General features: G+C 41.9%; 2 protein-coding genes across 2 annotated transcripts; one reads left to right on the forward strand and one right to left on the reverse strand.

Moving 5' to 3' along the window:
* The first annotated feature begins 767 nt into the window (after positions 1-767).
* On the forward strand, positions 768-65,192 carry TTC33 (tetratricopeptide repeat domain 33). The gene is made up of 5 exons (XM_070743408.1): positions 768-1,091; positions 3,951-4,177; positions 34,906-34,987; positions 42,698-42,829; positions 63,681-65,192. Exons 2-5 carry the CDS (start codon positions 3,960-3,962, stop codon positions 64,023-64,025), a joined length of 777 nt encoding a protein of 258 aa, XP_070599509.1. The 5' UTR covers positions 768-1,091; positions 3,951-3,959; the 3' UTR covers positions 64,026-65,192.
* An 11,902-nt stretch (positions 65,193-77,094) lies between these two features.
* On the reverse strand, positions 77,095-107,615 carry PTGER4 (prostaglandin E receptor 4). The gene is made up of 2 exons (XM_070743409.1): positions 105,945-107,615; positions 77,095-78,623 (listed from the first exon to the last, which is right to left on the reverse strand). Exons 1-2 carry the CDS (start codon positions 106,773-106,775, stop codon positions 78,033-78,035), a joined length of 1,422 nt encoding a protein of 473 aa, XP_070599510.1. The 5' UTR covers positions 106,776-107,615; the 3' UTR covers positions 77,095-78,032.
* Between the last annotated feature and the right edge of the window lie 3,631 nt (positions 107,616-111,246).

Raw genomic sequence — 111,246 nt, forward strand, 5'->3', positions numbered from 1 at the left:
GGAGTTATGGGAGCTATTTAAGCCCACAACTCTTAAAAAGTTGACAAGGTTAGACACAGCTTTAAAGAGGCTTTTATTTTTATCATTCTTTAGAAATTCAGGTGTTTATAGCTCGCCAGGCTACAAACAAGGTATTCACTTGAATTTCAAGATTCATGTTTGAGGAATTGCTACCACCTTTTGGCAGATATGCCTCCCCACACCCGCAAATGACATGAAGAGGGAGGACAGCAAAGACGGAGGAATTCACTATTTGTACATAAGACGGTGCCACTGTCGGAGATAACGAAAAATGGAGGGAAAATGTGCGTTGGCAAAGGGGCTATATACATTTCACATTGTCTATTCCAGAGGTAGGCAAAGTGGGCTCTTCTATGACTTGTGGACTTCAACTCCCAGAATTCCTGAGCCAATCACGCTAGTTCAGGAGTTCTGGGAGTTGAAGTCCACATCATAGAAGAGCCCACTTTGTCACTGGTCTATCCCAAGCTGGGGATCGTGTGGAGAGGCTCTCTGTTAACCCCGTAAAGCAAGGGGTGGGGAACGATGAATTCCTGAGTCAGCACTGCTCAGGGAATTGAATTCTGGGAGTTGAAGTCCACAAGTCATAAAAGGGACCTTCGTTTCCCAACTTCGCAAAAAGAATCAAAAAGTTACAACATGCGGTACGCGGCCAGTGGAGCGGTTAAAGTCCCGACGCTTAGCCAATAGTAACAATCCGCATCAGTCACGTGATCACATAAACTACAATACCCACTGAGGACTGCGGCACAGTCTCAAAATTTGACTTGCCGTGGAACTGTGAAAGTTCCTCCACTGTTAATTTTATGAACATAACGAACGATCTCAAGGGCGGTACACAGAACGTATTTTTCCTTTACTGGTGACTCCCCAAACCCGGCTTCTTTTTTTTGTATTGGATTGTAAAGCGCACCTTCCACACAACCCCATCCGCCCTCCCCCCCAAAAAAAACCCAAACCGGAAATTAAGCATAGAGTTTGTGACATTGCACAGGTTTTTCACTTCCGGTTGATGGTCCTCCTACGAACGACGGAGCTAGGAAGACACCGCTGGAGAGGGCAGCTTCCAGGTATACAACAAACATTTGGGGCATTTATAGCCCCTCTCCTGTCATTAAGTGTACATTAATGTGCATTATATTTTACATTTTGGCAATTAATGTACATTATATTCACGATATTAACAAAGTAATGCATTAATGCACATTATATGTACAGTATGCATTACTTTGTTAATATTGTGATTTCATGGTCTTTATTTTTACTATAGATAGAATTATTTCAAGGACCTTTATTTAATTGCTAGACGATTTCCCCCGTGTAATTGTATTTCATTTATCCTTTCTTTTAGCCAATTATAAAACTTATTCCAAATTTTATAATACTGTAATCAGATTTCTCTTTTCCTTCCAATTTCCTTGTTAGCATATCCATTTCTGCACAATCCATATTTTTTTTAAAAATTACCATTCCCTCGTCCGGTGTTTCTGTATTTTTCCATTGTTGTGCATAAACAATCCTGGCTTATGCTACCCTTCTTTCTACTGGATCTGCGGAGAGGGGCGGCATACAAATCCAATAAATAATAATAATAATAATAATAATAATAATAATAATAATAATAATAATATGTATGAATTTATTTATTTATTTGATTTCTATGCCGCCCTTCTCTGCAGACTCAGGGCAGCTCACAATAATTTATAAATAAATAAATTGAGGTTCTTAAACTAGTTAATTTTAAGCTAATTGGATTTAAAATGTTTTTATTGTCTTTCATGTGTTGAAAGGGGCGGCATATAAATCCATGTCGGAGAGGGGTGGCATATAAATCCAATCAATCAAACAAACAAACAAACAAATAAACAAACAAATAAACAAACAAATAAATAAATGATGTTTTCTCTACTACGTGTTAGCAGGGATGGGCTGCTGCCCGGATGTGGGGCGGAGGGGGACACAGTGGGGTAGCAAAAATGGAGTTCCACCCCAGAGCACCCAATTTGCACTGGAAGTTGAAAGAAAATGCAGGGCATTCTGCATAAGCCATGCCCACAGTGTGGTAGTAAAAATTTTGGTAGCCCTTCACTACCCAGCAGGCTTGTGTTTTGCCCTCTCCAGGCTCAAAAGGTTTCTCTGGAGCCAGGGGAGGGTAAAAACACCCTTCCCCATCCCCCTGGAGGGTCGCTGGAAGCCAAAACACCCTCCCAGAGCCTCTGTACGAGCCAAAAATCTGCTGGCCGGCACACACACACATGCACATTGGAGCTGAGCTAGGGCAAAAGTCCGCGTGCCAGCAGACATGGCTCGCGTGCCACCTATGGCACCCGTGCCATAGATTCCCTGTCCTAGACTCTCAGCTAAGATTAGACCAACATTTGACAGCTGTGGCTAGGGGGACCTTTGCACAGGTTCGCCTAGTACACCAATTGCGACCCTGCTTGGATTGGGAAGCTCTTCTCACAATCACTCATGTCCTTGTCACTTCACGGTTAGGTTATTGCAATGTGCTTTACATGGGGCTAACCCTGAAGAGTGTTTGGAGTCTACAGTTGGTCCACAATGCAGTTGCGCAAGTTGTTGTGGGTGCACCTACATACACCTCCATTACACCAATCCACTGGCTCTCGATTGGTCTCCAAACGCAATTCAAGGTGTTGGTCATTACCTTTAAAGCCCTGCATGGCTTAGGGCTAGATCTGTGATGACAAACCTTTTTTCCCTCGAGTACCAAAAGCGTGTGTGCAGACACTATTGCGCCTGCGCGAGTGTCCAAACCCATAATTCAATGCTTCAGGAAGGTGAAAATTGCCTCTCCTGCTCCCCTGGAGGCCCTTTCCCAACTTCTGGCGGGCACAGGAGGCCCATTTTTCACCCTCCACAGGGTCCAGAGGCTTCCCTGGAGATTGAGGAGGGCAAAAACACCATCTCTATGCCCTTGGAGGCCCTCTGGAAGCCAAAAATGCCCTCCCAGAGCCTCCGTGCAAGCCAAAAATCACCTGGCCCATGTGCATATGTGTGCTGGAGCTGAGCTAGGACAATGGTTTGCGTGCTGGCAAATATTTATTCATTCATTCATTCATTCATTCATTTATTTATTGGATTTGTATGCCGCCCCTCTCCGTAGACTTGGGGCGGCTAACAGCAATGATAAAAAACAGCATGTAACAATCCAATTAATAAAACAACTAAAAACCCTTATTATAAAACCAAACATACACACAAACATACCATGCATAACTTGTAATGGCCTAGGGGGAACTCCCCCATGTCTGGCGGCATAAGTGAGTCTTGAGTCTCCGCATGCCACCTCTGGCACCTGTGCCATAGGTTCGCCATCACTGGGCTAGACTATCTTCGAGACCGCCTTCTACCACATAGCTCCCAGCGATCAGTAAGGGGTCACAAAGTTGGTCTTCTCTGGGTCCCATCAGCTAAATAGTGTCAGCTGATGGGTCCGTGGGAGAGGGCCTTCTCTGTGGCTGCCCTGACTCTCTGGAACCAGTTACCTCCTGAGGTCAGAACTACCCCCACCCTATTGGCCTTCTGGAAAGCGGTAAAGACCTCTTAGTACCCCTCTAAGACATCCCACCGCTCCCAGGGGGCAGTACTACTCACTTTGGGAACGACTGATTTAAGCCAACTTCTGTAACTTTAAGATCTATGGACTCCCAACTCTTAGAATTCCCCAGGCATTGTGTGATTTTGCTTTTAATTCATTTGAACACCTGTGGATACCAAAATCATAAATTGTAAGCCAATTTTGTTAGGAGAAATTAAGGCTTTTTTTGAGCTAACCGATTTCATGCTTAAGCTAGATTGCTTCCATAATATGGGTTAGCTATGTAAATTGATGTGATAAATTGAAACAGATGTGTTCACATATTAGATGAAAATTATACCAATAATTAAATGTGCATTCTTCTCAGTTTTCTGGAATGGCTTCCTTTGGATGGAAGAGAAAGATTGGTGAGAAGGTATCTAAGGTAACATCCCAGCAATTTGAAGCGCAAGCTGCTGATGAGCGTGACCTGATTGATAATAGTGAAGTTGATTGTCTTCATGAAGCCAAAAGGAAAAAAGGACTTCTGGAAGATTGTATAGCCCAAAGTAAACATCTGAAGGATGAAGGTGCAATTTTAGCCGAAAAGGGAAGGTATGGACTTTTTCCCTTTAGATGTTGTCTATGTCCTATTCCATATTAGATAGTTATTCATGTTACCCTTTGTTTATTTAAAGCAGTGTTATAATGATGTATAATGATCTAAGTATTGATTAAATGATCCCCAGTGGCTACATTCATACATAATAGAATAGAATAGAATTTGATTGGCCAAGTGTGATTGGACACACAAGGAATTTGTCTTGGTGCATATGCTCTCGGCGTACATAAAATAAAATATACATTTGTCAAGAATCATGTGGTACGACACTTAATGATTGTCATACGGGTCAAATAAGCAATGAAGAAGCAATATTAATAAAAATCTTAGGATATAAGCAACAAGTTACAGTCATACAGTCAACATGGGAGGAAATGGGTGATAGGAATGATGAGAAAAACTAGTAGAATAGAAGTGCAGATTTAGTAGAAAGTCTGACAGTGTTGAGGGAATTATTTGTTTAGTAGAGTGATGGCGTTCGGAAAAAAACTGTTCTTGTGTCTAGTGGTCTTGGTGTGCAGTTCTCTGTAGCGACGTTTTGAGGGTAGGAGTTGAAACAGTTTGTGTCCAGGATGTGAGGGGTCAGTAAATATTTTCCCCGCCCTATTTTTCACTCGTGTAGTATACAGGTCCTCAATGGAAGGCAGGTTGGCAGCAATTGCTTTTTCTGCAGTTCTGATTGTCCTCTGAAGTCTGTGTCGGTCCTGTTTGGTTGCAGCACCAAACCAGACAGTTATAGAGGTGCAGATGACAGACTCAATGATTCCTCTGTAGAACTGTATCAGCAGCTCCTTGGGCAGTTTGAGCTTCCTGAACTGGCGCAGAAAGAACATTCTTTGTTGTGCTTTTTTGATGATGTTTTTGATGTTAGGTTACCATTTTAGGTCTTGAGATATGATAGAACCTAGAAATTTGAAGGTCTTATAGTTTGAAATTTGAAGGTTTTATAGTTTCACTATAAAACACAGTTTATATATCACTGAAAATAAGGTTCAGAATTCCTCCAACTTACTCAAAATGAGAGAAATTCTGTTACTGTTTAGTGCAAGTGTGAAGTTACTCAATGTCTTCTATGGAGTATCTCATATGGGTTTTGAAGGGTCAATTTGTTAACTAACCCTAAGTATAGCTTTACTATTCTAATCGCCTAGCCATAGTTAGGAAACATCTATTTTCTTCTTTCTCCATTACTAACACTATGCAGTTTCAGTAGTAACTGGTGAGTATGATGTCTTCGCCAATTGGTCATATTTTTTACCAGATTATGCTACTAAATACAATTGGTGATCTGGTCAGAATAAAAGTAGGTAGATTCATAGCTCTGCAAGTAAAAGGGAAATAAGTTGATTATAGTCCTGGCCTTTCCAGTCCTAGATTGTCAGCAGTAATTGACTATGATCTGCTTTGTCAAGACTAGTTTAGCAGCAGGTCTAATCAGGGGTGGGTTCTAAGATACCCCATTGCCTGTTCACTTCTTCCCGCATGGGGGGGGGGGGGAACCAAGATGGCTACACAGGCGCAGTGTCAGAAACTGTTCAGAAGAAAAATAAATAAATCTCCCCCTCTAAAAAAGGTAGCAGTGTCCATGGACCGGCACCAACTGAATCAGTCCCGTGACATCACCAGCAGATTGCTACCAGTTTGATTGACAATAAATAAATAAATAAACAAACAAAATAAAAATAAATAAAAACATAGTTGAAGAATGCTTCTTCTAGTTGAAGAATTGCTAAAACCAAACTGCGTCACAGGCAATTCACTATCTGGAATCTCACAGAAAGCATTAGACCGAGAGTTGGGCTCCTCTCAGTTCGGACCAATTCACCCAAACTGGTAGCGATCTGCTGGTGATGTCAAGGGACTGATTCGGTTGGTGCCGGTCCATGGACACTGCTACCTTTTTTAGAGGGGGAGATATTTTTTTTCTGACCCATTTTACGACTTTTGCCACTATTGTTAAGTGAATCCTTTATTTATTTATTTTATTTATTTATTCAATTTTTATGCCGCCCTTCTCCTTAGACTCAGGGTGGCTTACAACATGTTAGCAATAGCACTTTTTAACAGAGCTAGGCTATTGCCACCACAATCCGGGTCCTCATTTTACACACCTCGGAAGGATGGAAGGCTGAGTCAACCTTGAGCCGGTGATGAGATATGAACCGCTGACCTGCAGATCTAGCGGTCAGCTTTAGTGGCCTGCAGTACTGCACTCTACACTGAATTGTAATGTGCAAATATGGAATCCTATCCCTGAATTTGGAATCCTCCAAAGATTGTAATGTAACTAGCCACAAGATGGCAGTAGCACCTACTTTCATGCAGTATTTTTAAGAAATAGGCTCCTTTTATTTTGTGAAGTTGTCAAGCCCTTGAGTAGACACATATACTCCTTAATACATGTAGTAAGGAATTAGGTTTGTGTGTGTGTGTATGTATATGTATATGTATATATAGATATAGGTATAGATATAGATATTTGTATGTATGTATGTATATATGTTTTTTCTGTTCGATCGCATGCTATCCTAGTCTCCCTTAATTTTAAATATTCAGCAAAAATATGTGATATATATATGAAATGGTCCTGGGTTGGGCCTAGAGGCAAAAAGGAGCTGTGACGTTCCTTCAATATACCAGGGTGATCCGACATTAAAACACACACACATATACAGCTAAAAACATTCATACATACATACATACATACATACATACATACATACATACATACATATAAGTTAAGTGTGTGTGGGTGTATGTGGGTGTATGTGGGTGTATGTATGTATGTATGTATGTATGTATCATTAATAGTAAGGAATTAAGTTTGTATGTGTGCATATATATACACTGCTGTATATACACTGCTCAAAAAAAATAAAGGGAACACTTAAACAACACAATATAATTCCAAGCAAATCAAACTTCTGTGAAATCAAACTGTCCACTTAGGAAGCAACACTGATTGACAATCAATTTCACTTGCTGTCGTGCACATTCAGCTTTGTACAGAACAAAGTATTCAATGAGAATATTTCATTCATTCAGATCTAAGATGTGAATGTTGAGTGTTGTCTTTATTTTTTTTGAGAAGTATGTGTGTTTGTGTGTCTCTGTGTGTGTGTACACACACATACGTACATACATACACACACATGAAAATGAACTGTTGTTAAGTCAAGGATTACTTGTATATCCTTCAGATAAATACCAGTAGCATTCAGACTTATAAGCTGCTTCACATAGCCCCCTTCTCTCTAAGTGGTTTACAAAGTCAGCATCTTGCCCTCAACAATCTAGGTCCTCATTTTAACGCAACCTCAGAAGGATGGAAGGCTGAGTCAACCTTGAGCTGGAGAGAGACAGTAAAATAGCTTTATAAGCCCTTTTGCAATAAAAAACGAAAACTTTTGCAGGCTTATTGGATATTTTTCTTTCCTTTCTCTCCTTCTTTTAAAAACAATCTCTCTCTTTCTCTCTCCTCATTTTTGTCACTTGTTGGCACTTAAGCAGAGTTTGAATTCTAGGATATTGATAGCTTTAAAAGCCATTGATTACTTTGCTGCCTTCATTTAAGAGGAAGTTATGATGAGGGGAAAAGCTCCTAGGATTGCTTAAATCAGCTGATGTCTAGACAATATAAAGAAAATAATTCCGCTTAGTGCCATAAAATTATGCAAATTCTGAACACTTCCTTCTCTAAAGCTTTATGTCACTAACAAAATATAATGCATTTTTAATGTCTGAACGAACTTGATAAGAGTTGAATAACACAGTATTGTTTCTAAGATTCTTCGCTTTGAAAGTTGGTAAATGTTGACAGAGGAGAAAGTTGCTAAAGGTTGCTGGGTCAGTGAAGTTGTATCAATACAATGTGAGGAAGTTGTCTATGTTGTCGCGACTTCGCAACTTAACAACAATAAATCTCAGGGAACATAAAATATAGCTTTTTTATATATAACATGTAATATTCTTGTGCATCAACATCAGAAATGATGAAGACATCCTTAAGGATAAATATTTGCTCATGACGGCATTGCAGAGACTGAGAGTTCTCTGGGTCAAACCAAACTCAGATCAAGTCCTTCATTGGGTTTAGCCACATTTTACTTTACAAGAAACACAGTGTTAGAATGGGAGAGCCAGTGGTAACAAGGTCAGCCAATAAATAGGCATAGCAGTTAAGTCATAATCACTTCTGAGTCTGTGCAGGGAATCAAAACTGAACAGCTTAAGGCTGGGTGTTGCTTCCTCTCCACTCTGAACTCTGCTGAAATGAAACATTATTATTATTATTATTATTATTATTATTATTATTATTATTATTATTTATTAGATTTGTATGCCGCCCCTCTCTGTAGACTCAGGGCGGCTCACAACAATAGCAAAGACAATGTAACAAATCTAATAATTTAAAAAACACTAAAAACCCCATTATTAAAAACAAACATACACACAAACATACCATGTACAAACAATTATCCCGGGGGAGATGTCTCAGTTCCCCCATGCCTGACGGCAGAGATGGGTCTTAAGAGCTTTACGAAAGGCAAGGAGGGTGGGGGCAGTTCTGATCTCTGGGGGGAGCTGGTTCCAGAGGGTCGGGGCTGCCACAGGGAAGGCTCTTCTCCTGGGTCCCGCCAAACGACATTGTTTAGTCAACGGGACCCGGAGAAGGCCAACTCTGTGGGACCTAATCGGTCGCTGGGATTCGTGCGGCAGAAGGCGGTCCCGGAGATATTCTGGTCCGATGCCATGAAGGGCTTTATGGGTCATAACCAACACTTTGAATTGTGACCGGAAATTGATCGGCAACCAATGCAAACTGCGGAGTGTTGGTGTAACATGGGCATACCTTGGGAAGCCATTGATTGCTCTCGCAGCTGCATTCTGCACGATCTGAAGTTTTCGAACACTTTTCAAAGGTAGCCCCATGTAGAGAGCATTACAGTAGTCGAACCTCGAGGTGATGAGGGCATGAGTGACTGTGAGCAGTCCAGATAGGGCCGCAACTGGTGCACCAGGCGAACCTGGGCAAACGCCTCCCACGCCACAGCTGAAAGATGTTTCTCTAATGTGAGCTGTGGATCGAGGAGGACGCCCAAGTTGCGGACCCTCTCTGAGGGGGTCAATAATTCCCTCCTTTAACTGCTTGAAGAAGAACTCTGCTAATGGTATTGTAAATTCATCTGTTACTATGTTTATAAAAAAGTTTATGAATTCAGCTAAATCAATCATCACTGTGTGCTTCTGGTTTTCATTTTGCAACAAACTCTAATAAATAGACTGATATTTTTTTTAAAAAGTGCTTTGCATTGTCTGGCCACATTTTCTCTTGATTAATGATCTCCTTTCACTTTTGGAACAATTGAAGACCCCCGTGAAAGTTACTACAGATAGTACTCGACTTTCAACAGTTTATTTAGTGAGCATTCACAGTTAAAACAGCACTGGGAAAAGTGACTTATGACCATTTTTCACACTTGTGACTGTTGCAGCATCTCCATGCTCACGCGACCACAATTCAGATGCTTGGCAACTGACTCACATTTGTGACGGTTGTATTACCTTCGGGTCATGTGATCACCTTTTTTCACCTTCTGTCTAGCAAAGATTCACTTAATAACCCTGTCTATTACTTAATGTCTGCAGTGATTCACTTAACAACCGTGGCAAGAAAGTTCGTAAAGTGGATCAAAACTCACTTAAATGTCTCACTTAGCAACAGAAGGGCTCAATTGTAGTTGTAAGTTGAGGGCTACCTGCATCCGTAATAATGTGTAGCAATATCTACACTCTTTCTGAATCTTGCACTTCTGACAGTGAACAAAGCAATGCGACAAAGCAGAAGCAAGAAACATAAAACATCTGATAGATTGCTGTATCCACATAGTGCAAGTTTTACATGCGTTAGTAGGAAGTCTCTGCTAAAACATTGGCTTTAGATTTGGCAGAGGCTACGATATATTTCTTAGGGAAATCAGGACTTTCATTTTATGTACTAAAAGTCATTACAGCTCATCATACAGTTAGCCAGATATTCAAACTGGATTTGGCATTTTTTTCTTGCCTGTCAAGTCCTTCCCAAAAACCTGGAATAGACAGATGTGGATGTCCAATGGTTGTTACAGATGTTGTCGCAGCATATAAGCTCTTCCAAGTAAAGTTGCCCTTTTGCAATTGATTGATGGGGAATTGGTCAATTCTGATGGTGTTCAAGGGGCGCTCCGATTGTTTTGGGGGATTCATTTACTGTTTTTTCGGAATATAAGACACTTTTTTATCTCCCAAAAGAAGCTGAAAACTTGGACGCGTCTTATGTAGTCCCACCCTTTTGGCCTCTGCCTCCCAGCAATTTACCTCCTTGCAGCAAACAGCACAGAACCTGATTAGCACAAGCAACTGATTATCGGCCTCCCGATGAGCAGCTGCTTGAAGCTGCAGGCAAGCACACCTGCTAAAATGAAATTGAAACTAAAGCTGCAAGGAGGCAATTTTCTGGGAGGGAGAGGCAGATTCCCCTCTCCCTTGTTTTCCTCCCCAACAACTAAGATGTGTCTTATATTCCCGTGTGTCTTATACTCCAAAAAATATGGTATATCCTGACTTTATTTTGTACAACTCAAGATAAAGAATATTAATTAATTAATTAGATTTGTATGCCACCCTTCTCCACTGTTGCCTTCTAGTTGCTTTCTGTTTTCCCAGCCACAACAATTTAATGATTAGCTTAAAGGCATTGAGCTGGCTTTCATGCATAAGGACATGCTATAATTCATGGTTTTCAGAGTTTTGCTCTACCGCTGCACCAAATTTGCCTAAAAGTTTTTGAAATTCAGAACATTTACCAAAACTGAAGTTGTAATGAACTTATGATGTGGAAGATCCCCAAACCATTTCCCCAGTCACAGAATAATAATAAGCATAAATGCAACTATTGTGTCGAAAGGGCAATGAAATTCTTTAGCAAAGTTACCAGTTACATAGTGATAGATGTACATAGTGAGATAAGAGACAAACCTTTTCAGGATTGAAGTATGAAATACATACATACATACATACATATATACATACCGTGTTTCCCCGATAGTAAGGCAGTGTCTTACTTTCTTTTTACCCCCCAAAACCCCACTGTGTCTTACTTTGGGGGTATGTCTTATATTGTCCCGGGCACCGGGGTCGGCTCATCTTCGGGCAGCCTGGTGCCAGCTTTCTCTTTCCGCGGCGGCGGCGGCAGGCTCCGGAGGGAGCTTGGGTGGTGGCGAGAAGACGGGATTCTGGGTGCCGAGCGCCACCTGCCCGCCGTTCACGCCAAGGACAGGCAGCCCCAGTTCCAGCGCCTCGGCCTGCTCGCCCAGCGGGGAGAGCAAAGGCGGCGGCGGGAGTAGCGGAGGCGAGGCGGAGAAGAAAGAAGCGGCGGATAGCTGGCGAGGCGCCGGCTAGAGGGCTGGACCCCGCCGCTTCTTTCTTCTCCGCCTCGCCTCCGCTACTCCCGCCGCCGCCTTTGCCTCTTGCCCGGCGGGGAGAAGTACAGAAGGGCCGGGTGTGCCACGTAGACGGCAAAGAGCCCCACTGCCAGCCCCGTCAGCGAGCTGCGCCTCGGCAGCATCGCTCCCCAAGACTAGCGCCGCGGCCGCCACCGGCATCGACCACCCCGCCACGGAGAGCAGCGTACGATACCGAGCGCTCGAGCGCGATCACCTCCCCGGCCGCTTCGCTTCTTCGGATCTCCCTTCTTTCGACAACGGAAACGGAGGCGGGCCGCGCGGAGAGTGCTGGGAAATGTAGTCTCTTAGAGAACAACGGCATATCATGGCGAACGCGTGCAGTTGTAAGCTGGCTGCAACGCGAGCGCTAGAAGTACATCAGCAAGGTAACAGGAATGCTAACCTTAACAAGCTACCGTGTTTCCCCGAAAGTAAGACATATGTCTTACTTTCGGGGTATGGCTTAAATTAGCCGACCCTCCTGAAACCCCCCATATGTCTTACAATCGGGGGGGTCTTACTATCGGGGAAACACGGTATATACAAATATATATATGAGCTGTGATGTTCCTTCAATACACCAGGGTGATTCGACACAAAAATATGTAACCCTTACCTGGTGCAGAGCTGAAGGGATTGGATACTGTAGCCTAGAGGATAATTCTCTGCCTTACAAGGCAAAGGTTGCAGGTTCAAGTCCCAGAGGGTATGGCTAGCTGATGAGGCCAAAACAAGGCCAAAATAGATCTATCCTAGTCTCCCTTAATTTTCAAATTCAGCAAAAAAACATGTGACATATATATATCATGTGACATATATATATATATCAATAGCAGGATATGAGTCCTGTGAGATTGGGGGGCATATAAGTCAAATAAATTAAATTATATTAAATTAAATATGACAGCTTTGTATTACTGATCTTTGAAAAGTATCCCCCTGTGCAATTTTTAAAGCTCTTGAAAATTGGATTGAGGTCTCATTTCAGACAAAATTAAACGAGTACATCTTATTGCACAGTAGCCGCACATTGACCTGATTAGCAAAAATGATATCCCGAAAATTCAGCCTGCAGGAAATGAGAAATGTAATAACTTGTTTGTAAATGGAATAAGACTGAAAGAAATGGGTGTTGATGCTTATGGCAACCGGAGGATTTTCTATGCTACAGACAAACTCATTGTTAGCATGTCCACCAATATTGAAAATAAAGGTGTTCAGCCTTCTATGGGCTTCCCTTATTGGTTGGTTATTTTATTTGAATTTGTTATAATCACCTACCTTGGCAGGGTACTTTGTATGCTCAGACTATAGTACACCTTTCCCATCAATTTCTCCTAGATAAGCTTCAATCATTCTTAGCAAAGCATTTCTGCAAAATGGGGATGATGGGAGCTATAGCAAAATCACTCTGTGGTTTACAGAGTCAGCATATTGCCCGCAACAATCTGGGTCCTCGTTTTACCCAGCTCGGAAGGATGGAAGGCCAAGTCAACCTTTAGCCTGGTGAGATTCGAACTGCAAATTCATTCATTCATTCATTCATTCATTCATTCATTCATTCATTCATTCATTCATTTAATTATTTAATTAGATTTGTATGCCGCCCCTCTCCGTAGCCTTGGGGCGGCTCACAACAGCAATAGAACAATTCATAACAAATCTAATAATTTAAAAACATTTAAAAAAAACCCCATTATTAATCAAACATACATACAAACATACCATACATAAATTGTATAGGCCCGGGGGAGATATCTCAATTCTCCCATGCCTGGTGGCAAAGGTGGGTTTTAAGGAGTTTACGGAAGGCAAGGAGGGGGGGGGCAGTTCTAATCTCCGGGGGAGCTGGTTCCAGAGAGTCGGGGCCGCCACAGAGAAGAAATTGCAGTCAGCATAAATAGCTTGCAGTACTGCACTCTAACCACTGTGCCACCATAGCTCATGCTGCAATAGAGTTCAAGAAACTGCCTTCCTGGAGGGAAGATCATTCAGGCCTCTACGAGGCCCACTTTGTTCTTCCATTGTCTGGGAGAAATTAGGACCAAACAAAGATGTTTCCCTGTGGGCAGCTGGATTTGAAACTCTACATCAGTATCTTTTCAAACTTGGCGACTTTGAGATATACAGTGTTCCCTCACTTTTTGCGGGGGATGCGTTCCGAGACCGCCCGCGAAAGTCGAATTTCCGCGAAGTAGAGATGCGGAAATAAATACACTATTTTTGGCTATGAACAGTATCACAAGCCTTCCCTTAGCACTTTAAACCCCCAAATTGCGATTTCCCATTGCCTTAGCAACCATTTAGATTATTACTCACCATTTTTATTTATTAAAGTTTATTAAAAAAAAATTATTAAAGGTGGACGAATGTTTGGCGATGACATATGACGTCATCGGGGAGGAAAAACCGTGGTGCAGGGGAAAAAACCACGAAGTATTTTTTTAATTAATAGTTTTGAAAAACCGTGGTATAGACTTTTCGCTAAGTTTGAACCCATGAAAATCGAGGGAACACTGTATGTAGAAATTTTTTGAAGTTGTTTTCTGAAATCCTGGGTCTCCCAGTACGTTGGACTGCTAATCCCATCATTCATACCATCATCACTATGCCGTATGGAGTATTTGTTGGTGTTTCTTAACATGTTTAGATACATTGTTAGCTTCCATGAGTGGTTTTTATTTATTTTTTCGTTTCCACGAAAATGGCTTTAATGAAAAGGTCTTCTCCTGAAAGGAAACAATTTTATGTTGTTTTTTCCCACAGAAATGAAAGTAGAGAAAGGAAGCAGCCTGCTGTTTCTTGAATATTCAGCCTATTCCTGGTGAAGTTTTGAGGGAAGGAGGTTTAGAAGCGTCTAAACAGGAGGTTGGGGGTTGCCTGCAGGCTGGCTAAATGTTGTCTATCTCATTTTATTTTTATAACTATTCTGGAGAGGTTCTTTTTAAAGGCTTTGTTTTATGTATGTATGTATGTATGTATGTATGTATGTATGTATGTATGTATGTATGTATGTATGTGAGTATGTAACCATTTTTGCTAATAATGAAAAAGAAGGGAGACTAGTATAAATCTATTTCAAGCTATTTAGCTAGCCATGTACCCTTACTGGGATTTGAACCTGGGTAGCTTTAATTGAAAGAAAAAAACCCCCATAGATAAATAGATAGATAGAGAGATAGAGAGAGATAGAGAGATAGATAGATAGATAGATAGATAGATAGAGAGAGAGAGAGAGAGAGAGAGATAGAGAGATAGATAGATAGATAGATAGATAGAGAGTGAGATAGAGAGAGAGATAGAGAGAGATAGATAGAGAGATAGATAGAGAGATAGAGAGATAGAAAGATAGAGAGAGATAGATAGATAAAGAGATAGAGAGATAGAGAGATAGATAGAGAGATAGAGAGATAGAGAGATAAATAGATAGAGAGATAGATAGATAGATAGATAGATAGATAGATGTAACATTTTTTTGCTGATAATGAAAAGGAAGGGAGATTAGGTATAGATCTATTTCAAGCTATTTTGCTCTCATCAGCTAGCCATAATCCTTCCCTGGTTTTGAACCTGGGGAGTCTACTTGTAAAGCAGTATACAGTGGTACCTCTACTTAAGAACTTAATTCGTTCCGTGACCAGGTTCTTAAGTGGAAATGTTCTTAAGAAGGAGCAATCTTTCCCATAGGAATCAATGTAAAAGCAAACAATGCGTGCAAACCCACTAGGAAATAAATAAAAGCTTGGAATTTGGGTGGGAGGAGGAGGAAGAAGAGGAGGAGGACAGTCGCTGCCGAAGGAAGAAGGTGAGGGGAGGGGGATCAAAAAAATCCAAAACTTTAAGGCTTAAAGAAAAAGAGGGACTCTGAGGCGACGAGGAGCAGCACGTGCCTCCAATACACCCCATGCAAAGTTGCCTCCCATACACTGGCTGCTGCTGCTGCTGCTGCTACCTGCTTCCTCTTCCTTCCCATGCTGAAGGGCTCCCCTCTCCTATTGCTCGCTCACTTTGTAGCCGGTGCCTTTCCTTCGCTGTGGTGACTATTCAGTTGCCCATAGCAAAGGGAGCGTTTCTTTGGGCGCTGGCAGAGGTTTATTCCCTCTCCAGGCGCCCAGAGAAAGGAAAATGCTTCATTTGCTCTAGACTGCCAAAGCCTGCTTAGGTGCCACCAAAAGGCTCCTCTGGCAGCCCAGAAAAGCCCAAGATGGCCTGGATTAAAGGGGGAATGGCAGGAAACTGGCCGTGCTTTCATGCCGCTCCCAAATTTCCTGGGAAATTTTTCTGGGCTCAGGTTCTTAAGTAGAAAATGGTTCTTAAGAAGAGGCAAAAAAATCTTGAACACCCGGTTCTTATCTAGAAAAGTTCTTAAGTAGAGGCATTCTTAAGTAGAGGTACCACTGTATTTAACCTCTAGACCACAGGTTCTCCTCCTCTCAGCTTGTACCAGGGAAGAGTTATGTTTTCTTTCCGTTAAATCATCCTGGTATACCCAAATATGGGAGGGAGCATACTGCTTCCTTTTTGCCTCTTGGCCCCTCTTTATATCTATATAAACACTGTTTTTATTTTGTTGTGTTTGTGGCATTTTTACTGTATTGCTTTGCTTGTGATATAGTGTGTCTGTGTGGCCCCTTCTGCTAAATAATTATAATAATTAATAATAATATATTAGATTTGTATGCCGCCCCTCTCTGAAGACTTGGGTCGGCTCGCAACAATAATAAAATATTATAGTAGAACAAATCTGATATTAAAAAAACATATAAAACCCTATCATATTTAAAAAACCCAACAACACATTCATACCAAACATAAAACAAAATATAAAAGAGCCTGGGGGAAAGGTGTCTCAACTCGCCCATGCCTGGCGGTATAAGTGAGTCTTGAGTAGTTTACAAAAGACAGGGAGGGTGGGGGCAGTTCTAATCTCCAGGGGGAGTTGATTCCAGAGGGCCGGGGCTGCCACAGAGAAGGCTCTTCCCCTGGGGCCCGCCAAACGACATTGTTTAGTCGACGGGACCGGGAGAAGGCCAACTTTGTGGGACCTTATCGGTCGCTGGGATTCGTGCGGTAGCAGGCGGTTCCGGAGTGTTTGAAATGGCTGATTCTTTAAATGTGGGCTAAATAGGTCACTCACACATATTTATAATCTCATAAATAAAATTCAGACATTCTAAATGCAATCTCCAAAGGTGCTTTTTTCCCCTTCCCTTTACACAAACATGTAAAAAGGAAAGATTGAGAATGCACATTTTAACGTGCCTCCATGTTCTTTTGCACTTGTTAGCTCTTAGCAATATGTTTTTTTTATCAGCCAGATGGACATGAAGCTGTTTGCAAGGAAGAAAGAACCATGTGAAATATTTGTGACAGGGTTTCTCTATTCTGCAAACTGTTTGAGGGGGAAAAATCCTCAGTTGCCTTGGAGTTATAAAAGACGCCCAAAAATATACATTTCTTGGAAGTTTCAGCTTTTATAATTCAGGGAGACGATTTATGGCAGCCGAGAGACTGCTTCAAGGTTTATTACGGAAACATTTCACTTTCCAAAAATTAAATATTAGAAACATAGAAACATAGAAACATAGAAGACTGACGGCAGAAAAAGACCCCATGGTCCATCTAGTCTGCCCTTTTACTATTTCCTGTATTTTATCTTACAATGGATATATGTTTATCCCAGGCATGTTTAAATTCGGTTACTGTGGATTTACCAACCACGTCTGCTGGAAGTTTGTTCCAAGGATCTACTACTCTTTCAGTAAAATAATATTTTCTCATGTTGCCTTTGATCTTTCCCCCAACGAACTTCAGATTGTGTCCCCTTGTTCTTGTGTTCACTTTCCTGTTAAAACACTTCCCTCCTGAAACCTATTTAACCCTTTAACATATTTAAATGTTTCGATCATGTCCCCCCTTTTCCTTCTGTCCTCCAGACTATACAGATTGAGTTCATTAAGTCTTTCCTGATACGTTTTATACTTAAGACCTTCCACCATTCTTGTAGCCCGTCTTTGGACCCGTTCAATTTTGTCAATATCTTTTTGTAGGTGAGGTCTCGAGAACTGAACACAGTACTCCAAATGTGGTCTCACCAGCGCTCTATATAAGGGGATCACAATCTCCCTCTTCCTGCTTGTTATACCTCTAGCTATGCAGCCAAGCATCCTACTTGCCTTTCCTACCGCCCGACCACACTGCTCACCCATTTTGAGACTGTCAGAAATCACTACCCCTAAATCCTTCTCTTCTGAAGTTTTTGCTAACACAGAACTGCCAATGCAATACTCAGATTTAGGATTCCTTTTCCCCAAGTGCATTATTTTACATTTGGAAACATTAAACTTAAGAGCTTAATTCGTTCGTTCTTAAGTAGAAAAGTTTATAAGTAGAAGCAGTTTTCCCCATAGGAATCAATGTAAAAGCAAATAATGCGTGCAAACCCATTAGGAAAGAAATAAAAGCTTGGAATTTGGGTGGGAGGAGGAGGAGGAAGAAGAGGAGGAGAAGGACAGTCGCTGACCAGAGTAAAGGGAGCATTTCTTTTCTCTGGGCGCTGGCAGAGTTTTATTCCCTGTCCAAGCGCCCAGAGAAAGGAAAATGCTTTGTTCGCTCTGGACTGCCAAAGCCTCCTTAAGCACCACTGAAAGACTCCTCTGCCTGCCCAGAAAAACCCAAGATGGCCGGGATTAAAGGGGGAATGGCAGGAAACTGGCCAGGCCTTCGTGCCGCTCTCAAATTTCCTGGGAAAATTTTCCGGGCGCGGGTTCTTAAGTAGAAAATGGTTCTTAAGAAGAGGCAAAAAAAATCTTCAAAAGTTCTTAAGTAGAGGTACCACTGTATTGTAATTGGCAATCTGAGTTTTAGTTTTTATTTCAATATATTTATTCATTTGTTCAACTTGCATGCTGCCTGTCTCAACAAGTAAATCCAAACCAGTGACAATCTTACAGTGATGTATTGATCCAGGTGCCCTGATAAATCATAAAACAGAAGTGATTGGCCCGTGTTCATTCCCAGCCTCTTTGCTATCGGACTTTGTTGCTAGCTCCGCAGGCCACTGGCGGACCACTACAGGTGAATTAAAACAATTCCCATTACAAATCTAAAAATGAAGGCACCCAGCTGGTGAGGAAGATATCACAATTAGTGTTTGCTAGCACAACCGGGTGGTGGCACCCTTCACACAATTTGGGCCCCCAGGTGAGCCACACAATCAGGTTTTCATGGCCTTACATCTCATCTCCAGGTAGAGAACGTTTATTAGCATAGATGCTAGAGTAGAAAAGGCACGCTAATGAAACCCAGAGCATGCCCTTCCTGCCAAACCAGATAACTGGAAAAAAATCAATTCTCTGGATAACTGGTCTCAAGCCATGAAGGACTTTTAAAGGTGACAATTGCCATGAGAAGTATAATGAAGCACAATGCTGTTGCATGTGCTGAGTTAGTGGCACCCTTTTCTACCTGGTGCAGCTGCAATTTTGCACCTGTTGAAATGCAGGTAGTCCCGACGTATGGCCAAAATCGAGTCCCAACATTTCTGCTGTTAAGTGAGCTTTGCCCCATTTTACAACCTTGCCACAGTTGTTAACGCTCTGAAAAGTGTTCGGAAACTTCAGATCGTGCAGAATGCAGCTGCGAGAGCAATCATGGGCTTCCCTAAATATGCCCATGTTACACCAACACTCCGCAGTCTGCATTGGTTGCGGATCAGTTTCCGGTCACAATTCAAAGTGTTGGTTATGACCTATAAAGCCCTTCATGGCATCGGACCAGAATATCTCCGGGACCGCCTTCTGCCGCACGAATCCCAGCGACCGATTAGGTCCCACAGAGTTGGCCTTCTCTGGGTCCCATCGACTAAACCAGTGATTTTCAACCTTTTTTGAGCCGCGGCACATTTTTTACATTTACGAAATCCTGGGGCACATTGAGCGGGGGGGGGGGGCAGCTAAAAAAGTTTGGACAAAAAATTATCTCTCTCTCTTCCTCCCCTTCACTCTATTTCTTTCTCCCTCCCTCTTTCTCTCCCTTCCTTCCTCTTTCTCTCTCTCTCTCCATCCCTCTTTCTTTCTCTTCCTTCCTTCCTCTCTTTTTTGCTCTATTTCTCTCTCCTTCCCTCCCTCCCTCTTTTTCTCTCTTTCTTTCTCTTGTTTTCTCTCTCTCTTGCTTTCTTTCTCTCTCTCTCTCTTGCTTTCTTTCTCTCTGAGCTTCACGGCACACCTGACCATGTCTCGCGGCACACTAGTGTGCCACGGCACACTGGTTGAAAAACACTGGACTAAACAATGTCATTTGGCGGGACCCAGGGGAAGAGCCTTCTCTGTGGTGGCCCCGACCCTCTGGAACCAACTCCCCCTAGAGATCAGAATTGCCCCCACCCTCCTCGCCTTTCGTAAGCTCCTTAAAACCCACCTTTGTCGTCAGGCATGGGGGAACTGAGATATTCCCTTCCCCCTAGGCCTATACAATTTATGCATGGTATGCTTGTGTGTATGTTTGGTTTTTTAAATAAGGGTTTGTAAAATTATTTTAAATATTAGATTTGTTATTAGAGTCTTCGGAGAGGGGTGGCATACAAATCTAATAAAATAAAATAAAATAAATACATGTTGTTTCATTATTGTTGTTAGCCGCCCAGAGTCTACGGAGAGGGGCGGCATACAAATCTAATAAATGAATGAATGAATGAATGAATGAATGAATGAATGAATGAATGAATGAAGCAGTGCGGTTGATTAGTTAGTAACCTGTCCTTATCACATTTCTGAGATAGCTCCCATCTCATGAATAAAAACATAGGCAGAAACTCACCGAATACTTTTGGTAACACAGGAACCTAGCACAGAATGTCTTGGGAGACAGAGATGATGATTTTTAGAATTTCTTTTCAGGCACACCACAGTTTCTCAGCTCTTCCCTGGAATTATTATCTATCTATCTATCTATCTATCTATCTATCTATCTATCTATCTATCTATCTATCTGTCTATCTATCTATCTATCTATCTATCTATCTATCTATCTATCTATTAGATTTGTATGCCGCCCCTCTCCGTAGACTCAAATGAACATTGAAAATCCACACACCCCTTTCCCACAACCCTTCCTTTATATTGCCTCGAAGTGACATCACACCTCAAAGAGTTAAGGTTGTGAATTAATACCTTTTGCTCTGGATCTCCTCTCACCTTCTAGCCATTCTTCTATCGCGTGAATTAATCCAAGTATTTTTGCACTAATATGTCTTCCCCACTGTCTGACAGGGACCAATCTCCCATTGTCACATCAGCCCCCTCAGGCTCTCCCCTGTCACTATCTGCCTCACTCTTGCTCTCAGCTTCCTCTGGCAGCCCTCCTGGTCCAGGATACCCCGAGGGGCCTGGCTCATCTTCTTCAGAATCAGGCATGACCTGAGGTGGACAAGGATCACTCACAACAGTAACACAGTTGTTTAAATCAATCGCTTCCCCATTGACTTTGCTGATCCAGAAGCTTGCAAAAGGGTGAATCACATAAGCCCAGTGTCGGGATGGAGAGACCCCTTACCTTAGACAAGGCGCTCAGCCCGTGAGGAGTGAGCCGGGAGCTTCCAAAGGCGATGGATATTGAAGTACAGACAAAGCATGTTCGAATGAACAAGTTACTTTATTTAAAAAGCATAAAATAATAATTGTCTTGAGAGACAAAGATGGCACATCTTGTAGCTAAGAAAAGATGAACCGGATAGTTTGAAAGAACAATGGACTCTATATAGAGACTGCCCTTCTTCATCAGAAAGAGGGGATGTGAGCAAACAGGTTACATCACACAGGAGGAGCTACCTTACTAGACAGAATTAACTCTCTAACTACTGGATGTTTCTCAATGTCGTTGGGGGCTGGCAATTTCCAGCGCGACACCCAGGACACTGTGACTGTCATAAATATGAACCAGCTGCCAAGCACCTGAACTTTGATCCCATGTCCAAAATCAACTCCAGCCCAGACTGAACAGAAAATTGTGGTCTGAAAATCCATGGCAAATGGGCAGAAGGTTCAGGAAGCCAGATCAAAAACCCCAGTGTCAGGGCAAAATGGCAAGCCAAGTGCCTCTTGCGGCTCTTTTGGGATTCACAAGTTCCATGGTGAATTAAGAGAGATAGGATTGGTTACTGTGTTCCCTTGCCAGACATCAGGACCAGTGGTGAAATCCATTTTTTTTAACTACCACTTCTGTGGGTGTGTTTATTTATTTGTTTATTGATTAATTGATTGATTGGATTTGTATGCCGCCCCTCTCTGTAGACTCGGGGCGGCTAACAACAGTAATAAAAAAACAGCATGTAAATCCAATACTAAAACAACTAAAAACCTTTATTGTAAAACCAAACATACATACAAACAAACATACCATGCATGAATTGTAAAGGCCTAGGGGGGAAGAATATCTCAGTTCCCCCATGCCTGATGGCAGAGGTGGGCTTTAAGGAGCTTAGGAAAGGCGAGGAGGGTGGGGGCAATTCTAATCTCCGGGGGGAGTTGGTTCCAGAGGGCCGGGGTCGTCACAGACAAAGCTCTTCCCATGGGCCCCGCCAAACAACATTGTTTTGTTGACGGGACCCGTAGAAGGCCCACTCTGTGGGACCTAACCGGTCACTGGGATTCGTGCGGCAGAAGGCTGTCTCGTAGATACCCTGATACTCTGGTGTTTGGTGGGTGTGGCAGGGAAGGATACTGCAAAACCTCCATTCCCTCCCCTCTCTGGGACCAGCCAGAAGTATTTGCCAGTTCTCCAAACTACTAAAAATTTCCACTACCGGTTCCCCAGAACATGCTGGATTTCACCCCCAATCAGGACCAAACACAGGCAAGAAGGCTAAGCTCCTCTGGGCATTTTGTGTAGGCTGTAGGAGGCTGGTTGGTTCTCCACAGGACCATCACCAGCAACTTAGACTCCCACTGGGGCTTGATGGCAAAACTCAAATGCATCAGCCCCCCAGACATTGAAGACTGGCGAGAATTAAATCATACTCCTGAGATGCTAGAGGAGAAAATTATAATAAGCTGTTCAACATTACCACTGCCAGAAAGGAGACCGTCTGGGACTTCGCCTACCTAACAGCTGATTGGTGGCACTTGCCAAGATGCGAACACCCAATTCAGCTAGACTTCCAAGTAATTTTAATTTTCATGTAATTTCATGTAATACACTATCTGAATGCTAAGGGCATGAACGCTGCTGCAATGGGTGCCCAAGATGCTTATTGAAGTTCATTAAATCAACAGAGTCAGTGCCGCCCGGGAATTTCTTGACCATTTCAAGATTGAGAGTGAGGCTTTTCTCAACTGTATAGTGACAGGAGATAAAACTTGGGCATATCACCATACTCCACAGAGAGCAAATGACAATCAGGTTTGCTCAGGTTCGCCTAGTGCACCAGTGTGGCCCTATTTGGACAGGGAGTCATTGCTCACAGTCGCTCATGCCCTCATCACCTTGAGGTTCGATTACTGCAACGCTCTCTACATGGGGCTACCTTTGAAAAGTGTTCGGAAACTTCAGATCGTGCAGAACGCAGCCGCGAGAGCCGTCATGGGGCTTCCAAGATTTGCCCACGTTTCTTCAATACTCCGTGGCTTGCATTGGCTACCGATCAGTTTCCGGTCACAATTCAAAGTGTTGGTCATGACTTTTAAATCCCTACATGGCATGGGACCAGATCACCTCCGGAACCGCCTTCTACCGCACGAATCCCAGCAACCGATAAGGTCCCACAGAGTTGGCCTTCTCCGGGTCCCGTCGACTAAACAATGTCGTTTGGTGGGCCCCAGGGGAAGAGCCTTCTCTGTGGCGGCCCCGGCCTTCTGGAACCAACTCCCCCCGGAGATTAGAACTGCCCCCACCCTCCCTGTCTTTCGTAAACTACTCAAGACTCATTTATGCCGCCAGGCATGGGGGAGTTAAGATATTCCTTCCCCCTAGGCCATTACAAGTTATGCATGGTATGTTTGTGTGTATGTTTGGTTTTATTATAAGGGTTTTTAGTTGTTTTATTAAATGGATTTCTACATGCTGTTTTTATCATTGTTGTTAGCCGCCCCGAGTCTACGGAGAGGGGCGGCATACAAATCCAATAAATAAATAAATAAATAAATAAATAAAATCAATACAGTGGCGCCATACCCTTTCTCCTTCAGCCAAAAAACTCAAAACTCAGCAATCAGCGAGAAAAATCTTGGGTGCCCATCGCAGCAAAGTTCATGCCCTTAGCATTCAGGTAGTGTATTATAGTGTACACTTTGCACTTGGAAACGGAATGAGGACGCTAATCTCTAACCTTCACCACAATGCCAGTTGATGATCTACTGACCACTGGCACTGCCCGTTCTCTACCGCTGGCTTCCCGCTACACGATAGTAATACCAACCTCCCCCATGAACATTCCCCATGAGAGCTACGTGCCTTGTAACCTTACTTTCCGGATAACCCTTGTACATGGCTTAGAAAATGGCTATTTGCAGTCTTTTGAAATGATGAGTCCAATTTGAGTTTTTATATGGGTGTGCATGGAAAGACTCAAATCCAGAACAAAGCACAGGGGGCACGTATCCAGCATGAATCTTAACAAACAGTAGACACCGGTTGCAAGAAGGCAGATGGATACATTAACATGAAAGACAACCAGACCAAATCAACAACAACAAATTAAACCATTACTTTTAATTTTCAAAGGACAGATAATAAGGAAACAGCAGGGTTTTTCTTTTTGGTGGAAACAGCATAACTCTCTTCCAACAATTCTGACCTTTGTTCACACATAGTGTTTCTTTATCCATCCAGATTTTTAATGAAAAAAATGTTCGTGTTTAAAGTTTTAAAATTAAACAGGCTGTTACAACCTTTTTTAGACATCTAATTTTCCAGACCAGTTGTTAGTAAAGGTGAGAATTGTACCTTATTCATAAAGAAATCTTATTTTCCGGTTCTTTTTAATGTAAGGAAAAGGGCAGTTCATGTTCTTTCTATAACATGCTCATGCTGCCTTCTTACAAAACATGTTCAAGGGTTTAAGCCTCGCTTTCATAGAAACATAGAAACATAGAAGTCTGACGGCAGAAAAAGACCTCATGGTCCATCTAGTCTGCCCTTATACTATTTTCTGTATTTTATCTTACAGTGGATATAAGTTTATCCCAGGCATGTTTAAATTCAGTTACTGTGGATTTATCTACCACGTCTGCTGGAAGTTTGTTCCAAGGATCTACTACTCTTTCAGTAAAATAATATTTTCTCATGCTGCTTTTGATCTTTCCCCCAACTAACTTCAGATTGTGTCCCCTTGTTCTTGTGTTCACTTTCCTATTAAAAACACTTCCCTCCTGAACCTTATTTAACCCTTTAATATATTTAAATGTTTCGATCATGTCCCCCCTTTTCCTTCTGTCCTCCAGACTATACAGATTGAGTTCATTAAGTCTTTCCTGATACGTTTTATGCTTAAGACCTTCCACCATTCTTGTAGCCCGTCTTTGGACCCGTTCAATTTTGTCAATATCTTTTTGTAGGTGAGGTCTCCAGAACTGAACACAGTATTCCAAATGTGGTCTCACCAGCATTCTATATAGCGGGACCATAATCTCCCTCTTCCTGTTTGTTATACCTCTAGCTATGCAGCCAAGCATCCTACTTGCTTTCCCTACCGCCTGACTGCACTGTTCACCCATTTTGAGACTGTCAGAAATCACTACCCCTAAATCCTTTTCTTCTGAAATATTTGCTAACACAGAACTGCCAATACAATACTCAGACTGAGGATTCCTTTTCCCCAAGTGCATTATTTTACATTTGGAAACATTAAACTGCAGTTTCCATTGCTTTGACCATTTATCTAGTAAAGCTAAATCATTTACCATATTACAGACGCCTCCAGGAATATCAACCCTATTGCACACTTTAGAGTCATCGGCAAATAGGCAAATCTTCCCTACCAAATCTTTCCCTATGTAACATCCTTGATGTTACCAGCAAAGCAGCAATGTCAGTCCAGACTAGTAGCTGGATACTCGTGCTTCACTACAAAACTATGTGACCCGGCTTGTACATTGACACTTAAAGCTTGAAAATTTATATAGCATGTGTAACTCCTTAGCACTAGAGCGTGTTAATAGAAAGCAACTGGCAGTTGGAACAGAGTGCTTTTCAGGTGGGGAGGGGAAGTAGAATGTCTAAACTCCCAGCCCACAGGCTGGAGACGTCACGCCTCACCCATGCTCAGTTTAGCGAAGATGAAGCATCAGATCGTGTCAATAATAATATAAGAAATACTAATGATCTTATGGTCATTTTGAAAAATCCTTTTATTAGGAAGCATCTAGAAGCCAAGAGGAACGTATGTGCCAAGTTTCAAGTTTGTAGGCTTTACAGTTCTGGATATTTTGTGATGAATTAATAGTATTTGGCTTTTATATATACAGATAAGCAATGCATTTCCATAATGGTAATGGTTACGTAGCATCATAATAATGTTCGTCCATCATGTTCGAATAGGACCTTGACATCAAATGGGTTGTGGGCTGTACGGAATGTGTCCTCAGGTGTCTGAGGCCTATAGTGAGGCCTATATGAGCACAAAATGTTCTGCCACATTGTCGCAGCATTTGCAGCTCTGGCTTTGCAAAATGCGCGCTTCCCTTCTACTATGAATGGTCTTCTGGCCTCAGATGTCTGGCAGCCTTGGTGGATCAGCATGCACCATCTTGGTCAATCTTGCGCCAGGGTTTCTCAGGAGGTGGTATAGATATTGAGGGACTTGAAGGAGGCTTTCAATGTCTCTTTGTATTGCTTTGTCCCCCAGGTGATCACCATAAAGGAGTTGTTTAGGGATGCGATGGACTAGAGTGATGGTCGTAGAGGTGTATGAGGGATGCATACACCTTTGACATATTTAAATGGAAACATTTAAATATGTCAAAGGGTTAAATAAGGTCCAGGAGGGAAGTGTTTTTAATAGGAAAGTGAACACAAGAACAAGGGGACACAATCTGAAGTTAGTTGGGAGAAAGATCAAAAGCAACATGAGAAAATATTATTTTACTGAAAGAGTAGTAGATCCTTGGAACAAATTTCTAGCAGACGTGGTTGGTAAATCCACAGTAACTGAATTTAAACATACCTGGGATAAACATAGATCCATTCTAAGATAAAATACGGGAAATAGTATAAGGGCAGACTAGATGGACCATGAGGTCTTTTTCTGCCGTCAGTCTTCTATGTTTCTATGATGCATCTTTCAGTTCCTGAGGAATGGTTTCTTGATTCCAGAAAGGCTGGAGCAGCTGAGTGAGTTTGTTGACAAGCACTGCACCACCATCCTTATAGATTTCTGCTGGTATCGCATCAGATCTGGGGCCTTGCCACTGGACAGCTGGTTGATGGCTGTAGGGTTTCAGTCTTTGATGGTGGGGAGTCCAAACTGTGGTTGATATCCATCTGGGGCATTCTGTCGATCGCCTCATTGTTTATGGAAAATGGGCAGTTCAATGCAGATTGGAAGTGCTCGGCCCAAGGCTGTAGAATCAGGGTCTTCTCAGTGATGAGAGTTGCACCAGCTATATCCCTGAGCTCCCTGATGGCTGAAGTCCATAAACAGATCTGGGGGCTTCATAGAATCGTTTCTATCAGCAAACTTTTGAATTTCATCTGCATTGGTACTCAAACAGGAGTCCTGCATCTTGCGAAGCTTGCTCTGTATGAATCCTCAATCTGAGTATTGCATTGGCAATTCTGAGTTAGCAAAAAGTTCAGAAGGATTTAGAGGTAGTGTTGTTGAAGGTATTTTTCTTAGCTGTTGATGACGGGTCGTTCTGATGAGCACGGTGAAGGCAGGGCTTTTCAGCAAGTAGGGCCTTGATCTAGGGCAGTAGGAAAAGCAAGTAGGATGCTTGGCTGCATAGCTAGAGGTATAACAAGCAGGAAGAGGGAGATTGTGATCCCCTTATATAGAGCGCTGGTGAGACCACATTTGGAATACTGTGTTCAGTTCTGGAGACCTCACCTACAAAAAGATATTGACAAAATTGAACGGGTCCAAAGACGGGCTACAAGAATGGTGGAAGGTCTTAAGCATAAAACGTATCAGGAAAGACTTCATGAACTCAATCTGTATAGTCTGGAGGACAGAAGGAAAAGGAGGGACATGATGGAAACATTTAAATATGTTAAAGGGTTAAATAAGGTTCAGGAGGGAAGTGTTTTTAATAGGAAAGTGATCACAAGAAGAAGGGGACACAATCTGAAGTTAGTTGGGGGAAAGATCAAAAGCAACATGAGAAAATATTATTTTACTGAAAGAGTAGTAGATCCTTGGAACAAACTTCCAGCAGACGTGGTAGATAAATCCACAGTAACTGAATTTAAACATGCCTGGGATAAACATATATCCATTGTAAGGTAAAATACAGGAAATAGTATAAGGGCAGACTAGATGGACCATGTGGCCTTTTTCTGCCGTCAGTCTTCTATGTTTCTATGTTTCTATGTTTCTTCATCATTTTCATCAAACCAGTCCTGCTGTTTCCTGTGTGATGGTCCTAGAACCTTGAGCATCATAATGTCAGCTCTTAACCACATAGATAGACTTTCTGTAGGAAGATTTGTTCCAATCTGCTCATTCAGGTTCCATAAGTGATCTCTTTCGATGTAAAGTACCTGCTGCTCAACTTGACGAGTAATAGAGTCGAGGACTATTTGTTTTGTATTAATTGTGACTAACACTTATCTCAAATGACATAATTCAAGTGCCTAGCATCTGTTTTAAACTAAGCGCCCTACCTTAATGTGCATCACAGATCCTTTCCCCATCTGGATGTTTTGTTGGAGTGCATACAAAATACCCAGATGAAAAATGTACAGAAGGGCTTGAGAACAAACTTAATGATTTGTTAGCATTTCGTGCAGGAACACAGTATAAACCAGAACTACTACTACATGTTTTGGCAGTCTAAACACTGTGTCCACAGCTTAGGCTGGGCTGCGCTGGCTCAGTAAGAAGAGCCAAGAAAAAAAATTGAAGAGATTGCAAAAAGCGGGGAAATATTTTATGCTTTCTCTTTGCACTGATTGAGGTCTTTGCTTTTAGATTTTGAGGATCTAGATCAGTTTACCTTCATTTGGAACCCTCCATACAATATTTACAACATCTCCCCCTGCCTATGTAGTTTTTTGTGTATGATATGACTGTACGTATGTTTTTATATATTGGGGTTTCATGTTTTTTAGACTTTTTAAATTTATTATTGTTATTTTAGATTCTAACTATTAGATTTGTCATTATATATTGTTTTTATCGTTGCTGTAAGCCGCCCCGAGTCTACAGAGGGGGACGGCATACAAATATTATTATTATTATTATTAATAATAATAATAATAATAATAATTATTATTATTATTATTATTATTATTATTATTATTATTATTATTTATGGAGAGCAGCACCCATGCTGGTTAAGAATTTTTGTGATTTCCAAGTTCAACTCATTTTTGAGTGACAACTGGGAAAGGCTGATGAGCTTCTAGTCCACTGATGGCGAATCTATGGCACAGGCGGTAGGGAAAGCAAGTAGGATGCTTGGCTGCATAGCTAGATGTATAACAAGCAGGGAGAGGGAGATTATGATCCCGCTATATAGAATGCTGGTGAGACCACATTTGGAATACTGTGTTCAGTTCTGGAGACCTCATCTACAAAAAGATATTGACAAAATTGAACGGGTCCAAAGACGGGCTACAAGAATGGTGGAAGGTCTTAAGCATAAAACTTATCAAGAAAGACTTAATGAACTCAATCTGTATAGTCTGGAGGACAGAAGGAAAAGGGGGGACATGATCGAAACATTTAAATATGTTAAAGGGTTAAATAAGGTCCAGGAGGGAAGTGTTTTTAATAGGAAAGTGAACACAAGAATAAGGGGACCCAATCTGAAGTTAGTTGGGGGAAAGATCAAAAGCAACATGAGAAAATATTATTTTACTGAAAGAGTAGTAGATCCTTGGAACAAACTTCCAGCAGACGTGGTTGGTAAATCCACAGTAACCGAATTTAAACATGCCTGGGATAAACATATATCCATTGTAAGATAAAATACAGGAAATAGTAAAAGGGCAGACTAGATGGACCATGGGGTCTTTTTCTGCCGTCAGTCTTCTATGTTTCTATGTTTCTATGCCTGGGATAAACACAGATAAAATACCGAAAATAGTATAAGGACAGACTAGATGGACCAGGAGGTCTTTTTCTGCCATCAGTCTTCTATGTTTCTATGTTTCTATGTCACATGTGGCACACGGAGCCATATCTGAGGGCATTCGAGGCTTTGTCCTATGTTAACTCCAGTACCCCTGTGCAAACTAACCAGCTGATTTTTGGCCTTCTGGAGGGCATAGGAGAAGCTGTTTTCACACTTTGGACTGTTTTTCACCCTCCCCAGGCTTCAGGAGAGCCTCCAGAGCTTGTGGATGGAGAAAAACAACCCAAGAAGCCAACTGGAAACAATGTGCGGAGGTTATGTGTGCTTACACGAGGAAAGGCCATTGCATTATGGGTTTGGGCACATGCCATCGCACCATTACATGTGTACACGCACTTTTTGCACCCAAGCAAAAAAAAAGTCCGCCCTCACTGTTCTAGTCTGTTGATTCCGTCCACAGATCAACATGCAAAATATTCATGAATGTTTTTCCCCTGATAATTTTTTAAAATGGCTCATTGAACATATTTAAATGAATTTAACTTTAAATGAATTATAATATCAAAATGGAAATATAGATTATAGAATATTATTAATTGTTTTTCTGTATGGATCTGACTATAGTTAGAGTTTTTTTTGTATTAGTTAGACTTCTATGACTAGTGGAGCAATTGTAGCTCCTTTAAATGTTAAATGTTGTTCGTGTTGTTTGTTTAATGAAAAATCAATAAAAAATTAAAAAAAAACCATATTTTGCACATGGAGAAATATATTTTTCTCTCCAGAGAAGATGATCCTGCTTTCTATATTTTGCTGACAGTATAAACTCCAGAAGGCTTAACTGTTACTTTAACTCCAAAGTAATGGTTTTTTTCAGCTATTGAGCTTAACACTTTCATTATTTCCTTTTTTTTGGGCCCTCAGATACTTTGAGTGAAACATGAAACATTATCTATGCTGATTTATCTTTTTTTTTTTAAGTACAGTATTTCCCTTGGGTCCTATGCACAGTATTTGTATTTTCAAAAAAATGACTGAGATCACATTTAGACATTTAACACAGCTCATGTAAGATAAGCAGATAGTTAAGACTAAAAATGTTACATTGCTTATTAAAAATAAACTTCTTTTAAAAAAACAGGAAACCCATTTCAAAAGATACTATTATTATTGAAATGTGTCATTTCTCATGTTAGCGGTTTCTTTTAAAATAAATGATGTTCTCAGAATGTTAAGATGGTACTATAAATTAATTTGATTTACACTACTGCAGCAGAAAGTTCTGAGGCTTTCTTTCAAAATTTACAGATAATGCAGCATTATAGAAGCATATGTTTGTTGCCAAGTTTTGAAGAATGCTAAGTCTTCTGTTTAATGTTATGACTTGAAGCTAGGGAATTTCGTTGAATTATTATTTTCCTGGACAACATATTTTCCCATGTGCAGATCCTACTAGTTCTTGTACCTTTTGAGTAGAGAACTCACAGTCTACAGTAAAGCTATTCATCTCACCGGATTCTTCTCTTTATGACAGTTATCATACAGGTGCACACTTATGGCTCTGAACATGTAAATGCTTAGCTTCAGATTAACTGCATGTTAAATGAATATTTTCTTTGTTAATTTTCTCCCAAGTTAGGAAAAACTAAATCTTTGGGATAAACAAAAGTATAGTGCATATATTGGCTGTACGTATACATAAATCCACAGTAACTGAATTTAAACATGCCTGGGATAAACATATATCCATCCTAAGATAAAATACAGAAAATAGTATAAGGGCAGACTAGATGGACCATGAGGTCTTTTTCTGCCGTCAGACTTCTATGTTTCTATGTTTCTATGATATAGACATAAGAACATAAGAAGAGCCATGCTGAATCAGGCCAAAGCCTATCGAGTTCAGCATTTTGCGTCACACAGTGGCCCATCAATTTTCCATGGGGATCTTGAGCAGAAAGAGAAGGCAAAATCTTCCCTTTCCCCTGACCCCCAACAAATGGTACTCCAGGGGATCCTGCCTGCCTCAACCAACATAGAGGCGGCACATGGACATCTGTTTCAATAACCACCGATACACTTGGCATCCGTGAATTGACCATACATCTAATATGCTTCTAAGGCTTTAGATCAGTGATGACAGGTGCCAAAAAAGCAAGAACAAGGGGACACAATCTGAAGTTAGTTGGGGGAAAGATCAAGAGCAACATGAGAAAATATTATTTTACTGAAAGAGTAGTAGATCCTTGGAACAAACTTCCAGCAGACGTGGTAGATAAATCCACAGTAACTGAATTTAAACATGCCTGGGATAAACATATATCCATCCTAAGATAAAATACAGAAAATAGTATAAGGGCAGACTCGATGGGCCATGAGGTCTTTTTCTGCCGTCAGACTTCTATGTTTCTATGTTTCTATGACATGTGTTATCGTGCATGCGCGAGTGCCCATATCCATAATTCAGTGCCTTGGGAGGGTGAAAACAGCTTCCCACACCCCCTGGAGGCCAGAAACTGCCTTTTTCCCAACTTCTGGTGGACCCAGTAGGCTCATGTTTTGCCCCCCAATGCTTCCTTGGAGCTGGGGCAGGGTAAAAAACACCCTCTCCTGTTGGCTTGTCTCGGTTAGCTAAGCTATGAAACCTTCGACAACACCGAGCAGAGAATTTTAACAGAGCGTGGATGTGTGATAAAGCCAAGACACAGACTTAGTTAAATAAGTATTATTTACATATAAACAAAATATAAACAATCCAGAATAAGTATGAAGCAAATACAGAATAATAAGCACTGAGCAATTACAAGATAGAAGCACAAAGCAAAATACAATACAGTCATACCTCGTCTTACGAACCTAATTGGTTCCCGGGGGAGGTTCGTAAGACGAAAGGTTCGTAAGACGAAACATTGTTTCCCATGGGAAACAATGTAAAGTCAATTAATCCGTGCCAAAAAAAAACCACCCGCAAACAAACGCTGCCGCCCGGCTGTCACCTTTTAAAACAGCCCGGGGGCTTCTCAGCAGCCTCCCAAACGCCGAACGCCAAACCCGAACTTCCGGGTTCGGCGTTCAGGAGGCTGCCGAGAAGCCCCCCGGCTGTTGTAAAAGGTGACAGCCGGGCTGCGTGGCTTCCCAGTAGCCTCACGAACCCCGAACTTTTGCCGAACTTCCGGGTTCGGGGTTCAGGAGGCTGCTGGGAAGCCGCGCAGCCTGGCTGTCACCTTTTAAAACAGCCAGGGGGCTTCCCAGCAGCCTCCCGAACGCCGAACCTGGAAGTTCGGGTTTGGCGTTCGCAAGACGAAAAAAGTTCGTAAGAAGAGGCAAAAATTTTCTGAACCCCGGGTTCGTATCTCGGGTTGTTCGTAAGACGAGGGGTTCGTATCTTGAGGTACCACTGTATAGATAATAAGCACGAAGCTTATACAAGCACAAAGCTTAAACACAACTCCCCTTTCTCAGGCAAAAGTAAAGGAAGTGACTGAGCAGAATAATGAGCTTTTATAGCTTCAATGAGGAAGTGAGGAAACAGCCTTGAATATTAAGTCTTCAAGTACAAGTTAACTCTTTGAGTGCACATTAACTCTGTAAGTACAAGTTTAGTACAAGTGTACAATATGCAGTTTACAATGGCAATCCCTAACAACCATGTGCCTTGTACTAACATCTCCCATCCCCCAGAGGCTCTCTGGAAGCCAAAAACGCCCTCCCAGAGCCTCTGTATGAGCCAAATATCTGCTGACCAGCACACACATGGATGTTGGAGCTAAGCTAGGGCAACAGCTCACATGCCAGCAAATATGGCTCCAAGTGCCACCTGTGGCACACGTGCCATAGGTTCGCCATCACTGCTTTAGATCCTTGGGGCATGCTGCAAAAAACATCTGATTTCATTTCAGCTCTAGAGCAAGCGTTGGTTTGTGATAAGAATGGCAGTGGAGAAATAAGCATCTATTGATGAATTTATGCAGCAAATCTGTACTCTTTATGACAGTGTTCCTCTGCCTTAGTAACTTTAGGATGTTTAATTCCCAGAATTCCCCGAACTGACTAGGAATTGAAATCCAAGCATCTTAAAGGTGCCAAGGTTGAGAAACATTTATTTATTGATTGATTGATTGATTGATTGATTGATTGATTGATTGATTGATAGAGTTGAAAGGGACCATGCAAGTCATCAAGTCCAACCCCCTGCCTGAGCAGGAATCCTAGAGCACCCCAGCCAAATGGCAGTCCAATCTCCTCTTGAAAATGTCCAGAGTTGGGGAGTTCACAACCTCCGCAGGCATGTTGTTCCACTGGTTGATCGCTCTGACCGTCAGGAAGTTCTTCCTTACTTCTAGGTTGAATCTCTCCTTGGTCAGCTTCCAGCCATTGTTCCCCGTCCGGCCCTCTGGTGCTCTGGAGAATAGAGTGGCTCCCTCCTCTCTGTGGCAACCCCTCATATACCTGTATACAGCGATCATGTCCCCTCTGCCCCTCCTTTTCCCTAGGCTATCCATGCCCAGTTCCTGCAATCTCTCTTCGTAAGTCTTGGTTTCAAGTCCCCTAATCATTTTGGTTGCTCTTTTCTGCACCTTCTCCAGAGTTTCAATGTCTCTTTTGAAGTGTGGTGACCAGAACTGAACGCAGTACTCCAGGTGTGGTCTGACCAGGGCGTAGTAGAGTGGTATTAATACTTCCCTGGTCTTGGAGTGTATCCCCCTGTTGATGCAGCTTAGGATAGTGTTGGCTTTTTTGGCAGCTGCTGCACATTGCTGGCTCATGTTTAGTTGATTATCCACCAAGACTCCAAGATCTCTTTCGCAGTCACTACTGCTAAGTGGGGTTTCTCCCAGGCTGTATGTGTGTCTAGGGTTTTTTTTTCCGAGGTCAAGGACTTTGCTCTTGCTTTATATCGCCACAAATGCAGCACTGTTAAAAACACATTTGGCACAATGATCAAGATGCCAACCTTTAAAATATTCTTACATTGATTAAGAATAAATTACTTCTTACCACTTGCAGGTACCAGGAAGCTCTTCACAAATGGGACGAAGCACTTCAGTTAACCCCTGAAGATGCCACTCTGTATGAGATGAAATCACAGGTAATACTTGGACCATTTCTTTGTAATAGAAGCAAATGCTATTTGGTGTCTTTCTTATCTTTTCTCCTAAAATTAGTAATAATTACAGTCTGAAACAAAATGTATATCCTTACTATGTTATATTTTCTGCTAACTGTGTGCAAGCTGAAACTATTTACAACTATGGGTAATTCACTCAAATCATATAGATACAGATTTAGGAGGTGTTATCTTACAGCTTCATAAGGAAAAGCCTAGCTGTTGGATCATTAACTCCCAACCTGCTGTCTTTTAAATGTATTGGACTTCATCTTGCATAGCTATTTGGCCATGTACATGCCCTCAACAAATGGAAAGTTCAAGTCTTGTTGCTAAAGTTGGAAACTCACCCAGAAAGTACCAACTGCAGAAGATCCAAATAATCATTTATTAGTTCCAAAGCCAGCAGGTTACAAGAAATCACTACCCACTTGTATCCAAGAGCAAGAGCCACAAGGTTAAATTGATTTTATTTAAAATATTGATAAAAGACTGTATAGGCATGTGTATAGACTAGCACAGGGGTAGGGAACGTTGGTTCTTCTATGACTTGTAGACTTCAACTCCCAGAATTCCTGAGCCAATCATGCTAGCTCGGGAATTCTGGGAGTTGAAGTCCACAAGTCATAGAGGAGCCAACGTTCCCTACTCCTGGGTCCCTAGCATTAGTCTCCCAAGTATAGAAAGAATTGCTTCCCATCTAATGAAGAAATTTGTTTGTTTGTTTATTTAATTATTTATTTAATTAATTAATTGGATTTATATGCCGCCCCTCTCCGAGGACTCGGGGAGGCTCACAGCATGTACAGAAAACCAGGAAACAATAATAACAATCCAATTACAGTGTTCCCTCGATTTTCGCGGGTTCGAACTTCGCGAAAAGTCTATATATACCACAGTTTTTCAAAAATATTGATTAAAAAATACTTTGCGGTTTTTTCCCTATACCACGGTTTTTCCTGCCCAATGACGTCATATGTCATCACCAAACTTTCGTCCACCTTTAATAAATATTTTTTTAAATAAACTTTAATAAAGAAACATGGTGAGTAATAATCTAAATGGTTGCTAAGGGAATGGGAAATTGCAATTTAGGGGTTTAAAGTGCTAAGGGAAGGCTTGTGATACTGTTCATAGCCAAAAATAGTGTATTTACTTCCGCATCTCTACTTCGCGGAAATTCAACTTTCGCGGGTGGTCTCGGAATGCATCCCCCGCGAAAATCGAGGGAACACTGTATAACTTAAAAAACAATTAAAATTCTAATTAAAAACTATCAATATCATTCATTCAGAAGTCAAACTAAGCATTCATCAGTCAGTGGGGAAGGTCTAAGGAACCCCAGGCCTGGCGGCAAAGATGAGTTTTTAAACTTTTTCGGAAGGCAAAGAGGGTGGGGGCAGTATGAATCTCTGGGGGGAGCTGATTCCAGAGGGCCAGGGCTCCCACAGAGAAGGCTCTTCCCTTAGGTCCCGCCAGCCGACATCGTTTGGTCGACGGGACCCTAAGGAGACCAACTCTGTGGGACCTCACCGGTTGCTGGGATTTGTGCGGCAGAAGGCGGTCTCGGAGATAATCTTGTCCTATGCCATGTAGGGCTTTATAGGTCATAACCAACGTGAGGGGGAACATGAGTATCCTTCATGGCTTCAAATTAGTAAAGGCCAAAGTCCTTGAAAAGAAGCATAGTATAACCTGTAGAAAGTACCAGACTGGGAGAAACTGTTGCCCAAACATCTGGTCTTAGGTCAGTCCCTCCTTTTCTTCTCATCTGTAGCATTGGATCCAGTTATGAACGAATTGTGCCCTGCTTCCAAAGGAAAAACAGTGGGAAGGTGATTTGCTTTGAGACATCTTTCCAAGTCCACATTTTTCAGTGCTGTTGTGATTTTGAACAGTGACTAAATGAACTGTTGTAAGTCAAGGACTACCTGTACTTATGTATCCATTTATAGCTTTGTGAATGCTGTTCTAAAGCAGTAGAAGGATTCGTGTTGACTCCACATTCAAGGACTACCCTTGAAAAGTGTTTGGAGACTATTTATTTGTCTGTCTGTCTGTCTGTCTGTCTGTCTCTGTCTGTCTGTCTGTCTGTCTGTCTATCTATCTATCTATCGTTAGAGTTGGAAGGGACCATGCGGGTCATCAAGTCCACCCCCCTGCCTAAGCAGGAACCCTCTAGCATCCCAGCCAAATGGCAGTCCAATTTCCTCTTTAAAATGTCCAGAGTATTGGAGTTCACAACATCTGCTGGTAGGTTGTTCCACTGGTTGATCGTTCTGACCGTCAGGAAGTTCTTCCTTATTTCCAGGTTAAATCTCTCCTTGGTCAGCTTCCAGCCGTTGTTCCTCGTTCGGCCCTCCGGTGCCCTGGAGAATAAAGTGAGAATAAAATGGGTTTGCACGCATTATTTGCTTTTACATTGATTCCTATGGGAAAAATGGCTTCTGCTTAAGAACGTTTCTACTTAAGAACCTGGTCACGGAACAAATTAAGTTCTTAAGTAGAGGTACCATTGTATATCCTTTCATTATAATTACCATTCCATTGTAGTAATCTATTATTAATTATTAATATTAAATTATGTTAGTTCAAAAAAAATATTAATAGCAAATAAATTCATTTTAATCAAATTAGATATACTTCACCTTTCATTAATAAGCATTCCTTTAATTCATTCTTTGCTATCTACATTCTATCATGACTAAATCGTCTTTCTTCCCTAAAATTAAGGGTTTTTAAAAATTGTTTTATTGGGTTTTTTTTTATATTGATGTTAGCTGCCCAGAGTCTTTAAGGAGTTGGGCGGCATATAAATCTCCATAATAAATAAATAAGTAAATAAATAAATTGTTGCTTTGGAACATCAAAAGCTCGTCTCTGTTTAGAAGCATAGAAACATAGAAGACTGACGGCAGAGAAAGACCTCATGATCCATCTAGTCTGCCCTTATACTATTTCCTGTATTTTATCTTACAATGGATATATGTTTATCCCAGGCATGTTTAAATTCAGTTACTGTGGATTTACCAACCACGTCTGCTGGAAGTTTGTTCCAAGCATCTACTACTCTTTCAGTAAAATAATATTTTCTCACGTTGCTTTTGATCTTTCCCCCAACTAACTTCAGATTGTGTCCCCTTGTTCTTGTGTTCACTTTCTTATTAAAAACACTTCCCTCCTGAACCTTATGTAACCCTTTGACATATTTAAATATTTCGATCATGTCCCCCCTTTTCCTTCTGTCCTCCAGACTATACAGATTGAGTTCATTAAGTCTTTCCTGATACGTTTTATGCTTAAGACCTTCCACCATTCTTGTAGCCCGCTCGACCACACTGCTCACCCATTTTGAGACTGTCAGAAATCACTACCCCTATAATACCTATAATACCTCTATAATAAATAAATAAGTAAATAAATAAATTGTTGCTTTGGAACATCAAAAGCCAGTCCTTGTTTAAATTACGATGCTTATGGCTGCAGTCCAAACAGGCATATGGTGCATTCTACGTGACTGTTCTATCTTTCTAATCACACCGTGCCTGACCCGTGTGTTATTTTTGTTAAATTTTTATTTTATTTTTTTAAAGACACTTGGATTCTCCCTCCTTTGATAAGTGCTCTGTAAATGACTCATAGAAACTTTTAAGTTGGCCATAATGTTAGGGTGTTTTTAATAATGCTTGTATACTGTATATTTGCATATCCTTCAGAGGAATTATGCAATGGCTTTTTTCCTTCATACTGGGGTAGGCTCTCAGGTGAATACAGTAGTACTATAAAAAGTCAAATAGTGAACTAAGCGAGTTGTCTCTCATTAGTGGGCAGCCTTAAATCCGCCAGCTGTTGTGTGAAAGATGAAATTGAAACACTCTGTGTCAACAGAAGCATCTGTGCCACGGAGCAAACAACCTGCAACGAAAGGTGAAGGACCAGAAAGAGGGTTTATTATTACAGACGCTGTTCGTAATTTCCATCGTGGGTACATTGCATAGCAGGGCAATTCGGATTTATTGTTCTGATCTGGATGATGTACAAATAAGGACCGGAAGGAGCTTCCCACATCGCATTTTTACAATCAGCAGCATCCTGTAATTGTTCCCATTTGTTCCCATGATAAAATTAATACACATTAATGACTCAGGAGAGATTAGATCTGCCAAGACACATGCTTTGCAAGCCTCAAGTATTCCAAGCAGATGTCCAGATTTTTCTATTTGATTTTTGGGTGAGATGAGAACAGGATTTGCATCTGATTCTTTTTTCTTTCCCCCCTGTTTTTTTTGGGGTGGTGGTGGTCCTTTTTTAAAAATAGAAATAAGAAATATTGATAGCTGATGGATTGATATACTTTTGAATAAGTTGGAAATGGATCTTGCCAGGTGCTAACGGTCATAATTTGAAAGCTGAGTGTATTTTACAATTCAAAATTGACACATACTGTATTTGAAATCACTTATGTTACTTTTGTTGGCTATTTCCATGAAACTAAAAAAATGGTGTTTCTAGAGCCAAGGATGAAATGCCCTAGCACTGGGACAAACTTCTGGTAGTATGATTGTTGTATTGTCTGCACAATGCTGATAGATTTCTTGACCAAAAATGTACAAATTCAGTATTTAGAATGAAAGCAGTTACTATTGTTTTGTTTCATAAATTTTAAGACAGGGTTAAGTAGAATTGCACTTTCCAACCTAGGCATCTTTTAGTTGCGAGGGTTTTTCAGCAGTGGCACTAGAGTAGGGGTCAGCAGTCTGCAGCTCCAGAGCCACATGCAGTTCTTTAGGTCCCATGCTGTGGCTCCCTGTCCCATCACTGGCGGGCTTCCCCCTCCCCTCCCTCCCCTAGCTGGAGAATGTAAGGGCGATGGCGTGAATCGAGAAGCAGCCATGGCTGATTCTCTGGCACTGGTTGAGGAACATGGCCATCCCCGGACGAGGCTTCCCTTCCCGCTCCTCCCCCTCTCGCAACTCCCTCGCTGGCTGTGGCAGGGCCATGAGTGTTTACATGTGGCGCAAAGGCAAGATAGAAAGACTTGCACATGAATTAAGAGAACAAACGGAACGTATACAACATCATCAAGAGAGTAAACAAAATGGAAATAGGCAAGAAGAACTGAAGGCAGATGGACCAATAGAAAGACCTGCACACGAATTAAGAGAACAAATGGAAAGTATATAATAATAATAATAATAATAATAATAATAATAATTATTATTATTATTATTATTATTATTATTATTATTATTATTATTATTATTTATTAGATTTGTATGCCGCCCCTCTCCGAAGACTCGGGGCGACTCACAACAATAATAAAAACAATGTTACAGCGAAACAAATCTAATATTAAAAGAAGCATATAAAACCCTATCATATTTAAAAACAAACAACACATACATACCAAACATAAAATATAAAAAAGCCTGGGGGAAGGTGTCTCAGCTCCCCCATGCCTGGCGATATAGGTGGGTCTTGAGTAGTTTACGAAAGACAAGGAGGGTGGGGGCAGTTCTAATCTCCGGGGGGAGTTGATTCCAGAGGGCTGGGGCCGCCACAGAGAAGGCTCTTCCCCTGGGGTCCGCCAAACGACATTGTTTAGTCGACCGGACCCGGAGAAGACCAACTCTGTGGGACCTTATCGGTTGCTGGGATTTGTGCGGTAGCAGGCGGTTCCGGAGGTACTCTAGTCCAATGCCATGTAGGGCTTTAAAGGTCATAACCAACACTTTGAATTGTGACCGTAAACTGATCGGCAGCCAATGTAGGCCACAGAGTGTTGTAGAAATGTGGGCGAATCTGGGAAGCCCCACAATGGCTCTCGCGGCAGCGTTCTGCACGATCTGAAGTTTCCGAACACTTTTCAATATCATCAACACTTTTCAACAAGAGAGTAAACAAAATAGAAATAGGCAAGAAGAACTGAAGGCAGGTGGACCAAGACAGTCATAGAATGGATCCACTTGATAAAAAGGGTCCATGAAACAAGATGGATTGACAACATCAGCAAGTATTGAGGCTCCAACTGGAGGGGGAGGAAGGCTCGGAACCATATTGGTTGGGAACATGGGGAAAAGGCCTTCATCCAGCAGTGGAAAGACAATGGCTATGATGATGGTGATGATGGTCATCATCATCATTATGATGATCATTATGATGATGATTATATTTTGCTCTTAATAGAGCTCACTTTTAAAAAGGTGAAGCATCAGGAACAGTGGTGCACAGTGGTTAGAACGTAGTAAGTATTGCAGACTGACTGTGCCCATTCCTGACCAATTCCAAGTTGATTCAGCCTTCCATTCTTCCGCAGTCAGTATACAGTGTTCCCTCGATTTTCGCAGGTTCGAACTTCGCGAAAAGTCTATACCACGGTTTTTCAAAAATATTAATTAAAAAATACTTCGCTGTTTTTTCTCCTATACCACGGTTTTTCTCGCCTGATGACGTCATATGACATCACCAAACTTTCGTCCGCCTTTAATAAATATTTTTTTAAAATAAACTTTAATAAATAAACATGGTGAGTAATAATCTAAATGGTTGCTAAGGGAATGGAAAATTGCAATTTAGGGGTTTAAAGTGTTAAGGGAAGGCTTGTGATACTGTTCATAGCCAAAAATAGTGTATTTACTTCCGCATCTCTACTTCGCGGAAATTTGACTTTCGCAGGCGGTCTCGGAACGCATCCCCCGCAAAAATCGAGGGAACACTGTAATGAGGATCCAGTTTGTGGGGGAAATATGTGACATTGTAAACTGAGAGAGTGCTCTAAAGCTGGAATCCCCAACCTTTTGGACCTCAGGGACCACCAAGGTCATAATTTTAAATCCCACGGACCCTAATTCATAATTTTAAGTCCGACTACTAATATAATTTTTTAAAAAAGAGATAAATACATTTGTAAAATAATGATCAGAGAACTTCCATATTATTAATATGAAATGCACCTATTTAACATAACAAAATTGTAATTGCTTATTTAATTATAACAAAATTGTAAAGTCTTATAACAAAATCTTTAAAGGTTGTTTAATTGTAACAAAATTATTAAAGGTAGTGTAATTATCACAAAATGATTGAAGCTTATTTGATGGTGCTTGCTGATGTTGTTGGGAAAGTCAGTCCCATATTCCAGAGCTGTAGCTGCAGTCCATCCCCTCCATCCTCTCCTCTCTCCTCCCCTCCCCTCCCCTCTTCCCTTCCCCCATTTCCTTTCCTCTTCTTTCTTCTTCCTGGACTGGATTAATTGTTCTCATCCATATCTGGCTCAGAGGCCAAGATTTCTCCATGGACCACTAACATTTTCTCATGGACCACCAATGGATCACGGACCACAGGTTGGTGACCTGTGCTATAAAACACTATGGTGCACTATATTCCTTAAGTGTTACTTTTGTTACATATATTTTAAAATTCAGATTTAAATTGACAGTTTTTGATTTTATGGATCTTAAAATAATCTCAGGGTCCCCTGTAATTTTTCTTGCTATTTTTTCACCTAGAATTTTAGGTCATTCTATTAATCTGCTGTACAAGATACATTTTTCTGGTTGACCATTTTCTTTTTCATTTTTTTAAAAAATGTAACTCATCCAAAATTATTGGGAAGCTTTGAAATTTGAATAAATAAAAGAAGAAAACCAATGTTTGGAGTTAAGGTTTTTTCTCTCTCCCCTTTCTATTTAGGTTCTGATGTCTCTGCATGAAATGTTTCCTGCAGTGCAGGCATCAGAAATGGCTGTCCAAAGAGATCCCCGTTCTTGGGAAGCATGGCAAACACTGGGGCGGGCCCAGCTTGGATTAGGAGAAATCACATTGGTAAGTATAAACACAGAATTTGGTAGTACTTTTGACAACCCTTTATACACCTGTGCAAAAACCACTGCTTCAGGAAGTTACACAAATTTCTGTAGAAGAGACAGAGTCAACATATTGCCCCCCACAATGTTGTGGTTAGCTCTGGCCCAGCTCCTGCCCCAAGGACTGTGGATGTGGGGGAGACATCCACATGCTGCAGGCCTGTTTTGCTCCCGGTGGAATCCTCTGACCAAGAAGACATGAGTGACAGGGAGGAGGAGAGTGTGGCAGACAGCTCAGAAGGAGATCAATTATCTAGCTCCTCCTTGGATTCGGAACAAGAGTTAATGATACAGCCACGCATGCGGAGAGCGATGCATAGGCAACAACAACTGAGAGATTATTATCAAAGAAAATGAGGCCACCTGTGGTTGGGTGGGGCTGTGGTAATTAGTGGTGGCTGCTATAAATAGCAGCCTGTGGGTTTGGCCATTGTGGAGGATTATCTGATCCTTGTGTTTCGTGCCTGCTTTGCTGACTTTGACCTTTGTGTGCTGATTCCCCCCCCCCCCTGAAACTAAACCAGAGCAAAGGGTGTTTCACTTTGTGAAAGAAGAAGGACTGTGAATTGCCTCACAGCTGCAAGCTAAGTATCACAGAACTGATAAGGGACTTGTACAAATTACCAGTTTGTTTGGAGACGAGTGCTCTTTGCTATACAAAAAGAGTGCTTCGTTTATTTGCATTTTTGGTATAAAGAACATTGTTTTGAATTTTCAAACATGTGTGTGTCTGAAATTGTATCTGTGCATTTTCGGGAGGATTCTACCAGAGAGCTCGACAGAACACACAATAGCTAAAACCCACCCCGTTAATTAATCTGCGATGTTTCACTTTAGTTTTCAACTCTTGTAAGATTTCCTGGAAGTTTTTCTTAATCTAGCTTGATTGTGAAAGAGACTGTGCAAGCAGGATTCCAGCTGGACTGTGACCCAATTATATTAGGAATTTGGTTGTTAATCCTAGGATTTATTCACTTTGAATCCATCCCAAATGGTTGCTAATTTACTCTTTAATTTAACATTAGAGTTTTCAAACTTCCTGCCTTCCAGAAATTGCTTTTAATTTCTGGACCACCCAAAGCATCCATTCTGGAAGACCAGGATGTTGCGAAGGATTCTGCTTCATAGTTCAGTCATACAAGAAAAAACATAAGACATGATTTTTCACTGACGATACAAGTACGCACCCTCTCACTCCTGGTTAGTCTGACAAACATTCCTGTGAGAAATGGAAAGGCAGATATTTCAAGGTTGCTTATAGAAACATAGAAACATAGAAACATAGAAGTCTGACGGCAGAAAAAGACCTCATGGTCCATCTAGTCTGCCCTTATACTATTTCCTGTATTTTATCTTACAATGGATCTATGTTTATCCCAGGCATGTTTAAATTCGGTTACTGTGGATTTACCAACCACGTCTGCTGGAAGTTTGTTCCAAGGATCTACTACTCTTTCAGTAAAATAATATTTTCTCATGTTGCCTTTGATCTTTCCCCCAACTAACTTCAGATTGTGTCCCCTTGTTCTTGTGTTAACTTTCCTATTAAAAACACTTCCCTCCTGAACCCTATTTAACCCTTTAACATATTTAAATGTTTCGATCATGTCCCCCCTTTTCCTTCTGTCCTCCAGACTATACAGATTGAGTTCATTAAGTCTTTCCTGATACGTTTTATACTTAAGACCTTCCACCATTCTTATGTTGATTTGCTACCTTTTCTTTTTATTTCTTTAATGAAATAAAACATTTCTTCTGATGTGGAGAAATGATCAATTATTTCACAAATGTATCATCAAGTTACCAATGCTTTCTGCATTTAAATGTTAATTTTGACCTGAACAGGAAAGAAGCTATAAACAAACACATTTGGATTAAACTTTTTTCAGTACAAACTTTGAACAATCAAAAATTCAATTAATTTGCAATTATTCTTGCATCTATTCCTAATTATATCCTGAATAACCCTGACAGTTTAATAAACATATATTGAATTACTTTGGTAGTATCCTCCACATCAGGGATCTCCAACCTTGGCAATTTTAAGACTTTTGGACTTCAATTCCCAGAGTTTCTCAGCCAGGAACTCTGGGAATTGAAGCCCACAATTCTTAAGGTTGCCAAGATTGGAGACCCCTGCTTCTGGGGGTGGGGGTCATTTCTTTACACTGTGTTTTCCTCCAAATACAGTGGTACCTCATGATACAAACCCTTCATCTTACGAACAACCCGAGATATGAACCCGGGGTTCAGAAATTTTTTGCCTCTTCTTACGAACGTTTTCCTTCTTATGAACCCGCCGCCGCCACCGCCGAGAAGCTACGCCGCCCGGCTGTCGCTTTTTGAAACAGCCGGGGGGCTTCTCAGCATCCTCCTGAACCCGAACGCCAAACCCGAACTTCCGGGTTCGGCATTCGGGAGGCCGCTGAGAAGCCCCCTGGCTGTTTTAAAAGGTGACAGCCGAGCGGCGGGGCTTCTCAGCGGCCTCCCGAACGCTGAACCCGGAAGTTTGGGTTTGGCGTTTGGGTTCAGGAGGATGCTGAGAAGCCCCCCGGCTGTTTCAAAAGGTGACAGCTTGGTGGCAGCGGGTTTTTGCGGGGGGGGGGGGGGGGGTTTCGTTGCACGGATTAATTGATTTTACATTTTTTCCTATGGGAAACAATGCTTCGTCTTACAAACTTTTCGTCTTACAAACCTTCCCCGGGAACCAATTAGGTTCGTAAGACGAGGTGTTACTGTATATCCTTCTGGCATCTTCCTTTTTCTTGCTCTAGAAAAGTTTCCATTGCAACTTTTGTAAAAGTTTCATTGTGACTTTGTGTGGAAAACACCATGCCCTTTTCTGCTGAAGCCTTTAAAATAGGGAATTTTCTTCACATGAAATGAAGCAATGGGATATTTCAATTACTCCCATGCTTTCAAGTAGCAATACCGCCCGTCTTCATATATATAGTCAGATATGTAATCTCTGTTAGTGTGTTTGTAAGAAGTTATTTGAATTTCTGGTAATGTCAATATGAAGAGAGAGATTGAGGTGTTTTTTTTTTATTGTTTATGAAAATTGCTGCCTTATTTCCTGTAAGTATTGCTGCATTAGTAAATCCACAGTGTGTTTATATTTGGCAAGGATCTTTCGGTATTGATGTGATCTTTGAAGACAGGGGTTTTGATAATGGTGGTGAATTGAGGAAATGCATTTAGCAGCTATAGTAGATTTTGCATTCTCGAGCAGAGGTGTCAAACTCATGTCATCATAGCGGCATCACTGGGACTTTTTGCCCCCTTTGTTAAACTGGGCATGAGAGTAGCCAGTGCATAATACAGTGATACCTTGTCTTACAAACTTAATTGGTTCCGGGACAAGGTTCTTAAGGTGAAAAGTTTGTAAGATGAAACAATGTTTCCCATAGGAATCAATGGAAAAGCGATTAATGCGTGCAAGCCCAAAATTCACCCCTTTTGCCAGTCGAAGCACCCGTTTTTGCACTGCTGGGATTCCCATGAGGCTCCCCTCCATGGGAAACCCCACCTCCAGACTTCTATGTTTTTGCAATGCTGCAGGGGAATCCCAGCAGGAAAATCCCAGCAAAAATGAGCGCTTCACTGGCAACGGATGTCCAGAGGTGGGGTTTCCCAGCGAAGGGAGCATCAGTGAAATTGCAGCATTGCAAAAACACTGAAGTCCTCGAAACCCCACCTCCGGACCTCTGTGTTTTTGCAATGCTCCGATTTCACTGAGGCTCCCCTCGACAGCGAAGCACCCGTTTTTGCGCTGCTGGGATTCCCCTGCAGCATCACAAAAACACGGAAGTCCGGAGGTGGGGTTTCCCATGGAGGGGAGCCTCAGGGGAATCCCAGCAGCACAAAAACAGGTGCTTCACTTACAATGGAAGTCCGGAGGCGAGGCATCCCAGCGGCAGCGGTGGGTTTGTAAGGTGAAAATAGTTTGTAAGAAGAGGCAAAAAAATCTTAAACCCCGGGTTTGTATCTCGAAAAGTTTGTATGACGAGGCGTTTGTAAGATGTGGTATCACTGTACATCCAGCCTGTGGGCCACAAGTTTGACAGCCTGCTATAGAATTTAAAAGCTACACATGGGCAAAAAGTTTCGCAATCTATTCATCCAGGCATCTCTGGCACAAGAGAAATTGGTATAAACTTCAGATCGTGCAGAATGCAGCTGCAAGAGCAATCATGGGCTTTTCCAAATATGCCCATGTTACACCAACACTCCGCAGTCTGCATTGGTTGCCGATCAGTTTCCGGACACAATTCAAAGTGTTGGTTATTACCTATAAAGCCCTTCATGGCACCGGACCAGAATATCTCCGTGACCGCCTTCTGCCGCACGAATCCCAGCGACCAGTTAGGTCCCACAGAGTGGGTCTTCTCCGGGACCCGTCAACTAAACAATGTCGTTTGGCGGGACTCAGGGAAGAGCCTTCTCTGTGGCTGCCCCGGCCCTCTGGAACCAACTCCCCCCAGAGATTAGAATAGCCCCCACCCTTCTTGCCTTTCATAAGCTCCTTAAAACCCACCTCTGTCGTCAGGCATGGGGGAACTGAGATATTCTTTCCCCCTAGGCTTCTACAATTTATGTATGGTATGCTTGTATGTATGATTGGTTCTTAAAATAAGGGTTTTTAGCTGTGCATTGGATTGTCACATGTTGTTTTTACCACTGTTGTTAGGCGCCCCAAGTCTGCGGAGAGGGGCGGCATACAAATCTAATAAATGAATGAATGAATAAATAAATAAATAAATAAAAGTATCAGAGTCTAGATTGCATTCATTTATCCATTTCTTCATTCATTTAATTTGTATGGCCACCCATATCAAACAAGTAACTCTGGGCACAGACACATATACCATGTTTTCCTAAAAATAAGGCCCTTATTTTTTTTGAACCCTGAAATAAGGGCTTGGCCTTATTGCCATGCACTGAAAAGTCCAATTGGGCTTATTATCAAGAGATGTCTTATTTTTGGGAAAACATGGTATATATGTCAACAAATATATAAGGCATATATGTCAACAAACAAGGAGAGAAGTGACTTAGAACCAAGGAGAAATTTCCTGACAGTTAGAACAATTAATCCGTGGAACAGCTCACCTCCAGAAGTTGTGAATGCCTCAACACTGTAAGTTTTTAAGAAGATGTTGGATAACCATCTGTCTGAAGTAGTGTAGGGTTTCCTGCCTAAGCAGGGGGGTCGACTAGAACAGCGTTTCCCAACCGGTGTGCCGCGAGACATGGCCAGGTGTGCCGCGAGAAGCTCAAGCTGGGCGGGGCGCTGCCGGCGCCCCTGCCTGAGTGTCATCCTGTGGATGGTCTTGGGCTTCACAGTCGCTTCCTGGTTCCCTCTCCTCCCACCGCCTGTGTCTCCCGCCGTCGCCTCCCACCAAGCCGTCGCCCGTTGCCGTGGGTTCCTCGATTGGGAGCTGCCGCTTCCCTCCATCCAGCTCAGCCACGCTGCCGTAGAAAGCACAGAGGTTATTGCCACCGCTTCTGCCTCCACTCAGGGAGCCACCGTGGTTACCGCGCCTTTTCCTCTCCCTCAGCTCAACCACGGTGGCTCCCTGAGTGGAGGCAGAGGTGGCGGCAATAACCTCTGCACTTTCTACGGCAGCGTGGCTGGGCTGCCTGGAAGGAAGCGGCAGCTCCGAGGAATGAGGCGCTGGCGGTAGACACAGGCGGAGGGAGGAGAGGGAACCAGAAAGCAACCGTAAAGCCAAAGACCAGCCACAGGACGACCTTCAGCCAGGGGCACCGGAACCGCACGCAGCCATGGTGGGAGCAGCATGAGGTAGCAACGAGGCGCGAGGACAAGCAGGCAGCTTGGCGGAGGGGAAGCGCTGAGGGGCTCTCCTCCTTCCCCACCCCCGCGCTTCTCTCCCGCCCTGGCTTTCGCTTCGCCCCATGATTTCCCCGCAATTTCATCCAGGCCACCTCTTGCCTCCTTTTGAACTGCGGGGAAATCTGCGGGCGAAGCAAAAGCCAGGGCGGGAGAGAAGCGCGGGGGTGGGGAAGGAGGAGAGCCCCTCAGCGCTTCCCCTCCGCCAAGCTGCCTGCTTGTCCTCGCGCCTTGTTGCTACCTCCTGCCTTTTTCCAGGGGCCTTTGGAAGGCACCCAGGAAGGGGGGGGATTGGGGGTGGCTGCAGCGGCTTCTCGTCCTCCTCATCCAGCTGCTAATTGGATTGGATTGGATTTATTGGATTTATTGGATTTATATGCCGCCCCTCTCCGCAAACTCGGGGCGGCTCACAACAATAATAAAAAACAGTACAGTACACAATACCAAATCCAATGCCCACCCATCCAGATTCCAATTGAAATTAATAATCTCATAAAAAAAACAGTATATATAAAAAACAGGCACACAGTCACTCAATCAACAAAACAACATGGGCAAGGGGGAGGTGTTTTAGTTCCCCCATGCCTGACGGCAAAGGTGGGTCTTAAGGAGTTTACGAAAGGCAGGGAGGGTGGGGGCAATCCTAATCTCAGGGGGGAGCTGGTTCCAGAGGGGTCGGGGCCCCCACAGAGAAGGCTCTTCCCCTGGGTCCCGCCAGACGACATTGTTTAGTCGACGGGACCCGGAGAAGGCCAACTCTGTGGGACCTAACCGGTTCGCTGGGATTCGTGCGGCAGGAGGCGGTCCCGAAGATATTCTGGTCCGGTGCCATGAAGGGCTTTATAGGTCATAACCAACACTTTGAATTGTGACCGGAAACTGATCGGCAGCCAATGCAGACTGCGGAGTGTTGGAGTGATATGGGCATACTTGGAGAAGCCCATAATTGCTCTCGCAGCTGCATTCTGCACGATCTGAAGTTTCCGAACACTTTTCAAAGGGTAGCCCCATGTAGAGAGCGTTACAGTAGTCGAGCCTCGAGGTGATGAGGGCATGAGTGACTGTGAGCAATGACTCCCGGTCCCAAATAGGGCCGCAACTGGCGCACCAGGCGAACCTGGGCAAACGCCCCCCTCGCCACAGCTGAAAGGTGTTTTTCTAATGTGAGCTGTGGATCGAGGAGGACGCCCAAGTTGCGGACCCTCTCTGAGGGGGTCAATAATTCCCCCCCCAGGGTAATGGACGGACAGATAGAATTGTCCTTGGGAGGCAAGACCCACAGCCACACTCCGTCTTGTCTGGGTTGAGTTTGAGTTTGTTGACACCCCCAGGCCCCAACAGCCTCCAGGCACCGGCACATCACTTCCACTGCTTCGTTGACTGGACATGGGGTGGAGATGTACAACTGGGTATCATCGGCATATTGATGATACCTCACCCCATGCCCTTGGATGATCTCACCCAGCGTTTCATGTAGATATTAAATAGCAGGGGGGAGAGGACCGACCCCTGAGGCACCCCACAAGGGAGAAACCTCGGGGTCGACCTCTGACCCCCCACTAACACCGACTGCGACCGACCGGAGAGGTAGGAGGAGAACCACTGAAGAACAGTGCCTCCCACTCCCAACCCCTCCAGCCGGGCGCAGAAGGATACCATGGTCGATGGTATCGAAAGCCGCTGAGAGGTCAAGGAGCACCAGGACAGAGGACAAGCCCCTGTCCCGGGCCCGCCAGGGATCATCCATCAACGCGACCAAAGCAGTTTCCGTGCTGTAGCCGGGCCTGAATCCAGACTGCTGAGGACCTAGATAATCGGCTTCATCCAAGGACCGCTGGAGTTGAAGTGCCACCACCTTCTCGACAACCTTCCCCATGAAGGGAAGGTTGGAGACTGGACGGTAGTTATTAAGCACGGCTGGGTCCAGGGAAGGCTTCTTGAGGAGGGGGGCGCACAACCGCCCTCCTTATAAAGTGGCGGAAAGGACCCCCTCCCCAAGGAGGCGTTGACAATCTCCTGGACCCAGCTCCGTGTCACCCCTCGACTGGCCGAAACCAGCCAAGAGGGACACGGATCCAGTAAACAGCCCGGCCCCTCTTGCAGTCCCTTCACGGAGCGCTTTTGTCCCAGGCTGTCAGCGAAAAGGCTGCAGGACAGGCGGGGCAGGCGTTCTTCTCATAGCTGAGGCAGAATTTGGAATGTCGGGGGTGTGTGCGTGCGGGCTCCGCATCCCCCCTGCCACCCGGAACATTTAAATTAAGAAAACCTTCGCCGGCCTCCGCAGAGAAGAAAGGAAGAGAGAGAAAGAGAGACAGAGCAAGAGAGACATAGCAAGAGAGGCAGAGAGAGAGAGAAAGAGAAAGAGAGAGAAAGAGAGCTAGCAAGAGAGAGAGAAAGAGAGACAGAGAAAGAGAGACAGAGAAAGAGAGAAAGAAAGAAAGAAAGAAAGAGAGAGAATGAAAGAGAGATAGCAAGAGAGGCAGAGAGAGCAAGGGAGAGAGAAAGACATATAGGGAGGGAAGGAGGGAGAGAGAAAGAGCAAAAAAGAGAGGAAGAAAGAAAGAGGGATGGAGAGAGAGAAAGTAGGGAAGGAAGGAAGAGAGAGAAAGAGTGAGGGAGAAATAGAGCGAAATGGAGGAAGATTTTTTTTTGTCAAAACTTTTCTTTAGCCACCCCCCCACCCCCCCGTTCAGTGTTCCCCAGGATTTTGAAAATATGAATAATGTGCCGCGGCTCAAAAAAGGTTGGGAAACACTGGACTAGAAGACCTCCAAGGTCCCTTCCAACTCTGTTGTTGTTGCTTTTGTTGTTGTTATTAAATATTATAATTCTTAAATGTTAACCCCAAACCAGGGATCACTCACTTGGAACCCCAGACCCTGCAAATAACCAGGTTTTTCAAGGTCTTCCATAAGGCCTACAGAGTTTGGCTAACCTAATTTCTAAGAGGATAATGTTCCAGAGGGCAGGCACTATCGCACAAAAGGCACAACTCCCAGTCATTCTCCTGACATTCCTTGGCTGATGGGACCTGGAACATGCCCATCCTGCCAGACTGGATTGCAAGGGGTATAAATGCCTGGGAGAAGGTAACTGAATCCAAGCTAGGAAGGACTTTAAAGATGACTACCAGTACCTTGAATTGCATCTGGCCATGAATGCAACTCATGAAGTTGTGGTGTTACATGTGTTGAGTAACCAACACCATTTCCAACTTTGCAGTTGCATTCTGCACCAGATGAAGCTTTTGAATGCTATTCAACAGTAATCCAGACAGGAGGATTTGCAATCCTTCCAGCAGAAGGCCTACAGGAGTCAGAACCATATTAGGCTCTTCTACAGTGGTGGGCTACGAGCCGGAATGCTAAATTGCACTTGGTGCCGCAGCTCATAAGTGCTTGCAGGGTCAGGGCGATTTTGGTTCTCCACCTGTGGAAGTAGCAAAATTGTGCACGGAACTGCAGGTGTACCTGTTTTTCGGCATGCGCGGAAGCAAAAAACCTCGGCGAAACATGGGCGCACCTGCACACTGTGCACGATTTTGCTACCTCCACAGGTGGAGAAGCAATAGTCTGCGGAGAGGGGCGGCATACAAATCTAAATAAATAAATAAATATATATATATATATATATATATATATATATATATATATATATATATATATGTCACATGTTTAAGCTGAATTTGAAAATTAAGGGAGACTAGGATAGATCTATTTCGGCCTTATTTTGGCCTCATCAGCTAGCCATACCCACTGGGACTTGAACCTGCAACCTTTGCCTTGTAAGGCAGAGAATTATCCTCTAGGCTACAGTATCCAATCCCTTCAGCTCTGTACCATATATATACCATATATATATGTGGGATATTTTTCATAGAATCTGTCTAGTTAGTGTTCTGTCGAGCTCTCTGGTAGAATCCTCCCAAAAATGCACAGATACAATTTCAGACACACACACGTTTGAAAATTCAAAACAATGTTCTTGATACCGAAACTGCAAATAAACAGAGCACTCTTTTTGTATAGCAAAGGGCACTTGTCTCCAAACAAACTGGTAATTTGTACAAGTCCCTTATCAGTTCTGTGATACTTAGCTTGCAGCTGTGAGGCAATTCACAGTCCTTCTTTCACAAAGTGAAACACACTTGGCTCTGGGTTAGTTTCAAAGCGGGGAAAAATCAGCACACAAAGATCAAAGTCAGCAAAGCAGTCATGAAACACAACGATCAGATAATCCTCCACAATGGCCAAACCCACAGGCTGCTATTTATAGCAGCCTCACTAATTACCACAGCCCCACCCAACCACAGGTGGCCTCATTTTCTTTCATAATAATCTCTCAGTTGTTGCTGCCTATGCATCGCTCTCCGCATGTGTGGCTGTATCATTAACTCTTGTTCTGAATCCAAGGAGGAGCTAGATAATTGATCTCCTTCTGAGCTGTCTGCCACACTCTCCTCCTCCCTGCCACTCATGTCTTCTTGGTCAGAGGAGCCTTCATCAGCAGATTCCACCGGGGGCAAAACAGGCCTGCAGCATGTGGATGTCTCCCCCACATCCACAGTCCTTGGGGCAGGAGCTGGGCCAGAGCTAACCACAACAGTTAGTAGCAATCTTCAGGCTCAGCTGCTGTTTCCTTAATCATCTTCACCTCTGAATTTCTACCAGGGCTTCACTAGCCCAGTCAGGTCTACCTCCAGCCTCTTTTCTCTCTCAACCATCCATCTAGGTCAGAGAAGGTAGATCACAACAAGGAGTCCAAAGTTCTAGTAATATTTGAAGAACTACAGGTGTGCTGTGTTGTGCTGTGTTCGCATTATAGTGTAATAAATACAGAGACATCCTCAAAATCAACATTATAGTTAGCAGTGAGTTCACAAAAGTTTAGCAACGTGTCCTGAAATCTGAGTTACGCCCTCTTAAGTTCATAAGCAGCTAGTTAAACAACTTATGTTATGATTTCTAATAGAACATGTTGTTTAGACTACGTTTATGGGTCCATTCATTGCTAATATCAGCATCAGCTAAGTCACATTTATTGCATCATATTAGGCAGATGTTAATTCCTATGCAAAATGTGATCTGTTCAGGAAGAATGGGAGATTTTGTTGGACAGAAATATTTTGATAAATAACATATCCCTTGCAGTCAGGCTTTGTTAGCCAAACTTTCTTTTGCAATGTACTAAATAAGGTTTACCAACTGATGGTATCTGAGCAGTGGGAATCTGATGATCAGATAACCCTGATATTAGGGAATGGTGAGAATTGCCAAATTGCTGAAGGAAAGAAAAATAAATAAAAGCAGAATGATGAAAACGGAAGGTAACAGGAACAGGCAAAATGCAATTCTACTTTCAATGCTTGAATTAAAAGCTGATCCATTTTCAATTGAAATGGTTTAAGAAATAACTGCTGATAATGTTCAGTCATTGTTTAGCCAACAATGTACTCTACAATTATGTGGGGTTTTTTAATGATACTGAACAAGAATCTCTTGCTGATATTAATATTTTCATAGTTCTATCAGATTGTGAAAATATTATCAAACTTTTTGATGAATAATAGGAAGTCAAGCATGCTTCAAATTCCAAAAATATTAGTTGGAAAGGGGAGAAGACGAAAAAGGAGAAAGAAGAGAAAGGGAGCTAGAGAAGGAGGAAAGAGGAGGAGATGGCAGTAGGAAAGGGGGAGAGAAGGTGTAAGAAAGTAGGTATAGGAGATGGAATAGCCACCTGAGATAGAAAGAGAGGAGTGGAGAGATGGATGATTGAGATAGATTGAATAATAAAAAATAAAATTGGAATGTAATGTAGGTTATTGCATTGTTGTTGTTAAGTATAACACAGTGGTACCTCATCTTACAAACGCCTCTTCTAACGAACTTTTCAAGATACAAACCCAGTGTTTAAGATTTTTTTGCCTCTTCTTCCGAACTATTTTCACCTTGCGAACCCAAGCAGCTGCTGCTGGGATGAAGGGGTTTCTTCCCCCCCCCCTTTTATTGAAGAAAGAAAAGGGAGGGGCTGCTTGGAGTAGGAAACATTTTGCAGAGAACAACGTGCTTGCAAAGGAACTGAAAGGGTGTCTTTTTAAGAAAGGAAAGGGAGGAGGGAGGGGCAGCTTGGGGGAGGAAATTTTTTGCAGAGAACAACGTGCTTGCAAAGGAACTGAAACGGTGTCTTTTGAAGAAAGAAAAGGGAGGGGCGCCCCCCTTGCCTTTCTTCCTTCCCACTCACCCTTTAGCCTAGCCTTGCTTCTTCCACCCGCCCCCTTTAGCTGCTCCTCCCTGCCCTCTGTTCACCTCCCTTCTAAAGTTTGGGATTTTCCTGAAGGATTTGCACGCATTATGTGCTTTTACATTGATTCCTATGGGAAACATTGTTTCATCTTACAAACTTTTCACCTTACAAACCTCCTCCTGGAACCAATTAAGTACGTATGATGAGATACCACTGTATATGTATATTGATTAGTGTTGAAGATACATGTAATGTTATGTACGTTTGTTGTTGTGGATAAAAATAAAAAAAACTTTTATGCAATTTTTTTTTCCAAAAATCAATGAGTGAGACTAAGATAAAGATTTTTCATAAACACATAGGTTGTAGAAGGAGAAACATTAAAAATCCTTTTCTTCCCACACTGTAAAGAAAATCTCAATAAGAATTATATTTATAAAAAAAAAGAAAATGCCACGCCAAGTGCTTACAACACAATATTCTTTTTAAAGAAAGATTTTGGTAATCCATGAATCAATACCTGAGCCAAGCTGGGTGCACGAAAACTATTTTTCCCATTGCACTATGGGATGGCCTCAGTTAATTGAGTATGTTTCATAAGTGTACTTTCTCATAAGCTATAACTTTGCTCATGAAAACCCACAGAAACATGGAGACAAAATTGATAGAACTTTGGGCTATCATTGTTAGTGTACAGTGTTCCCTCGATTTTCGCGGGTTCGAACTTTGCGAATAGCCTATACCACGGTTTTTAAAAAAACATTAATTAAAAAAAATACTTCGCGGGTTTTTTTCTATACCACGTTTTTCCCCGCACGATTACATCATACGTCATTCCCAAACTAATAATTTTTGCAAATAAATAACAAAATAATAATTATTATTGTTAATAAATAAATATGTTTATAAATATTAGGATCACTAAGTGTCTTATTCAATGGTGAGTGCCAGTAATAATGGTGAGTAAATGGTTGTTAAGAGAATGGGAAATGGTAATTTAGGGGTTTAAAGTGTTAAGGGATGGCTTGTGATACTGTCCATAGCCAAAAATTGTGTTTTTACTTCCGCATCTCTACTTCGCGGAAATTCGACTTTTGCAGGCGGTCTCGGAACGCATCCCCTGCGAAAATCAAGGGAACACTGTATTGCAGGGTCCCCAAACTTGGCAACTTTAAGACTTGTGGACTTCAACTCCCATAATTCTTCAGCCAGTTGGCTGTACAATTCTGGGAGTTGAAGTCCACAAGTCTTAAAGTTGCCAACTTTGAAGATCTTTGGTGTATAGTATATTCAGCTTTTATTTTCTTCTAGCATGACTTCCAGTTTACACGGAGACCTATTTTCTGCATGTTCTGTACATATATCAGGCTTGAACTGTTTATTAGACCTCTCCCATTTATGGCGATAATCATTCCTGATACTGAAAATAAAAATATCCAAGCTTCTGTTCAATCATTTCTGGACAAGCTAGAAATAATTTCCCGTTTCTACAGCTACTAATAATTAGGCAGTTCTAAAGAATGACCTTCCCTAATCCGGTTACCTAACACTTCCACAATTTTGACTGTGGTCAAAATGACGTGCATCAGTTTGAAAGAAATCATCTCACAGAAGTGTTCTGTCTGGGTTTTCCCAGACCTCCACACCCACTGAAAAAACAGCCAGACACTCTGGTAAAATCCAAAAGTATTTTATAGCAGGAAAAAATAAGCACAAAGGAAAACCTGTCTTCACAGCAGACAGGTTACAATACGTTACAACAGGGTCCTGATGTCCAGTCAATTTTACAAGCTTCTTGCTGGCACCCCCCCCCCCCCCAAGGTTTCAATAGTCCAAGGCACAAACCAGGATTGTAGCCACCAAAGTTCACATACAGGTCTCACGAATCTCCAAGATAAAACTCCACAAGCCAGGAAGGGTGGGGCCGCCTTTTATCCTTTCCCAAGCACCACACCCAAACCCAGCTGTGACCTCTAATGCTGGAAATACCTAGCCAATTGAGTTCGTCTCTGATTAGCTCTCCTTTGTCGCATATCTATGATGTCATGAGCATCTTCCCCCAGGGAATCCAGGCTGCTTGCTGGGGAGAGCTCCCCCTGGTGGAACTCTGGCTGTCCTTCTTCTTCAGCCTGGGATTCCGCTTCCTCGTCAGTCTGCACCTCCTGGTCCTCAGCCTCTCCCTCTGAGCTGGAAGCCGACAGCAAATCAGCCATTCCCGGAGGGGTCCCAGGCTGAACCACAACAAGAAGTAGCACCTCACCTCATTTCCAGCAATTCTTGTGGTTCTTCTGATCAGTTTTTGCCAATATAGCAGCAACATACATTGTGAAATACTTCCGGAAGTATAAACATCTTCTGGTCATGAAGAGGTAGACTACAAGCATTTTCAAGACTGCGTGGAATCCTCCTAATTATTTTTCTGCTCTCAGGAACTGTTTCTGACTCCAGCTGCCAAAATTGAACTGTAGTGTATCCCTGCCATTGTGACACTGGACATACAGTGGTACCTCTACTTAAGAACTTAATTCATTCCGTGACCAGGTTCTTAAGTAGAAAAGTTTGTAAATAGACACAATTTTTCCCATAGGAATCAATGTAAAAGCAAATAATGCGTGCAAACCCATTAGGAAAGAAATAAAAGCTTGGAATTTGGGTGGGAGGAGGAGGAGGAAGAGGAGGAGGACAGTCGCTGCTGAAGGAAGAAACATAGAAACATAGAAGACTGATGGCAGAAAAAGACCTCATGATCCATCTAGTCTGCCCTTATACTATTTTCTGTATTTTATCTTAGGATGGATATATGTTTATCCCAGGCATGTTTAAATTCAGTTACTGTGGATTTACCAACCACGTCTGCTGGAAGTTTGTTCCAAGGATCTACTACTCTTTCAGTAAAATAATATTTTCTCATGTTGCTTTTGATCTTTCCCCCAACTAACTTCAGATTGTGTCCCCTTGTTCTTGTGTTCACTTTCCTATTAAAAACACTTCCCTCCTGGACCTTATTTAACCCTTTAACATATTTAAATGTTTCGATGATGTCCCCCCCTTTTCCTTCTGTCCTCCAGACTATACAGATTGAGTTCATTAAGTTTTTCCTGATACCTTTATGCTTAAGACCTTCCACCATTCTTGTAGCCCGTCTTTGGACCCGTTCAATTTTGTCAATATCTTTTTTGTAGGTGAGGTATCCAGAACGGAACACAATATTCCAAATGTGGTCTCACCAGCACTCTATATAGCGGGATCACAATCTCCCTCTTCCTGCTTGTTATACCTCTAGCTATGCAGCCAAGCATCCTACTTGCTTTCCCTACCACCTGACTGCACTGTTCACCCATTTTGAGACCGTCAGAAATCACTATCCCTAAATCCTTTTCTTCTGAAGTTTTTGCTAACACAGAACTGCCAATACAATACTCAGATTGAGGATTCCTTTTCCCCAAGTGCATTATTTACATTTGGAAACATTAATCTTCCTGACGGTCAGAGCGATCAACCAATGGAACTGCCTGCCAGGGGAGGTGGTGAACTCCCCAACTCTGGACACCTTCAAGAGGAGATTGGACTTCCATTTGGCTGGGGTGCTGTAGGGTTTCCTGCTCAGGCAGGGGGTTGGACTCGATGACCTAACGGGTCCCTTTCAACTCTATTAATAAAATTAAAATAAAATAAAATAAAATAATCTGCAGTTTCCATGTTTCCAAATGTAAAATAATGCACTTGGGGAGAAGGGAATCCTCAATCTGAGTATTGAAAGTGAGGGGAATCAAAAAAATCCAAACTTTAAGGCTTAAATAAAAAAAGAGGGACTCTGAGGCGATCAGGAGCACCCGCCTCCCATACACCCGGCGCGAGGCTGCGTCCCATACATTGCGCCAGAGAGAGAAACCCCCAGGAGGAATGGCAGAAACTGGCCAGGCCTTCGTGCCGCTCTCGAATTTTGTGGGAAATTTTCCGGGCTCGGGTTCTTAAGTAGAAAATGGTTCTTAAGAAGAGGCAAAAAAATCTTGAACACCCAGTTCTTTATCTAGAAAAATTCTTAAGTAGAGGCGTTCTTAAGTAGAGGTACCACTGCATATGGAAACTCTTAAGAGCCTCGGTGGTGCAGTGGTTAGAGTGCAGTACCGCAAGATACTTCCACTGATCATTAGCAGATCAAATCTCAGTAGGCTCAAGGTTGACTCAGCCTTCCATCCTTCCAAGGTCGGTAAAAAGAGGAGCCAGATTTTACTCTCTGTAAAACGCTTAGAGAGTGCTGTAAGGCACTGTGAAGGGGTATATAAGTCTAAATGCTACTCCTGTGCTATTGCTATACTCCCTAAAATAGTTGAGCATATTTTCCTCCCGAAATCAGCAATCACACAGACTCTTCACAAAAAGATTAAGAGAAGATAAGCCTTGTTTCTTGTCCTCATGCATTGATGGCCCCTATCCACTTAAATCTTCTACACCTCCTAAATATTGTCAAGTGCAATGATGTACATTTTTTCTCCAGCTCATTGAGGATATATTCCAAAAAGTGTTACCGTGTTTCCATGAAAATAAGACGTACCCCGAAAGTAAGGCATGTCAGAGGTTTTGCACAATTTGTTAATATAAGGCACCCCCAAAAAATAAGGCGTAGTGGTGGAAAAACATACAGTACCGTAATATGCTTCCTTTCTTCCTCCCCCCTCCCTCCTCCACGCTTGGTTTACTTAACCCCAAAATTGAGCTGATCTTACCACTGTGTCTTCTGGGGGCAGGAGGTGCAATCTGGGCAGCAGCGGCCAAGGCTCAGCCCACCGCCGCAACCGACAGAAGACATGTGGGCCGCCAGACAGCTGAGAGGCCCGGCGGCAGCGAAATCGGCAGCAAGCGAAATCAGTGGCATCGGCAGTAGCGAAATCGGTGGCATCGGAGGAGCAGCTCCCAATGCTGACCAGCCCAAACCGTCGGCCCCCTTTGCTGCTGCAGGCGGGTAGCCGCCCATCTGTCGGGCTGTCTTCTGCCTCCGGATCCGGAGGCACGCCCATGGCCACCAGGGCTCCTCCCCAAGCGGCGCTGGCGCCGAAAAAAGACGGGTCCGGCGAGGGGACTGAGCCTTGGCCGCCGCTGCCCAGATTGCACCTCCTGCCGGCGTGGCGGCCAACAGAAGACACGTGGGCCGCCAAACAGCTGAGGGGCCCGGCAGCGGCGAAATCGGCGGCAGCAAAATTGCCGGCAGCGGGGGGCAGTAAGGCTCTTCAAGTGGAGCGTACCAACGCTCCAAGAATTAAAGGGGAAGGATCGGAATATAAGGCACCCCCCCCCCGAAAATAAGATGTAGCATAACGTTGGGAGCAAAAATTAATATAAGACATTGTCTTATTTTCAGGGAAACATGGTAGTTGAGGCAAAACTGTAATTTGAGGTTCCTTCTGTTTGCATTTAAATTCAGTGTAGTTAATGGATTTCTTTGTCCCATCATATATAGGTAATATTTTAATGTATGTAATGTAGCAAAAAAACCAACAACCTCAAGTACTTTGGCCACCTAATGAGAAGGAACTTGACTCACTGGAGAAGAGCCTAATGCTGGGAAGCCTTGAGGGCCAAAGAAGAAGGAGACGACAGAGAATGAGGTGGCTGGATGGAATCACTGAAGCAGTCGGCATGAGATTAAATGGACTCCAGGAGATGATAGAGGAGAAGAAAGCCTGAAGGAACATTGTCCATGGGATCACGATGTGTTGGACATGACTTTATGACTAACTACAAGAAGCAAAAAATAACTCAAAAATATACCTTTGAAAAGTGTTCGGAAACTTCAGATCATGCAGAATGCAGCTGGGAGAGCTATCATGGGCTTTCCTAAATATGCCCATGTTATACCAACACTCCGCAGTCTGCATTGGTTGCCGATCAGTTTCCAGTCACAATTCAAAGTGTTGGTTATGACCTATAAAGCCCTTCATGGCATCGGACCAGAATATCTCCGGGACCGCCTTCTGCCGCACGAATCCCAGCGACCAGTTAGGTCCCACAGAGTTGGCCTTCTCCGGGTCCTGTCGACTAAACCAGTGATTTTCAACCTTTTTTGAGCCATGGCACATTTTTTACATTTACAAAACCCCGGGGCACATTGGGGGTGGGGGTGGGGGTGGGGTAAAACAAGTTTGGACAAAAAAAAATTCTCTCTCTTCCTCCCTTTCGCTCTATTTCTCTCTCTCTCCCTCTTTCTCTCCCTTCTTCTTTTTTCTCTCTCCATCCCTCTTTCTTTCTCTCTTCCTTCCTCTCTTTTTTGCTCTCTTTCTCCCTCCCTCTATGTCTTTCTCTCTCCCACCATCCCTTCCTCTCTCTCTCTCTCTCTCTTTTGCTCTCTCTCTTGTTCTCTTGTTCTCTTGCTCTCTCTTTCTTTCTTTCTCTTTCTCTCTTTCTTTTTCTCTCTCTTTCTCTCTTTCTCTCTTTCTCTTTCTTTCTTTCTCTCTCTTTCTTGCTTTCTTTCTCTCTTGTTTTCTTTCTTGCTTTCTTTCTCTCTCTCTCTCTCTTTCTCTCTGTTTTCTTTCTCTCTCTGAGCTTCGTGGCACACCTGACCATGTCTCACGGCACACTAATGTGCCACGGCACACTGGTTGAAAAACACTGGACTAAACAATGTTGTCTGGCGGGACCCAGGGGAAGAGCCTTCTCTGTGGTGGCCCCAGCTCTCTGGAACCAACTTCCCCCCGATATCAGAGTTGCCCCCACCCTCCTTGCCTTTCGCAAGCTCCTTAAAACCCACCCCTGTCGTCAGGCATGGGGGAATTGAAATTTTCCCTTCCCCCTAGGCTTATAGAATTTATATATGGTATGTTTGTATGTATGATTGGTTTTTTAAATTCGGGTTTTTTTAGATTATTTTTAATATTAGATTTGTTTACATTGTCTTCTTTATTGTTGTTAGCTGCCCCGAGTCTTCGGAGAGGGGCAGCATACAAATCTAATAAATAAATAAATAAAATAAATTGTAATCCTAGAGTTTTGGTGTGTCGGTGCCACAGTAGATAAAAATCAGAATATCCCTTCATTGCTTCTTAATGGACAGCATTCTCTCAAAAACCTGAAATGTTATTTTTCTGAAATTTGAAATCTGGAAGCTTTCCTGACTCTTGAAGGATTTAGAATTAAGTGCCTTCAGCTACCATGGTTTAATTACATAGTTCAGGATTTAATTTTATGTTTCGTGATTGCTTGAAGTCTATGTTTGACCTAGCAAATTATCTTTTTATTCGAAGAAAACTTATTAGTTTTGTTTGAATAAAAAGATAATTTGCTAGGTCAAACATCCATATATATTATTAAAATAAAAGAGCTTAGTAATTCACATTCATAAAAGTAAGTAGTATTCATACTACATAATTATACAGTGATAAATGTATGCCTTGGGGACCTCATTTTTTTTTTAAAAATCAAAATAGTCCTTTTGCATTTTGTAAGACTGAATTATTTTCATTTTATTCATAATCTAAGCAGTCTATTGACCTAACAGCTGTTGATGGGTGCTGGACCGCAAAGAATTAAGTGGAATTATTTCAAATCCTTGCTATGGTCTGCTTGTACATTTATGCAGGTAACAAACAAGATAAACAGTTGAATCTGTAATTCAATGTTTTGGGGGAGAGGTTGCAAGACATCACTTAATGATAACATTAAGTGTTGGACAGAGGCATCATGGAAGTTGTTGACAGAGTAATTGATAGAGTTGGAAGGGACCTTTGAGGTCATCTAGTCCAATCCCTTGCTCTACAATCTAGAACTGAACACACTCAAAACCGTAGAAATGGTGGTAGACTTTAGGAGAAACCCTTCCACCCTTCCACCTCTCACAATACTACACAACAGTATCAACAGTAGAGACCTTCAAATTTCTAGGTTCTATCATATCTCAAGACCTAAAATGGTCACCTAACATCAAAAGCATCATCAAAAAAGCACAACAAAGAATGTTCTTTCTGCGCCAGCTCAGGAAGCTCAAACTGCCCAAAGAGCTGCTGATACAGTTCTACAGAGGAATCATTGAGTCTGTCATCTGCACCTCTATAACTGTCTGGTTTGGTGCTGCAACCCAACAGGGCCGACACACACTTCAGAGGACAATCAGAACTGCAGAAAAAGCAATTGCTGCCAACCTGCCTTCCATTGAAGACCTGTATACTGCACGAGTCAAAAAGAGGGCGGGGAAAATATTTACTGACCCCTCACATCCTGGACCCAAACTGTTTCAACTCCTACCCTCAATACGTCGCTACAGAGCACTGCAAACCAAGACAACTAGACACAAGAACAGTTTTTTTCCGAACGCCATCACTCTACTAAACAAATAATTCCCTCAACACTGTCAGACTTTCTACTAAATCTGCACTTCTATTCTACTGGTTTTTTACATCATTCCTATCACCCATTTCCTCCCATGTTGACTGTTTTACTGTAACTTGTTGCTTATATCCTAAGATTTTTATTAATATTGCTTCTTTATTGCTTATTTGACCCCTATGACAATCATTAAGTGTCGTACCACATGATTCTTGACAAATGTATATTTTATTTTAGGTACGCTGAGAGCATATGCACCAAGACAAATTCCTTGTGTCCCCAATCACACTTGGCCAATAAAATTCTATTCTATTGTATTATATTCACTATACTAGGGATGAAAGTATTGATGGGTTGGCAGATGCTAATGGCTGCGTTTTCCCGTTTGTTTTTTCAGGCTATTCGAAGTTTCCAGGTTGCCTTGCACATCTATCCACTCAGCTCCGAATTGTGGAACGAAGATCTTTCCTGGGCCAGAAAATTACAGCAACAGAAAAAAGCAACCAAAACTGAGACACATCAGGGGGCTGAGACAATAACTTTGGAGGCGCCAATCCCAGATTACGATTTTGAAAGCAATGAGATCTTGGCTGTGTGTGCTGCCATTGCGGAGAAAGAAAAAAACGCTTCGGCCTCTAAAAGTGCAGTGATTGTATCCGCTTCGGGGACCGTAGAGACTGTAACCGAACAAAAGGAGCGTGCAACGGTCCCCGACGGTGCTGTGTTCATCAAAGCACGATAATCCACATAGTTCCTTCCCGAAACAGCCATAAATTTGTGGAGCGGCTGTTGCTGTTGCTGTTTTACTTGCTTTCCCTCCTGTTGGAGCCCTGTCTGTGCAGTGGAGGTCCCCATTCCATCAAATTAAACTCCCAGAGGCCCAGGGGCAATGTGTCCTGTAGGACCAGAGGAGGAAGAATTTGGAAAACCGAACTTCTATCAGTAATGTCATTGCTGCTGCCTGTTCCCAGATTGAATGCTGCTTTGGACAACACCTTTGCAAATGTGGTGCCTTCCTAGTGCAAACAGCCTACAGGTCCCACAATCCACCGATAGCACGGATCATAGGGACAGTAGCTGTGGTTCGTGAAAGATGATGTACACCAAATGAGGAGTGCGGTGGCATCTCACAATCAGGAGGCTGTGAGTTAGATCCCAGGTAGAGGCAGATATTTCTCTCTCTGGGCACACAGAGAATACAGTAGTACCTCTAGATATGAGCTGCTCCACATGCGAGTATTCCAAGATACGAGCCACGAGGGGAGATAAATTTCTTTTCGAGACCCGAGCTCAAATTCGGGATACGAGCCGAGCGTCCACTAGGTGGCACAAGAATCCTTGCTTCTGGTTATCTTGGAGGGGAAAAACGAAGTCTAAAGCCATTTGTTCCAGATACGAGTTGTTCGACATACAAGCTCCCTTCTGGAACGAATTAAACTCGTATCTAGAGGTACTACTGTATATCTGCTGAATAAAACTCCACATTGGCGACAGGAAGAGCATCAGGCCAGGAAACATTCAGCTCCATTCAGTTGCCCAGACTCCCCCCCCCAACAAGGAATTATGGGGTCGTTAAAAGGGGAGGGTGATTGTAGAAACCTGACGTTCAATATAGAAAGAAAACAGAACAGTGTGTGTCTGGCAATAGTGGCTTTGAAATAGGAAATGGAAGTGTTGGGTCTGCACATGTTTATGTACTGCGAAAAAAGTTAGAAAACCGGAATGGCTTTGTAAGCTTGCTAGCAATTCACTAACATCTGTTATTGCTGTGATAAAGCAAAGCAGAGGATGAAACAAAATCTTCACATGCTTGTACAGTTGTGGTACGGAATGTGCTAAAAATGTTTCAGTCTCTAGTCTTTTGAGTCAAGGTCATTCTGTTATCTTAATACAGCGGCTCTCAAATGTAGTTCTCGGATGCTGCTTTGAATGAAAGATACTCTCCTTGTTGTTGTTTTCCAAATCCAATTTTAAAATACAGTGGTACCTCTACCTAAAAACACCTCTACTTACAAACTTTTCTAGATAAGAACCGGGTGTTCAAGATTTTTTTTTTGCCTGTTCTCAAGAACCATTTTCCACTTACAAACCCAAGCCTCTGAAACTGTAACCGGAAAAGGCAGGGAGAAACCTCCATGGGCCTCTCTAGGAATTTCCTGGGAGGAAACAGGGCTGGAAAAGGCGGGGAGAAGCCTCCGTGGGGCCTCTCTAGGAACCTCTTTGGAGGAAACAGGGCCTCCGTCCTCCCTGTGGTTTCCCCAATCACACACATTATTTACTTTTACATTGATTCCTATGGGAAGAATTGCTGCTTGTTCCAAACCTTTCTACTTGAGAACCTAGTCACGGAATGAATTAAGTTCGTAAGTAGAGGTATCACTGTACTAGGTATTCATGCACTTGGAAGAAAATACATAAGGTGGCCTTTATGCTTTAGTGCCCGCTATGGACGGACTTCTAAGAAGGGGTTGTTTTCATGACGTTTAAGGTCCAGGTTTTCCTTGTTTGGTGGTGATAATTGGTGATAATAATCGTCACTAAGCTACACCCTAGAGTGTGATATCAAGTGACCATGGCAATTTACGATGGCAGTTTCAGCTGTCCAGTTGCTGCTGTCAGTTGCAGTTGTAGCATAATGTGTGATCAGCATTTGCAGCCTTCTGCCAGCTACCCCATTGACTTCGTTGGTGGAAACCATCAGTTAAGTTCATAAACGGTGATCATGTGATCTAGGGATACGGTGACATCATAATTGCAAACTGGTCACTAAGTTCCTGAATTGCAATTACATGACCGTGGGGAAAAGTGTGGGGGGCAGGGATGGGCAGCAGCCGGTATGGTCAGGTGCTCTGTCCTGGTGCATGCATATGTGCACACACGCAAGATTTAGCTTCTGTGCATGCGCAGTAACCAAACTTTTGTGTGAGGATGCTCGTATGAGTGAGATTTTGGTGATTTTCACTGGTTTTTTTTTTGCTTCTGCGCATGCGCGGAAGCAAAAATATTGGTGAAAATTTATTTATTTATTTATTTATTATTTGGATTTGTATGCCGCCCCTCTCCGAAGACTCGGGGCGGCTCACAACAAGTGAAAAACAATCCAATACATAATCCAATTAATTAAAATGTTTATAAATTTAAAAAAACCCTATACTAACATACACACACACAAGCATACCATGTATAAATTCAACGTGCCCAGGGGGAGATGTTTAGTTTCCCCATGCCTGACGGCAAAGGTGGGTTTTGAGGAGCTTACGGAAGGCAGGAAGAGTAGGGGCAATTCTGATCTCCGGGGGGAGTTGGTTCCAGAGAGTCGGTGCCGCCACAGAGAAGGCTCTCCCCCTGGGGCCCGCAACCGAAATTGTTTAGTTGACGGGACCCGGAGGAGGCCCACTCTGTGGGACCTAATCGGTCGCTGGGATTCGTGCGGCAGAAGGCGGTCTCGGAGATATTCTGGTCCGATGCCATGAAGGGCTTTAAAGGTCATAACCAACACTTTGAATTGTGACCGGAAACTGATCGGCAGCCAATGCAGACTGCGGAGTGATGGTGAAACATGGGCATACCTGGGTAAGCCCATGACTGCTCTCGCAGCTGCATTCTGCACGATCTGAAATTGCCAAAATTTCGCTCATGCGTGCATCCGTACACAAGATTTCACTTGCTGCGCATGTGTAGCAGCCAAATTTAACACTAACGGGCATACGCATATCCGCAACAGCCTTGGAGGGTGCACCAATAGCCCCGAAGACGAGTGGCTTTTCACTGGTGGAGGCGCTGCAACAGGATACCTTGTAATCCCCCCCCCTCAATTCAGCAATTGTCATAATTGCAGTCACTGAACAAGTAAATATTAAATGAAGTGTATTTGCATATTGTTGAGAAAATCTGTGGGCAATTGCGTTTCCAGGGCTTAATCCCACTGCTTCAGAACCTTTAAAAAAAAAAAAAGCCCAGTCTGATTTTAATTTTTAATCAAAGAAAGAAAGATGAACTTTAGCAGAAGCAATCTCTAGCAGCAATTTAAAATTATATTGTTGAAATTGTGTATATTTAAATGCTGCCTATTGCAGGATAAAGTTGCAACCAGACTTCAGAAATTCTTTTCAAAGGATTACTTTAGTCCTAAAATAAAACACAACATGCTGTAAATAAACAATCACAGACCTTTCTGTGTTTTGCCCTTATGATAGATGTTCAACCTGGAATCCTGTGGATGGGCAGTATGAAAATGCTGTAGATAAATTAACATCGAAGCCATCCCTCCAGAGAAATGCAAAGGGGTTAAACCAAGGATCCCCAAACTTGGTCACTTTAAGACTTGTGGACTTCAATTCCCAGAATTCTCCAGCTAGCTATGCTGGCTGGAGAATTCTGTGAGTTGAAGTCCACAAGTCTTCAAGTGGCCAAGTTTGAAGACCTCTGGGTTAAACCCTTCCCCCTCAACACAAAAAAATTCTTTTTAGGGACAGTTTGTTCTGCTTCTTTAGAGTCTTTAATCCTTGTTTCTGGAATATTTAGTGGGGAGAAAAGTATGTGTATAAGTATGCTTCTTAGGGTAAATCTGGCAATTCTTGTCTAATTCTTACAGATAAGTTCTATGCATAGCATTTCCTAGGTTTAATCCAGAAGCTTTGTTGGTGGCCTCAATAAATTTCTTAAAGCGGAGACAGTATTAGGCCAGCAGGAACAATTGGTACATCATACACAGTTGAAGCATTATTTGAAGATAGTGAGTTTTTCTATCCTACTTTTATCCTCATCTAGGTTCAGATGAAAAACCTTGCCTGAATGCAATTTTCATACAGTTTCACACAAATCAAAAGTTGGACATAAATCATTTAAGCCTTTCTCATAGAAATTTGTCTCCCATTTATTCAAGTCTGTTTTATATATTATTTCAGACTTTACTTTAAATAATAGCATCTAACTGTATACCGTACAGGTAATCCTCAACTTATAACACTTCATTTAGTGACCATAGAAAATTACAATGCCAGTGGAAAAAGTGATTTTTTCTCCATAGTGGGTGGAGCCATAATTTATGATGGATTGACGTCGTTTGTAACCAATGAGGACTGTGTCTGTTAATTAGAAAAAACCCACCTCCGTCTCTAAGGCCTGCTTTTGACTTAGTCCTCGCCCTGACAGGATGTGTGGTCAAGTTCTTCCCTTCTTGGATCATAGCTCCACTTCTAGTGAGAGAGTTCAGGATTTTTCAGCTCAACTTTCATTGTGAGTTTTCCTTCCCCAGCATTCTTCTCGATCCATTTAAACGAAGCCATGGGTAGAGGCAATGTAGCGCGGGGAACCTAGGCTCCAGCCTCCAGGCTGAGGCCTCCATACGGGTGCGGATTTCCATAGGAATGGGACATTGCCTGAATTTGACCCAGGAGTATGTATGTATGTATGTATGGTATGTATGTATGTATGTATGCATTCATTCATTCATTCATTCATTCATTCATTCATTCATTCATTCATTCATTCATTCATTAAATTTGTATGCCGCCCCTCTCCGTAGACTCAGGGCGACGCACAGCAGTGATAGAAACAATGTACAATACAAATCTAATAATAGGAAGTTAAAAACCCATAATTTTAAAAAAACATGCACACAACACACCATACATAAATTATATAGGCCTGGGGAAGATATTTCAATTCCCCCATGCCTGACGGCAGAGGTGGGTTTTGAGAAGTTTACGAAAGGCAAGGAGGGTGGGGGCAATTCTGATCTCTGGGGGGAGTTGGTTCCAGAGGGCCGGGGCTGCCACAGAGAAGGCTCTTCCCCCGGGTCGCGCCAAATGACATTGTTTAGTCGGCGGGACCTGTATGTGCTCCTTCACTATCATAGCAGCTTTGGTTGGTGTTCCAAAAGGCGGCAGTTGTCGAGGGAGCTATTTGCCCCTGACATTGTCTTGTTGGAGTGGCGGTTGATGTTTCTGCACATCCTACCTGTCGCAAATATCTGCCCGATAGAATGACCTGCAGCCATTGAGCAGGAACTCTTAATGGCCACCATCGGTCAGGGGAGTAGCGTTTGGCATTTTGCAATCATCCACTTTTAAATTCAGGCAATTCGCTGACTCCCCACTGGTTAAAGAGTCCCTCCTGTTACCGATTTCAGCTCCCTTGAAATCGGAGCTCCGTTCGGGCAGCCAAGTTCTTGATTCAATGACTGCCAGAAGTTTCAGGGCTTTCCTTAGCCACAGCTTCAGCAGTCCAGCCTTAGCGATCCCCTGAATGCAGCCTGATATGATAGCTCTACCCACTATGGAGAAGGAGCGTTGGTCTTATTTGATACGCTCCTTGTAGGGTGGAGCTATCATCCAGCCCCACCCTTCAACTATCTCTGGTTCACTTGGATGGCCTATTTCAGTGATGGTGGACTTTTACTCAAGTGCCGAAAGAGTGTGAGCATACATTATCGCACACGCACGGATGCCCACACCCATCATTCAATGCCTGGGGAAGGATGAAAGCAGCTTCCCCTGCACCCCAGACGCCATCTGGAGGCCAGAGACGGCCTGTTTCCCAACTTCTGGTGGGTCTAGTACAGTGTTTCCCAACCTTGGCAACTTGAAGATATTTGGACTTCAACTCCCAGAATTCTGGGAGTTGAAGTCCAAATATCTTCAAGTTGCCAAGGTTGGGAAACACTGGTCTAGTAGGATCGTGTTTTGCCTTTCTCATACTTCAAAGGCTTCCCTGGAGCTGGGGGAGGTAAAAACGCCCCCCCTCCCCGGAGGCTCTCTGAAAGCCAAAAATGCCCTCTCAGAGACTGAACCAAAAGTCAGCTGGCCAGTAAACATGCATGTTGGAGCTGAGCTAGGGTAATAGTTTGCATGCCAGCAGATATGGCTCCATGTGCCACTTGTGCCACAAACACCACATGCCACCCATGCCATAAATTCACCATTAAAGGCCTATTTTAGAAACAGAAACATAGAAGTCTGACGGCAGAAAAAGACCTCATGGTCCATCTAGTCTGCCCTTATACCTTCCACCATTCTTGTAGCCCATCTTTGGACCCGTTCAATTTTGTCAATTAGAAAAAATCTGCCTACTTTTGACAAAGATGAAGCACAGACTCAAGGTCCTCATTGGCTGATGGATGAGGTCAACTCACCCTACGAAGAGAGTATTAGGTAAGACCAATGCCCCTTTTCACACATAAGAACATAAGAGGAGCCATGCTGAATCGGGCCAAAGCCCATCGAGTCCAGCGTTCTATGTCACACAGTGGCCCACCACATGGGGATCTTGAGCAGAAAGAGAAGGCAAGACCTTCCCTTTTCCTTGACCCCCAACAAATGGTACCCAAGGGAATCCTGCCTGCCTCAACCAACATAGAGGTGGCAGATGGACATCCGTTTCAATAACCACCGATACACTTGGCATCCATGAATCTGTCTAATCCTGCCTTGAAGTTATCCAGGCTGACAGCTGTCACGACCTCTTCTGGAAGTGAATTCCCTAAACCAATGATCCTCTGGATGAAGAAATATTTCCCTTTATTTGTCCTCACTTTCTTACCTATGAGCTTTAGGGAGGGCCCCCTCGTCCTAGTATTGTGTGCTAGGGAAAATAATTTCTATCCCATGCATGATTTTATAGACTTCAATCTGATTCTTGTAGCATCTCCATAGTCACATGATCAAAATTCAGAGGCTTGGCAACTGATGCATATTTATGACAGTTGCAGTGTTCAGGGGTTTAGTTACTTTTCATAACCTGACAAAGTCAATGGAGAAGCCAGAGTCACTGAACCGTGTTACTAATTTAAGGACTAGTGATTCACTTAACAGTTGTGGCAAGAAAGGTTGTAAAACAGGGCAAAATTCACTTAACAACTGTCCCACTTAACAACAGAAATTTTGAGCTCAGTTGTGGTTATTTGTTTATTTATTTATTTATTGATTTGATTTGATTTGATTTGTTTTGTATGCCGCCCCTCTCCGTAGACTCGGGGCGGCTAACAACAATGATAAAAAACCATGTAACAATCCAGTTAATAAAACAACTAAAAACCCTTATTATAAAACCAAACATACACACAAACATACCATGCATAACTTGTAATGGCCTAGGGGGAAGGAATATCTTAACTCCCCCATGCCTGGCGGCATAAGTGAGTCTTGAGTAGTTTATGAAAGACAGGGAGGGGGGGCAGTTCTAATCTCCGGGGGGAGTTGGTTCCAGAGGGCTGGGGCCGCCACAGAGTAGGCTCTTCCCCTGGGGCCTGCCAAACGACATTGTTTAGTTGATGGGACCCGGAGAAGGCCAACTCTGTGGGACCTTATTGGTCGCTGGGATTCATGCGGTAGCAGGCGGTTCTGGAGGTAATCTGGTCCAATGCCATGTAGGGCTTTAAAGGTCATGACCAACACTTTGAATTGTGACTGGAAACTGATCGGCAGCCAATGCAAGCCACGGAGTGTTGAAGAAACGTGGGCGAATCTTGCATCCTACACAAAAACCTAGAAAATGAAATTGCTGTCACAATATTTACAGAAGACAGCAATAGCTCTGACTCAATCCAAGAAATATGTCTTTGGAGCAGATGGTTGAGTAGATAGGTGTTCCGGTGCAGAAGTCTATGATAGTTCACTATGGCCAACTCGCTGAGGCCTCCTTGTCATGCCCAACTTGCCACAGTTAATTTGTCATGGCCAACTTGCGGCGGCCAACTCTGCAGGAGAATTTGCTGCAGGATAAGAGTTACACTAATACGAAAGAAATAGAATCATTTAAAAAAGATGCAAAAGAGGGACAGAATGAAAGGTGAATGTCAAAAATTTAAATAAATTTTGAAATATTTTTTAAACTAGTAAAGATTGCCAAGGTCACCCTTTGTCTTTGCCCTCCTGCACCTGCACGGAAGGAGATGGGAGTTTCTGCCAAGTTGTCATGAAGATTGGTCAACATGATGGACTTGGGGGGGTGGGGAGAAGGGCTTGAAGTTTCAACTGGGTGGAGAAACCCCTGGGACCTCAAATTCGGGTTTCTCCCAGGTGGTGCCAACATGAGTCTGCTAATAAATTGGAACTTTGATGGATACTTTGCCTTAGACTCTGATTTAGTTTTTGATGCTACTTGGAACTTTGATACCCCCACTTCCCTCAGGTTTGCCTTACAAAAGCCTCTCCTATCCCCATTCTCTCCCTTAAGCTGGGTCCATTGATCCTTTCCTATCCCGTTCTCTCCCTCAGACTTGTCCCACAGAAGCAGTGAAGGGCTACAATTCTTTTTACTACCACACTATGGGTGTGGCTTATTTTGTGGGTGTGGCTTGCCAGCCATGTGACCAGGTGGGAATGGCTTAATGATCATGTGATCAGGGGGTGCCTTAAAGCAGTGCTTCCCAACCTTGACAACTTGAAGATATCTGGACTTCAACTCCCAGAAGTCCCCAGCCAGCATTCGCTGGCTGGGGAATTCTGGGAGTTGAAGTCCAAATATCTTCAAGTTGCCAAGGTTGGGAAACACTGCCTTAAAGGTCATGTGATTGGCTTAAAGGTGGCCAACTTGACATCACTCACGTCAAGGGTTTGAGTTAGAGTGCCTGGCCTCCCCTTTTCTCGAAGAGACACAATTTCCCTGTCTATTTACTATTACTGAACATCCAAAATATACTATTTATTTCTATGTATATATGCCATATGTGTACATACATATTACACACAGGCACACATAAATATACATTATCTATTATATAAACTGTATGTGTATGTACACACACGCACGCATGCACAGCTCTTCTAAAGTTTTAGACATTCAATCTCATAGGAAAAACATGCCCAGAGCCCAGAAGGGTTTTCCCCTTCTGGGAAAAGAAAAAAATTCAACATTTTTCTACAGGTTCTGCATAGCTGACTGTACCTGTAGAAGCTCATCACTGCACAGAATCCTCTCCTGTCTTATCCCCTTCTCTCTGTCAGGCTGGTCCCATTAATCCTCTCCTATCTCCTTGTCTCCTTCAGGATTACCCCACAGGAGCCTCTTCTATCTTATCCCCTTTTCTACCTATCAGGTGGGGAACAGGACGAGAATGTCTAAACTCCAATCCTGCAAGACGGATGAGTCACATGCTGGTCATGCCCACTGGCAGTTGGAAGAGTTCTTTTCAGAGGGGGAGAGGGAGTAGAACATCTTAACTCCTTAACATCAGAGCGTGTTACTGTATAAGAATTACTAATGATCTTATGGTCACTTTGAAAAATCCTTTCTTAATGAGCACCTAGAAGCCAAGAGGAACATACATCCCAAGTTCCAGGTTTGTAGGCTTTACACTTCTGGATATTTTGTGATGAGTGAGTTTCATTTTTATAGAAAAGAGATAAATTAACTTGTTAAATTGTCCGAATGTGTTGGCCGCGGAGAGTTGGCCCATTCTCGAAAGTTGGAATGCAGTTTTAAAACATTTTTATAACTCTTTAAAGGCTGTATCTTTCCTCAGGATTGTGTATGTGCTGATCTATATTGCTGGAAAGGGATGCTTCTTTAATGTAAATAGCGGACGGGAGCTACTTTGGCATACTGGCGTGGTCTGAAGTACTTTGTGGAATTGGATGCAGGTTGAATGTAAACAGCATGGAATGACCTCTTCTGAGCATATGAAGGCTTTTTTTCCTGTTCATCTTGAGTGCTGTATTAACAGTAATAAAAATTGTTTAGTGGGATGAAACATCATGTCAAGGCTTTCCTTACCAATATGTAGCTTTACTGAATAATTTTATTCATTCATTCATTCATTCATTCATTCATTCATTCATTCATTCATTCATTCGAGTTGAAAGGGACCTTGCAGGTCATCAAGCAGGAAACCCTACACCACCCCAACCAGATGGCAGTCCAATTTTCTTTTGAATGTGTCAAGTGATGGGGCGTTCACAACCTCTGCTGGCAGGCTGTTCCACTGGTTGATCGCTCACACCGTCAGAAAGTTCTTCCTTATTTCCAGGTTGAATCTCTCCTTGGTCAGTTTTCATCCGTTGCTCCTGATCGGTCGGTCTGTCTGTCTGTCTGTCTGTCTGTCTGTCTGTCTGTCTGTCTGTCTGTCTGTCTGTCTGTCTGTCTGTCTGTCTGTCTGTCTGTCTGTCTATCTATCTATCTATCTATCTATCTATCTATCTATCTATCTATCTATCTATCTATCTTTTACCAGTCCTACTCTTAATTCCTGTGTTTTTCCCGTGTGAACAAAATTTGTGTGTAAATATATGAAGTCTAGAATAGTTGTATTCAATGAGCTCGATTAATATAACTCAAGAAGAATCCCAGTCTTCTTGGGTCATCAGCCGAGTACATAATTCTGGACCTAAGGATTTATTAAGGGATTGAAACATAGAAGTCTTTAAATAATTGATTGCTACCTGAGTCCTTCGGGATTGGGCGGCATACAAATACAATTAATTAATTAAATAAATAAATAATACCTCATCTTTAGGGTTTCATATTTACTGCCTCCAAATTAACGTTTAGAAATTGTGTGTATTGGATTTATGAATATGTGAGAGCCTTCCCATGAAGTTGTGTTAAGGATGAGTAAGCAGGCACAGATTCCCACCAATGTGGTTACCCAGTGAATATGTCTGCATTTAATAATGATTCCCAAAAAGGTTTTGTGCCAGGATAGCCAATTTTATAAGCCATCTCTGAAATTCAGGCTCAAAATTCTGATTCCAATGGAAAGCAATTTACATAGAAGATTGAAACATAGAAATATAGAAGATTGACAGCAGAAAAAGACCTCATGGTCCATCTAGTCTGCCCTTATACTATTTCCTGTATTTTATCTTAGGATGGATATGTGTTTATCCCAGGCATGTTTAAATTCAGTGCCTGTGGATTTACCAACCATGTCTGCTGGAAGTTTGTTCCAAGGATCTACTACTCTTTCAGTAAAATAATATTTTCTCATGTTGCTTTTGATCTTTCCCCCAACTAACTTCAGATTGTGTCCCCTTGTTCTTGTGTTCACTTTCCTATTAAAAACACTTCCCTCCTGAACCTTATTTAACCCTTTAACATATTTAAATGTTTTGATCATGTCCCCCCCTTTCATGAAAACCACAAAACATGAAAACCACAATAAGCAACAGAATGTGCTTTTTCCGTGACACAAACCAGACCTTGAACATCAGTACAGGAAAATAATACTGGAACACAAAAATCTAATCCTTTGAACATAGCATTCGAAAACATAAATTTCTAGTGTCTTTAGAGATTTCTTTTTTACTGGAAAAGAAGTTTAAGGTTCATTTCCCCCCCCCCTAATTTTATCTGTCATAAATAGGCCACACAACTTTTTTCTTTCAGTTCTAGTGCCCAAATCAATTAAATTGGTTTTTAAAACATAGTCTGTCTTTATTCCAAACACATTAGTGCAAACTACAATAGTTGCTGTAACAAATGTCAGAATTAACTTAAAGGCCACAAAAACAATGGTGTGGTAGTTTTTCATGTTCCAAATTCATTACAACTGAAAATGGATAATTGCAACATGCATTCCAAATCACAAAAGACCAACAACCATCTCTGGAATAACTTACACATTGGTGTGCACATAATATATTTGGGCTTTCCTGCATTATTTTCCATTTCTTCTATAGTTAGTCCCACCTCCCAATGCCTTGGATATATGACCCCCCAAATTCTCAACCAATGAAGTTTGGTTGTTTGCAAATCTTTTATCAGTTCCATACAAGCTGGGAAGGACTGATTGTAACCGTAACAAGGATAAATGGAAAAAATATTGCTTACATAAGCATTTGGCAACAATATTGCCATATAAATAAAGTGGATTGTATAGCAGATAAGAAAAACCTTTCAACAGGATGTTTACAAGTTTACAAGAATTGTACAGCTGCCAATTCTTATATGGACACCGAGAATGCAAAGCGTGATGTGATATTCATTTGAATATGTGTTAACATTCATAATAGACTGGGGTTGCCTTAAGTACACAAACTGCAGAGGTTTTACAGTTGGCTACCTAAGGAAGCCCTTAGATTATGGTCTTTTAAGATGCTTTCTTGCACAAAATTCTGAAATATCTTTGAGCCAACACATTTAGAATAAGGCAAAGAGGATGTTGACTATGGATGCATGTTTTGGACTTTTGACTTTGCACGCAAGTGCCTAAATCAGCAAAAATTGTTATCGGAATTGTGGAATGTATTTTCTGAGTAAAGCCTCAGTGCGGCATCCACAACGCACCAGACGTTAACAGAACTGCATTATTAGCTTAGATGGGAACTACAGTGGCACCTCTACTTACGAACTTAATTCGTTCCGTGACTAAGTTCTTAAGTAGAAAAGTTTGTAAGAAGAAGCAATTTTTCCCCCATGGGAATCAATATAAAAGCAAATAATGCGTGCAATTGGGGAAACCAGAGGGAGGGTGGAGGCCCTGTTTCCTCCCAGGAGATTCCTAGAGAGGCCCCACGGAGGCTTCTCCCCGCCTTTCCCGGCCCTGTTTCCTCCCAGGAGATTCCTAGAGAGACCCCACGGAGGCTTCTCCTTGCTTTTTCTGGTTAGTTTCGGAGGCTCGGCTTTGTAAGTGGAAAATGGTTCTTGAGAAGAGGCAAAATAATCTTGAACACCCGGTTCTTATCTAGAAAAGTTCGTAAGCAGAGGCATTCTTAGGTAGAGGTACCACTGTACTTGAATTTTAAAGGGAAATTCACAGCACATAATTTTTATTTCTTTTATTAAAGGATGTGTAGTTCCTTAGCTCTGTCCATGAAATCATAAAGAGTCAAACTCGACTCAAAAGAAGACCTAAGAAAATGTGAGAGTAATTTTAAAAACATAAAGCTTTTATTATTCCTATAGTGGCAACAGAATGTGTTCCCATGTAATTCCATATTTTTCAGCTCTTGTCTCTTAAACCAGCACTCATCTGGCCTCTGGACTCTGCAAATTTGAAAAATCTAATGCAAAATTTATCTAACCACATTAAGAAGGAGGATCTGACCATATTACTTTCCCCCCCTATACTTTGTATTAATAATTAACCTTCTCACAGAGAAGAATATACATTCCTTAAATACAGTCAGTCACAACGTTTCAGCCCGAAAAATTCACATTTTTTTTTCACGCAATAGAGAGATTGATCAGTTCCATAACAACTGGACGAGATTATTCCCCCATTGGCAACTATCTTGTAATTAATCTCTCTGAACCATGAAGCCAAGAAGGGAGGTTGGAGTGGAATAAGTATGCTTCAGTCATGTACAGATGGAGAAGATTGGTGACTTTTTCCAACACAAACTTTGTGAAAACAGTCCTATCTCCCAGGGCAAGGTAAGGCAACAAGCAGCAGCCTGCGCTTCAGACACCATTACATTCCTTTGTTACTTTGGCAGGGTTTGATGGCAGAGGATGAGTCTCTAGGGGTAATAAACCCCTGCAGAAACCTGTGCTTATCACACAACATGAAAGCTCCAGCAACTGCATCTTGGAGCCAACGCAGAGGGAGGTGCAAATCAAGTTGCTTAGACTCTGATGGTGGCTAGTTCAATGTCTTGCCTCATACACATTTCCAAGTCCATGTTGTCCCTAAGTGGCTATTTCACCCTCAAGCTTAAGACAAGGGGAATCCAGATAAACTTCTGGTGTATGCCTTAGGATAGGTCAAGAGAATGGATGGCAAAGATGGGCATTTGATAGGTCTGTTGTGTCAGTTCCTACCCACTTGACTTGAGGACCCAATTGTCTCTCAACTTCTTCCTACTGCTTAGATGCACTTCTCCGACAAGTCCAGAGTTTCGCTGGGAAAAGTGACTTGAAGGGTGCTATTAGCCTTAGGAGTGCTACTACCGCTAGGTTTTAGTTCTCTCACCAGAAAGGCATTCTCACACTCTTGCCCCTGAGAGGACTCGGAGGTGTTTGAACTCCTTAGGGTCCTTATAGATGTGGTATCTGACTGAGCCAGAGAGCTGCTGGTTCCTGGTAACAGCGTCCGGTCGCCGACCGTCCTTTCGCTTGGCTCCAGCGGGTAGAGCAGTGTCTGTGAAGTGCTGCTGATCTCCCTCAATTCTCGGGAGATGAAGGAGGGTGAATGGCTGGCTGTGACGGAGGAGGTCCGGCGACCATCGGCCCAGTTGCAGTTGTTACCCGAGTGCTGCCGCCGGGCGCCGCCAATGCGGCAGAAGAGACACTTGACCTTCTCGATGGCTTTGCTCAAGACGGTCTTGCGCAGCAGAATGTAGACCCATGGGTCCAAGATGGGGTTCACCGAAGCTATACGGATCGCTTGCAGATCTGGGTTCTGCTGGATGTCTCTGACGATATCTGGACGGTACAGTTGGTTCACAAAGACCCGGACCTAGAGAAGAAATGAATACATGTGTAAATAAACTCCAAATAAACTGCCAACCTGCCTTCCATTGAGGACCTGTATACTGCCCAAGTCAAAAAGAGGGCAGTGAAAATATTTACTGACCCCTCGCATCCTGGACACAGACTGTTTCAACTCCTACCCTCAAAACGTCGCTACAGAGCACTGCACATCAAGACAATTAGATACAAGAACATTTTTTCCCGAATGCCATTACTCTGCTAAACAAATAATTCCCTCGACACTGTCAAACTTTTTACTAAGTCTGCACTTCTATTTCTACTAGTTTTTTCTCATCATTCCTATCACCCTTTTCCTCCCACTTAGGACTGTATCACTGTAACTTGTTGCTTGTATCGTAAGATTTTTATTAATATTGATTTTCTTCATTGCTTATTTGACCCCTATGACAATCATTAAGATTCTTGACAAATCTATATTTTCTTTTATGTACACTTAGAGCATATGCACCAAAGACAAATTCCTTGTGTGTCCAATCACACTTGGCCAATAAAGAATTCTATTCCATTCCATTCCATTCCATTCTATTCATTCAAAATTCAGTGACTGAAGGCCGGACCGACTTTTCAAGGCCAAGAATTGGCTTAGCATCTGACTGTTACAAGAGGAAGAGAGATAGGACAAGGTAAGACAATACATGGTGAGTAGAATCCGAGACCAAGCTATAAGAAACAAATTGGAATCACTTTATAATATATAAAAATATATTTTGCTCTTGGGTTAAAATGGTTTATACAAGAAACGCCCCTGATTGGTGGTGGGGTACAAATGATTGTCTGGTTAGTGGGCACAATCACTGTGCACTTGTTATATGTGCTATAAGAATGGTGGAAGGTCTTAAGCATAAAACGTATCAGGAAAGATTTAATGAACTCAATCCGTATAGTCTGGAGGACAGAAGGAAAAGGGGGGACATGATCAAAACATTTAAATATATTAAAGGGTTAAATAAGGTCCAGGAGGGAAGTGTTTTTAATAGGAAAGTGAACACAAGAACAAGGGGACACAATCTGAAGTTAGTTGGGGGAAAGATCAAAAGCAACGTGAGAAAATATTATTTTACTGAAAGAGTAGTAGATCCTTGGAACAAACTTCCAGCAGACGTGGTAGATAAATCCACAGTAACTGAATTTAAACATGCCTGGGATAAACATATATCCATCCTAAGATAAAATACAGAAAATAGTATAAGGGCAGACTAGATGGACCATGAGGTCTTTTTCTGCCGTCAGTCTTCTATGTTTCTATGTTTCTATGTTGTGTGTGTGTTTTATATTATAAAATTAATTTAAAAAAAAAAACAAGAGGAAGAGAGATGGGAGAACGGGCGAAGTTACATGGCATTCTGCAATGTCATATGGGAGCTATTTTCAGAATGGGAAAAAACATTTCCAGCCACTTGATTTCAAACAGAGATAAAAGACTTTTCCCCTTTCCCAGTTTATCTAAGTTACCAGAAAACCCAAGGGTCGATTAACTTTTTGTGAATTATTTGCTGAAAAAAACTCGCTGTCCCTACTGCATTGGGAATCCTGAATTTAAAGTTTTTCGGAGTTTTTCATTTCCATTTAATAATGAACTCTTAATTCCTTTCTATAACCAAATCTGCTGTTAAGCGTGTTGGGTGTGTAAGAAATATCAGAATGTGCCTGTGAGCCATTCTGGGAGCTCCAGCCAATATTAAAAGCTCTAATCCCACCAAACGCTTGCCACCCCACCTCCATAAATACTTGTTTGGAAACAAAATTAGAGCCTTTTTATTTTCTTTTACCTCACAGGCAAATTCTCTTTCAAGCACAGGCCTAGAACTGTAGGTTCTTTGAGGTTAGAATACAGCTTTTGCTGGAAGACTTGAACATCCAAGAAAAAGTCGCTTTTTTAAAAATACCTTCCCAAGTTTGCCTGTGGTAGCTTGTTAAAAGTTATTTTCTTGACAGACAGCTTCCCTGGAATGACTCTCTTTTTTTCCAAATAAAGAAAGAACATGATGATGCATAGTTCTCAATTATGCCCTTGACAGTTTCGGCTGCCACTTTGGCAACTCTTGCTAAAATATATTACAAAAATGCTGGCTGTGATCCCACGAACAGTTTCAACAAAAGCATAACATAGCAGTCCACAGGAAGTGAAGCCCATGGAACCGTTCCCATAGGTGGCTTGTTGAGTGGTTTATTATTATTATTTATTATTGTTGTTGTTGTTATTGTTGTTGTTGTTATTATTATTATTATTATTATTATTATTTAGATTTGTATGCAACCCCTCTCTGCAGACTCGGGGTGGCTCAAAGCAATAATAAAACAATGTACAGAGAACAAATCTAATATTTAAAAATATCTAAAACCCCTTATTTAAAAGAACATACAACACAAGCATACCATGCATAAAACTATATAGGCCTGGGGGATATGTCTCAATTCCCCCATGCCTGATGGCAGAGGTGGGTTTTAAGGAGTTTGCGAAAGACAAGGAGGGTGGGGGCAATCCTAATCTCCGGGGGGGAGCTGGTTCCAGAGGGTCGGGGCCGCCACAGAGAAGGCTCTTCCCCTGGGTCCCGCCAGATGACATTGTTTAGTCGAGGGAACCCGGAGAAGACCAACTCTGTGGGACCTAACCGGTCGCTGGGATTCATGCGGCAGAAGGCAGTCTCAGAGATATTCTGGTCCGATGCCATGAAGGGCTTTATAGTCATAACCAACACTTTGAATTGTGACGGGAAACTGATCGGCAACCAATGCAGACTGCGGAGTGTTGGTGTAACATGAGGATACCTAGGGAAGCCCATGATTGCTCTCGCAGCTGCATTCTGCATGATCTGAAGTTTCCGAACACTCTTCAAAGGTAGCCCCATGTAGAGAGCGTTACAGTAGTCAAGCCTCGAGGTGATGAGGGCATGAGTGACTGTGAGCAGTGACTCCTGGTCCAGATAGGGCTGCAACTGGTGCACCAGGCGAACCTGGACAAACGCCCCCCTCGCCACAGTTGAAATATGGTTTTCTAATGTTAGCTGTGGATCTAGGAGGACGCCCAAATAATTCACTTTATTCTCTTATATTCTACTTTTATTTTCTTAATAAACAATAGACGCTAAGATCTAACATTGTTTCCTTCTCCTGTTTCCCTCACAACAACAACAGCCCTGTGAGGTGAATGAGTTGGCTTGAGAGAAAATGACTTGTCGGTGCCTAAGGCAGGACTTGAACTAACGGTCTTTCTATTCCTAACCTGTGCCTTATCCCCTGGAACAAACTGGTTCTAGTTTCAGAAAAAAAAAAAAATTAGATGTCTGCCAAGATTCTCAGCCATCCAGGTAATGATGGTCGTGAAGGTGCTTTTGTTGTTGTCATTTTTGTTAAAAGGCAACTGAACTTTGGTTTTTTGCTTGAAGACATTTTGCTTCTCATCCAAGTAGTTTCTTCAGAACCGAAGAAGCTTTTTTAAGGAGAAAAAACAAACAAAGTCCATTTGGGAGAGGGGGAAGGAAAGCACCTTTTAAATATGAGATGCTTTTATGCAGAACAGGGGTCTCAAACCCGGGCCACTTTAAGACTTGTGGACTTCAGCTCCCAGAATTCCTCAGCCAGCAAAGCTCAACACCTCACCTCAGCAAAGCTGGCTGGGGAATTCTGGGGATTGAAGTCCACAAGTCTTAAAGCGGCCCGGGTTTGAGACCTCTGATGTAGAGGCTGACCCTTCAATCTAGAGCAATGATGGTTAACCTTTTTTTCCCTTGGGTGCCGAAAGAGCATGCACATATGCTATCGTACATGCACGAGTGTCCACACCCATAATTCAATGCCTGGGGAGGGCAAAAATAGCTTCCCTCACCCTCTGGAGGTCCTCTGGAGGCCAGAAATGGCCTGTTTCCCAACTTCTGGTGGGCCCAGTAGGCTCTTGTTTCACCCTCCGCAGGCTTCAAAGGCTTCCCTGAAGACATGGGAGGGTAAAAACGCCCTTCCCCATCTCCCCAGAGCCTCTGTGCAAGCCAAAAATCAGCTGGCCAGCACACACATGCACGTTGGAGCTGAGATAAGACAATGGCTCATGTGCCAGCAGATATGGCTCCGTGTGCCACCTGTGGCACCCGTGCCATAGGTTCGGCATCACTGATCTAGAGACTAAAAATAGCCCCAAATTCTTCCTTCTGATCCTCAATGCTTCCCACTCAACTTTAACAGCAATTTGCCAAATATCAGGAACACTATTTCCTGCTGGATTTAGTTGTATGAAGAAAGAAATCAGATACTACCCACAACTTAAATTTTAAAAAAAATCTTGAAAAACATCGATGCCCATTTGTGTGACACTGATAGGTTGCATTACCCCTGTGTGCTTTGACAGGCAGCCATGTGGAGTCAGCTAGAAGCAGACATTGAAACCTGAGCTTTGCAAAAGACACAGTTGCTTTAATGATTAGAAGAAAAGTTGATTAGTATATTTATTTACAGTAAGACCTCACCTATCGCTGGTGTTACGTTCCAGACACAGCCGCGATAGGTGAAATCCGCGATGGGGAATTTATCGACTGATAGTACTTATTTAAGTATTTATATTGTAATTGTTTGGTAAGTTTTCATTGTTTTAAGTGTTTATAAACCCTTCCCACACAGTATTTATTTTAGATACAGTATTTAAATACAGTATTTACAATTTTAGATTTTTTTTTTTTTGAAAAACCTGCCGATCGAGTTCCGCGGGCTGTTTAAATCTGCCGATCGACTTCCTCAGAAACCTGTGAACCAGCGAAGATCCGCGAATGATTTTTCTCATTAATATTTCTTGAAAACCCACGATGAAGTGAAGCTGCAGTAGGTGAAGCGCGGTATAGCAAGGGACTACTGTATTTATTTATTGGATTTGTATGCCGCCCCTCTCCGGAATCTCAGGGCGGCTAACAGCAATAATAAGACAGCGTATAACAATAATCCAATACTAAAAACAATTAAAACCCATTATAATAAAAAACCAAACATACATACAGACATGCCATGCATAAAATTGTAAATGCCTGGGGGAAAGGTTATCTCAATTCCCCCATGCCTGGCGGCAGAGGTGGGTTTTAAGTAGCTTACGAAAGGCAAGGAGGGTGGGGGCAATTCTAATCTCTGGGGGGAGTTGGTTCCAGAGGGCCGGGGCCGCCACAGAGAAGGCTCTTCCCCTGGGTCCCGCCAAGCGGCATCGTTTAGTTGACGGGACCTGGAGAAGACCCACTCTTGACCTGCGCTTGTGTGCTTGTGTGCTGCAAAGCAGCTCTTTCAAATCCAAAGGCCAGCTAACTGAAATTGGTTGCAGAAAAAACAATTGCTACCAACCTGCCTTTACTGAGGACTTGTGTACTGCACAACTCAAAAAGAAGGCTGTGAAAATATCTACAGCTCACTCACATCCTAGATATAAATTGTTTCAACTTCTCCCCTCAAAACGATGCTGTAGGTAGGGCACTGCACACCAGAACAACTAGACACAAAGACATTTTTCCCCTGAATGCCATCACTCTGCTAAACAACTAATTCCTACAACACTGTCAAATTATTTTCAAAGACTTACTACTATTCTTCTTCTCATCCTTCCTAGTACCTATCTCTTCCCACTTATGACTATAACCATTTTGCTTGTATCTTTCCAATTTATATTATTTTATTTATTTCCTAGTATGATTTGATTGCTCATTAATAACCTACGACTATCACTAAGTGTTGTATCTTACAATTCTTGATGAATGTATTTTATTTTTTTCTTTATGGACACTGAGAGCATATGCACCAAAGACAAATTCCTTGGATGTCCAATCACACTTGGCCAATAAAGAATTCTATTCCATTCTATTCCATTTCCAGACAGCTCTCTATTTTTTTTAAAAAATAGCATGTACTTGTTTACCCTGACACAACTTGCAAGTATTGATCACTGGACTACATATGAAGTAGGGTCTGCACACTTCGAAAAACGTTTGAAATTTGGGATTTCAAACCCAAAACTCTTGCAGAAGTCCTCCCAAATAAACTTCTTGGATGAGAAGTGAAAGGTCTTCAAAGAAAGAAGTGTTCCAATATCTCAGGGATTGCCACAAAGAAGAGAGAATCAAGCTATTCTCCAAAGCTCCTGAGGGCAGGACAAGAAGCAATAGGTGGAAACTAATCAAGAACAGAAGCAACTTAAATTAAGGACAAATTTCTCGACAGTTAAAACAATCACTGGCAAAGCTTGCCTCCAGTGGTTGTGAATGCTCCAAACACTGGAAGTTTTTCAAGAAGAGATTGGATAACCATTTGTCTGAACCGATATAGGGTTTCCTGCCTAAGCAAGGGGTTGGGCTAGAAGACTTCCCAGTTCCCTTCTAACTGTTATATTCTGTTCTATTCCGAAACAGAAAACCCTACGAAACTAGACTTACAATCCTGGGTCTTGAAAGCTTAGAACTACGACGCCTTAAACATGACCTAAGTATTGCCCACAAGATCATATGCTGCAATGTCCTGCCTGCCAAAGACTACTTCAACTTCAACCACAACAACACAAGAGCACACAACTGATTCAAGCTTAATATTAACCGCTCCAAACTTGACTGTAAAAAATATGACTTTAGTAATCGGGTTGTCGAAGTGGGGAACTCATTACTGGACTCTATCATCCCCTAACCCCCAACATTTTACCCTTAGACTATCCACGGCTGACCTCTCCAGATTCCTAAGAGGTCAGTAAGGGGCGTGCATAAGTGCAGTAGAGTGCCTTCCGTCCTCTGTCCTATAGTCTTTCCTATACAGTGGTACCTCATCATACGAACTTAATTGGTTCCAGGAGGAGGTTTGTAAGGTGAAAAGTTCATAAGATGAAACAATGTTTCCCATAGGAATCAATGTAAAAGCAAATAAATAGTGCAAATCCGTCAGGAAAATCCCAAACTTTAGAAGGGAGGCGAACAGAGAGCAGGGAGGAGCAGCTAAAGGGGGCGGGTGGAAGAAGCAAGGCTAGGCTAAAGGGTGAGTGAGAAGAAAGAAAGGCAAGGGGGGCGCCCCTCCCTTTTCTTTCTTCAAAAGACACCGTTTCAGTTCCTTTGCAAGCACATTGTTCTCTGCAAAAGTTTTCCTCCCCCAAGCTGCCCCTCCCTCCTCCCTTTCCTTTCTTCAAAAGACACCCTTTCAGTTCCTTTGCAAGCACGTTGTTCTCTGCAAAATGTTTCCTACTCCAAGCAGCCCCTCCCTTTTCTTTCTTCAAAAGACACCGTTTCAGTTCCTTTGCAAGCACATTGTTCTCTGCAAAAGTTTTCCTCCCCCAAGCTGCCCCTCCCTCCTCCCTTTCCTTTCTTCAAAAGACACCCTTTCAGTTCCTTTGCAAGCACGTTGTTCTCTGCAAAATGTTTCCTACTCCAAGCAGCCCCTCCCTTTTCTTTCTTCAAAAAAGGGGGAAAAAAAAGAAATCCCTTCATCCCAGCAGCAGCTGCTTGGGTTCGTAAGGTGAAAATAGTTCAGAAGAAGAGGCAAAAAAATCTTAAACACCGGGTTCGTCTCTTGAAAAGTTCGTTAGAAGAGGCGTTCGTAAGATGAGGTACCACTGTATCTCATATATCTTCTCTACTATACACTCTATAACCTTCATTGTGTATTATTGTGTATTGGACAAAACAAAACAAACAAACAAATAAAAATTCTAAAAAACTAGAAAGTCCAGTTGCCTCTTGGGGGAAAAAAAGCACCTTTGGGACAACCATGACTTGGATGGCTGAGAATCTCCATAGACATTTAGCGATGCTCTTGCAAAAGTCCTTAAAATGTTGGGTGACTTAAATAAATGGTGGAGAGGTCATGTGAGGAAGGTTCAAAGAACGTCTGCATCATATTCCAAGTGGGAAATAAACTGGACTTTAGCAACTGGACTGCAGTTGTGAAGGGCAGGTAAGGACTGTAGGATGTGCCATTTCCATCTCTGGGGCTGGAGGAAAATTGCTGACTGCAGAGGAGATGATCCAGTAGGGAATTTCCCCATTTCTTTCCTACCAGTTTCAGAGATTAGTTCCCTCCCCCCCCCCCCCCCGCAGCAATGGGAAATCCCAAAATCAAAAATACCAGAAGTGGGGGAGGCTACATAAATGGCCTTCTTTTTATTTAATTCTTTCAAAAGAAGAACCCTTTGAGTTTCTAATTGACAAAATTGAATAATGATAATGATGATAAACAGAGTTGGAAGGGACCTTGGAGGTAGGGGGTTATAGTCCAACCCTCTACTTAGGCAGGAAACCTGACACTACTTCAGGCAAATGGCTATCTAACATCTTCTTTAAAACTTTCAATGTTGGAACATTCACAACTTCTAGAGGCAAGCTGTTACACAGATTAATTATTCTGTCCGGAAATTTCTCCTTAGTTCTAAGTTGCTCCTCTCCTTGATTGGTTTCCACCCATTGCTTCTTGTTCTACCCTCAGGTGCTTTGGAGAATAGGTTGACTCCTTCTTTGTGGCAACCCCTGGGATATTGGAACACTGCTAGCATGTCTCCTCTAGTCCTTCTTTTCATTAAATGGTGCAGTATTCAAAAACTGCAGCCTCTCTGACCCAGTACGACTGCTGTCCAAACTGCAGGTTAACTCTTGCTAGGTGAAATTGCACAAACAGCAACACCTATCACAGCTGCCTATAGATACAATATGGTAAAAATGACATTTGATCTATCTATTCCCATTCTCAACCTGTTGCATTTTACCACGCTGGAAAGCAACAACTTATTTCCAAAGATAATATATATTTACTGTAAATTATTATTGAGAGTGCTGCAAATAAAATAGCATGCAAAAGGTTATTTATATTCCTGCCCCTGCAGCCATGCATTCTGCCCCTCAAGGTTGAGAGTTGAAGAATTGCTTAAATTGGGATTTGAAAGTTGAGTTGAGACTTGAAAATAAAAGCCTAATTTCCATGCTATGACAGAGGAGTTAAACTAGCAATCCTTGCATAGAGAAGGCTTCCAAGCTTCCCTTCCAGTCATTGAACAAGTTGCAATTATCCCTATGTACTCTCCTTACAAAACAAAAGCAGGTCAATATTAGTTAATCTTTTAAGCATTAGAAAATGTGAAGTGCTGTACATTATATTTGTTTTAACTCAGGCTGCAAGCTTTCATACTAAATCATAGATGCCTATGCTAAACAAAAGAACTGGAAATTCAATTCATATAAGGATATGTGAATACTAGTTTCTAATCTTAGCAAGGAATGAGAAATACAATTTATAATAATCAATGGTTTTTCATTAAACTATAAATCATTGTAATTGCAATTATGAATATATATATTGTTCAAGAAAATAAAGGGAACACTCAAATAACACATCCTAGATCTGAATGAATGCAATATTCTCATTGAATACTTGGAGTTATACTTTGTTGTTTAGGTGTTCCCTTTATTCTTTTGAGCAGCCTGCCTGCCTGCCTGCCTGTCTATCTGTCTATCTATCTATCTATTAAATATAAATACACCAAGAACTTGCATTTTTAGGATAAGATATATATCCAAGTCCAGCTTTGAAAGAATAAGATAATAATTTCTAAATACTTTTCTCATTCATTTTCATGTTTGCAACTTTCATCATAAACAAATATTATAAGCAAACTTTAGAGTGCTATTTTAAAACTGTAAATGTCAATAATTGAATTATGTCACTGGCTGACACCACCTGAAATGTACATTTGTTAATCTTTATGTGCTTTATGTGCAAGAGGTTTCTTGCTCCTTAAATATCACTCTTAGATTTTGTACATGAGTTGATTTAGTCCAATTATATTTTGGCTAAATAAATGAATGAATGAATGAATGAATGCATGCATGCATGCATGCATGCATGCATGAATGAATGAATGAATGAATGAATAAATAAATAAATAAATAAATAACCAACTGACCAGCAATTTAATTGGCTGAATATAAATGGTCATATTTATAACCACTAGATGGCAGGCTAACCACATTTCTAGTAGTTTCTTCTATTTCCTGCTATTTAATTTAAGAAAGCAGGAAAAATGTGGAAGACAGTAGATTATTATCAGATCTTGTTCTGAATTGTTGAGGCAAACCCAACATTTGGTTTTATATAGAATAAAAGTGGTGACAAAAATAAACAAAAATAATTCAGTTGAACTTTGTTATATTATCAGTAATATACACATTTTAAAAAGCAGGGGAGAGCATAAAATTTAATGCATTCAATTCTACTTCAAGTCTTTCTTTTTCTTTTTATGAACAGCAAGTGTGATATTGGGGACTGGGAAAACTGAACAGAAAAAAGAGAACTTAAAACTTAGCCTCTGATGTAAGACCAAATAGAATCTGAAGTTCCTGGCTTGCAATTCAAAAACATTTCATTAATGATGGGGTCATCAAACTTGGCCACTTTAAGACTTGTGTACTTCAACTCCCAGAATTCTCCATCCAGCTATGCTATTCTGGCTGGAGAATTCTGGGAGTGGAAATCCACAAGTCTTAAGTTTGCCAGGTTTGGGGACCTCTGAACTAGTGTTTCTCAACCTTACCAACTTTAAGAGAGGTGGACTTCAACTTGTAGAATTCCCAGGAATTCTGGGAGTTAAAATCCACCTCTCTTTAAGATGCCACAGTTAAGAAACATTGTATTAAGAGAAATGGAACCTTGTTTTGCAATGAAGTTATTATAGAGATCTAGATTTCTAAGCCAAGTCATAACCACAGAAGGGGAACTTCTTCATTACAACCCTGAAGCATAGAAACATAGAAGACTGACAGCAGAAAAAGACCTCATGGTCCATCTAGTCTGCCCTTGTACTATTTCCTGTATTTTATCTTACAATGGATATATGTTTATCTCAGGCATGTTTAAATTCAGTTACTGTGGATTTACCAACTACGTCTGCTGGAAGTTTGTTCCAAGGATCTACTACTCTTTCAGTGAAATCATATTTTCTCATGTTTCTTTTGATCTTTCCCCCAACTAACTTCAGATTGTGTCCCCTGATTCTTGTGTTCACTTTCCTATTAAAAACACTGCCCTCCTGAACCTAATTTAACCCTTTAACATATTTAAATGTTTCAGTCATGTCCCCCCTTTTCCTTCTGTCCACCAGACTATACAGATTGAGTTCATTAAGTCTTTCCTGATACATTTTATGCTTAAGACCTTCTTTGGACCCGTTCAATTTTGTCAATATCTTTTGTAGGTGAGGTCTCCAGAACGGAACACAGTACTGTATTCCAAATGTGGTCTCACCAGCGCTTTATATAAGGGGATCACAATCTCCCTCTTCCTGCTTGTTATACCTCTAACTATGCAGCCAAGCATCCTACTTGCTTTTCCTACTGCCCGACCACACTGCTCACCCATTTTGAGACTGTCAGTTCAGAGCTTTTTCTGTGACTATTTGTCAAATACATTTACATTTTAAAAAATGCTGAATATGTCCCCTAATGTCCCTCCCCGTAACTTCTTAGAATATGGTCCTTTAACCTCACACAGAAATTTCACAGCAAAAGCTCAGCTCTTCTTCGCTAGACCAGTTGCTACAAGAAACGTTCCATAGAGGTAGATATTTTAAAAAAAACAATGACCTGGGGAAGTAATAATTCTTTGCCTACGCCTCTTTGCAATTAACATCTTCAGTGGGATAAAATGGAAGAACTATTAAAAGGCTTGCCAAAGGCTACAGTGCCTGTATTTCCTAACAAACAAGAATTGAAGATGGAGTCAATACTAAAAATCAATCCAATCTAATGGAGCATTTGCACTGTCTAGTTGCTACATTGATAAATAAAAGAAATTAAAATGATGATTAACTAAATTCCTTTCTCACCCTGACAATGTTTTTTTATTTTAGAGTTATATGGTTCCTTGGCTATTTTTTCTTTAAGGTTTCATCAAAGATGGAGCTTCAATGTTTGACGAAACCCAATGTTACTCTACGGAAGACTAATTTGATCAAGGCTAAAGTAGTGTGAGAAGCAAACTAGTAGTAACTCCCCCTTTTCACCTTATGGCAGATTCCATCTATCTTGAGAGATGTTGTGGAACTGCCATGGTTCAAGGTGGCTGAAAATTATGGCTATACTAGGTAGGAATAATGGAAGCTAAAACTGAACCAATTTGAGAATTATCAAATGTTCTGCAATTGTCCTATGTAAGCCCACAAGCTGTATTCTTCTGAGTGATTATCAACCTGCCTGGCTGTTAATAGATAAATAATTGGATTAATTAACAGGGAATGTGTAAAAACATGTGAAGAAGTCATTTCCCTGTTATTTCCCTGAGTGAAATGGACAAATAATAATTTCTTAGTATATAACAGTTCATGATCATATCTAAATGAATGATAAATACTGTATTGTCTAACAATTAACTGACAAATCTCAAGATAAAAATATGGTCATAAGGAGTTGGGAGGCATACAAACAAATAAACATGGAGAAAACAAGACTGCCAGCATAAATGATCCCAAACAAAGGATTCTGAGCTTCTCATTACATTTATACAGGGCTAAATGTAAGAAAGTGTCCTTTTAGATCCATGGTTAAGCAACTCTCACTATTTCTGAAGATGATACTGTGGCCGGAAGATCGGTCTGAATTCCTTACGTTATGGGTAAGCTTCCTCTTCTCCTTTCTACACTAATGAAATGGTCTCAAACAATAATTTCTCCTTCATTTCATAAAGCCACTCCAGAGAAATTGATTGTTTGGTTGAAATCCCTCTTGTACACAAATAATGAGTACACGACATTTAAAAGCCTTCTGTTGAATAGAAAGTCTTCTAGCCATGTGGATCCAGCTGTTGACTGAATTCTTATTGTGTTGTAATAGTTGCCCTCAATGTTTCTCAACTTTATTTATTTATTATTTATTTATTACTTAGATTTGTATGCCGCCCCTCTCCGAAGACTTTAAGCAACATTAAGCTGTGTGGGCTTCAATTCCTAGAATTCCCCAGTCAGCATGATTGACTAGGGAATTCTGGGAGTTGAAGTCCACCCATCTTAAAGTTGTCAACTTTAAAAACCACTGGTTTAATGGATCACCACAGGAGCCACTAGGGTACCTAACTCAAAATGTCCTCTTTTTATCGGAAAGCTGAGCCAGTATTAAGCCAAAGCATTCTTCCTAAGAGGATGAAGCCTCCAGCTTGGGAGACATATTCAGGGAAACAAATTTCCAGATCGGAAAAGTTCTGCTCAATCTCTTCTTTATTATCAAATTTGGTCCATCCAATTGCAACTTAATCAGTCCCGGTGATTAATACATCCATCCACTCATTTAGAAGAACTGCATAAATAGCAGCCAAAGCAAGAATATGACCTCAAGGCCCAACATCTAACAGAGATTGCAGTATAGCTTCTTCCAAGCCAAGTCTAATGCTTGGTGACTTCATGGATGCCTCCCTGTATTTTTCTTGGCAATAATACAGGAACGAATTGTCACAGATATTTTCCAGAAAGTTCCCCCCAAAGCTAAGTGAGATCAGATCTGATTAGTACTTTAATTGGGAGATACCCAAGAAATTCCAGAAGAAGTCAAACAAAGCACAGAAAAAATATACCACTATTTCTTCACTGCCTGTCAAAAATATGATGAGTAGAAGTCAAACTCTATTTGAGACAGTATTTACTTTAATCAAATGTAATACTAGTTGCAGCCATGGGTATGAAGGGATATATATAATTCCTATGATGAATTTTAAAAACAGGCATCATTTTTCAAAGGATCCCACTGTTCAAAAGTATTATTAAAATGCTAGATTCTTAAAGCATATCTCTGGGCTTAATCCATGTTGGAATTGCTATAGTTTTACGGCTCGGCCCCTAAAAGCATCCATCGTTTTTTTTCTCCAACTTTTAAATACAAGTGTTACCAAAGAAAGAACATGCTACTTAGTCTTCTCACATTGATTTTTGGATCTTACACTTGATAGTAACTTATATTAATGCAAATATATCATGCTGAACCTTTTTTTTAAAAAAAGGAATCCACGTACAGTGGTACCTCGACATACGAGTTTAATTTGTTCCAGACCCAAGCTCGTAAGTCGATCAACTCGCATCTCGAACGAATGCCTTTAGACTTTGTTTTTCGCGCCGAGATAACCGAAAGCAAGGAGATTCTTGCGCCACCTAGTGGAAGCTCGGCTCGTATCCTGAATTTGAGCTCGGGTGTTGAACAGAAATTTCGCTCACATCGCGGCTCGTAACTTGGAATACTCGCATGTGGAGCAGCTCGTATTTAGAGATACTACTGTATAGTCCTCAATTTTATTTAGCGACTGCTTGAAGTTAAAGTGGTGCTGAAACATATGACCAGTTCTTAAAGTGAGAATTGTCAAAGCATCCTGCAATCACATGATCAAAATTTAAGTGTTTGGCAACTGGCTTGTACTTGAAACAGTTGTGGGGTGGTCACGTGATTGCCATTTGAGACCTTTTCAGAAGGCTTACGACAAGCAAAGTCAATGGGGAATACGCAGTATTGGGTTGCAACATGGACAGTCCGGTACGCCCTCCCGGTAGGAAAACTGGAGAGGTGCACACATCTCTGTGTCCCCAATGTGTGCACGCACGCATGTGCAGGAGGTGCAGGGCGCTCACGTGTGCAAGATTTTGCGGATTTTTGGTGGGTTTTTTTGCTTCTGCTTATGTGTGGAAGCAAAGAAATCACCAAAAATCGGTAAAATCTCTTGCGCGTGAACGTCCTCATGCGAGATTTTGCTTCCTGCACATGCGCAGAAGCTAAATTTTGCACCGGAATGCGCATGCGCACCAGACGTGCCCACATCCACGTCGGTCAATGGGAGAACACGGGGAACAGGCATCATTTTTCAAAGGATCCCAAAGGACCAAAAGGCAGCTGCGCGAGAGGTTTTGGGCCTTCCAAGACATGCCCATATCTTGTCATCACTCCGCGGACTGCATTGGCTGCCGATCTGTTTCCGGACACAATTCAAAGTGTTGGTTATGACCTATAAAGCCCTATGTGGCATAGGACCAGACTATCTCCGAGACTGCCTTCTGCCACACGAATCCCAGCGACCGGTGAGGTCCCACAGAATGGGTCTCCTTAGGATCCCGTCGACCAAACAATGTCGACTGGCGGGACCTAGGGGAAGAGCCTTCTCTGAGGGGCCCCCAGCCCTCTGGAATCAGCTCCCCATGGAGATTCGCACTGCCCCCACCCTCCTTGCTTTCCGAAAGAGCTTAAAATCTCATCTTTGCCACCAGGCCTGGGGTTTCTAGATCTTGCCCCTGACCAACGAATGTTTTTAGTACGATTGTTAAATGAATGTTAATGGAAGCTTTTAAAGTTAGATTTTTAAGGATTGTTTTTATGTGTATTAATTGGATTGATTTTATTACTGTTTGTTTGTATATGTAGTCAGCCGCCCCGAGTCCTCAGAGAGGGGCGGCATACAAATCCAAATAAGTAAGTAAGTAAGTAAGTAAGTAAGTAAGTAAGTAAGTAAGTAAGTAAGTAAGTAAGTAAGTAAGTAAGTAAGTAAGTAAACAAACAAACAAACAAACAAACAAACAGCGATGAGGGGGATTCACTTAATGACCACGGTGAGTGATTTAACCGTGGCAAAAAAGGTGGCAAAAAGGTGGTAAAATCAGATTTGATTTATTTAATAACTGCCTCGTTGAGTGACAGAAGTGCCAGTTTCAATTATGGTCATAAGTGAAAGACTACCTGTATTACGTCTCTCTTAGTCAGGTTTCTCTTCCCTGAGGCCTTTCATAATCCTTCACATTTGATGCAATAATAAATTGATGTTTGGATAGTAGAGGGTTTTAAAACTTCTTTTTTCTTTCGTCGTTTCATAATATACGTCTGCAGTTATCATGGGCCTGGTTAACTTTGGCCTAGATTCTTGCTTTTGCCTGAGGGAGCCTGAATAGAAGCGTTTTGCTAGCTACACCTAATTCAATCCAAAAGCATTGAGGCTTTCAATGCGGTAATCCTGCAAAGAGGTGAGATGGATTGAAGACGTGGGCAGGCTAGATCAGAACCCAGATCTGAGTTTAATTCAATAAAAAAAACATTAAGTACAATTCATATCTGCTACATATTTAACATTTCATATTTAATGTTAAGACCTGGCTTTTCTGGCAGGCTTGGAATTAGGACTGACAGTAGTATGCATGGGTTTTTTATGATCTTATTATTCTATTAGAAACATACATGTAGAAATATAGAAACATAGAAGATTGATGGCAGAAAAAGACCTCATGGTCCATCTAGTCTGCCCTTATATTATTTCCTGTATTTTATCTTAGGATGGATATAGGTTTATCCCAGGCATGTTTAAATTAAGTTACTGTGGATTTGCCAACCACGTCTGCTGGAAGTTTGTTCCAAACATCTACTATTCTTTCAGTAAAATAATATTTTCTCACGTTGCTTCTGATCTTTTCCCCAACTAACTTCAGATTGTGCCCCCTTGTTCTTGTGTTCACTTTCCTATTAAAAACACTTCCCTTCTTTAATATATTTAACCATTTAACATATAAGTTTCGATCATGTCCCCCCTTTCCCTCCTGTCCTCCAGACTATACAGATTGAGTTCATTAAGTCTTTACTGATAAGTTGATTTTATGATAAGTATTAATTTTATGCCTGTATTTTTTTTACTGTTATTGTATTTGACTATTGTTCGTTCTTTTAGAACATAAGAAGAGCCATGATGAATCAGGCCAAAGCCCATTGAGTCCAGCATTCTGAGTCACACAGTGGCCCACCAATTGTACATGTGGATCTTGAGCAGAAAGAGAAGGCAAGACCCTCCCTTTCCCTTGACCCCCAACAAATATGATAGCAGTCTACAAATATACGAGGGGATGTCACAGAGAGGAGGGGATCACTTTATTTTCCAGGGCACCAGAGGACCGTATGAGGAACAACGGCTGGAAGCTGACCAAGGAGAGATTCAACATGGAGATAAGGAGGAACTCCCTGACAGTCAGACCGATCAACCAATGGAAAAACCTACCAGCGGACGTTGTGAACTCCAACACTCTGGACATTTTAAAGAGAAGATTGAACTGCCACTTGACTGGTGTGCTATAGGGTTCCTGCTTGGGCAGGGGGTTGAACTTGATGGCCTTCATGGACCCTTTCAACTCTAACAATCAATCAATCAATAAACAAATAAACAAACAAACAAACAAACAAACAAACAAACAAACAAATGGCACTCAAGGGAATCCTGCCTGCCTCAACCAACATAGAGGTGGCACATGGACATCCGTTTCAATAACCAAAGTGGAGTGAGTGGCATACAAATACAAATAAATAAATACATAAATAAATAAATAAATTTCCCTTCTTATATGGGCCCTATCGTATAGGGTGACATACAAATCTAATAAATAATAAATAAATAAATAAATAAATAAATATTTCATATAAGATTGCAAGCTGGTGGAATCTCTGAGAGAGCCACCTTAAGGACCGTCCTGCCAAATATGGCATTAAGATCCTAGTCTGCCTATCTCTTGCCTTACCTGATCAGTTAAACTTTTCCCAGTTAAACTTCTCAGGTGATTTCAACCAAAGTCCCACCCCCTTTTTCTTTGATCTAGTAGTCCAAGGAAGACAGAACCATCCTCTATTCTAAAGTGGTCAGCTGCCTGCTTTCAACAATCGGGATCTAATCCCCAACATGACAGCTTATTAACCACCAGCTTCTGAATTCATGCAAAATCAATTATTCTCGCTTTCAGGAAAGAAGAATGTCAGGGCTGGATGAACTTGGGTATGTTTGTATTCAGGAGCCAATTACTGATTATTCAGTAAATAAGACAGGAACTGTTTGTATTGAAATGCAGCCTGGTGGAAGATGGATAACCCTTTCCTCAAATATCATTCTTCCCACCCCTAATCAGAATTGCTTGAGCTCCTAAATTGAGCGTGAAACAGGCCCAGAGACTCCTAAATAGGACAGCGGTCTTCCATAGGTCTGCACAAGCACACCAGGAACAAACTTTGCACTGACTGCACACGGGTCAATTTCTCCCATGTCTCAGTCTCAATACATATAGAAACATAGAAACATAGAAGACTGACAGCAGAAAAAGACCTCATGGTCCATCTAGTCTGCCCTTATACTATTTCCTGTATTTTATCTTACAATGGATATATGTTTATCCCAGGCATGTTTAAATTCAGTTACTGTGGATTTACCAACCACGTCTGCTGGAAGTTTGTTCCAAGGATCTACTACTCTTTCAGTAAAATAATATTTTCTCATGTTGCTTTTGATCTTTCCCCCAACTAACTTCAGATTGTGTCCCCTTGTTCTTGTGTTCACTTTCCTATTAAATGTTCACTTTCCTCCTGAACCTTATGTAACCCTTTAACATATTTAAATGTTTCGATCATGTCTCCCCTTTTCCTTCGGTCCTCCAGACTATACAGATTGAGTTCATTAAGTCTTTCCTGTTACGTTTTATGCTTAAGACCTTCCACCATTCTTGTAGCCCGTCTTTGGACCCGTTCAATTTTGTCAATATCTTTTTGTAGGTGAGGTCTCCAGTAAAAATATTTTGTCCAATGCACAAAATATTTTGAAGTCTTACTAATAAGGACTCTGAAACAAGCCATATCATGAGTCAACCGCCCAACTTGGATGAGCTGATATCCAGGAAAAAATATTTTTCCCTCCTAAGTGCACACCTAAAGCATGTCTTACCATAAAATGTTCTTTAAAAAGCAGTTGCCTTCTACAACAAACAAAGGAGGAGCTATCCACAAAATCTTTACATACCCTCATAAAATCCTCTATCGCATTCCGATACACGGCTTTATATAGGCAGCTAGTTAATATTAAGCAGGAAGACAATTTACCAAGCAACCTTTGCCCGGGAGATCTTGATACCTGTTTAGTACAGCTACTCCTTGAGTTACGACCCCAGTTGAGCAAGGCGGTTAAGGCAGTCCACGCCCAATTTGATGATTTATTTTGATGCCGTTCTCTGCTTTTAAGCAAATCACGGAAGTCCTTAAACGAATCAGGCTTCCCCAGTCGACTTCACTTGTCAGAAACTGGATGGGGCAGCTGTTTTCAAATGACAATCCCAGGGTCCTGAATAAGATGCCAGGTGCCAAGGAACAGAATTCTGATCATGTGGCCATGAGTATGCTATGATTCAGACATCTTCTAATCACAACTCCTGATGACCAAATGAATATTTCTATACAGATTTCTGGGTAATCATAAAAGCATTTATTTCCCAGGCCTGGTTTTTTTTTTTTGCTTCAAATTAAACTTGTTTCTAGATCCAACCCCCGAATCTCCCAGCTAAACTATACATCTCTTTTTGCTTCTCAAATATGTACTGACTGTGCATACAAAACAGCCAAAAGGGAGGGTTATTTATTTATTTATTTATTTATTTATTTATTCATTCATTCATTCATTCATTTTTTCCAATGCACAATAATACACAATGAAGGTTATAGAGGTTATACTCGAGTAAAATATATTAGAGAAAGAATAGAAGTGAAAATTTAGGAATAGAATATATCAATTAGAGAATAGAAGGATATTATGAGAGTAGTATAAGAAGAATAGAAGAGAAGAATAGTAGATATGATATGTGAGATGTAGGAGAGACAATAGGACAGGGGATGGGAGGCACGCTAGTGCACTTATGCACACCACTTATATGAAAGTATATGAAAGATCAACTATATGAAAGATCAACTAGAAACTATTTTATTTCACTCACTTTATCACATTTCCTGTCTTTATACATGGTGGATATAGCAAGCTCTCCCATCACACCTTTGTCCCCAATCCATTACCACTTCACAGGGACATTAAAGAATCTAATATGCCTAATATTAAGAGCACTTGTATTATTACAGCTTTGCCAACTTAAACTATGATGCACAGAACAGTTTTTTTATAGGAGAAAACTTTTCCAAAAAATATATGTCAACACTGTCTAACTATTTACTATTACTACTATTTTTTTCTCATCATTCCTTTCACCCATTTCCTCCCACTTATGACCCTATGACTGTAACCTGTTGCTGCTATCCTTAAGATTTTCATTAATATTGATTGTTTCCTCATTGCTTATTTGACCCCTATGACAATCATTAAGTGTTGTACCATGATTCTTGACAAATGTAAATTTTCTTTTATGTACACGGAGAGCATATGCACCAAAGACAAATTTCTTGTGTGTCCAATCACACTTGGCCAATAAAGAATTCTATTCTATTCTATTCTATTCTATATCTTGGAAAAGAGAAAATAGTTCTATCCTCTGATGACAGAGCAATCTATTTCAAATTTCTATTTTCTGCAAAAATCAAGAAGGCACCATAAGATCCCTGTTGTTTTAATGGACCTAAGACATAAATGGTACTTGGCTTCAATCATGTACCCCCAATGTTGTCATTTTGGACATACTCACACCTGCCTTCTGTGAATATCTTGGCTATTAGGAATTTTGATAGTGCTTCAAATAATAAAAATAAGATTCTGCAGGTTAGTGTACCCCAATCCCAGTCATTTCAAATTAGCGATTCTCATTGGAAGCAGTTGTTTGGGGTAGGATAGAAAAGGGAAGAGATTAAATTAATTAAATATATGGAAAGACAATTAAAATGTGGTTTTAAAACAATTATGTATACAAAGCTTTCCTGTTTCAAATGGAGAAATTATGAAGACATTGTTCACTTCTCTGCCTGCCCCAATTTCTATAATCTTCACTATAATGAAATATCAGATCTGTCTTTTATTTGACTTTTATTTGAAAATAAGGTTAAAATGTCTTTCAGAGTGAAGTTCATAATTTCTGGCAGGAATCGATTCCCAGCATGTCTCACTATAAAAAAATACTGTAATCATCTTTATTTGGAAAACTCCACTGGAATTTCAAAGACACATACGCAAATCCAATCCAATCATATTCTTTTGAGTGTTTTATTTGTTCTGGTCTCTGATCTTTGACTACGATTGATTTGATTTGACTCATATGCCCTGGCAGTCAAGAAGCCCAACACCAAATTCTAAATGTTAACAATGAACAGAACATTTAATTTATATTAACAAAATACAAATGTCTAAATAAAGAAACTATAACATTTCTTTAACAGGATGGTCTGGTTCATGTAACATTTCAAGACACTGGTTGGGTGCATGACCTATTGAATCACAAACTCTCCAATTTATTTTAGTTTAGCCTAGGTCATTGAGTGATTCCAGTCTATGAGTAGGAAGCAGGTGGTTAGGTCTGCTGTACTTAAGTCTCATAGAGCACCACTGCAGTTCTCCAATGTGTTATTCCAAAATGAAGTTTGTGTACTGATAAAATCTGGCTTCAAATTGCTGTTGAACAAGATAATTCATTGAGTCAACCTCAAAGTTATTGTGAGCATAAAGCCAAAAGGAAAACAACCTATATATAGCTTTGAAATGTATCTGTTGGATTCATACAAGGACCTGACAATGAGTCTTTGACAGTTTTAATTCACAAATAGAAATAACACATTTTGTTTTTCTATGTGCCTCCCCTTCCTTTTACTTTCTCCACGTTTCCCAACATAGTTTGTTTCTATATGATTAATTTCATTGCTGAGATTATTAAGAAATGAAAGGGTGCCAGTTTCCAAAATGAGTTCCAGAGGATTTTACAAATTAACTTTGCTTGCCATTTTACTATTTCATAGTCAATTAACTCTCTGTAATAGCAAAGCATTGAACATGATAACATTCATTGTTTTCCATTCCTCCTGTTCTTTTTTTAAAAAAGATTGTTTATTGAAATCTTTTTGTCTGGTGTTTGAAGGCAACATCTTTCCTTCAATACAAAATTCTGCAAAATTTCATATCCTCATCAGAGTACAGCTTTGTAGAATCAGAACCAGCCTACATGTATCTTCATATTAAAAAAAAATGCTACCCACAGACGCTACTGAAGTCAGAGTTACACTGATATTTATTCATGTAATAAATAGAGTGATTCAAATAATTTTCCTCTAGTCTGAACTTCTTCGCAGGGTCACTATAAAGATAAAGAATGTAGACCCATGTCATTTGATACGTAAATATTACACTGAATACAACACTTTTAATTCAAAATAAATGGGATGCAAGCATATATTGTATGTAGACTATTTCTCCCAACGTGGCATCCAGCTATTGCTTCCAATAGAAAATTTGGACAATAATTTCTTATGTTCTATTTCAGTTTGAATCTCAGATGGATTTAATAAGATTCCCACTGGAACATTTTTTTTAAAAAAATCCATCCAGTCCTGCTTTCTTTTCCCATTGCATTTATGGTATTTAATTTAAAGCATTTTAAAAATATCCTGCTTTATGAAACACCACTAACTTACAAGTATTTATTTATTTATTGGATTTGTATGCCACCCCTCTCCGCAGACTCGGGGCGGCTAACAACAATGGTAAAAACAACATATAACAATCCAATTTAATAAAACAACTAAAAACCCTAATTATAAAAACCAAACATACACACAAACATACCATGCATAACTTGTAATGGTCTAGGGGAAGAAATATCTTAACTCCCCCATGCCTGGCGACAAAGGTGGGTCTTGAGTAGTTTGCGAAAGACAAGGAGGGTGGGCTGTTCTAATCTCTGGGGGGAGTTGATTGTATTGTATTATAAGTATTGTCTTATCTATTATCACCTTCTTTAGGTAGAGAGACTTCTACTTTAGTTGCCTCTGTGAATACAGTTATGAGGCACTTGGCCACCAATTCCTGCCCTTGGGTGTCTTAATCACAATATCTTGAAAGTTAGAGGATTCACAAATGTTGGTTTGCCTTTGTGGTCATCTCTGAGGCTGCTTTCTAGCATTCTATGAAGTGCTGAGCAGGTTTGTGAGAAATGACTCTCCTCCTTCTATTAATGTGGAATATATAAAAGGCATGAAACAGAGACTATCTCTTGATTTTGAAGAAAACATTGCTGTTTTTCGCCTGTTTGAAAAATGTAGAGGAATGAGTCCAGCCTTCTAGAGATGTCAATTATGGAAAGCAGATGCCATAGGCACTTGCCCCAAGCAAACTAGCAAAGGGGTTTATGATAATGCTTTATTTAAAAAAATATGTTTATTGGTTATATACATTAAAAACAGGGTACACAAAAGTAAAGGGAATATATATAATGTACATTCTAGCAATTATAGAGTAAAAGGGAAAAGAAACATTCCACAAAATTGAACAAAAAAATGCAGATGTAATATGTCTCCAAGAAACGCATGTAAGAAAACAAGACCAACTAATTTTGAACCATCCCAGGCTTGGAGAAATCTTCTATGATAATGCTTTAAGGACTACTTGGCCACAACATAAAAAGATCCCACAACAGGAGTGTGTCACAGCAGGAAATTGCAGCATCTTCACTGAACTTGTAAAAACTAAGCAGGTGTAGATTTAATCCGTAATTGGAAGAGAGACCACCAGGGCTGCAGACTAGCTTATAAAACAGAATTCCCAGCAGCAAGTAATCACAAGCCATAATTGCAAGGGTGTGTTAGGTGTCCATATAAATTGTGAAAGAAAAAGAAGAAAAGTGGCAGGAATGTATGCATGTAGTCACCCAAAGTTGGAACACAACTCAAGGGATATCTTATGTTTACCCTTTTCTGAGGAATAAGTAGACTTGACCACTTTACACTGCAAATAGATGTGACAATATAACTCTTTCTCCATGTTTAAAAGTCCTGAAAATTTAAGTCCTTTCCTAAAGTAAGCAAACAGTTGAAAAAGAAATAAGTAGTATAGCTCAGTCCTAATTTTACTACATCCAGAAAGCTTTTACAAGTCATTTATCCAAAAATAGTTGTCTGTGTGGGAGATTCCACCACTGGCCATTCACCATCGTTTAGCTTTTACAAGTAGGAACTGAGAATACATGATTGGAAAATTGGATAACTCAATATTTGTACATATTAGAAACATAGAAACACAGAAGACTGACGGCAGAAAAAGACCTCATGATCCATCTAGTCTGCCCTTATACTATTTTCTGTATTTTATCTTAGGATGGATATATGTTTATCCCAGGCATGTTTAAATTCAGTTACTGTGGATTTATCTACCACGTCTGCTGGAAGTTTGTTCCAAGGATCTACTACTCTTTCAGTAAAATAATATTTTCTCATGTTGCTTTTGATCTTTCCCCTAACTATTGCAACTATATCAAAAGGACTGAGTTATTCTTACATTAATAGACACCCCCCCCCCAAAAAAAAAACCCCTCCACTTGTGTGAAAGGAAGAAATAAGCCCAATTTTAGCTACAGTATTTCCCCTCCAGAAGCACACACACTGGGTGGTGCAGTGGTTAGAGTGCAGTACTGCAAGCTACGTCTGCTGATCACCGGCTGCCAGCAGTTTGGCAGATCGAATCTCAGTAGGGTCAAGGTTGACTCAGCCTTCCATCCTTCCAAGGTCGGTAAAATGAGGACCCAGATTGTCAGGGGCAATCTCTATGGAAACCGCTTAGAGAGGGCTGTAAAGCAACGTGAAGCAGTATATAAGTCTAAAATGCTATTGCTCTTGAGCACACTCTCCTCTTTTCATTGCCAGGCTACTACACATCACACTTCTTGTGCAAGATGATTCTGAATGGTAGGGGGCTTGTTTTTCATATTCTCCCTACCTGGGCCATTTCCATGTGAGGAGATAACAAGCACTTCGTGAAAACAGTAATCCTTAACTTGCTGTCAGATCTTTTGCGAGGAAATTATCACCCACCCACCCCTATATGTTTACTTGCACCACTTAAAAACAGGACTGATTGTGCTACTAAGTCAAAGATCACACAGCAAAATATTGTAGTCTCAGTAAGGAACACCAATGGCAAAGTGTACAGTTACACACTGAAGAACATGACCTGGGCTACTTTTAAAATGCACTGGGATCACAAACCCAGGTATTCATAGCTGGATTATTTTAGTTATGTAGCAAAACTGGCCAAACTAGTAAAATTATAGCATTTAGTTGAATAACTCAACCTTGTGGTTTGCCCAGTCTCTGTTGGACATGGGTTTCTCTGCTTTTACTACCTTCTTGCTAAGGTGCAATTTTAGATTGTCTGTTGCCTACAAGAAGCCCCCTCTACTACACCCAACTGTATTCTCCATGCTTCACTCTGGGGGTGGTTACCCCTTACTCTCCCTACAGTTTGCTTCATGACGAAAGTGCACATCGGGTGCACAAATGACCCTTTGTGCATGCACAGGTGGTTCTTTGCCACCCATGGCAACCGGACAACCGGTTCGGGGGAATGGACAGCCAGCCATTGCTGCCGGTTCTGCGAGCAGGTGGAAATTTCCACCACCGGTACGTGCGAACTGGTTTGAACCAGTAGTAAGCCACCACTGCTTCACTCCAAAGGACCACTTAGCTTACAGAATGAAAGGGAGAGATAATAGCAAACATGCCCTGTCAGTTGTTTAATATATCCCTGCAAAGAAAAAAAAGCTTGCTGCATTTTATTGGACAGTATACAAGAGGGGGGAAATCTTAGCTAAGCCCCCAACTGTTGTTACTCTTTTCTCCCTTCCTTGGAGTCAACTGGGAAAAAGAGAACGCCTGCAACCAGGTACAAAACAGTTACGAAAGTTGTCCATGCCATGATAAATAACTGCATGCAACTGTCACAGTCCTATCATTGTCACAGGGGAGAAAAAAAACTCTTGCTTTACTTAATAAAGAATACTGCTAATTTTATTTCTTTTTGAAGTTGGGCGGTAGGAAAGGCAAGTAGGATGCTTGGCTGCATAGCTAGAGGTATAACAAGCAGGAAGAGGGAGATTGTGATCCCCTTATATAGAGCACTGGTGAGACCACATTTGGAGTACTGTGTTCAGTTCTGGAGACCTCACCTACAAAAAGATATTGACAAAATTGAACGGGTCCAAAGACGGGCTACAAGAATGGTGGAAGGTCTTAAGTATAAAACGTATCAGGAAAGACTTCATGAACTCAATCTGTATAGTCTGGAAGACAGAAGGAAAAGGGGGGACATGATCGAAACATTGAAATATGTTAAAGGGTTAAATAGGGTTCAGGAGGGAAGTGTTTTTAACAGGAAAGTGAACACAAGAACAAGGGGACACAATCTGAAGTTAGTTGGGGCAACATGATCAAAGGCAACATGAGAAAATATTATTTTACTGAAAGAGTAGTAGATCCTTGGAACAAACTTCCAGCAGACGTGGTTGGTAAATCCACAGTAACTGAATTTAAACATGCCTGTGATAAACATATATCCATTGTAAGATAAAATACAGGAAATAGTATAAGGGCAGACTAGATGGACCATGAGGTCTTTTTCTGCCGTCAGTCTTCTATGTTTCTATGTTTCTAAGTTGATTTCGGGGGGATATTTGGGAACCAGTCTTTATCAGTTAAATCTTTTAGTTTGATATACATATCTGTAATAATAATAATAATAATAATAATAATAATAATAATAATAATAATAATTATTATTATTATTATTATTATTATTATTATTATTATTATTATTATTTATTAGATTTGTATACCACCGTTCTCTGAAGACTCGGGGCAGTAATAATTAAAGACACTTTAACATTTGTTTGCTTAAGTGTATCTGGGGTTCTTAAGCTAATGCTATGAACATTGAACTGCATGCAATTCCATAACGTTTGGCAGAAACGGTCTGCAATTTCAGTATGCTCTATTTTAACCACACCTTAATCTGCTTTTCAACCACATCCCACGAAAGCAACTTGTTTGTTTAATCATTCGGTCTATCCAACAATTCAATGAAATAGAGGGGGGGGGAATTGAATGGAAAGCTGAAAAGCTATGCATCTGAAAAATAACTCCCTGAAAAACCCACGATACTTTTGAAGGAAATGAAGGTATACAATTTTGACGTCAAGTAATGGGCCACAATTTTTCTGTGCGTCGAGAGCTTGCGTGTTTGCATAAACCGTTTTTCCTGCATGAGGCTAAAAGTGACCACAATGAATTTCTTTAAAGAGACTGGCAATAATGGAGGTGTTTTAGGATCTTCTCAGCTCTGTGAACAGGTAAAGAGCTAAAGAGCAGGTCAAAAGTGTTTCTTAGCGTTTTGTGTTAAATATTAGCATCCAGTCAAGAAAAAGAACTGTGGTAGAATAAGCTCTTTGCTTTTGCTGGGTTTAAAAAAAGTTTTAGATCACACGTTGTGACAATTGCAAAGGAGAGTACTTCACGCTGCAGCACAATGTTCCCCCTAAGGAAATTAATGATAATATTGGAAAGAAAAGGATAAGCGGATTACTCACCACCAGAGGAATGGAACAAATCACCACCACTAAGGAAGTGGCAATGAGCAAGATGACCATCTGGATTTCTGCACCGGCCATGCGCCGGAAACTCCTGCGCCGGCGAAAGTCTGACAGGCGATTTGTGGCGTGGTCCGTCCCCAGGGAAGTGCGACGCATAAATTGCCTGTGCATGCGGATCAGGGCCATGCACACCAAGATGTTGGAGACCACTGTGACCATAATAAGGAAGGAGCTGAAGCCAGCGTACATGTAGGAGAAAGCAGCGTGGCTGGATATATTTGTCTGCCAGTCTATGAAGCACCAGGTCTGCGGGTACTGGAGCTTGGTCTTCCCCAAGCCCATGTTTGGCATGGCGCAGAAGAGGACATTGGAAACGTAGATGGCGAAAAGAGTGAGGGCCGCCAGTTTCTTATCCACATAGTGGCTGTAGAAGTAGGCATGGTTGATGGCCAGGTACCTCTCTATGGACATGGCACAAATGATGCTGAGTCCGGACAGGCCAAAGAAGAGGAGGATGAAGCTGCTGTATTCACACAGGGGTTGGCCACCAGGCCACTGCTGTTTCAGATACGTCGCAATAGTCACCGGACTGACCAGACAAGTCCCCAAGAGGTCGGTGACAGCCAAGCCACAGACCAGAGTGTAGAAAGTGGTCTCTTTCTGCTCTTTCCTGGATTTGCAAAGAACCACGATGGCTATGAGGTTGCCCACCACTCCGAAAATGAACATGACCATGGGGATGGTCAAGGGTTTGCCGTTCTCAGCCACTCCACCTGTCCCATTGGAGGAGCTGTTGGTGGCAGAGAGCATAGTGTGGTTCAACGCCATGGCAAAAAAACACAACAAACCCCCAGAGAAGTCCAACCAAGAAAATGAGGAGGAGAGGTGGACAAAACTTCCTACAAGGTTTAAGGGTGCTAAAGTTCAGTTCAGAGAGGAAGGGAAAGAAGAAGGCTGCAAACATAAGGGAATAAGGGAAAAACTTGCATTTCAGAGGGAGAAGAGAAGGAAACGAGTTTTGGAGTTATTATTTCAGGAGGGTGGGGAGAAGACAGTAGACCCCAATTCTTCAAAAATAATTCTGCAAGACAGGAAGATAAAAGAGACTCGGGGATTGGGTTCCTTGCCTTATTCTTGGGTGCAGTTGATGGACCTTCTCAAGTTTAAAAATCGACTTCTTTTTTTCTCCAAGTGGGGCTTATCCTGGAAAAAACCTAGCCGTTTTACTTGGGATGGTGATTTTTTTTTCTCAGATACCGGAGCGAGGACATCTATCTGCGAGCGGACCGAAGCTGCCTAAGATTTCTTCCCGGGGCTTCGCCAAAAGCCACTTCGATCCGAAAAGTTGCGCGGGACCCGATCGCCCTCGGGTTGCGCCAGGCGCATTCCCCGGTTCCTCCGCTTTGCTGGAGGAGGAGGAGGAAGCGTCGGCGGCTCCGCCAGTCTCTTCGCCTTCCTCTCCGCAGGTCCGATGGCAAGGCGGCGTTGGCAGCAGAAGCCAGAGCGAGACATCTCACCCGAGACTCCCCATAGGAGAGGAGAGGAGGAACCGGGGGACCCAGAGATCGCCCGGGGATGCGCAGAGGATACCCCCAACTCAGCTCTCCTTCTTCCCGCTCCGACCATGTGCCGCTGCCTCCGAGAGTGGCGCTTGACTCAACTCTGAGCAAACTTCGCTCTTGCCAATTTCTCGGTTGGCGGGGTGGGGAGGCTCGCCGGGCTCCGTCCCCGCCCCGTCCCCGTATTGGTCGGAGGGAAGGAGAGGAAGGCGCGGTTGGGAGGGAAGGCGCACGGCGCGCGTAAAAAGGACTTTTCCTTCCCAACCGGCGGGGCGCGCGAGGTTGCGCGTGGCTGTCAAATCGGGAAGGGGCGCGGCTGGTGGGGGTGGGTGGAGAGGGGGGGGGAACTGGAGTTGGGGGGGGGGGAGTCCTGGCTGGGCGTGACGTTCCGCTCGGCTTGCCTCCGCTCCGCGATCCTTAACGCGGAGGATTTCATCCCAGCAGGAATAAAAAAGCCACCTCACCATTTGCGCACTCTACCCGCGCCCGACTTGAATACTGTCTGCCCCCGACACCCCACTTTCCAGCTTGAAATCCTCCCGGGAATGTCTTTGGAGACTCTCAGTCATCCAGGAACTGGTTGTCTCAAAGGTGCCTTTCCCCCCATGGTATCATACTTTATGTCCTCATTCCATAGTAAGATGAATTGTCGCTTGGCGGGGTCTAGGGGAAGAGCTTTGTCTGTGGGGGTCCTGGCCCTCTGGAATCAGCTCCCCCTAGAGATTCGCACTGGCCCCACCCTCCTTGCCTTCCCCAAGAGTCTTAAGACTCACCTATGTCTCCAGGCTTGGGGCGATTAAGTCTCAGCCCCCTGGCCAACGAAATGAGTTATATGTTGTATGTTTGAACTGGTATGACTGTTTTTAAATATTGGAATTCTTAGACTGTAATTTAAATTTAAAAATTTAAATTTAGTTGGTTATCCATCAAGTGACTCTTTCACAGTCACTACTGCTAAATGAGATTCCTCCCAGACTGTATTCCATACAGTTGAAGTCCACATTTATTTATTAGATTTTTTTTTTTAATGCCACCCCTCTCCTTAGACTCAGGGCAGCTTACAACATGTTAGCAATTGCATTTTTTAACAGAGTCAGCATATTGCCCCCACAATCTAGGTCCTCCTTTTACCCACCTCGGAAGGATGGAAGGCTGAGTCAACCTTGAGCCAGTGATGAGATTTGAACCGCTGACCTGCAGATCTAGCAGTCAGCTTTAGTGGCCTGCAGTACTGCACTCTACCCACTGCGCCACCTTGGTTCATGTCATACACATGTCATAGAAAAGCCAACTTTGCCTACCCCTGCTGTGGACCACTAACCTATTACATCATTTATAACATGGTCAAACTGGAGATACAGACTGAGCCTCTCTTAAAGCATGAGATTGAAGACAAAGGGAGGCCAGCAAGAAAGTAGAGGACACAGGTAGATTAAGGAAGGTGATTCTTAAGTAGTAGTAGTAGTAGTAGTAGTAGTAATAATAATAATAATAATAATAATAATAATAATAATAATAATAATAATAATAATAATAAATTAGATTTGTATGCTGCCCCTCTCTGAATACTCGGGGTGGCTCACAACAATAATAAAACAGTGTGACAATATAAAAAAATGTAATATTAAAAAAGCATCTAAAAAACCCATCATTTAAAAACCATGCAACACACGCATTCCATACATAAAACTATAAAAGCCTGGGGGAGATGTCTCAATTCCCCCATCCCATGCGATATAGGTGGGTCTTAAGTAATTTGTGAAAGACAAGGAGTATGGGGGCAGTTCTGATCGCTGGGGCGAGTTGATTCCAGAGGGCCGGGGCCACCACAGAGAAGGCTCTTCCCCTGGGGCCCGCCAGACAACATTGTTTAGTCGACAGGACTTGGAGAAGGCCAACTCTGTGGGACCTTATCGGCCGCTGGGATTCATGCGGCAGAAGACGGTTCCGGAGGTATTCTGGTCCAATGCCATGTAAGAGCGTCAATATCTGGAGAATAGATCTAGAGTGGTTTCAGACAGAGAGTTTCCATCCCTGTCAGTCAAAGGACATAACACAGCTCTGCTGTTTTCCCATCTTTCCTTATTATGGTAAGAAGACCAAAAAAAAAGCAAATGGATTGATGGAACAACACAGGAGGATTACAAATGGGAGACTACAACAATTTGACCTTCCCATAAAATTATTTGAGTGAGACTGGACAATTGCATAGTAAAACATCTTCTCAGGACATACCTTAAAACTCTTCCAAGAAAATAGACCAAATGCCTGCAGATATTTCTCCCTTGTTAACTCATTAATTAAAAGTCATGTTGTCTTTTATGGCTAAATAGACGAGATTATTTGCCCACCGTCCTATGTTTGCTGTTTTATTTTAATCTGTTTTCCCATACACCAATGTCCCCCCTTGACCAACATTAAAATAATTTGTAATAATATTATAAGCACTCTCATATTAACTTGATACAGATGTTTTAATGATTACAGAAATGGGCTGTAGCCAGCTTTATCCCGTCTGTGTCTATATAAAACCAGTACCCAGATTATAAAGGAGATGCAAGAGGTTAAAGTGATAATATTAAAATCTAGCTGCTGTGTTTCAGGCTACAGAAAGAGCATTTAATTTAGTGTTCCTTAATGAAGAAATTTTGAATATTAAGCACTGAACTGGATCCCCCTCTGAAATGCTGGTTTTCCTTATGCATGGAGATTTATGGTATCATTTAATTTATATCCCACCTTTACTGGGCACAAAATGATTTAGTATAAATAATGCTCCTATTTTCTCTACACTAACCAGGTGAAGTGAGGTCAGCTGAGAAATAATGACTGCCCCCAAATCACCCTAGGATTGATGGTTTCCTAGTTTCTAATCCTGCATTCTTAACACCTACACCAAGCTGGCTCTTCATTGGGAAATATTAACTGTCCTTGATTTTATGGACTTGGGCAACTCTAAATGTAATTAATTAATTAAGTGTCATTACCTCTCCAGAGAAACGGCCAAATCTCCTACATGCTACAGGTATTAACAGCAATAATTGGGGCTACAATTTATCTTACTATGGAATGAGGACATAAAGTATGATACCATGGGGCTGCATCACTTAGTGATGGCAATCCTAGCAGTCCTTGTTGCTATTAAGCAAGGATTGTGGGCCATTAACTTTATCAGTGTTTCTTTAATGGCGCAGAACTGAGGAGAGATCACCTGGTATCCCACTTTCCATCTCTATTCTACTGCCATTGTATACATGAAAGCAGTGGTGGGGTTGAAAAAAAATTAGCAATCAGTTCACTGCCTGGTTGCTGGGTGGGTGTGGCCATGGGGGGGTGGCTTACTCAGCATCCTGCACCAGGGAGGGGGGCATTTTTCACCCTCCTCAGGCTCTGGAGGCTTTCCTCAAGCTCTAGGAGGGCAAAAATGGCCTCCTCCAGGTTCTTGAGGTCCTCCAGAGGCAGGAAATGGACCCATTTCCAGACTTCTGGTACTTCTGGTAGGCACACTTTTCACCCTCCCCAGACTCTAGAGGAGTCTCCACAAGAGAGCAAAAATGGCCTCCCCTGGGCTCCAGAGGCCAGAAATGGGCCTGTACCTAGACTTCCGGTAGGCCCATTTTTTGCCCACCCAGAGCCTCCATACATGCCCTGCACTTACCTGGCATCCAAAACAAACTGCGTTGAGACTCCTGGGAGTTACATTCTGGGGTGGGCAGGGTCAGTTTTTGGAACAACCGGTT

The sequence above is a fragment of the Erythrolamprus reginae genome, chromosome 2 (genome assembly GCF_031021105.1).
Source record: "Erythrolamprus reginae isolate rEryReg1 chromosome 2, rEryReg1.hap1, whole genome shotgun sequence".
Lineage (NCBI taxonomy): Eukaryota > Metazoa > Chordata > Lepidosauria > Squamata > Dipsadidae > Erythrolamprus > Erythrolamprus reginae.

Bases quoted from the DNA above. Each gene is read 5' to 3' on its own strand.
- TTC33 (XM_070743408.1), top strand. From the start codon at position 3,960: ATGGCTTCCTTTGGATGGAAGAGAAAGATTGGTGAGAAGGTATCTAAG. The intron at 4,178-34,905 runs GTATGGACTTTT...TACCACTTGCAG, and splicing joins ATTTTAGCCGAAAAGGGAAG to GTACCAGGAAGCTCTTCACA. The intron at 42,830-63,680 runs GTAAGTATAAAC...TTGTTTTTTCAG, and splicing joins GATTAGGAGAAATCACATTG to GCTATTCGAAGTTTCCAGGT.
- PTGER4 (XM_070743409.1), bottom strand. From the start codon at position 106,775: ATGGCGTTGAACCACACTATGCTCTCTGCCACCAACAGCTCCTCCAAT. The intron at 78,624-105,944 runs GTGAGTAATCCG...TTTCTTCTCTAG, and splicing joins TTTGTTCCATTCCTCTGGTG to GTCCGGGTCTTTGTGAACCA.